This window comes from Lissotriton helveticus, chromosome 10 (genome assembly GCF_964261635.1).
Source record: "Lissotriton helveticus chromosome 10, aLisHel1.1, whole genome shotgun sequence".
In the NCBI taxonomy this organism is placed as follows: Eukaryota; Metazoa; Chordata; class Amphibia; order Caudata; family Salamandridae; genus Lissotriton; species Lissotriton helveticus.
Window position 1 is genome coordinate 1,219,565,130 of NC_136071.1, and position 143,541 is coordinate 1,219,708,670.

At 50.3% G+C, this 143,541-nt stretch overlaps 1 protein-coding gene across 1 annotated transcript; it reads right to left on the bottom strand.

The window, feature by feature from the left end:
* Positions 1–15,322: 15,322 nt before the first annotated feature.
* On the bottom strand, positions 15,323–109,886 carry LOC144785705 (interferon regulatory factor 2-like). Its single transcript, XM_078664490.1, has 4 exons — positions 109,753–109,886; positions 84,154–84,259; positions 83,886–84,062; positions 15,323–16,209 (listed from the first exon to the last, which is right to left on the bottom strand). The coding sequence occupies exons 1-4, from the start codon at positions 109,813–109,815 to the stop codon at positions 16,076–16,078; spliced, it is 480 nt and encodes a 159-aa protein (XP_078520616.1). The 5' UTR covers positions 109,816–109,886; the 3' UTR covers positions 15,323–16,075.
* Positions 109,887–143,541: the final 33,655 nt, after the last annotated feature.

Genomic DNA, 143,541 nt, shown 5'->3' on the forward strand with positions numbered 1-143,541 from the left:
TGTTCTTCTAGTATAGGTGTACTAGTGAGGTCCTGGTTCCCTGCGTGACATTCTCCTAAGGTGGTTAGGGTTGCGTAGGTGGTACTTGCCTGTTACCAGTGATTACTGGTTGTGTGCTCTATTCTCTATTTTGTGCTACAGTGATTTTATATTCTATGTCCTAAGTGCTAATTCTAACAAGTATTCTAGTGCTAAAAGTGCCTATTCCTGACAGTGGTCCATGTGGCCCTGTTCTGTACATATATCCCCTGTAAATTCTGCCCATGCCTGTTGGCACATTGTAAAGTGTGTGTTTTTATCTAATGTGTTTGGTACAATACAAAGGCTACTTTTATATATAACCTTGTGTGGAGTTCCCTTTGTGGTGGGCCTTGGGTGTTGTTGCTCGGTGCACGCGCAAATGCTTAACTCACATTGCCTCCGAGTTTAGCCTTACTGCTCGTGTCACGTTACCAAGGGGGTGAGCAGGGGTTATCTTGGTGTGTAACTCCCTTGCCCTGACTTAGAGTGGTGGTCTCTGACTGACTATGGCGCGAGCCTTGGCCAGCCGGGGATCCCATTTCTAACACTTAGGAACCTCCAATTTTCATTGACCAGGAGTGACGCAGAATCCCTACCATCTAGCATGTTGAATTATAGGAAAGGAGGGTTACAAAGCCCCATTTCCAAGAATTTAGATGGGCGCCTGGGCTTAGAGGGAAGGAGGGATTCTTCCCCACCAAGCATCAGTATGTCTCCAGTCCGAGACATGTCCCCAGAGGAGCGAGAGGACAGGGAACGAGGCAAAGCGCATGAGATAGCAATGGCAAAACTATGGATGGAAATTGAAGCCCGCCTCGAATTACAGAGGGAAGAATCTAAAAGGAGACAAGAGCAGATGAGAATAGAGCACAAGCTAAAAATGAAAGAACTTGACTGGGAGCAACCAAGGCGCTCTGCTGAGGGGGAGACTGAACCCAGCTCAACTGGTGGCAGCGAAGCGTCCCATTTTTGTGCTGAGTGGGAAGCAGAGTGTGCATTTTTAAATACTGAGGAGGAGAGTTGGTATGCCTCAGCTGACAGCCGCGATGATTCATTTTCCGGCACTGAGGTTAAAAGGATGTACACCTCAGCTGGCAGCAACCAAGATTCAATGGCAAGTGCTGAGCTGGAAGAGGAGTCCAGCCCAGCTGGTAGCAGCGGAAATTCGTCTTTTTGTGCTAAATTTGTACTGAAGTACGACCCGGCTGGTGGCTGTAAAACTGTATTCCTAGATGCCAAACTGGAGGAAGGATTCAGCCCAACTGGTGTCTGCGATTTTTTTTCAGTACTGAATTAGAAGTGGAGCCCAGACCTGATAAAGGCCACCACTCTGAAGCAAATAAGGCAGGGAGTGTAGTACACACCCCAAGAGATAGGCCACCCCACTTGAGGGAGGGGCGTGACACCCAAAAGGGGAAACGAGGGGGCGAGATAGCTTCCGTGGGACTCCGGGTACTTGGAAGGGATTCAGGGGCTGACCCAGGGGTTTGTGGTTGAAGTGATGAGGGCGCTCTACTGACTCCATAAGAGGGGTCCAGGGAGAGGGGTTCACCCATGGTTACGAGACTGGGGCCAGAAAGCAATGCCAGCCCAGACGAGTGTGGGTTAAAGGACAGCCCGGGACTGTCCAGCCAGTATCAGGAGAATGGTGGGCCGTCTGTATGTGAAACACTGTCAGATTGGGTGAAGGGTAGCCTAGGGGGGAAAACCTGATTTAGATGTTAGAGAACCAAGTTTAAGTACTTTTTCCCAGAGCTATGTCAACACCTGTCAAAAAACGAGTTATCTGTCCTCAGAGAGCCCCCAGTAGAAGAAAATCTTTTTTTAGGTCCCAGAAGACCTGGAGAGGCGTTTGGGGGGGATCCCCCTGTAGTAAGAGGATGTGGAGCACCAGTACGTTGGGCTCCCGTAGGTCTGGTGTCGGGCAGTACCACTCCAGTTGGGGGGAGTGCAAACATCTGGAAGGGGGTGCAGAGGGAGGGAGGCCTCGCCTCTGGTTGCACCTGGGGGTTTGGACCCCAGGTTAATGGTTCAATTGCAAGAGGAAAGTACTGGACGGATGAGTGAATTGTGTGCTGGGGCCTCTCTCCCGGTAGGAGGAGGCCGAACCCCCTAGAGGAGGGAACCAGGGTGTGGGACCGCCCACCTCAGTCCCCTAGCCGGCAGCTGGGTAAGGGCCTAGGGCTGGTCGGTTGGTGTCAGGTGGTCATACCTGACCAAACAGGAGGGGGAGTGGAAAGGAGGTGCCAAGCACCTCGGGCTACTGCCCCCCACTCTCCGACACCCCCAGCAGTAGAGAAGTCTAGCAGGTGGGAGGCCTGGCTTTCAGCTGTCAGTGGCCCCAGTAGTTGGTTGTCTTGGTTGACAGGGGGTGGACTAGGCCACGCCCCTGTATTAGCTGTGTGTGTACTGTTGGTGTGGTGGGACACCCCTCTGAGCAAACCGGGATTATGTGCTACGCAGATGGTGTCACCAAGTGAGAATACTGTTTTCATTGTGCCTAGGACTGGAGTAGGCTGCTGTGGGCCAGGCTCCATGTACTATCGCCCACCACAGGGAAGCTCATCCTGGTAGTGATTGTTCTCCCCTGCGCTTGGCTGGAAGGGGGTTGTGTTGGACCTGGCCCTCTTGTTAAAGGCTAACCCCTAAACTTTGAGAGACATTTACCCTTTCCTCTAACCTATTTGGGTTCCTTTGCTACATATCAGACACCCCTATGGTCGGCCTGTGGGCAGGGTGCATTGTCAGCTGAAGGTAGGTCATGCCCTGATGTGTGTGGCATGACCTAGTAATGAGGGACAGCCATTTTTGTTTTTACTGTAAGGATACCTGCCTCCCCTCGACCAGAATGGGCAGGTTTGATTATTCCATCGGATGACCTATCTGACCCGGGGAACATGTTAAAAATATAAAACTAGCATCCCTGAGCTCCGAATTTAATAATACCTTCCTTAGGAAGGATGCTTTCTAAATTCTAGGTTTTGAAATACGTCTAGGGAGTGACTGTTTCCTCTTCCAATCTTGCGGTGTGCTACTTTTGGAATGTGTATTCCCCGTCTGGAGATAGGGACAGGGCCTGGGGAAACTCCAGCAACTGGTGTTAGCTGACAGCCATGTAGATTAGGGGGAGGAGTGGTTTCGGGGCTGTGTCCTGCTCTTCACAATGCCGACACCGCTTCCGGCTGGGCGGCTGACGACCCTGCCTTCCAGCTTCAAAGAATGAGGTGTCCCATGACGGGAGACACCCACAACCAGGATCTGGGGAGGGGAACTCCCTGCCTACATCAAAGACCTCAAAGACATTTCGGGGGATAAAGGAAAGACCCTCACACTAGAGGGGCAGACTACCTTTGGACAAACTCAAGACGCAAGCGAGACTGCAGCAGGAAAAAACTTTAAAGAAAAAGACTTTTACTTGAAGATGTAAGAAAAGGAAGATCTCCAAGGGCCTGGAACTGAGCAGGCCCCCTGACTGAAGTCTCAGGGGCAGTAGACTTCACCTTCCTGCCTTCCCCTGGAACCCCTTGCTGGGGTTTGGAGTGCCAGCCACCGCTGGAGTACTTTTCAGTGACCCCTCGTCCCCGGCAGACTGGAAGCGCAGAACGCAACTTCTTCCCGAGCCCTGCTGACCTCGTTGCGGCTCCCGACTACGCAACTCCTTCAAGAGCCCTGCTGACCTCGTCGCGGCTCCCAACAATGCAACTCCTTCAAGAGCCCTGCTGACCTCATCGCGGCTCCAAGCCTTCACCACCCAAAGAGCCCTGCTGACCTCGTCGCGCCTCCAGACTACGCAACCTCACGAGCCCTGCTGACCTCGTCGCGGCTCCATGTCCACACCACTTCCAGAGCACTGCTGACCTCATCGTGGCTCCATGTCGACGCAACTTCAAGAGCCCTGCTGACCTCATCGCGGCTCCATGTCCACGCAACTTCAAGAGCCCTGCTGACCTCGTCGCGGCTCCATGTTCATGCAACTTCAAGAGCCCTGCTGACCTCGTCGCGGCTCCATGTCCATGCAACTTCAAGAGCCCTGCTGACTTGGTCGCGGCTCAAGCCCGTCTTCCTCAGCGAATCGCAAGTATCAACGTAGAGTACGCCTCGTACTCCCCACATGCACCCGCCGGTGCGCATTTTATTTGTGACCTCCATCAACGTAGAGTACGCCTCGTACTCCCCCCCCCATGCACCAGCCGGCGCGCATCGCAGCACATCAGCAGCTGGACACCCAAGTACGCCTAGTACTCCTCACATGCCCCGGACCCGCAGCGACGTGTTAGTTGCACCAGATTGGCCTGTATGCCTCGTACTGGCCACCCACACCAGCCTGCGCGCATCCCTGCCTTCGGGTACACCGCCTCAGCTGACAGGGTCCATGCCTACACCCCCACTTTCCTGGTGTCTACCTGAGAGGGACTGCATCAGGGCCCCCACGTGTCACCCTGGGACTGCTCTGCAACTGGGACTGACAAAGCTAGGTCTCACCTCAATGGGACCAGTTAGTCTTCGCTTTGGGAGCCCAGCTCGCCTTGCTAGTCCGCGTTTGCCTGGAACCCTGAGAGTAGAAGGGGCGCTGATTAAAGAACTTACCTAAAAATGAACTGAACTTTTCCAGCCTCAGCCTGTGTAAGAAGTCACCTAAGCCTCGTTTTAAAGTAATGCGGTGGACTATTATCATTATTGATCTTGTGACAAGTTTATATAAAGAATCAGATATTTTTACCTGACATCTGTGTAGCGTCCGTCTGTAGTGGGTCTCTGCTATCACTGTACAGGGTCATAAATGCTTGGCACGCTATCTCAGAGGTAAGCCTGTCTGCCCGGGCTTCAGCACTACAAGGGGAGCAGGCGTTATTTTGGGGAGGGTACCTCCCCTCTTTTACGTGGGAGTGGGGTTACTACTTGGCTTTGGTGCAAACCTCAGCCAACGGGGAGTCCCATTTCCAACAGGAGCGCACCCAAGTGTTCAGGAGCAAGGTGTCGTCTGATGGGAGCACACCCAAGGGTTCAAGGTAAGTGTGGTCTGATGGAAGCGCACACAAGGGTTCAGGGGCGAAGTGTGGTTTGATGGGAGCACACCCAACGGTTCAGGTGCCAGGGGCAGCTGCGGCGGCAGAGGCGTGGTCTGATGGGAGCGCATCCTAGGGTTCAGGGGCGAGTTGTGGTCTGAGGGGAGTGCGCAGAAGCGTTCAGGAGCTCAGGTGCCAGGGGCGAGGCATGGTCTGATGGGAGCGCATCCTAGGGTTCAGGGGCGAGTTGTGGTCTGAGGGGAGTGCGCAGAAGCGTTCAGGAGCTCAGGTGCCAGGTGTGGTCTGATGGGAGCGCACCCAGGGTTCAGGAGCTCAGGTGCCAGGTGCGGTGGTATGATGGAGCCTTGTCTACAGGGTCCTGAACAAATGATTTCATGCATTCCCCACAATTGTAGCTGGTTCACATATCCTAAATCAATCAAAGCCAACACAAGAGGAACATTTGCAAGTAAATACATTAGACAAAACTGTCATAGTATAAAAAAAGATGGAGCTTCTCCCAAACATCCCTTTTAAAAAGGAACAAAAGTGGTCACTTTGCAAGTGTTTTACCCTGATTGTGCAAGGTGTAACCCTCAATTAATCTGCTTTTCTTTATGACAGCTTGTGGGAGACATGCAAATACAAGTCTGTTGATGAGGCATAATGTGTAAAGGTTTTATTGTATATTTATTTGTAGAAGGTTCCTTAAAAGGGAAATGTTAGAATTGGGGGTCTCTGGTTGGCGCAGGTATGTACTTGCGACAAGCAGGGACCCTCTCCTCTAAAGTCAGGGCAAAGGACTACTCCCAATAAATAACCCCTGATCACCCTCAAGGTAGAAAATAGAAATTCTCAAGCAGGCTTCCAATACAGACTTATGACTTTGCAGGATTCCAGTAACTTGTAAATATTGTCCCAATCCTTTAAAAAGGAGTGCCACAGTTCTTTATAGCAATATTTGGGGCCTTCTGCCCACTTCCTTGAAGGTATGGTGCTCCTTAGCGCCTCTGTGTGCTTTGGTAACTCTTCAACATTTTCAGCCCATCATGGAAAAGGAAGTAGTGAGGCGCATACTAAAAATCAAATCAGGCTCCCCTCATGATCCCTGTCCCACTGCAATAGCCAAACTAGCCCCAGATGCCATTGCCACGGGACTCACCCCCCTTTTTAATCAGATGCTGGAGAAAGGGGAATACCCTTCCAGATGGAAGCGAGCCTCGATCCTGCCCCTGCTAAAAAAAAAAAAACTTAGACATCACTGAGATGAATAACTATCGACCGATCGCCCGACTCCCCCTCCCTGCCAAAATTATGGAAGGTAGCCTAAATGCACAACTAAGCGCCTTTTTAAAAACGGGATCATCTTGACCCTTCCCAACACGGCTTTCGCGCGGAACACAGCACGGAATCCGCCCTGATCAAATCAATGGAAGACAGCAGGCAGGTGATGGATGCAGGAGGTAGAGCGGCCCTTATTCTGCTGGATCTTTCCGCGGCCTTCGACACGGTCCACCACAACTTGTTGGTGGACCGGTTGAGGGCCTGTGGAATTCAGGGAAAGGCACTAAAAATCTTACAGGCCTTCCTGTCCGATAGAACCCAGTCAGTGGCCCTCGGAGACCATGAATCGCATTCATTTGTATTGCCCTGTGGAGTCCCCCAGGGATCTTCGCTTAGCCCCACCCTTTTTAATGTTTATGTGTCGACCCTTGCCCCGGTGATTCGATCGTTCGGTTTTCACCTCACGGCCTATGCGGACGACACACAGATTGTGGTGTCTCTCTTACCCGGCAATATTGATAACACCGCGGACAGATTCAAAAACTGTATGCACGAAGTGGGCTGCTGGATGGCACGAAGCTGCCTTAAACTGAATTCCTCGAAGACAGAGGTTCTGCTCTTTGGAGCTAGGGAGAACTTCTGGTCCCCGAGATGGTGGCCAGACAAAATGGGACCCCTCCCCGCACCGGTGGACAAAGTAAAAAACCTGGGCAGACTGGTGGACAGCTCCTTGTCCTTTAAACCCCAGATTAATGCACTCTCTTCCTCTCTGCATTATACCCTCAAAACCATCAGGAAAATTCTCCCGTATTTGGAGAAGGAACACAGGAAAACTATTGTTACAGGTCTAGTGCTCTCACGCCTGGACTATTGTAACAGCCTGATGTTAAATGCCCAGCAGAGTGTACTCCATAAACTTCAACTATTGCAAAATGCAGCCGCCCGCCTGATCACCGACACTCCCAAATTTGCATCGGTAACGCAGGATTTGGTGGCTCTACACTGGCTGCCAATTCGTAAGAGAATTGCCTTCAAGGCACTATGCATGGTCTTTAAAGCCCTTCATGATAAGGGCCCTAGATACATGAAACTTCTATTCCGCTGGCACAAACCAGCACGAACCCTGAGGTCAGGAGAATTGGCTCTGGTTACGGTCCCCAGAATTAAAAGAGCTCGCTGGGGAGGCAGGAGCTTCTCCCTTGGGGCGGCAGAGGCCTGGAACAAACTCCCACTTGCGCTCAGACAATCTCAGGACCTGATGGCTTTTAGAAGAGGACTTAAGACCTGGCTCTTCACCCAGTAATCCTACTCACTCACCCTAGCTCTGTCATACCAGCGCCAGGACACCTCCGGGTAACAGAGCGCTCTACAAATGTGCTAAATAAATAAAAATAAATAAATAGCACTCCTGTACGAGTCGTTCGGCTTGGAAGGAGGTGCCCCACTAAACCTCACGCATCTCGCGTGAGCCGGCGTACGTGCGGTCACTGTAAACCCAGGAATACGAGGCGTATCAGCCTCAGGAGAGCCGCAGTACGTTGGGATCAAGTTTAAAGTGGAGTGCGAGGTGTACCAGCCTCAGGAGAGCCGCAGTACGGGGCGCACAGGTTTAAAGTGGAGTGCGAGGCGTACCAGCCTCAGGAGACTCGCATTAATGGGCGCATAGGTTCTCTTGGCAATGTCAAACAGTGGTACGCGCTGTACCCAGCTTGTGCGGCTCGTACTGCGCGATCTCAGCGTACTGGGCAGTTTGAACCACACGAGGCGTTTCAGCAGCCGGGCCACAAGCGCACAATTTATTGCGCGGCGAACCACGATACCTTTTCGTCTTGATGGGGGTTCGAGGCGGACGGCGGCGAGGGTCAGTCCGGTCACGATGTCTTCTGGGGGCGATGTGAGCTACGGCTCGAGGCTAATGCAGGCGCGGGCTCCTCAGGTGACGGTGCATTGTGGGGGCAGAACAGACGTACCTGCAGCGTATGCTTCTACCCAGGAGGGGGAGCGGCTGCAGGTGGTGCGGGGAGGAGTACGGGTTGAACACAACGGGACGTACTCTCCTGCTGGACGCTCCGGAGCTGCACACTTCACAGCAGCGGGGCGCTTCTTCCTTCAGTGCGATCTCGGCGGGGAGGTCGAGGCGGGGCAGGGGTCCATCGTTACTTTACGGGCTACGGCGTGGAGGCCAGCAGCTCATGGTGCTTTGACCGGACAGGTCCTCCTTACGTTGCAGAACACTGCTCAGCTTTCCCCACAGTGGACGGTGCTCGGCCCAGTGTGGCTGGGCTTTACTTTGCTCCTGTGGTGTGGCCAAGCAGAGGTCGCGTGCTCAGTGGACGGGAGACGCCCTGCTTCGTGGAATGTGCGGGGAGGCTTCCTCATGCACTCCGCTTCCCTGAATCAGCAATGGGGGGTCAAACCACTTCAAGCAGCAGATTCTTCCTTTTGGGGGGTAGCGCCCAATGTTCCTGGGGGCGCTGTTCAGGGGGCAAGTTCACCAGCAAGCCCTTGGAGATCTTTATAGAAGTTTGGCACAAGTTGAAATAAAAGTAAAGCCTCTGTAGTCTTTGTTTTTCTCTCCTTCTGCAGCAAGGCACCCACCACAGGTCAGTCTCTCAGGGTTAGAGACAGTAGTCCTCCTTGTAGCTTTCCCAGGTCCTTCTCTTCAGGCAGAGTTTCTTCTTAGTGCAAACAGGATCTAATTTGTTAGGAGCAGGGCTCCTAATTTTATAGGACATTTCTTTTGTTCTTGCAGGCCAGGGGGTCCTTTTCCTAATCCAGTCAGTCTCTGAGCACTTTGTTTTGCCAAAACAGGTCTCTGCTTTCAGTGTGTGGTGCAGGGCAGCAGACGCTCCGCAGGAGGTGGAGCCAGCATTGTGAGGACAAGTACAGTCCAGGAGTACTCTGTTGACAGTCTTCCCTCTTCCTGGACCAGGTGCAGGGCAGAGTCATCAGTCGCTCCCAGGGGGCGGCGCCAGCATTGTTGTGGCAGAGCACAGCCCTATTCAGAGTCCAGGGGCACTCCCACCACCTACTCTGGTGTAATCCCCCTATTCACCACCTGTCATCCCCAGCCCTGTCACTCACACAACCCAGACAGCAGATACACATCCTGGCAGAGGCGGGCTGAAATGAGTAGGCAAGCAAATGCTAACTTTCTAAAAGTAGCATTTGCAAACACAGGAGAGAAGCGTGGCTCAATGGTTAGAGCGGCAGGCCCTGATGCAGAGGTCAGGCCTGGGACCAGGGTTCAATTCCTGCCTCGGCGGCTCTTGGACTCAATTTCACCGGACCTGATAATTCTCGCCTCGGTGCCTAGTCTAATCATGGGTCCCACTCTGTGACTCTGGGCAATAGCTTGCTTAATCTCCACAACGGCCCCAGCAGCGCTTGGATGCCTGGCTTCACCTTGGGGGTGTCCAGGAGTGGACATTTCACAGGAAAGCCAGGAAGGGTTCCACAGCGGTATGAATACAGCGCTACGAGGCCTCTGGGTAGAAGTGCGCTATATAAATACAATACATTTAAAATAAACTTTACTAAAATAAGTATTTTATTATTCTGAGTTCAGGCATACTAATCTTGACTTTCTACCATGTTCCCTGAGCCTGCTGGGATTATAGGGTGTAATAATTCCAGCAGCCCATTCTGGCCTATGAGAACAGGTAGCCTTACAATAGTGAATAACAAAATTGGCTGTAATTCAATATTAGGGCATGTCACATACATCAGGGCTTGTCCCACCTTATGCTTACAATGCACCCTGCCCTTGGGCCTACCATAGGGGTGACTCACATGAAGTAAAGCAAAGGTTTAGGGGCTGGCAAGTGTGTGCACTTGCGCAGTTAGCATGACAGTACCAGACTGCACGCAGGTCTTGCAATGGTAGACCTTAGATATATTTTAAAAGGCTGCTTCTGTGGGTGGCGCAACCAGCGCTGCAGGCCCACTAGCAGTATTTGTATTTACAAGCCCTGGCACTCCTGGTGCACTTTACTGGGGACTGACAGTAAATCCAATGAGCCAATCATGGAGATCAATTACAGGTACACTTTATAATAGGAGCACTTGCACTGCGGCACGGATTGGCCGTGGCGCTGTGCCCTGAGCAGCGAACACCAGCAAAACATCTGAGGCACATCAGCAAAAAAGTGGAAGGGAGACTGACGCCAAGGTGCCAGGTCTAACACGTGTCCCCTCCAGCTGAAATGTGGGGAGAACTACCCTTCCCCAGGGAGTTCCTCATCACTAAGGCGGAAAAACCTGGACAGACCGTCGGCATTGGCGTGATCTGTGCCAGGGCGGTGTTCCACCATGAAGTCCATACCCTGTAGGGAGATTGACCACCTCAACAGTTTTGGGTTCTCACCCCTCATTTGCATCAACCATCTGAGGGGCCTGTGGTCTGTCTGAAACCGGAAGTGAGACCCAAACAAGTAGGGTCTTCGCTTCTTCAATGCCCAGACCACAGCAAAAGCTTCTCGCTCTATTGCACTCCACTTCTGTTCCCGTGGAAGTAACCTCCTACTGATGAAGGCCACAGGTTGGTCCCAGCCCTCCTCAGTCACTTGTGAGAGAACAGCCCCTACACCATGCTCTGAAGCTTCTGTTTGCACTAGAAATTTCTTGGAGAAATCAGGGGCCAGGAGCACGGGTGCCGTGCACATGGCAGTTTTCAGGGTGTCAAAAGCTTCCTGACAGGTGTCGGTCCAGATCACATTCCTGGGCTGCTTCTTAGAAGTCAGCTCGGTCAAGGGGGCAACAATGGTGCCATACCCCTTGAAAAACCTACTGTAGTACCCAGTGAGCCCCAGGAAGGCTCACTGCAGTCTGGGTCTTGGGGGGTTCCCAAGCCAGGATGGTTTCAATCTTGGGCTGCAAGGGTGCCTCCTTGCCACTCCCCACTTGGTGTCCCAAGTACACCACTGAGCCCTGCCCGATCTGGCACTTGCTTGCCTGGATCGTGGAGGCCTGCCTTGCGCAGTGCCATCAACACTTCCCAGAGGTGTGGCAGGTGTTCTTCCCAGGTGCTGCTGATCACTGCGATGTCATCCAGGTAGGCGGCGCTCAACTCAGCCAGCCTCGCCAACACCTGGTTGACCAATCTCTGGAAGGTAGCAGGGGCATTCTTCATCCCAAATGTCATGACCAGGAACTGGAAATGCCCATCTGGTGTGAAGAATGCTGACCTCTTTTGCCGCATCAGTCAAGGCGATCTGCCAGTACCCAGACGTTAAATCAAATGTGCCGAGGAACCGGGCAGCCCCTAGCCGATCAATGAGCTCATCAGCTCTGGGGATAGGGTGCGCATCAGTCTTGGTGACTGAATTGAGTCCTCGGTAATCCACACAGAACCGGAGTTCAGGTGTGGCTCCTGGCACGGTAGCCTTTGGGACCAAGACCACCAGGCTGGCCCAAGGACTGTTGGAGGACTCAACCACTCTAAGAGCAAGCATTTTGGAGACCTCCTCCTTGATGCAGGCTCTGACCATGTCAGTTACCCTGTAGGCCTTGTGCCTCACAGGTAAGCTGTCTCCTGTGTCCACATCCTGGACGCACCAATCTGTGACACCAGGCACCAGGGAGAACAGATCTGGAAACTGCCCCAGCAATTGGCGGCAGTCATCCTGTTGTTCAGGCGTCAGGGTGGGTAAGAGGTTAACTCCATCCACTGACCCATCCTTCTCAGAGGCTACCAAGAGGTCAGGAAGAGGCTCAGTCTCCTCCTCCATTCCATCATCAGTTGCCAAGAGCATGCCCACTTCGGACCTCTCCAAGTGGGGCTTAAAGCGGTTAACATGTAGGACCCTCAAAGGGTTCCTGGGAGACTGCAAGTCCACCAAGAAGGTGACAGGACTCTTGCGCTCCACAACCTCAAATGGACCTGTCCACTTATCCTGAAGTGCACAAGGCTCCACTGGGGCCAAGACCCACACCTTTTGTCCAGGTTGAAGCTCCACCAGAGTGGCATTCTGGTCGTACCACCGCTTCATCTCTTCCTGGCTGGCTTCCAGATTTGCCTCAGCAAGTTGCCTGAATCACCTGGTCTGGTTTCTGAAGGCCAGCGTGTAACTGTATACATTCTGGGGAGGTTTCCTGGGAGATTGCTCCCAGCCTTCCTTTACCAAACTCAGAGGTCCTCTCACTGGGTGACCATACAGCAGTTCAAAGGGGCTGAACCCTAGAGACTTTCGTGGCACCTCACGGTATGCAAAGAGAAGGCATGGCAAGAGGACGTCCCACTTACGCCTCATCGGACCTTCCAGGCCCATGATCATGCCTTTTAGGGTTCGGTTGAATCTCTCAACCAACCCATTTCCTTGGGGATGGTAAGGGGTGGTGAACTTGTAGGTTACACCACACTCTTGCCAAAGGGATTTCATATACTTGAATATGAAATTGGTGCCCCTGTCACTCACCACCTCTAGAGGGAATCCCACTCCTGAGAAAATTCCCATCAGTGCCCGTCCCACCACAGGGGCCATCACTGTCCTCAGAGGGATGGCTTCAGGGTACCGGGTGGCATGGTCCACCAAGACCAGGATGAACCTGTTGCCCATGGCTGTCTTGGGGTCCAGAGGCCTAACAATGTCAATACCCACTCGCTGGAATGGAGTACTGACCACGGGAAAGTGCTGCAGAGGAGCCTTATGCCTCCCTCCGCTCTTACCACTTGCCTGGCAAGTCTGACAGGTCCTACTGTGAGCATCTGAGTTTCTGTGCATTTGGGGCCAATAAAAGTGGGTGACAAGCATGTCATAGGTCATGTCCATCCCCAAATGTCCTGCTAAAGGCACATCATGAGCCAGCCCTAGTAGGAAGGCTCTGAACTTCTGGGGTACCACCAGCGCACGGGCTGACCCAGGTTCAGCAACCTTAGGCTCAGAATATTGGAGGTCATTCTCTCAGTACACAATGTGTTCCAGACTGAACATCATTGGCCTGGTCTGCAGCCTGCTGCCGCATACCCCTGAGAGAAGGGCATTCTTTCTGCTCCTTGCAGAATTCTTCCCTGGAGGGTCCTCCTTGCTGCCAATGGGTCAGCTCAGGTCTCCCAGTTCGCAATCTGTTCCCCTGTAGGCTCCAGGGCATCCCCCTCAAGGTCTGCCTCCTCCTGGACCGTGGGAACTTTAGGGGCCCCCTGTGCCTTCTCTAAGGCCGGGTCCTGGGCCTCTCCTTCAGGCTCCAGGATCTCTTGAGCACCCCTACTGGCTGCCATTGACCGGGTGGTCACGCACGCCTAGTCTTAGCGCAAACAGGATCTGATTTGTTAGGAGCAGGGCTCCTACTTTTATAGGACATTTCTTTTGTTCTTGCAGGCCAGGGGGGGCTTTGCCTAATCCAGTCAGTCTCTGAGCACTTTGTTTTGCCAAAACAGGTGTCTGCTTTCAGTGTGTGGGGCAGGGCAGCAGACTCTCCGCAGGAGGTGGAGCCAGCATTGTGAGGACAAGTACAGTCCAGGAGTACTCTGTTGACAGTCTTCCCTCTTCCTGGACCAGGTGCAGGGCAGAGTCATCAGTCGCTCCCAGGGGGCGGAGCCAGAATTGTGGTGGCAGAGCACAGCCCTATTCAGAGTTAAGGGACACTCCACCACCTACTCTGGTGTAATCCCCCTATTCACCACCTGTCATCCCCAGCCCTGTCACTCACACAACCCAGACAGCAGATACACATCCTGGCAGAGGCGGGCTGCAATGGTTAGGCAAGCAAATGCTAACTTTCTAAAAGTAGCATTTGCAAACACAGGATATTAAAATAAACTTTACTAAAAGAAGTATTTTGTTATTCTGAGTTCAGGCATACTAAACTTGACTTTCTACCATGTTCCCTGAGCCTGCTGGGATTATAGAGTGTAATAATTCCAGCCGCCCATTCTGGCCTATGAGAACAGATAGCCTTACAACAGTGAAAAACGAAATTGGCTGTAATTCACTATTAGGACATGCCACACACATCAGGGTTTGTTCTACCTTATGCTTACAATGCACCCTGCCTTTGGGCCTACCATAGGGGTGACTAATATGAAGTTAAGGGAAGGTTTAGGGACTGGCAAATAGGTGTACTGCACGCAGGTCTTGCAATGGTAGACTTTAGATACATTTTAAACGGCTTCTGTGGGTGGCGCAACCAGCAGTGCAGGTCCACTAGCAGTATTGGTATTTACAAGCCCTGGCACTCCTGGTGCACTTTACTGGGGACTATCCAATGAGCCAATCATGGAGCTCAATTACAGGTACACTTTATATTGGGAGCATTTGCACTGCGGCACGGATTGGCCATGGCGCAGTGCCCTGAGCAGCGAACACCAGCAAAACATCTGAGGCACATCAGCAAAAAAGTGGATGGGAGACTCACGCCAAGGTGCCAGGTCTAACAGGAAACCTGACCTCCATCATGCATGCCCCCACCTCAATCTTAAGCAGCCCCCACACCTCCTCGTAGAAGTCTACCTCCTGCTTTAAGGTGCTGTTCATCCGCAGGACCTTGTCCAGGTCTGCATGGCACCAGTGCCCTGGCCCAGCTTGTTAGCGGAGTAGAAGACCAGGTGGTAGCAGACTGGTTTCATGGGTGGGGCTGAAGCCCCCCGGGCTACTGACGGCCCACGCACTGAGGATGGAACTGAGCTTCTCGCGGACCACCAGCAGTGCTTTTTGCTTCTGTTTTTTTTTATCTCCATGTAGTATCCTACCTCGCCGCTGCCGTCCCCAATGGCCAGGTGCACGCTCTGAGTCACTCTCCGCCTTTCTCTTGACTCCCGTAAACATCTGCGTGAGCTCCTCGGGGTCGTTCATTGGTTGTGTAGCAGGTTTTTGGTGCGCCTCAGCCCCGTTGATTGGTGCAGAGACTGGGAATGGGGCATCTACAATTTTAAAAAGGCCCACCTGGCTCTTACCTGTAAACCTCCAGCCCTGCTCCTGGCGTGACTGAGCCCTTGGCACTACAGAACACTTTAAAAATCAAATCAATAAAGGTGGCTATCTAAACAGACTGCTGACGCATCTGGAGGTGCAGTAAAGACATTTATTTTCACGTGCATGGATCAATAGTCAGGGTGGACATCTATAATGCAGACCCCCACCTCCCTGGGGGCAGCCTCCATGAGTCTTCTTAAGCATTGATGACCTGCTTCCTGGTGCTGTGTTTTCTTAACAGCTTCTCCATCTCCTCCGGGCCCCCAGCCCCCTGGTCGCGGGTGTCGAAGACCACCTGGTAGCAGGTATGGCCCTCCTCCAAGGTGGTGAAGCCCCCGGGCGCGCTAACCTGCTCGGCGCCCAGGATGGCCTGCAGCTTGTCCCTGCCGGGCTTGCATGTCCTCAGGGTTCCTCTAGAGGTTGAAGTAGAAGCCCAGTTTGGTTGTCCTTTCTCTGATTGGCAGGTCCACACACTGCCCTTCTGCTTCTGGGTCCATCACGGCCAGTTACGGGTCAGCCGCTGCGCTGAACCAGGCCTGGTTGCTGTGCTCCAGCCACAGGCAGTCAGAGTGCCAGCAACGCAGAAGGCCCTTGACATCCTGGAAGAGGGCGAGGCTGAGGCCACCCTCGTTGGCCAGTAGGGCCGCCATGTTCTGCTCGGAGAACGGCCCGCTGCACCAGGCTCACCACCTTCAGGAAGTGCCTGGAGTCCAGGCTCCAGCAGCCTCCCGCCAGCGCCTCCAGCGCAGCCGGGGCAGCAGGCCGCAGCAGTACACAAGCAGGCGGGCCACCGTCCGGGGCTCTCGCGGGCAGGCATGCCACAGACACCCTCAAGGAGCTCAGCAGCGCAGCGCCTCAAGGCCTCTCACTCCGCCTCCTCGTTGCCCTTGGCGGGCAGCTCGTCCTCCCACAGGCAGCGCTGTAGACGCTTGCAGGCCTCCAGGAAGTTTCTGATGTATACCCACGCGCCATGGCTTTGTTGATTCCACCTGCATTGAAAAGAATAGAAAGGTTAATAGTTCTACCAACAGTATCAGATACTGATTAGTTAATAGACTGCACATTAGTTACTTTGAATTATAATTGCATTCCTACAGGATAGTCACGCATTTTGCACTGAAATCACTAGGAGTGAAGGATGCGATTTCTATATCTTAACCCCTCTGTTTTTGTAAATCTTTGGGTATCTTGTGTGGTCTACTTGGAAGATTTCATACAGGTTCAATCTCTGCATATGTTCACACGGGGGACCCTTTTAAGCAGACCCTGGTGGGCTCCCTCATGGAAAAAGAGCACATAATGCCTCCTCTCTGGAGGACAGGCTTTTACCCTCGGTGAACACCGCGACACACTTCCACTCCATATTTCAATCTATGCAATAGTTTCTGCATGATCGCAGCTATGGTCGAGACGCTGATCTTGGAAGGGGTAAAGTTCCATCTGCTTCATTTCAACTGTCCGCAAACCCAGGTATAACCCTACCCCGTCTTTGAAAGCAGCCAGGAAGTAACTTGCACACATTTCACCTTAAACAGGGCAACATCTCACCCTGTACTCACAGTTTTCATTCTGCACCGAACTCACATCAATCCCCATGCAATGAAGTACTTTCACTCTGCACTCATTTTAAAAAACATATATATTATTTTCAAGAGTTATATATACTGCTGGCTAGACCCGGAGGTATCAGAGCGCTTTACATGTGCATCAGATCATAGTTACAGATTACATCATAACAAAGGTTACATAGTTCTTAGAGCATGGCCACAGTTACTGGTAAGGTCGAGATAAACAATAAGCACAAATAAGTAAGGGGAAAAGCAGGCAAGGTGAGAGATTCAGGGGAGGGGGGGTTGGAGCAGGGGAAGTAGACAGATAATGAAGGCAGGAAAGAGGAGGGTAGGGTGAGAGACACAGCATGGGAAGAGGATGGGAAGGGTGACGGGTATACAAACCGGTAGACGAGTCAAGGCAACGTCCAAAGTCCAGTAAGCTGTGATCCCAGGGGAAGTGGTATCCCTTCTCTATCACTATTGCGGGAGGCTCCCTTTGCGCAGTGGACTCTCTCAGAGAGGTCTCTGAGACTCCAAGGCCTACATACTGGATCCTTCCCCAGAAAGGGGAGCGGGAGTGCTTTGGCAAGGGGTGCCATACCATACCTCAAGTGTGAGTGGCTCCCTTGGCGCAGTGGACTCACTCAGCGGGTTCGCTGAGACTCCAGAGTATAAATATTGGATCTTTCCCCAACAAGGGGAGAAGGAGTGCTTAGTCCAAGGGCACAAAGGACAGGGGGTAGGCAGAGTAGCAGGCATGGGGAGGGAATTCGGGGGAGAGGGGATAGGAGCTAGGGATGAGACAATGAGGAGAGACGAAAAGAAGTCTGTCTAAAGACCGACTGGGTAGGTGACGACCAAGGAGGGAATCCATGGCCCATCTCCCCTATAGATAAACTAAGTAGCTCCATTGGGCGTCAGACAAAATAGTTCAGTCTCAATACATTGAGAGAGGAGGGAGAGACATAAATAGAGGGAGGATGCGGCAGGAGACTGCAGGAGAGATGAAAGGAAGTGCAACAATGTGGTTCAACAATATATAGGAAAAGATCAAACAAGTAAACATTATATAAAACAGTCAGCAATACATTAGGGGAGGAGAGAGAGGAGCGAGAAAGTAGTGGGGGGAGGAGGGAAAGTGAGGTTGGCAAGACCCCAAGGTATCAGCACTATACAGGAGGATCAACAATGTATCAGACAAGATCAACAATTACACAATACATCAAAAATAGGCAATACATTAGGAGAGGAGGGAAAGGAGAGGGAAAAGCATTGGAGGGGGCGGGGGAGGTGGGAAAGGGAGGAAAAAGAGAAAAGACAACAAGGAGAGACAAGAGGAAGTCTGTCTAACGACCGACTGGGTAGGTGACGACCAAGGAGCAGGGGCGTAACACAGGCCCCCGCAGACCCTGCAGTGAGGGGGGCCCTTAGCTGCAAGGGGCCCCCTCGGCACTGCACTCTGGCCAGGAAGCTCCTAATTGAGCCGGGGGGGGCCCTCTTCGCACGGTGCAGGGAGGCCCCCTTAATTTTCGTTACGCCAGTGCCAAGGAGGGAATCCACGGTCCATCTCCCCTATAGCTAAGCCATGTAGCTCCATAGGGCATCAGATAAAATAGTTCAGTCTCAATACTTAGAGAGAGGAGGGAAGGAAAGACATAGATAGAGGGAGGATGTGGGAAGAGACGACAAGAGAGACGCAAGGAAGTCTGTCTAAAGACCGACTGGGTAGGTGACGTCCAAGGAGGGAAATCCCCGATCTGTCTCCGCTATAGCTAAACCAGGTAGCTCCATCGGGCATCAGACAAAATAGCTAGGTCTCAAATTGACTAGGGTAAATAGACAGATAGACAGGGTGGGGGCTAAGGGCCAGGACGAGAGAGGGTAAAGGTCAGCAGGGAAGTGGAGAAGAGTAGAGCCGGGAGGGGTAGGGTTTAGGGGGAGGAGGGAGTATACATGACAGGTCAGGAGATAGCATTAATCCAAAAACCAGCGAGAGTATGCAGTGAATATCCGGTTGACTATAGCACCCATAATGTACATATATAGATATGCAGCTGATGGGAGAAAAACTACAGTTTAAATCAATTTCAAGAACCCTGAATTACTGCAAAATAAAGTCAATGAACAGCAGATCAACCTTCATTCTTGTACAGAGAGGACTCACACCATTCTCTCTGCACAGACACTTATCAACCTTCATTCTTGTACAGAGAGGACTCACACCATTCTCTCTGCACTCAACACTTATCAACCTTCAGTCTTCCACAGAGAGGACTCACACCATTCTCTGCACTCGACACTCATCAACCTTCATTCTTGTACAGAAAGGACTCACACCATTCTCTCTGCCCTCGACACTTATCAACCTTCAGTCTTCCACAGAGAGGACTCACACCATTCTCTCTGCACTCGACACTTATCAACCTTCATTCTTGCCTTGACTGCTCCTGAATGTGTTTTTCTCTGTGCCGTGTTCTTTTGGTGATTACACAGGTGCTTTAAAATCAAACTTCAACAAAATAAACTTAAAAAAACAAAGAAGACAGGGAAAGATTCCGGTGAGTGTGTGGGGGCTGCCAAACTGTAAAAAAGACATTACGCTGTTTGTAGAAAGGTGATCTGTTTAAAGACTGCCGTAAAGAGTGATAGAAGGCAATGACTTCACTCTCCCCTTGCACTTCTCCACTTTGAGAAAATAAGACTTATCTTGCACCGTGAGTCCCTGGGCAATTACTTGGGTGTAGTGGAGCACCAGCATAATTTATTGGCAGTTGTGGGGTGTGTAGTAATTAAACATGCCTCCAAAAACGACTCACGGTAGCAAGACAAGGGGCAATATGGAAGCGCCGGCTGGTACCAGGGCAGCGCTCGCTGGGAAAGGCCCAAAGAAACAGGGGTAATGCAGTTGGAGACTATTATACAAGGGAAGAGCTCTACCAGGTGTAGGAGAGTAGGGTCTGCTTCCAATGGTCACCCCCACTTTTTGCTGTGATTCTCTGGTTTTTCAACTTTAGTGCGGCTGTGGGCCTGCTAATCAGACCCACAGCCCAGCTGTTCTCTCTCTAAAATGATACCATGTACTGTAGGTACATACCAGATTGGGTATTGGGTCACCTCTGTGAGCCCCTGTATAGTGTACCATAGGTACCCAGGGCATAGGTGCATCCAAGGCCTACCAGGGGCTGCAGCATGTATTACGCCACCCCTGGCTGGCCCTCCAAACTTACACCACAGGCTGATCACTCAGCTTGGGTAAGGTGGTGTAATCACCCCTTACTTAGATATAGTATACCTATATCTATATATACATATAGACACATATACACATATAAATTACTCCTATGGTAGGCCTCGACAATCCTGGAGACAGAGTGCTTGGTTTTATGTGAGAGGGTGCCCTAGCAAGAGCTGAGCCCCTCTGCGGCTTTCAGAACCATCTCCTTATAGCTGTTCTATGATATAGCCATACCATATACTCTTAAATCCATTATCCTCGTGGTTAATGCTAACTTTGGTTTGGCTTTATCAAAACATGTCGTGTAAGGTGTCAAACACTTTGGAATACTACCCCCCCTTGCTAATTCTGGTGGCGGGGGTAGTATTTCACCCTTCTAGAGGGAGAAGACGTCTAGTTACTGCTTTACCCGGTTAAAGTTAAACAGAGCCTCAGCATCACAAAATGGATGCTGCTGCCACAGACACGAGTCTGACCACCTGGTGCTGGGGGAAACTCCAGCAAGGGCGGCCTGGACAATAGGTTTCCTGTCCAGGGAGGTGCCAGCACCTCCCCAGACAGGGGTTTTGTGTATTGGAGCAGGGAGGGCTGCATTCAGTGAATGCATCTAGACATTGCCTGGGGCACACAAGGTGCTCCACGCATAGCCCGGTTCAAACCAGTTGCTTGGGCACTCCAGACCCATCTCTGGTGCGAAACTGGACAAATGGAAAGGGGTGTAACCACCCCCTTCTCTGGTTCACCCATTGGAGGAACCTAGGCAGGTAATCCAGCCCCTTAGCTTAGTATAAGTATAGGAGCTGTGTCACCAGGACTTTAGATTATCCTGGAAAGGAAATTTGATACAGAACTCTTGGACCTTCGACATTCTATTCTGACTAGAAGGCGGAAGACATCTCCCTTGTGGTCAAGGAGTGACCAGCCTGTGCAAACAGGCACCACCAGTAACTTGCCGGTCTGCTTTGTCGACGCTCCCGCCGGAACCCGAAGACTCAGCGACACAGGAACTGTACTCTCAGACTTCCCTAACTCCACATCCACCGCTAAGCTGAGACCCGTGGCGGACACGAGAGACGTGGGACCAGACACCCTTGACATCCTGAATTTTGCTAATTGCTCAACTACCGAGGTACACTTGCAGTTGTGCCTCGGTGTATGAGAAGCCCCAGACCCGAGCACCATTTGCTTTGAAGCTCAGCCCTCCACGAGTGCCGCATGGGGCCTGCTCTTGCATTTTAGCTTGACTAATCTTCCAGGTTCCTTGCCCGTTGGCTAGTGAGCCCCCTGAAGACTTTTCTTTTGAACTAAACTACTTTCCTGGTTGCTCCAGGCATGCTCCAGCTTCCCTTCAAAGGAGAAGCACCCCAGACCTAGCTGGTCTGCAACAGAGCCAATCGAGACATCCTGCATGGGTTGCGGTTGCCAAGGCTTGTTGGGTCCAATCCAGATAGCGACACCGCAGTCAACTAGATCCTTTGTGGGACAGCTCGAATCCAGCGCCTGGTCATCATTGATGCCTCCTGGACCTCGTGGCTGAAGAGACAAACTCACCTTCAAGCATGCAACATCGCCTGGTTCCTTCCTGGTCACTGGCTAGTGACCCAGACTGTCCCCTCTACTTTCAGGTTCTTCACATCTCTGATCCACCCTTGGATCCACCTGAACACTTTTCCTTTGGTCGCCTGCAGCACTTCTTTGCAGGTCTCCATTGAAAACGACGACGAAACCAGACACGAAAAGACACCTATGCACCCGGCTTCCCTGGGTGAGGTAACACGAGTACTCCGGTGCGCCCGTGGGGCTTGACTCACAAAGTGTCCTAGTTTAAAAGGGTTCAATCCTAGTCCATCCGGAAGTGTCCTTAAACAGTAACTTTGTAACTTCTTAGTTTCCCATTATAAGTCAATGGTAACTGGCGACTGTGTTTAGACACTGCACGCATCTCCCTTGGTCCTCCTACTTCCTAACCTTTGGTTGTTTAGTGTAGTCCCAGCGATTCTACAGGGCCTAGGCCTGCTGTCTAACTCACGTGGTTCTTATACCACTTCCTTAGTATATGGTTTGTGAGGCCCCTAGGGCATAACTGTATATGTGCAACTTATCGTATGCTGATTGAGTAACTTGTGATGTACTTTGACCTCTGACCTCAAAAAGTGCAGAGGGGTTGTGTTAGAAATAAATACATATATATTTGATATATACCTTGTGTGGTGTCCTTTCATTTGGTACTCAAGGGATTATAATTGGTAAAACAGCTTGCTTCACATGCTCTCTGAAGTCTTAGCCTATGACTGCTGGTCCATGCTACTGCTAGGATAGCTTGTCTATAAGGTTGACTTTATAACCACCATCAATAAGGGTCAATTAGACTGGTGCAAGGTGCCCACTAGAAGAGTGATCATATGCCTGGCTAACTTCTCCCACCAGCCCCCAGCCCCCCCAAGATTCCACAGATTATTCAAGGGGCTGTCAGCAAGAAATTAGCTGTATCATCGCCAACTACCTTGGAAACGCCCCTAGTTTCTGCAGCTGAAGGCGGTGGCGTCGGCGGACTGTCGGTTGTCGGGACCTCTGGAGAAACCCCATTGGCTCCAGCAGCTATTATGCAGCTTCAGACTAATGCTCCAGCTTCTAGCAAACCCTTAACAGAGCGAGACATTGTAATATCTAATGAAGGGAACGGAGCTACTAGTAGCAAGGAAAGTTGTTGGACTTTGCCCTTTCTGCAGGGTCATCCCTGAACTTTGTCTTCCTTCAATATTCTCTGACCTGTTTTCGTTGGTATAATGACTCTGGCCCCTTAACAACTGCTGACCAGTGCTAAAGTGCATATGCTCTCCCTGTATAAAATGTGTATATTGATTGACTTCCATGATTCTCTTATTTGGTTTACTATCAGACCCCAGTAAAGTGCACCAGGAGTGCCAGGGCTTGTAAGTCTAAATGCTGCTAGTGGGCCTGCAGCGCTGGTTGTGCCACCCACAGAAGCGGCCTAGTAAAATGTGTATAAGGTCTGCCATTGCGGAACCTGCGTGCAGTCTGGTACTGTCATGCTGGCTTGGCAAGTGCACCCACTTGCCAGCCTCTAAACCTTCCCTTTACTTCATGCGAGTCACCCCTAAGGTAGGCCCAAGGGCAGGGTGCATTGTAAGCATAAGGTAGGACAAGCCCTGTGTGTGGCATGTCCTAATAGTGAATTACAGCCATTTTAGTTTCACTATTGTTGGACTTGGCCCTTCTAGCAGGTTCACCCCTAAACTTTTTTTGCTTTTTAATGGTGACCTGGTGATGGTGATCTTTGGTTTCTGCTCACTTTACCACTGTGTCCCAGGGTAAAGTGCGTGCGTGTGTTGAGATTGGCCTGCCCTCCCATAGGAATGCATGGGGAATGTGTGTGTCCCTGGTAATTCCTGATGTGTGGGGAGTGCAGGTGCGAGTTTGGTATGTGCGGAGTCGTGTGATTAAATGCTGCGCGATGATGTGTGCGGCATTATTGTGTCTAGTGTGGAAGTGCCACTTCTAGAAGTTGGCCTGTCTGTGCAGTGAATGTGCTGGCTTGTGATTGGCTGGAGCTGGCTGGTGTGCCAGGCTCCTGGAGTCAGGATGGGGCTGCCCCGGTGGTGAATGGGAGATCTGCATGTTGATGGCTGGGGAGGAGTGCACCTGGGACCTGAATAGGGCTGGGCTTTCCCCCCACAATGCTGGCTCCACCCCCTGTGGTGTGTCTGATGTCCCTGACCCATCCTGTGAATAGAGAGAGGGGGTGAGCAAAACAAAGTGCTCAGTAACCAGTTGTATCTGGTTCGCCCCTTGCCTGCACCTTTAGACAAAGGAATTTTGTGTATAAAAAGAGGCTGACACCTCATGTAAAATGTTCTTGTTTGCCAACTTGAAACAACCACAGGCGTGCTGCTGCTGGGGCCCAGGGGAAGGCTTGCCTCCCTGGGCCCTGCCCAGCCCCTGGATGCCTGGAGGAATTTCCTTTTCTGGGAGCTGCTGTGCTCCACCTTTTATGTCCTGGACCTCTGGGACCCATTTCCTTCTTTTTGGATGTTGCCAAGGGGGCCCTTCTTTAGGGGTCCTCCCTTCCTGTGCCCCCAGTGCCTTGAGAGCGCGTTATCTTTTCATCGCTGGGCAATGCGCTGTCGTTTTCCCTCGGAGGGAAGCGCTCCTGCCCTTTGTGTGCCCCAAGTGCGCAGGTGCCCACCCTGGTCTTTATCTGCATTTTTAATTATTACAGGTGCCCACGCCGTTTTGATGTGCCCCAAAGCGGGTACTCACCCCGCTATTTACTTTTTAATTACGAGGGTGCCTACTCTTGCCCACGAGAGAATCACAGCCGCGTCCGCGGCCCGCCTGGTTGTGGGCGGGGGCGCCCGACGGAAGTCCGGAGTAAGCCCGGAAGAAGAGAGAGGAGGTCGGGAGCCCACCCCGCCTCCTCGAGCCCCGAGAGAAGAAACGAGATCCTCCCGCGGCCCGGGGCTCCGTGAGCTGTGGAGAGCCCCGGGGCCGCCAGCAGAGAGGAGGAAGCAGCGCGAGTGGTGCAGGGCTCCCATGCGATGGAGGGAGCCCCGGGGGAAGTGGTCCAGAGCGCCGAGAGGAGAACGCCGCACCCAGCCCCAAGAGGAACAGGTGAGTAGGGCCCAGTGTTCAGTGTTGTGGAGGGGGTGCATCGGGGCACATTGCCGGTGCCCGCCCCTCCTGCCGGTGCGGTGTCGAGAGTCCGAGAGGCTCCACAGGTGCGGGGGCATTTCCAGTGGTAGAGCGGCCCCGGCTTGCCGCAGGCCGCTCCCACAGCGTTTGGTACCATTTGTTTAGAGCCTGAAAGGCTCCACCTGCATGGGGACATAACGACTTTTGGAGTCCACGAGCTCCGCAGCGCAGAGATGCCTTCAGGGTGGCCCCGGATGGCAGCAGGCCGCCCCAGTCTGCCAATATTGATTTCAGGGGCCCGAGGAGCCCGTGCTGAGCCCTGTGGCTCCATCGATAGGGGGCCTTTCCTTTCCTGCAGGAGCCAGAGTTCTCCCAGGCACACAGTGTGTGCAGAGCCTACATGGCTTCACCTTTTGCGCAATATGTGTTCTTAGAGCCTAGAGGGCTCCAACCCTTGCGCAGTTTTGTCCCTAAGGGCTAGTGAGAGCCCTGTCGCAGTTTTGTCTCCAGCTGCCCAGCAAGTAGTGGGCAGCTGCACGGTTTAGGTTTTTCCCTCCCTAGGGATATGTACTTTGACTCAGGAGTGAGTCGCACTCTTTCATCCCTACCTTGGCCTTCCCCTGCTGCGCAGCACTTAGTGCCAGCTGCAGGGTTTAGGCCCTGTTCTTGTCCCTCAGCTGCCCAGCAAGTAGTGGGCAGCTGCTACATTTAGGTTCTGGCGCATCCTGGACTTTCATGTGAGTTATGTGCTAGATGTGATTACTGTGCTAGATGTGATTTCTGTGCTAAATGTGATTTCTGTGCTTGCTAGGAAATGTACTATGTGTAGAATGTTCTTCGCACCCTGTACTACACCGCTGAATGTGTTTTATGCATCATGTGTCTTCCCTAGATCGCTGAATGTGTTTTATGCATCATGTTTTTTACCTACACTGCTGAATGAGTTTTATGCATCATGTGTCTTCCCTACACCGCTGAATGTGTTTTATCCATCATGTGTTTTACCTACACCGCTGAATGTGTTTTATGTGTCATGTGTCTCCCCTACACCGCTGAATGTGTTTTATGCATCATGTGTCTTACCTACACCGCTGAATGTGTTATGCATCATGTGTCTTCCCTACACCGCTGAATGTGTTCTTATGCATCATGTGTGAAGCTCTGCTTGTTCTATTTTCTGAGTGCTAGTTCTAAAAGTGCTTATTCCTGACAGTGGTCCATGTGGCCCTGTCCCATGTATATAATCCCCTGTAAATTCTGCCTGTGCTTATGGCACAATGTACATCCTGTGATTATGATTATGATGTGTTCTAATACAAAGGCTATTTTTATATAACCTTATGTGGAGTTCCTTTTTTGGGGGGCCTGGGATGGTGTTGCTGGTGGGTGCGTGCGAAAATACTTAACTTACATTGCCCTGGGGATCAGCCTTATTGCACTTGTCACGTTGCCAAGGGGGTGAGCAGGGGTTATCTTTGGAGTGTAACTTCCTTGCCCTAACTAGAGTGGTGGTTTCTGCCTGGCTTTGGCGCAAGTCTCAGCCAACCAGAAATCCCATTTCTAACAACCATTGTAAGGCTACCTGTTCTCATAGGCCAGAATGGGCTGCTGGAATCATTACACTATAATCCCAGCAGGCTCAGTGAACATGGTAGAAAGTCAAGTTTAGTATGCCTGAACTCAGAATAATACAATACTTCTTTTAGTAAAGTTTATATTAATATCCTGTGTTTGCGAATGCTACTTTTAGAAAGTTAGAAATTTGCTTGCCTCACCATTTCAGCCCGCCTCTGCTAAGATGTAGATCTGCTGTCTGGTTTCTGTGAGTGACAGGGCTGGGGGATTCCAGGAGACAGTCTGGGCTGCCAGGTGGTGAATAGAGGGATTACCCCCAGGATAGGTGGGAGGAGTGCCTCTTGACTCTGAATAGGGCTGTGCTCTGCCACCACAATGCTGGCTCCACCTCCTGCGGAGCGTCTGTTGTCTCTGCTCTGCACCCTGAAAGAAACAGCAAGAGTCTCCAAAACAAAGTGCTCCAAATCCGGGCTGAACCAGGCTCAGGCGCCCTGGCCTGTACAGACAAAAGAAACTGTGGATAAAAGTAGGAGCCCTGCTCCTAAACATTAGATCCTGTTTTGACCACGAAGAACCTCTGCCCAACTAGAAGGACCAGGAGAAGCTGAAGGAGGAAGACTGTCCCTGACCTGGGGGACTGGCCTGCAGTTGATGCCTTGCTGAAGGAAGGAGAGGAAAAGACCAGAAAGGACTTTGAAGACTTGGGCCTAAAACTGATCTCCAAGGGCTTGAACCAGAGCTTGCCCCCTGACTTGAGCCCCGGGACCATTGGGCTCAATACTGCCTGTGCCCGTCTGCTGTTGGGCCCTTGCGTTCTCTTCCCTCGCCGGAGCCATTTCTGGTGCCCTCGCCCCCTCCTAAGGTCGTGACAGCCCAGAGCCTGGCCGTCCCTGCCTGCTGAGAGCCCCGCTCGAGTTCGAGCCGCTCTCTCCACGCTGTGCCAGGCCGCCAGCTCCCCTGTCACCTCGCCTGCAAAGGAGCGCGCTGTGCGCACCTCAGCCCCTCCCGCCAGATTCTGCACGGAGCGCATTTGATAGCCCCGGACGGCCCGTACGTTGACACGTACTCGGCCGCCCCGCCCATCTGCATTCAAAGGTCCGTGCCGTACCTCCTGCGAGCCTCTAGTACGTCCCGTACCAGAGGCCCCGTGATGCGCCTGCCTGCCCGGGAACGCAACACCCCCACAGACCCACAGGTACGGTCCCTGAAACCCGTACTGAAGTACGGCTCGTACGCCGTGAACCCGAAGGTACGCCGCAAATTCCTAAGCGTACGCAAAGAGTACGCCCCGTAGGACTGAACAACGCCTCGTCCCGTGAGCGGCACATCACTCCAGACCGCCCGCACCTCTCCTCACCGTCCCGCTCATCCGCCTCGCACCTTGAGGGGTCTCCGAGCCAGACAACTACGAGGAGAACTGCCGGCCCCGTCCCGGGTCCGCCCTCACCAGTGACCGCATCTGTAACGCCTCGGACTCCACGAGCAAGGTACTGTGCCACGCGAACTCGATCAAGGGTTCGCATCGGATCCTGGGTCCGCAACGTTTGTTTTCCATGTTGTTTTAACAATCTAAGCGGATCACACCACCGGCGCGAAGCGCACAGGACGCACAGTTCACTCTGTTTATGGAACGCTAAAGAACTCGTGAATTAAGTATTTTTAAGATCTTTTCAAGAACTCTCCTGACTCCAAAGTACTGTGGCCTCAGTTATTATGGTCTTGTGATAAAACTGCATAGCAACTTATTTTTATATAAAGTACACGTATTTTCCTAAATACAGCCTTGTGTCCATTTGTGGTGGGTCTTTGATATTACTGTATGTGGCCATAAATGCTTAACTGACTTAGCGCCCTGAGGATTAGCCTTGTCTGCTCACGCCACGCAACCTAAAGGGTGAGCAGGAGGTTATTCTGAGGAGTGAATCCCTTACCCTGACTAGAGGGGAGGGTCCCTGCTTGTCACAAGTGCATACCTGTGCCAACCAGAGACCCCCAATTCTAACAAAAGTGAATTCTATTCTATGTCTGAACCCTCAGATGTGTCAGAAGGCGAAGATGACTATATTCAAATACAGACGGGTCTCCTAGCAGTTCCCCCATAAATATGGGCAATGTCTCGAGAACTCTCCTCGGGGTCTGCAACAATGGAAACTCACAGTACAGAAGGCAGCCAAGGTGGACGGTGCTGCTGACAATGGTGGAGGCACCTGAATGGGACCTCTCCATTGGAGAAAAGACGCCAGAGGAATTGGATCTTTTTGATGAGGCAACTGGGGGTTTGCCAGATGAAATACAAGGTCAAATGTCACTTGAAGCAATTTATAAATGTATTTCCGACCAAAGGAAGGAAACTCAGGCAGAGAATTCTAAGACGCACATCGCCTGTAGGAAGTTACAGAATACTGTAAGGAGACTCGCCAAAACGTGCAATGACTTTACCGAACAAATGGCTGAGGCTGAGACCCGTATCTCATCGTTAGAAGACCAGATGGTTGTACAAAAGGACCTAGTTGAAGATATGCAGGCTAATAAAGAGGATGTGCATAATAAGCTGGTTGACATGGAAAATCGACTGCATCGTAACAATCTTCGTATACTGGGCATAACAGAAGGCTTGGAGAGGCAAACATGAAATGTTTGATGAAGCGCTCCCTGAACTTAAAGAATGGAAATGGTCTCAGAAAATACGTGTGCACAGATTTCCTTTTCGGCAACGGGTGGTAAGAAATGGACAGTCGGCGCAGCAACCACGGGCGATCTTGATTTCTTCAAATAACTTCCTGGCCAGACCAGCAATCTATGATCTGCCGAGACCCGATAAGAGAACTGCGAAAGGGACAATACTTTGTTAGACCGGATTATTGCCACGCTACAGTGGAAAAGAGATGGCAGATGCTTCCATTGATACATCCATTCCAAGTAAAAGGGCTACAAGTGTTCTTACTACAGCCAGCTACTTTAAAGGTTGTTAATAAGGGCCAGGTGCGCTTTTTCACCTCTGCGGTCACTGCTAAAGAATATTTAGCATCTTTGGGATGATTAGGAATGATGCTTAGAAAATATATGTTTGACATTACTGTAGTCAAATCTGATGGGATGGAAAAAGGAATATATTAGGGTGTGATAGTTCATCTGCACATTTAATGATATTTAGGGAAAAGGTGAGCACCACGTGAGCTATTTGCCGAGCATCACAATGACGATTGGCCCTAAGGCCTCTATTGTGGGGGAGAGTCACAGGAGGTGGGGGGTCTTTTGGGGTAGGTGGTGGGGCATTATAGGGGGGTCACTTGGGAGGAAGGGGGTGGCAGGTAAAGGTGGAAAAATCAGTTCATAACATGTGCTGTTGGTACGATGCGACTTATGTAGATAGATTTATGTCAGTGAGGTATGACGGCATTAATGGTAGATAGGAGGGGTGATAGGCACCTGCGAATATGCACAATTCAATGTAGGTGGATTAAACAATGCTCTTAAAAGGAAGCATGTTGCTGCTGAGTTAAAGTTAATAAATCCAGACATTGTGTTTGCAAGAGACATGTTCCTTGGTCTAATAGGAGTATACTATCTGACTTGGGGTATACGGTTATTACAGCATCCAGACAGTTCTGAATAGGGGAGTGGCAATTGTAGCATGACGTGGAATCTCTGGTGTGAGAAGTTAGCCTGGCATATGATGTCCACTATTCTAGTGGGCACCTTGCACCAGTCTAAACGACCCTTATTGATGGTGGGAAACATACTTTACAACGGAACCGCTACAACGCGGTATCGTTACGACGCAGTTTTAACAACGAAAGTCGTAACAATGAAAGTCGTTACGACTTTCGCTGGAGGGCGCTCTAGGATAGGGGAAATTTAATTCACTATCCAACACCTTCTCTACTATCCACGGGGACTGGTGTTGGAATAGTAAATTAAACTATTCACTATCAGCGCCCCACCAAAGGAAGTCATTGTAACGACTTGCGTTGTTAAAACTGCGTCGTAAAGGGACGCGTTGTAACGGTACGCGTTGTTCCGTCATACATCCAATTCATGGTGGTTGTAAAGTCAACCTTCTAGACAAGCTATCCTAGTGGTAGCATGAACCGGCAGTCATAGGCTAAGACTTCAGAGAATACCAAATGAAAGGACACCATACAACCCCTCTGCACTCTTTATGAGGTCAGAGATCGAAGTACATCACAAGTTACTCAATTAGCATATGATAAGTTGCACAAATACAGTTATGCCCTAGGGGCCTCACAAACCATATACTAAGTGGTATAAGAAACACTTCAGGAATAGTGAATAGGCCTAGGGGATCGCTGGGGCTACACTAAACAACCAAAGGTTAGGAAGTAGGAGACCAATGGGAGACTCGTGCAGTGTCTCAACAGTCACGAGTTACCATTGACTTATAATGGAGAACGAAGAAGTTACAAACTTACTGTTTTAGGGCACTCCCGGATGGACTACGTCAAAACCCCTTTAGACTAGGACACTTCGAGAGTCAAGACCCATGGGAGCACCGGAGTACTTGTGTTACCTCACCCAGGGAAGCCGGGTGCATAGGTGCCTTTTGGTGTCGGGTTTAGTCGATGCTTTCAATGGAGATCTGCAAAAGAAGTGCTGCAGGCAGCCAGAGGAAGAGTGTCCGGGTGGATCCAAGGGTGGATCGAAGAACCTGAAAGCAGAGGAGACAGAGTCTGGGTCACTAGCCAGTGACCAGGAAGGAACCAGGCGATGTCGCGATGATCTCAGGTGAAGCTCGTCTCTGCAGCCACGAGGACCAGGAGGTGTTGACGATGACCAGGAGCTGGATTCGAGCTGTCCCACAAAGGATCTAGTTGACTACGGTGTCGGTATCCGGATTGGACCCAACAAGCCTTGGCAAATGCAATCCACGCAGGAAGTAAAGATTGGCTTGGGGTCAGACCAGCAAGGTCCGGGGAGCTTCTCCTTTGCAGGGAATCTGGAGCAACCAGGAAAGCAGTTTGGTTTTAAAGGTTTTTCTTCAGGGGGCTCACTAGCCAGCAGGCTAGCAACCAGGAAGACACGTTGCACTGAAATACAAGAGCAGGCCCCACGCGGCACCCGTGGAGTGTGGAGGGCTGAGCTTCGGTGCAAATGGTGCTTCGGTCTGGGGCTTCTCGTACCCCAAAGCACAATTGCGAGTTACCTCAGGATTCTATGCAGTTCGCAAAATGTCCAGGGTATCCGGTCCCACATCTCTCGTGTCCGCCACGGGTCTCAGCTTAGCTGTGGATGTGGGTCAGGGAAGTCAGAGTCCAGTTCCTGAGTCGCTGAGTCTTCGGGATCCGTCGGGAGCGTCGACAAAGCAGACCAGCAAGTTACTGGTGGTGCCTGTTTGCACAGGGTGGTCACTCCTTGACCACAAGGGAGATGTCTTCAGTCTTCTAGTCGGAATAGAATGTTGAAGGTCCAAGAGTTTCATTTCAGAATTTCGTTCCAGGATAATCTAAAGTCCTGGGGACACCGCACCTATCTTTGTACTAAGAAAATGGGCTGGATTACCTGCTAGGTCCCTCCTATGGGTGGACCTGGGAAGGGGGTGGTTACACCCCTTTCCCTTTGTCCAGTTTAACGCCAGAGCGGGGCTGCAGTGCCCCAGCAACTGGTTTGAACCGGGCAATGTATGGAGCACCTTGTGTGCCCCAGGCAGTGTCTGGAAAAGCATCTTTCCATTCAACCCACCCTGCCCCAATACACTACAGGCTGTCTGGGGAGGTGCTAGTACCTCCCTCGACAGGAAACCTATTGTCCAGGCCTCCCTCGCTGGAGTTTCCCCAAGGAGCAGGAGGTCAGACTCGTGTCTGTGGCAGCAGCATCCATTTTGTGATGCTTAGGCTCCGTTTAACTTTAACCGGGTAAAGCAGTAACATACATGTATTTTCCCTCTAGAAGGGTGGAATGCTACCCCCACCACTGGAATTGGCAGGGGGGGTAGTATTCCAAAGTGTTCGACACCTTACACGACATGTTTTGATAAAGACAAACCAAAGTTAGCATTAACCAAGAGAATTATACTGCACTTAAGAGTATATGGTATGGCTATATCTTAGAACAGCTATAAGGAGATGGTTTCCTGTCTTTCGGAACCATCTCCTCACTGTATCACTTTACTGTATAAACAATGCATATCTGTTAATGGAACTGTTTTTATCATGTTTTATCAATATGTCAATGATTTAATTCATGACACTTTTTATGAAATTTATTAAAATGTACTTTTCATGCTAATTCAGTGTTTCATCATTAATCTCGCTCTGTTTGCTAATTGAATTGTGCCAGTCTTTATATGGCTTGCCTGGGTACATTACTTTACATACATTATTTGCCCTGACCCAGGAACTTTATCCAAATCAGGGGGTCCTTGCTTCTTCACATAATGATGGTTCCGAAAGCTGCAGAGGGGCTCAGCTCATGCTAGGGCACCCTCTCACATAAAACCAAGCGCTCTGCCTACAGGATTGTTAAGGCCTGCCATAGGAGTTACTTATAGGTTACTATGTGTCTATATATAAGGTAGATATAGATATTCTATATCTAAGTAAGGGGTGATTACACCACCTTACCCAAGCTGAGTGATCAGCCTGTGGTGTCAGTTGGATGGCCAGCCAAGGGTGGCATAATACATGCTGCAGCCCCTGGTAGGCCTTGGATGCACCTATGCCCTGGGTTATCTATGGTACACAAAGGTGACCCAATACCCAATCAGGTATGTACCTAAAGTACATGGTATCAATTTAGAGAGAACAGCTGGGCTGTGGGTCTGATTAGCAGGCCCACAGCCACACTAAAGTCGAAAAACCAGAAAATCACAGCAAAAAGTGGGGGTGACCATAGTAAGCAGACCCTACTCTCCTACATCTGGTACGGGTAAGGAGAAGGTTGACAATCTGGGGAGGTGGGCCATTACAGAGTACATCATAGGTGATACTAAGTTAGTTCTGTGTACAGTATATTGCTCTAACTTGGATGAGGCCGAGACCCTGGAATTCTTGAATGCTGAATTTGCGTTATGGGGAACCCCGTTGATATTGTCTGGGGATTTCAATATTCATGGGGAAGGCTAGATGTGGGACCCTGCATATGTGAAGTATAATGGGCGTAAACCCAAAGTATATAAGGCCCTACAACAACTATTGCAGAATCATGGGTTAGTAGATGGCTGGGCTGTTGTGAATTAGGGGGATCCAGGTTATATGTTTTATTCATACCCATATAATAAATTTGTTCGGCTTGACTATGTTTTTGCCCCATCCACTTATGGTCGGTGCAAGGATGCAAGTATGGCCTCGAATTACGTCTGATCATGGACCAGTGTTAGTAGATCTTACAGGCCTCAGTCTTGTAAGGGAGTATAGATCTTACTTTTAACAAGAAGTTACTATGTGATTCTGACTACATTAGCCATGCTAAAACCTGGGCTAAATTATTTCTTGAGAGCAAGAGAGGCATGGCTACTCAACCAATGGTCTGGGATGCTCTGAAAGCCGGGTTGAGGGGGGGAAACACTTACCTATGGGTAGGCTAAGCAAAGGCAGCACAAGGAGCAAATGTTGGGTTTATTAGAAGAGCTAAAGCTTGCAGAGCAGGAACTTACACAAGTGGTTAGAGACCATGTGAATCCCAAGGAAGCTCAAACTAAGACAGCATGTTGTAAAGCCAGGATTAATGGGATATGGTGGACGCACATTTGGAAAGATTAGAATCATATGCAAAGGGTGGGAGCGCAAACTGCTGCTGTTACGGTTTTCATAACCTGCTGACACTGCTATTTCTGTTGTAACTGGGATTTGTGTAATTTTTAAACTTATGGGCATTGAGGGCTTTTAATAATTTTAAAACGTACTCATGATTTGAAAACTTACCGGTTCTGCCTAGTCTCCCCGGTCCACCGCAACACCGTCGTTTGTGTGGAAGGAGCATACGCCCAAATCCGGTTTGGGAGGTTAGCGTTTTAGCGCCTGGCCCCGATAAAATCGGATGTGTATCAGACCGCGCAGCGGATGCACGCAGCGGGCGCGCCGAAGGCAAGCCTGTCTGTGCTTGTCAGCATCCCGGAGGCGGACAGGGCAGGAATCGCTGCCGGTTTTCCCATAAATCACAAGAAACAGATCAGTTATGATGGAGCGGAACTTAAAAGATATATGCCTCCTTATAACAGTTGTAATTGCGTAGAGCCTGATGGGGATAACAGAACCATTAAGTGCAATATGTGCAATTGGACCTGCTCCACACACTCAACTAAGGAACCCGGGCCCACTAAAAATGGGAAGGAAGGAGATGCTAGGAGGCAGGAAGACATCAGAATCTTCCAGTTCAATGTACGATCCCTGTACAAAAATGCCCATCATATCTCCAACCTGATATCCGAGGCAAGGCCAGACATTTTATTTTTAACTGAAACCTGGCTCGCGAATACTTCTAACCCCACTCTGGCAACCGCAATACCTCTAGGCTACTCTATTTTGAGGAAGGACGCACGATCGGGAAGGGTGGGGGGATCGCAATGATCATTAAAAATGACAGCTCGGCCAAATGTATCCCTATGGATGAAATTGAAGGTGCAGAGCTTTGGTTTTCACTGCACAATATCCACCCATCAATCACTGGCAGGTGTTCTTATCTATGGACCCCCAGGACATAAAGGACCATTTTTGCGGGGGGATCATCAATGCGATGGCACCACTTGCCCTAAGATTTAATCAATTTCTGGCCCTAGGAGATTTAAAATATACAAAGCGGAAAGGTATGAATATGGGTAGACAACTGGTCGCTGCTTAGCTCAAAGGCTTTGGGGTAGCCAAGCCTCCCAGAGAATTGCAATATTAGAATATGGGAAAGTGGGGGCAGCAGAAACCATAGAAGGGATAATGGGTGAGTTCCACTCTTATTACCAAGAGCTTTATACACAAGACATAGTGCAGCAGGCCAATATAAAGCAGTTTTTGCAGACATTAGAACTGATTGGGCTCGGGCAAGAAGAACGAGATGAGTTGGAAACCCCAATTGCAATGTTCGACTGGAGGAGGCATTGGGTTCACTAGCCCGGGGCAAGAGGCAGGACCGGATAAACTCCCGCTGGAGATATACCAGACACTCTTTTCTATTATAAAAGACATGTTGGCTACTTTTTTAGAGGCTCAATTAGGGAATACACCACCGTCTTGGGAGGATTCCAATATTGTGGTTTTTAAAAATAAAGAAAAATGCAAGGCTTCCTGGGTCGTATAGACCCATATCTTTAATAAATGCTGACGGCAAGCTGTATTAAAAAATTCTAGCAACTCGAATGGCTCGTGTTATATCTCCATTAGTCTCCAGGTATCAACACTGCTTTATACCGGGTCGGAGTACGATCAATCAATCATATACATAGGGTGATTGCAACTATAGATTAAGCCAGTGTACAGCAAAAGCAAATGGGCATAATTTTATTAGATGCTGAAAGAGGGTTTGATCTTGTATCATGCCAGTTTCTCTAGGCCGTTATGCATAACATGGGGTTTGGGCCTGGCTATAGCACATCTATACAATGTATAAAATGCCAAGGGCTAAAATAGGCACTATGGCAGAGAGTCATCCTTCGTAAATATCTCTAGGTGAACAAGGCAGGGATGTCCGTGCTCGCCCCTTCTCTGCTATTTATATTAATCCATTGTTAATACTGTTGGAGACAACCAATGAAATACAGTCACTGACACTTGGGAAATATCAAGTGCATGTCCTTGTGGACGCTGATATAGCGGTAGTGTCGTCTGATCCAGAGCAAGCGGTAAGAGAAAACGAGAACCCAACGCCGAGATATGGTGCAGTTGCCAGGTACAAGTTGAATGTATCTAAAACCCAGATTGTCTGTACTGAAGGACTTTGTCTAGGAGAAGCACGGTTAACGCAAGAAGCTAGATATTTGCGTATTAAAATTCGGATGTCGCTTCAAGAGGTTGTGGATGTAAACTGGGCAGAGACAGCATCTTTGGCACAGCGACAATTGGAGCGGGTTGAGTGCTTGCATCGGTCTATGGTAAAAAAAGTCCACATTTGTAAAGCGCACAATCACCCGTAAGGGTCTCTAGGCGCTGGGGGGCCCTCGGGAAGATTAAGCGAGCTATTGCCCAGAGTCACATGGTGCTGGGCTAACCTGCCGCCGGAGCCGGGGATCGAACCGAGGTCCCCAGATTCCAGCGTCAGCCGCCCTGGCCGCGGCGCCACACCTCTCCCACCTATGGTAGGGAGGTGCAATGAGCTTAAAATGTGCATACTCCCTAAGGCAATGTACTACTTTAGGACTGTCCCACTTGAGTTAACACGCCTTCAACTGTTAGTTGCAATCCCTTGTTGATGGGTTTATCTGGGGGCAGAAGAAACCTCGCCGGGCTTCGCAGTATATGACGCTTCCATTAGAGCGTGGGGGCTGGGCAGTACAGAATTTTACATTTTATGATTTAGCATGCCTCCTCCAAAACATGCAGTATCTAGTGACTGGAGCAGAAGTACAACCTGCAGAAGCCCCAAATATATACCAAATGCTGATGGGGACTCAGGTCAGTGGGGTTTTATTTAAGTTCTATGAACCTAGCTACTTTAAGACGGTTTTACATTTTTAGCACAGCATATAAAGCCTGGAAGATAATACGCAGATTGGTATCGATTGGTCGTATAAATTATTATACACCTTGAACCACCATAGAATTATTCCCTGCTATATTCTGGGATGCAAGGATGGGGAGATGGCATGATAAGTGGATTCGGAATCTAGGAGATCTGTACAGCGGTGGGATAATGGTTTCTTTTACAGATTTAGCTGAACAGTATAATCTATTTAAACAGGACTTCTTTAAATTTATACAAATCCGTGACTACTTAACTAAACATGGTAAACACCTAGCAGTAACACCTAATATTATTATAGAGGCGGTGAAGAAAAGAGCCAGGATCGGGTCATTATAGGGGATATTGATAGAGACTTGAAGTGATGAGACATGATGCCATGTGGAGTGGAACATTTGGGACCACAGGAGAATATGCAACAATCAGTTGACACCGCAGCTAAAGTTATGCTGACCGCTAATCTGAGCACGCAACATTATAAAACGTTGTTTAATTTATACCACACCCCTGTTAAAATGAAGTGGGGTACACCATGATGGGAAATGCTATAGATGTCAGATGGTGAATGCTGATTGTGTACGTATTTTTTTGATTGTATAGGTTTAATTCAGTTTCGACAAAACATATCGCAGTTTTGGACTCATTACTGGGGTCAATGTGTTTATCTCCCGAGAGGTGATGCTAATGGGAGTGGGTGAAGGTATTAAGCCTGCCCAGGCAGGTTATCCATTTAGATATCTTATTTTCATGGCAGCGGCTGTTGCTCGACCGTGCCTTGCTTCAGTGCGGCTTCGACATGAAGCACCTTCGTTTGGAATGTGGCCTGCAAAGTTTTAGAATGTATTTAATTTGAAAGATCGGTTCTATAGCATTAAATCTGTGAGGAAAAAAAAGCTGGGGGTTAAAATTGTGGGGCCTATGTTGCAACACATGGACATTTCACTGTGAAAAACAACCAAATCCTATACATCTTAAGTTTTTCTTTTTCTGTTATAAAAATTATGTTCGCATTAATGATTTAATTATTGATTTGTAAGTATGCAAATGCAATGAACGGAATAAATAAAAAAAGAGTCCTCACCATTCTCCCTGCACTCGACACTTAACAACCTTCATTCTTCCACAGAGAGGACTCGCACCATTCTCTCTGCACTCAACCTTCATTCTTGCACAGAGAGGACTCGCACCATTCTCTGCACTCGACACTTAACAACCTTCATTCTTGCACAGAGAGGACTCACCATTCTCTGCACTCGACACTTATCAACCTTCATTCTTGCACAGAGAGGACTCACTGCACTTGACACTTATCAACCTTCGTTCTTGCACAGAGGACTCACCATTCTCTGCACTCGACACTTATCAACATTCATTCTTGCACAGAGAGGACTCACACCATTCTCCCTGCACCCAGACACTTATCAACCTTCATTCTTGCACAGAGAGGACTAGCACAATTCTCTGCACTCGACACTTATTAACCGCCATTCTTGCTCAGAGAGGACTCGCACCATTCTCCCTGCACTCAACCTTTATTCTTGCACAGAGAGTACTCACACCATTCTCCCTGCACTCAACCTTTATTCTTGCACAGAGAGTACTCACACCATTCTCCCTGCACTCAACCTTTATTCTTGCACAGAGAGGACTCGCACCATTCTCTCTGCACTCATTACTCTGCCTCACCACCTCTAAACGTATTAATTCCCCCCCGGCGAAACCTAATGCATTTACCATTGCTTGTTTGTTCAGTGTCGTTGCCTCTTGATATATTCAATGTGTTTGGTGGTGGAGCCCAGTTAGAGTCTTGACAGAGCTGGGCATGGGTCTCAACTGCCTCCTTTAGCAACGCCACTGATCAAATGATTTATCTGCCATTTTTCACCCTGCAAACTCTGCTGAAATCCACTTGGGACACATGCAGGAGTGCATGGTTCATTGCACAAATGAGTTGCCATCAATATTTTGGTATCACAGATAGTGCAACTATCAAGGGTTTGAGTGTAATCGGGGCCATAGAAAGCTCCCCTCTCAGACCCACAGGTTTATGGGCTCTCTAGACAGGGGTGCACTGTTCCAGCTGGTTCCAGGTTCCTTCTATGGGAATCAAAGTTAGGCAAAGTTTGGGATTGCTTTCGGGGCTCTCTGCCGTCTCGCTCTGTTACAAAGGTTAGAAGCTTGGATGGCAAATGGCCTTTAAAGAAAGGACCTGGCTCGATTCTCATGTCTCTGTCGGGGTCGGACTGGCCCACAGGGCAACCAGGCAGGGCCAGAGGGCTGGGGACAGCTCAGTGCAACCAGGCAGGGCCGGAGGGCTCGGGAAGGGTAAGTGCGACCAGGCAGGGCTGGAGGGCTGGGGACAGGTCAGTGCGACCAGAGGGCTGGGGACAGGTCAGTGCGACCAGGCAGGGCCGGAGGGCTGGGGACAGGTCAGTGCGATCAGGCAGGGCCGGAGGGCTGGGGACAGGTCAGTGCAACCAGGCAGTGCCTAGGAGTGGGGACAGGTCAGTGCAACCAGGCAGTGCCTAGGAGTGGGGACAGGTCAGTGCAACCAGGCAGTGCCGGAGGGCTGGGGACAGGTCAGTGCGACCAGGCAGTGCCAGAGGGCTGGGGACAGGTCAGTGGGGACAGGCAGCGCCTGAGGACTGGGGACAGGTCAGTGGGGACAGGGCAGTGCGACCAGGTAGGGCCGGAGGGCTGGGGACAGGTCACTGGGGACAGATCACTGGGTACAGTTCAGTGCGACCAGGCAGGGCCGGAGGGCTGGGGACAGGTCAGTGCAACCAGGCAGGGCCGGAGGGCTGGGGACAGGTCAGTGCGACCAGGCACGGCCGGAGGGCTGGGGCAGGTCAGTGCGACCAGGCAGTGCCAGAGGGCTGGGGACAGGTCAGTGGGGACAGGCAGAGCCGGAGGACTGGGGACAGGTCAGTGGGGACAGGGCAGTGCGACCAGGTAGGGCCGGAGGGTTGGGGACAGGTCAGTGCGACCAGGCAGGGCCGGAGGGCTGGGGACAGGTCAGTGCGACCAGGCAGGGCCGGAGGGCTGGGGACAGGTCAGTGCCACCAGGCAGGGCCGGGGGGCTGGGGACAGGTCAGTGCGACCAGGCAGGGCCGGAGGGCTGGGGACAGGTCAGTGCGACCAGGCAGGGCCGGAGGGCTGGGGCAGGTCAGTGCGACCAGGCAGGGCCGGAGGGCTGGGGACAGGTCAGTGCGACCAGGCAGGGCTGGAGGGCTGGGGACAGGTCAGTGCGACCAGGCAGGGCCGGAGGGCTGGGGACAGGTCAGTGCGACCAGGCAGGGCCGGAGGGCTGGGGACAGGTCAGTGCGACCAGGCAGGGCCGGAGGGCTGGGGACAGGTCAGTGCGACCAGGCAGGGCCGGAGGGCTGGGGACAGGTCAGTGTGATCAGGCAGTGCTGGAGGGCTGGGGACAGGTCAGTGCGACCAGGCAGGGCCGGAAGGCTGGGGACAGGTCACTGGGGACAGTTCAGTGCGTCCAGGCAGTGCCGGAGGGCTGGGGACAGGTCAGTGTGACCAGGCAGGGCCGGAGGGCTGGGGTCGGGTCAGTGCGACCAGGTAGGGCCAGAGGGCTGGGGACAAGTCAGTGCAACCAGGCAGTGCCGGAGGGCTGGGGACAGGTCAGTGCAACCAGGCAGTGCCGGAGGGCTGGGGACAGGTCAGTGCAACCAGGCAGTGCCGGAGGGCTGGGGACAGGTCAGTGCAACCAGGCAGTGCCGGAGGGCTGGGGACAGGTCAGTGCAACCAGGCAGGGCCGGAGGGCTGGGGACAGGTCAGTGCAACCAGGCAGGGCCGGAGGGCTGGGGACAGGTCAGTGCAACCAGGCAGGGCCGGAGGGCTGGGGACAGGTCAGTGTGGGGGGCGTTTGGGCTGCTTCCTGGTTGGTTTGCACTGATTCCTCTGATATCACCATGAATGTTCCCTGCAGCAAGCTCAAAGCCATGCTGTCTTCCATCCCTGCCAGAACACTTCTACAGCTGTCCTTACCAAGTCAGAACTGCCCACTTTGCTGACGTGGGCCAAGTTTTCAGCCACTTCTCTACTGTGGCCACTGAGTTGTGCCCGGGACTCCTTTCTGTTACGGTTTCGAGCCGCTCTCTGGCTCAGAGTTTGGCCGCATTCGTGGTCTGTTCAGGGCGCAAGAATGGAGATTATTTTATGTTGTAGCTACAGATTTATGGGACGAAACTATTTGAAGCTGGACAGGTTGAGGCGTTTGCGGCAGCGAAGTGCATGCATTACTCCATGCATTACTCCATGCATTACTCCATGCATTACTCCATGCATTACTCCATGCATTACTCCATGCATTACTCCATGCATTACTCCATGCATTACTCCATGCATTACTCCATGCATTACTCCATGCATTACTCCATGCATTACTCCATGCATTACTCCATGCATTACTCCATGCATTACTCCATGCATTACTCCATGCATTACTCCATGCATTACTCCATGCGCATCGCTCTGAGCCGCAGCACGGCCCGGCTCCTTTTACCAGGTGCTGCTGCGCACAGGTGCAGCAGGGAGCAGTGCTGCTACACAGGTGCAGCAGGGAGCAGTGCTGCGCACAGGTGCAGCAGGGAGCGAGGGCGACAGAGCGAGGGCGACAGAGGGAGGGCAATAGAGGGAGGGCAATAGAGGGAGGGCGACAGAGGATGGAAAAAAACGAAAGAAACAATTAGAAGTCTGAAGCAACAACGAGAAATAAGAAAAGTAAAAAAAATATCAAAATAAACTACACGCCTGAGAAGCAGGGCCTTGTAGTAAGACCATTTCAAAGAATAAGACATGAACTACCAACATGGCCATGGAATCGCTCAGCATCCGGAAATTCTCTCGTGGAATACCTCATAACAGATGTTTTTCAAATAGTTCAACATTCGGTGGAATACCTCCGTTAGCGTCCAAGAAGGACCTGAAACAACTTATCCTCAACCTATACTTTACCGACCAAGGTCAACCATCCTAGATATCAATAACCTAATGGACTCCCCCCTCACTCGGACTTCAAGGATGGTGATTACCCGATGATGTAAACTACCTGCGTCTCTTCCCTCACTGGATACAGAGGTATTTTGTCTTTGCTTTTATCTTTAGGCTCCCTCACGTGCTGCGATGTTATGCAATTTTTCTTTTCCTTTGTGTCTGTAAAGTGCTGTGATACCCACAGGCAGTGGCGGCTCGGGAAGTTTGATAGTCCCACCACTATCAACTTGGACGGGTGGGACAAGAACTTGGGCGGTTGGGGGATTTTTTGGGGGGAGGTTAGTAGCCATATCCCCCTGAGAGAGCACCCAGGGCCCTTTTGCTACCATCAGAAAAGAGAGAATGAGCAGGACAGCACAGATGCTGTGCACAAATACAGAGACGACACTGGTGGTAGGGTACGCACACTATCTTCACAGGGGGAAACAGCAGACCCCCCAAACGGTCTCATTTTCTCGTGCGATTCTCCAGTGCCTTCTGTGAGCCCTAGCTTGCCTCCCTACACACAATTCCCTAATAACCTCCGATACTCCTACGCCCCAACCCCTGAGCCTTGTCCTTGAACACAGGGCACCTGAATAGCCTGCATTGGGTTCCATCCTTGGGGAGGCTCAGTCCTGGGACCACTGGACACTGAGCTAAAGGGTTTGTTTACTGGGGCGGGTGGGTCACTTTAACGATATAAGATGTACAGGGGGAGATGGGGTGCTGTGAGGGCAGGATACGTGCATGGGAGCATGAGGCACTGTGAAGGCAGGCTGTATGTTGGTAGGGTGGGGAACGAGAGGTGTGCACAAGAGGATGTGGCAGTGTTAGGGCACAGGAAGTGCAGAATGGAAGGGGCACAGTCAGCACACGTGAAATGCATGGGACGAGGAAGAGTGGCATCATGAGCAGAGCTGCTTCAACACATCTGCAAAATGAAGAATTACCCGGGGCTCCACCTTCCAAGCAGCCCATGGCGAAGTGATCAGAACAAGCCCGCTATCAGATGGGCATGCAGAAGTCACTGAATCCTAGCATGTTTACCCCGCCTGCCTTACATTACACAAGATCACATTTATTTACTTTTTTGGCCCAGGAAGATTAAGGGATTTGTTCAGAGTAACAGACTGCTGAGCTGGTACCAAGACTTGAACCTGGTTCCCCAGTTTCAAAGTCCGCATCTCTGGCCATAATTTCACATCCTCTCCCCGAGATAAAATACAACGAAATGTATTTTGAAAAACAGGTAGCTCTTCTAACTGGATTTATGGTCAGAAGACACCTAACTTGCCTGACTGCACGCTGATAATCCACATCTATTATGTAATGTGCTCTGGGGTAGTTAAAAAGACTGGATACTGTTCAAAACGCACTAAACGTGTCTAAAAGCGGGTACAAGGTAGAGAGCTTTAGCAGGAGGTGGGAGCCTTGAAATAGATCTATCGTCTCTTTTCTATGGTCCTCTTTTTACTCACTGAACTGGGGCAATCCGCAAAGGCAGCACCTCATGTTGCTCACAAATGGAGTGGGGCAGTCTGGCCTGCGCATCATAAAGTGGAGCAGTCAGGAAAGGAGCAGCATTCTTTCATGCCAGTATGGTGCAAGTTGGGAAAAGGGAGGTTGTTTGGGCCCCTCTGCTTGTTCCGTTCGAAGGTTGCTGAAGTGCAGTGGGGCTAGCCCTAGGAATGTGTAGATAGAAAGAGTGTGTGCCTCGCCGAGGGTGCTGTAGTGCAATGGGACTAGCCCTGGGAATGTGTAGATAGAAAGTGTGTGCCTCGCCCAGGGTGCTGAAGCGCAGTGGGGCTAGCCCTGGGAATGTGTAGATAGAAAGTGTGTGTGCCTTGCTGAGGGTGCTGAAGAGCAGTGGGGCTAGCCCTGGGAATGTGTAGATAGAAAGAGTGTGTGCCTCGCCGAGGGTGCTGAAGCGCAGTGGGGCTAGCTCTGGGAATCTGTAGATAGAAAGAGTGTGTGCCTCGCTGAGGTTGGTGAGGCGCAGTGGGGCTAGCCCTGGGAATGTGTAGATCGAAAGAGTGTGTGCCTCGCTGAGGGTGCTGAAGCGCAGTGGGGCTAGCCCTGGGAATGTGTAGATAGAAAGAGTGTGTGCCTCGCCGAGGGTGCTGAAGCGCAGTGGGGCTAGCTCTGGGAATCTGTAGATAGAAAGAGTGTGTGCCTCGCTGAGGTTGCTGAAGGGCAGTGGGGCTAGCCCTGGCAATGTGTAGATAGAAAGAGTGTGTGCCTCGCCGAGGGTGCTGAAGTGCAGTGGGGCTAGCCCTGGGAATGTGTAGATAGAAAGAGTGTGTGCCTCGCTGAAGTTGGTGAGGCGCAGTGGGGCTAGCCCTGGGAATGTGTAGATAGAAAGAGTGTGTGCCTTGCTGAGGGTGCTGAAGCGCAGTGGGGCTAGCCCTGGGAATGTGTAGATAGAAAGAGGGTGTGCCTCGCTGAGGGTGCTGAAGCGCAGTGGGGATAGCCCTGGGAATGTGTAGATCGAAAGAGTGTGTGCCTCGCTGAGGGTGCTGAAGCGCAGTGGGGCTAGCCCTGGGAATGTGTAGATAGAAAGAGTGTGCCTCGCTGAGGGTGCTGAAGCGCAGTGGGGCTAGCCCTGGGAATGTGTAGATAGAAAGAGTGTGCCTCGCTGAGGGTGCTAAAGAGCAGTGGGGCTAGCCCTGGGAATGTGTAGATAGAAAGTGTGTGTGCCTCGCCCAGGGTGCTAAAGCGCAGTGGGGCTAGCCCTGGGAATGTGTAGATAGAAAGTGTGTGTGCCTCGCCCAGGGTGCTAAAGCGCAGTGGGGCTAGCCCTGGGAATCTGTAGATAGAAAGTGTGTGTGCCTCGCCGAGGGTGCTGAAGCGCAGTGGGGCTAGCCCTGGGAATGTGTAGATAGAAAGAGTGTGCCTCGCTGAGGTTGCTGAAGGGCAGTGGGGCTAGCCCTGGGAATGTGTAGATAGAAAGAGTGTGTGCCTTGCTGAGGGTGCTGAAGCGCAGTGGGGCTAGCCCTGGGAATGTGTAGATAGAAAGAGTGTGTGCCTCGCTGAGGGTGCTGAAGCGCAGTGGGGCTAGCCCTGGGAATGTGTAGATCGAAAGAGTGTGTGCCTCGCTGAGGGTGCTGAAGCGCAGTGGGGCTAGCCCTGGGAATGTGTAGATAGAAAGAGTGTGCCTCGCTGAGGGTGCTGACGAGCAGTGGGGCTAGCCCTGGGAATGTGTAGATAGAAAGAGTGTGCCTCGCTGAGGGTGCTGAAGCGCAGTAGGGCTAGCCCTGGGAATGTGTAGATCGAAAGAGTGTGTGCCTCGCTGAGGGTGCTGAAGCGCAGTGGGGCTAGCCCTGGGAATGTGTAGATAGAAAGAGTGTGCCTCGCTGAGGGTGCTAAAGCGCAGTGGGGCTAGCCCTGGGAATGTGTAGATAGAAAGTGTGTGTGCCTCGCCCAGGGTGCTAAAGCGCAGTGGGGCTAGCCCTGGGAATGTGTAGATAGAAAGTGTGTGTGCCTCGCCCAGGGTGCTAAAGCGCAGTGGGGCTAGCCCTGGGAATCTGTAGATAGAAAGTGTGTGTGCCTCGCCGAGGGTGCTGAAGCGCAGTGGGGCTAGCCCTGGGAATGTGTAGATAGAAAGAGTGTGCCTCGCTGAGGTTGCTGAAGGGCAGTGGGGCTAGCCCTGGGAATGTGTAGATAGAAAGAGTGTGTGCCTTGCTGAGGGTGCTGAAGCGCAGTGGGGCTAGCCCTGGGAATGTGTAGATAGAAAGAGTGTGTGCCTCGCTGAGGGTGCTGAAGCGCAGTGGGGCTAGCCCTGGGAATGTGTAGATCGAAAGAGTGTGTGCCTCGCTGAGGGTGCTGAAGCGCAGTGGGGCTAGCCCTGGGAATGTGTAGATAGAAAGAGTGTGCCTCGCTGAGGGTGCTGACGAGCAGTGGGGCTAGCCCTGGGAATGTGTAGATAGAAAGAGTGTGCCTCGCTGAGGGTGCTGAAGCGCAGTGGGGCTAGCCCTGGGAATGTGTAGATCGAAAGAGTGTGTGCCTCGCTGAGGGTGCTGAAGCGCAGTGGGGCTAGCCCTGGGAATGTGTAGATAGAAAGAGTGTGCCTCGCTGAGGGTGCTGAAGCGCAGTGGGGCTAGCCCTGGGAATGTGTAGATAGAAAGAGTGTGCCTCGCTGAGGGTGCTAAAGCGCAGTGGGGCTAGCCCTGGGAATGTGTAGATAGAAAGTGTGTGTGCCTCGCCCAGGGTGCTAAAGCGCAGTGGGGCTAGCCCTGGGAATGTGTAGATAGAAAGTGTGTGTGCCTCGCCCAGGGTGCTAAAGCGCAGTGGGGCTAGCCCTGGGAATCTGTAGATAGAAAGTGTGTGTGCCTCGCCGAGGGTGCTGAAGCGCAGTGGGGCTAGCCCTGGGAATGTGTAGATAGAAAGAGTGTGCCTCGCTGAGGGTGCTGAAGCGCAGTGGGGCTAGCCCTGGGAATGTGTAGATAGAAAGTGTGTGTGCCTCGCCCAGGGTGCTAAAGCGCAGTGGGGCTAGCCCTGGGAATCTGTAGATAGAAAGTGTGTGTGCCTCGCCGAGGGTGCTGAAGCGCAGTGGGGCTAGCCCTGGGAATGTGTAGATAGAAAGTGTGTGTGCCTCGCCCAGGGTGCTAAAGCGCAGTGGGGCTAGCCCTGGGAATGTGTAGATAGAAAGTGTGTGCCTCGCCCAGGGTGCTGAAGCGCAGTGGGGCTAGCCCTGTGTTGGACAGGCCACATGAAGGGCTCGCTCCCTCCCCGCAGGACAGGGCCCGGGCCACCGTCAGCACCATTGCCCGGCCCAGCCGCCATCTTGGATACGGCACCACGCGGCCGTGCGGCCTCAGCCAGACCCCAGCCCTGGGCCTGGCCAGGCCCGACATCCCGGCACCACCCTCCACCCAGGAGGTGAACGGCCCACTTGGCAGGTCAATGGGAGTACGAAGTGTCGATGGCTCTCCCCCGCCAGGTGCCGAGCACCCCCAGCCTCCTCGGGCGCTGGCTCCACCCCCCTGCTGGGTGTCTGGACTCCCTCATCCCAGACCTCCCGACCTCCAAGAGCGAGGGTCCGGACATCAAAGGGCGCCAGACCTATAACTGAGGCAGCCCCAGGACAGGAAGGCAGTTGTATCCTGGAGTCGAGAGACACCGCGACGAACTCATCCTTGACGGACTGTTGGCGCTGCCACAGCCCTGCCTTGGGAACTATTGTCCTGCCTGCTGGCGCTGCCGCGGCCCTCTGCAACCTTCATCCTCGTGGGACCTGCTGGCGCTGCCGCGGCCCTCTGCAACCTTCATCCTCGTGGGACCTGCTGGCGCTGCCGCGGCCCTCTGCAACCTGCATTCTCGTGGGACCTGCTGGCGCTGCCGCGGCCCGTTGTAACCTTCATCCTCGTGGGACCTGCTGGCGCTGCCGCGGCCCGTTGCAACCTGCATTCTCGTGGGACCTGCTGGCGCTGCCGCGGCCCGTTGTAACCTTCATCCTCGTTGGGACCTGCTGGCGCTGCCGCGGCCCGTGCCACCTACGACCTCTTCGGGACCTGCCGGCGCTGCCGCGGTCTGACCCCTCCGAACACCGAGCTCGAGGATTGTGAGCTATCACCGTTACACACCCGTACCCGTGGGTACCAAGACTGTCCCGCTACCCCCTTCCCTTACTAGAGACTAGAATTGAGAGGATCATCGTGTCCTGATCGCCCTGTATCGTACCACTCTACTACCAGAAGTGCCTATAAAAGGTGTTACCCTAAGCTTTGTGTGGTGTCCATCTGTGGGGGGGAAGTTACCTGTCTGTGCGATCACTGTGCTCGGCCGACCCTCCCGGTCCCCGTCTAACACCCTGGGAATGTGTAGATAGAAAGTGTGTGTGCCTTGCTGAGGGTGCTGAAGAGCAGTGGGGCTAGCCCTGGGAATGTGTAGATAGAAAGAGTGTGTGCCTTGCTGAGGGTGCTGAAGAGCAGTGGGGCTAGCCCTTGGAATGTGTAGATAGAAAGAGTGTGTGCCTCGCCGAGGGTGCTGAAGGGCAGTGGGGCTAGCCCTGGGAATGTGTATATAGAAAGAGTGTGTACCTTGCTGAGGATGCTGCAGTGCAATGGGGATAGCCCTGGGAATGTGTAGATAGAAAGTGTGTGTGCCTCGCCCAGGGTGCTAAAGCGCAGTGGGGCTAGCCCTGGGAATGTGTAGATAGAAAGTGTGTGTGCCTCGCCGAGGGTGCTGAAGCGCAGTGGGGCTAGCCCTGGGAATGTGTAGATAGAAAGAGTGTGTACCTTGCTGAGGATGCTGCAGTGCAATGGGGCTAGCCCTGGGAATGTGTAGATAGAAAGTGTGTGTGCCTCGCCGAGGATGCTGAAGCGCAGTGGGGCTAGCCCTGGGAATGTGTAGATAGAAAGTGTGTGTGCCTCGCCCAGGGTGCTAAAGCGCAGTGGGGCTAGCCCTGGGAATGTGTAGATAGAAAGTGTGTGCCTCGCCCAGGGTGCTGAAGCGCAGTGGGGCTAGCCCTGGGAATGTGTAGATAGAAAGTGTGTGTGCCTTGCTGAGGGTGCTGAAGAGCAGTGGGGCTAGCCCTGGGAATGTGTAGATAGAAAGAGTGTGTGCCTTGCTGAGGGTGCTGAAGAGCAGTGGGGCTAGCCCTGGGAATGTGTAGATAGAAAGAGTGTGTACCTTGCCGAGGGTGCTGAAGCGCAGTGGGGCTAGCCCTGGGAATCTGTAGATAGAAAGAGTGTGTGCCTCGCCGAGGTTGCTGAAGAGCAGTGGAGCTAGCCCTTGGAATGTGTAGATAGAAAGAGTGTGTGCCTCGCCGAGGGTGCTGAAGGGCAGTGGGGCTAGCCCTGGGAATGTGTAGATAGAAAGAGTGTGTGCCTCTCTGAGGTTGCTGAAGCGCAGTGGGGCTAGCCCTGGGAATGTGTAGATAGAAAGAGTGTGTGCCTCGCTGAGGGTGCTGAAGCGCAGTGGGGCTAGCCCTCGGAATGTGTAGATAGAAAGAGTGTGTGCCTCGCCGAGGGTGCTGAAGCGCAGTGGGGCTAGCCCTGGGAATGTGTAGATAGAAAGTGTGTGTGCCTCGCCTAGGGTGCTGAAGCGCAGTGGGGCTAGCCCTGGGAATGTGTAGATAGAAAGTGTGTGTGCCTCGCCCAGGGTGCTAAAGCGCAGTGGGGCTAGCCCTGGGAATGTGTAGATAGAAAGTGTGTGCCTCGCCCAGGGTGCTGAAGCGCAGTGGGGCTAGCCCTGGGAATGCGTAGATAGAAAGAGTGTGTGCCTTGCTGAGGGTGCTGAAGAGCAGTGGGGCTAGCCCTGGGAATGTGTAGATAGAAAGAGTGTGTACCTTGCCGAGGGTGCTGAAGCGCAGTGGGGCTAGCCCTGGGAATCTGTAGATAGAAAGAGTGTGTGCCTCGCCGAGGTTGCTGAAGAGCAGTGGGGCTAGCCCTTGGAATGTGTAGATAGAAAGAGTGTGTGCCTCGCCGAGGTTGCTGAAGCGCAGTGGGGCTAGCCCTGGGAATGTGTAGATAGAAAGAGTGTGCCTCGCCGAGGTTGCTGAAGAGCAGTGGGGCTAGCCCTTGGAATGTGTAGATAGAAAGTGTGTGTGCCTTGCTGAGGGTGCTGAAGCGCAGTGGGGCTAGCCCTGGGAATGTGTAGATAGAAAGAGTGTGTGCCTCTCTGAGGTTGCTGAAGCGCAGTGGGGCTAGCCCTGGGAATGTGTAGATAGAAAGAGTGTGTGCCTCTCTGAGGTTGCTGAAGCGCAGTGGGGCTAGCCCTGGGAATGTGTAGATAGAAAGAGTGTGTGCCTCTCTGAGGTTGCTGAAGCGCAGTGGGGCTACCCCTGGGAATGTGTAGATAGAAAGTGTGTGTGCCTCGCTGAGGGTGCTGACGAGCAGTGGGGCTAGCCCTGGGAATCTGTAGATAGAAAGAGTGTGTGCCTCGCTGAGGGTGCTGAAGGGCAGTGGGGCTAGCCCTGGGAATGTGTAGATAGAAAGAGTGTGTGTGCCTCGCTGAGGGTGCTGAAGGGCAGTGGGGCTAGCCCTGGGAATGTGTACATAGAAGTGTGTGCGCCTCGCCAAGGTTGCTGAAGAGCAGTGGGGCTAGCCCTGGGAATGTGTAGATAGAAAGTGTGTGCGCCTCGCCGAGGTTGCTGAAGAGCTGAGGGGTTAGCCCTGGGAATGTGTACATAGAAAGTGTGTGTGCCTCGCTGAGGTTCCTGAAGAGCAGTGGTGCTAGCTCTGGGAATGTGTAGATATAAAGTGTGTGTACCTCGCTGAGGTTGCTGAAGTGCAGTGGGGGCCAAGTGAAGTTGTAGGGTAGAAACGGTCTGGTTTTATTCTGGTTCTGTCGAAACTGTTGGGTAAGCCCTTTGTAGTCAAATGTCTGCCCGGCCTCCACATTATACTCAGGAACACAGTTCCTAGAGTTTTCATATGCACAACATTGCATTGCTGTCTCTGGGGAGGACCTTCGTGATCGCAGCCTCATTGTGCGACCCACAAGGTAGTCATAAGTACTGGAGGCAGGGTCAGACGGGGACAGAAAACAGACCAGGGCACCAAAATAGGTGTCCCCAATAGCGAATCGGGTGGCTAAACAAGCTATTGCAACAGGTCTCACATTTATGAGAATTTGAGCTATTGGCTCTGTAAATGACAATGCCTTTTATTTATGTCTTGTTTTTATAACAGATCAATAAAAGCATTGTCTTTTACAACGACATCAGGCGCCAACTAGACAACGGCGAAACATCAGCCTTCATCCTCCTGGACCTGACAGCCGCCTTTGACACGGTCTGCCATCGCACTCTAAAGACACGCCTCCTAGAAGCTGGAATCCAATAGAAGGGTCTTGACTGGACCACCTCCTTCCTCTCCGGCAGAACCCAGAGCGTCCGCCTCCCTCCCTTCCGATCCGAAGCCACCGACATCTGTGGCGTCCCCCAGGGCTCATCCCTCAGCCCAATGCTGTTCAACGTCTACATGGCCCCCCTCGCACAAGTGGCCCGCCATCACGACCTCAACATCACCTCTTACGCAGACGACACCCAGCTCATCCTCTCCCTCACCAAGGACCAGCCCACCGCCAAAACCAACCTCCACGAGGGAATGAAGGCCATCGCCGATTTGATGAGGAGCAGCCGCCTTAAGCTGAACTCGAACAAGATGGAGGCCCTCATCCTCGGACCCACCCCCTCAGCCTGGGACGACTCCTGGTGGCCGACCAACTGGGAACAGCACCAAAACCCACCGACCATGCACACAATCTAGAATTCATCCTCTACTCCTCCCTCTCCATGTCTAAGCAGGTCAACGCCATCTCCTCCTCCTGCTACAACACCCTTCGCACGCTCCGCAGGATCTACAAGTGTATCCTGACTGAAACTAGAAGAACGGTGACACAGGCCCTCGTCAGCAGCAGACTGGACTACAGCAACGCACTCTATGCAGGAATCCCAGCCAAACACCTACGACGACTACAACACATCCAAAACGCCTCCGCCAGACTGATCTTCAACGTCCCCCGCCGCAGCCACATCACCCCCCACGAGAGACCTACACTGGCTCCTCATTGACAAGAGGATCACCTTCAAGCAAAGCACTCCACAATGCCGGACCAGCCTACCTGAACAGCAGATTCAGCTTCCACACGCCCGCCAGCTCTGCTCCTCCAGCCTCGCCCTCGCTGCTGTCCCCCGCATCCAACCAATGACCTCCGGCAGCAGATCCTTCTCCTACCTCGCCGCCAAGACCTGGAACACCCTCCCTACCCACATACGGCAGACCCAAGACCTACTCGCCTTCAGAAGACTCTTCAAGACCTGGCTCTTCGAGCAGTAGCAGCACCCCCCCCCCCCTCAGCACCTTGGGAACCTCACGGATAAGTAGCGCGCTTTACAAGTACTCTGATTAATTGATTGATATGCCAATATATGAAACTCTCGCAAACGCGAGACCTACTACATTTCAAATGTGTGCTATAAAAGCCTTAGAAGAGTGTGTCCTGCCTGCAACAGCAGGCAAGACAAAGCTATGAGAAAATAGTGCTTTGTGGCTGCATTTAAAGCCTACTGGACAACAACACACGTAACGCGTAAATGAGACACGGTGGTAATAAGGAGTGTTGGACAGGCCACATGAAGGGCCGCTCTCCCCCGGCCCAACCAGGCCCGAACCAGCCACGCAAGTACCACACACCACCATTACACGTCCACCGTCCCCGCAGGGACCCCTACACTCGAACCTGTTGACCGCATAGGCCGACCCACTGCCGGTCTGCGCGCCCATCCTGGGCGCCATCTTGGACACTCCACCACGAGGCCGCCTGGCCCCCGATCGACCTCAACCCTGGGCCCGGCCAGGCCTCAGACATTCCGGCACCAACATCCACCCAGGAGGTGAGCGGGCTACTTGGTCAGTCAATGGGAGCAAGAGGTGTCGATGGCTTCCCCCCGCCAAGTACCGCTCGCCCATCGCCTCCCCGGGCGCTGGCTCCACCCCCCTGCTGGGTGTCTGAACCCCCTCATCCCGGACCTCCCGACCTCCAAGTGCGAGGGTCCGGACATCAAAGCACACCAGCCCTATAACTGGGGCAGCTCCAGAGCCGGACGGCAGTTGTATCTTGGAGTCGAGAGACGCAAAGAAGAACTCATCCTTGACGGACTACTGGCGCTGCCGTAGCTCTGTCTTGTGCACCTTCGTCTTGCCTGCTGGCGCTGCCGCGGCTTTGGGAACCACCCTATCCTTCATCTTCGTCGGGACCTGCTGGCGTGGCCGCGGACCGTTTGTAACCACCACCTTCATCGGGACCTGCTGGCTCTGCCGCGGACCGTCGTCTTCCTTCATCCATCTCGGGCCCTGCTGGCTCCGCCGCGGCCCGTTCATCTACACCACCGAGTTCGAGGATTGAGAGCTATTTCCATCTCTTTGGTAACAAGACTGTCCCGCTACCCTTTTCCCAAACAGAGACCAGAATAGAGGGGACCCCTGAGTCCAGACCTCCTTGTACCATTCTACCGTACTTGAGAATTACCTATAAAGTATCGTTGAACTTTATCATTGTGTGGTGTCCGTCTGTGGGGGGGAAGTTACTTGTCTGTACGATTCACTGGAGACGGCTCTCCCCGGAGACCTCTCCCCTTATCCTCGGCCGACCCTCCCGGTCCGTCTAACATTGGTGGCCAGCGACGGGATCCGAATCACCGCATAAACCGTACAGAGAGTAGCTCACCCCACGGCGAATCACGATGTCAACTAAAGACAGCGGATCAACGGAGAAATTCCAGATGGAGAAATTGGACGAGTACAACCATCGTGAACTTAAACAGTTCTGTATCGAATTAGGTATCGCTACCACCGGACTAAATACCAAAGATGACTTTAAGCAGGCCCTGGAATCTTGGGCAGAAACCGGGGCTGCCGGAACCCCCGATCAAGACATCGCAGCACAAACCCCCATGTCCCCTGAAGAACGAAGAACGGGTCTCTCGCCAGACGAGATCCAGGAACGAGAAAGAACCCGACTACACGAGCTGGAAATGGCCCGGCTCAAAATGGACGTTGAACTAAAGTTGGCCGAACAGAAAATCAACTTAGAGCACCTGCGTCTCCGAGAAGAAAGAGAGGAGAAACAGAGACAAAGGGAGCTCGAGGAAAAGAAACTGGCATATGAACATGAGCGGAAATTAGCTGAAATCGACCTACGCAAACAGAATAAAGAAGCAGGGGTGCCCGAGCAACCCCACACCCCAGGGGCAACAGAGAAGAAGGTACACATCCCCAAGGATGTCGTTCGAGAATACTTCCGAGAGGACGACATCCAGCAATGGTTTAAGGCCTATGAAATCGCTATGACTGCACACCGGATCGATAAAAGCGATTGGGGGGCCGGTCTGTGGGGGAGATTCCTCAATGAGGGCCGCGACGCCCTGCTGCAACTCCCGGACCACCAGATGACCTCCTATGACCATATGAAAGCTGCACTCCTCACCCGCTATGGCCTCACACCCGAGATGTACCGTCAGAGGTTCCGAGACTGCACCCGCATCCCAGGTACGACTTGGGTGGACTATGTCAATTACTTTAGCCGAGCCTTCGAGGGCTGGATCAAAGGAAGCAGGGTCACAACCTACGAACAACTGTTCAATCTTATGGTATGGGAGCATCTGTCGAACAATTGCTTCATTGAACTTCGTCAGCACCTCCTCGACAGCAAGTTAACGGATCCCCGGCAGCTCGCAGCTGAAGCAGACCGGTGGGAGATCACCAGAGTGAGTCGAAATGGGTCCTCCGAACAGAACCGGAACAACAATGGTCAGCACCGTCCCCGAGGAGGTGGAGGCCAAGGACGCGGAAGAAGGAACGCTCCGGTCACCCTCACTACCAGCCCCACCCCCCCGGCCAACCGGGGCAGCACCCCAGCGCGACCGGGACATCGAGCCAATGTTACCTGCCATCGATGCCAACGAGTCGGACACTATGCAAACGACCCAAACTGCCCCCAGTACCAGAGCCCAAGACCCCGTCAAGTAGCCGCTGCTGCTCTGGGGGAGGAACAGATCTCAGAGGAACAAGAAGAATATGAACAGGACCACCAAGAATGGGAGCCAGCCGCCATGGCTCTCGCCTGCCTAGGGGGGAGAGACATGGTCCCGCGGGTCCCCCTACCCGCTAATACCCAGAAGTACAGCCAATGGGTGGGCATCAATGGACGCCGGGCTGAAGCCCTTCGTGACACTGGGGCCAGTGTAACAGCCGTCCGCTGTCACCTGGTGACCCCCGAACAATACTTACCAAACATTCTCTGCCCTGTACGTTCAGCCGATAACTCAGAAAGCCTGTGTCGGATGGCCTGCGTCCCCTTCGAATGGGGAGGGGTCTCCGGCATGTTGAAGGTGACGGTCCGAGATGATGCCCCCGTAGACTGCCTCCTGGGTAATGACCTGGAAAGCTCTCCATGGGCAGCAGTCGAACGAAAAGAGCACCTGGGGATGCTGGGCGTCCCGGACTGGGCGTGCGTCACCACCCGGTCCATGACCGCCCGTGCCAACACCCGCCCAGAGGAACTCGAATGGCCGGCGCCACCGCCTCCGGTCGCCCCCGCCGAAACCACCGACCGTGACGTCCCCCCCGAACCAGCTCAACCCCCAGACCTCGCTAACCTCGACCAGTGGCCTCAAGAGGGGGGGCCCACGCAAGAACAATTTCGCCAAGAACAAAAGACCTGTCCCTCCCTCGAGGGACTCCGCCAGCAAGCGCTAGCCCAAAGCGCAGGGGATACCTCCGGAACTCACTGGGTCTACTGGGACAATGATCTGCTGTACAGTGAGCAAAGAATCGCGGAGCTGGGGGCCAGCCGAGTCCTAGTGGTACCCCTCCGTTTTAGAGACTTTCTGCTAAACCTGGCCCACGATGTCCCCCTGGCAGGACACCTGGGTCAAGACAAAACATATAGCCGCCTGGTGACCCACTTCTTCTGGCCCAAAATGAGGGACAATGTACACCAGCATTGCCGATCTTGCCCCACGTGCCAAGCCAGTGGGAAGAGCGGCCGCAAACTGAAAGCCCCCCTGCAACCGTTTCCCGTGGTCACCACCCCGTTCGAGAGGGTCGGAATCGATATCGTAGGGCCCCTGGACCCGCGCACAAAACAAGGCCATCGATTCATCCTGGTGCTAGTGGACCACGCCACCCGCTACCCGGAGGCTGTTCCCCTGCGGACTGTGACAGCCCCGGTAGTCGGCCGGGCTCTGATGGGGATCTTCTCCCGGGTGGGCTTCCCCCGGGAGGTCGTCAGTGACAGGGGCACGAACTTTATTTCGAAATATATGAAATCTCTCTGGCAACAGTGCGGGGTTACCTACCGGTTCACGACCCCCTATCACCCTCAAGGAAACGGCCTCGTTGAGCGGTTCAACCGCACGCTCAAAGGGATGATCGGGGGGTTGGAAGAGCCCCTCCGTCGCCAGTGGGATGTGCTGCTGCCGTGCCTCTTCGCATATCGAGAGGTTCCCCAGAAGTCCCTGGGCTTCAGCCCATTTGAACTGCTATATGGACACCCCGTGCGCGGGCCGCTCAGCCTAGTTAAGGAAGGCTGGGAGATGCCCCCGCTAAAGAACCCACCAGATGTTTTCCGCTACCTCCTAACACTCCGCAACCAGACCCGGCGATTCCGAGAACTAGCAAAAGCCAACCTAGAGGCCAGTCAAGAGGACATGAAAAGGTGGTATGACCGGAATGCCTCCTCCATCGAATTTGAACCTGGGCAACAGGTATGGGTGATGTCCCCCACCGAACCCTGCGCCCTACAAGACAAGTGGACCGGGCCCTTCAAAGTGGTCGAGCGCAAGGGTCCGGCTACCTATCTCATCGACTTGGAATCTTCCCGGAACCCCCTCCGGGTCCTCCACGCTAACAGACTGAAACCGCACTTTGTACGGACGGAACTCAGCCTCCTGATGGCCACAGACAATGGGGCTGAAGAGGACTCCGAGCCCCTCCCGGACCTCCTACGAACGCGGGAGAAAGATGGTTCCGTAGAGGGGGTCCGACTCTCAGAGGCCCTCACCCGAGAGCAACGCCAGGAGTGCCAGGTTCTCCTGTCACAATTCGCCAGCCTGTTCTCCCTCACCCCAGGTGTCACTTCCTGGTGTACGCACGATGTGGACACGGGGGACAGCCCCCCTATCCGCCACCGGGCCTACCGCGTGCCAGATCGGGTACGGGCCTGCATCCAGGAGGAAGTAGCCAAAATGCTCACGCTCGGGGTCATCGAGCCCTCAGACAGCCCCTGGGCCAGCCCTGTAGTACTGGTCCCCAAAGCAGCTGCCCCCGGCACCACACCAGAACTCCGGTTCTGCGTCGACTACCGGGGCTTGAATGCGGTCACCAGGACAGACGCACATCCCATCCCCCGGGCAGATGAACTAATCGACCGCATGGGAGCTGCCCGCTACCTCAGTATCTTCGACCTAACGGCGGGCTACTGGCAAATCGGCCTCACCCCCCGGGCACAAGAACGTTCTGCCTTCTCCACTCCCGATGGCCATTTCCATTTCACAGTCATGCCCTTCGGCATGAAGAATGCCCCAGCAACATTCCAACGACTCGTCAATCAGGTCCTGGCGGGGCTCGAAGGATTCAGCGCCGCCTACCTAGACGACATCGCTGTATACAGCAACCAGTGGTCCGAGCACCTCCGCCACCTCCGAGCAGTGCTACACGCCCTTCAGCAAGCTGGCCTCACGATCAAGGCCAGCAAATGTCAAATTGGGCAAGGGTCTGTAACCTACCTCGGGCACCAGGTGGGAAGCGGCCTGGTGGCCCCTCTGCAGCTAAAAATTGCCGCCATCCAGTCCTGGCAGCCCCCCATTACCCAGACCGAGGTACGGGCCTTCCTGGGCCTCACGGGCTATTACCGAAGGTTCGTGAAAGACTATGGTACTATCGTGAGGCCCCTCACAGAGCTCACGTCAAAAAATCAGCCCCAGAAAGTCAACTGGACCCCAGAGTGTCAAGCTGCATTTGAACAATTGAAAGCCGCCATGTGCTCCGCCCCTGTGCTCCAAGCCCCCGACTACAGCCGGGAGTTCATCGTCCAGACGGATGCCTCCGACCATGGCATTGGGGCAGTCCTGTCTCAAGTGAACACCGAAGGCCGTGATCAGCCGGTGGCCTTCATCAGCCGGCGACTCCTACCACGGGAACAACGCTGGAGCACCATAGAGAGGGAGGCCTTTGCAGTGGTATGGGCCCTCAAGAAGCTCCGGCCCTACCTTTTTGGCACGCCCTTTCGGGTACAGACCGACCACCGACCCCTGCAGTGGCTGATGCAGATGCGGGGGGAAAACCCGAAGTTACTACGCTGGTCCATCTCCCTACAAGGGATGGACTTCACAGTTGAACATCGGCCTGGGCCAGATCACGCCAACGCAGATGGCCTGTCCCGGTTCTTCCGCCTCGACGAAAAGAGTCCCCAAGAGAATGGGTAACTCTCCCCGCCTTCAGCTGGGGGGGGACGCATGTTGGACAGGCCACATGAAGGGCCGCTCTCCCCCGGCCCAACCAGGCCCGAACCAGCCACGCAAGTACCACACACCACCATTACACGTCCACCGTCCCCGCAGGGACCCCTACACTCGAACCTGTTGACCGCATAGGCCGACCCACTGCCGGTCTGCGCGCCCATCCTGGGCGCCATCTTGGACACTCCACCACGAGGCCGCCTGGCCCCCGATCGACCTCAACCCTGGGCCCGGCCAGGCCTCAGACATTCCGGCACCAACATCCACCCAGGAGGTGAGCGGGCTACTTGGTCAGTCAATGGGAGCAAGAGGTGTCGATGGCTTCCCCCCGCCAAGTACCGCTCGCCCATCGCCTCCCCGGGCGCTGGCTCCACCCCCCTGCTGGGTGTCTGAACCCCCTCATCCCGGACCTCCCGACCTCCAAGTGCGAGGGTCCGGACATCAAAGCACACCAGCCCTATAACTGGGGCAGCTCCAGAGCCGGACGGCAGTTGTATCTTGGAGTCGAGAGACGCAAAGAAGAACTCATCCTTGACGGACTACTGGCGCTGCCGTAGCTCTGTCTTGTGCACCTTCGTCTTGCCTGCTGGCGCTGCCGCGGCTTTGGGAACCACCCTATCCTTCATCTTCGTCGGGACCTGCTGGCGTGGCCGCGGACCGTTTGTAACCACCACCTTCATCGGGACCTGCTGGCTCTGCCGCGGACCGTCGTCTTCCTTCATCCATCTCGGGCCCTGCTGGCTCCGCCGCGGCCCGTTCATCTACACCACCGAGCTCGAGGATTGAGACCTATTTCCATCTCTTTGGTAACAAGACTGTCCCGCTACCCTTTTCCCAAACAGAGACCAGAATAGAGGGGACCCCTGAGTCCAGACCTCCTTGTACCATTCTACCGTACTTGAGAATTACCTATAAAGTATCGTTGAACTTTATCATTGTGTGGTGTCCGTCTGTGGGGGGGAAGTTACTTGTCTGTACGATTCACTGGAGACGGCTCTCCCCGGAGACCTCTCCCCTTATCCTCGGCCGACCCTCCCGGTCCGTCTAACAAGGAGGGACTACTAAATTTTTTGACCAATGAACAGCCACAGTTTACAGTGGAAATTGAAACAAGCCAATTAAAAATGTAGGTGGAAAGTGGGCAGAGCTTCAAGTCCCTACCTCAATACAGCATGCCTCGCAGAGCAGCGCACGTGCTGCCCAGGCTCGACCTAAAAACGTTCAACTCAAAAGGGAGTCAGAGCAATGCAAATTAGGTTACTTAGGCCTAAAAGAGAAAGCAGAAAACACCACTGGACACCTGCAGACCAGCTGATCTCCCATCTCGGTTATGAAGAAGGTATAGTTCCAAATACACTTCTATGTAGTATTCTATAGTAAGATGTCATTTAGGGGTGATCAGGGGTCGCAGCTGTCTTTCCCCTTGCGACCCCTGGCACTGCCTTTGCAACCCTGGGTCAAGAGGTGGCAAAGTCAGTCCCAGGAACACAGGGGAAGCTTGTTCTTATGGGCGAAAGTTAGGGCTCACCTCTGGTTTTCTACCAATCTTTTATTACACTAATAGTAAATAATATTATACTATTCACTAGTAGCGTGTAAAGAACTGGAGTACAATTAGCTGGAATGGAACCTTACCTGGCAGCTGTGTATGTTGAGAGTGCGTTTATGTGACAGTGTGTGTAAGTCTGTGTATGTGTAAGCATGTGTGTAAGTTAAGGTGAGTGAGAATGGGTGAATGTGACTGTCAGATTGTGAGTAAGTCAAAGTACGAGGGACTGCGAGTCAGTGAGAATGAATGAGTGTGAGGGAAGGTTATAAATTGTGAGAATCAATGCGAGTGAAAATGAGTGAGACTGAGTGAGAGTGAAAGGGAGCCCAAGTAGCTGTGAATGGGGAAGTATGATTGAGTCAAAGTAAGAGTGAATCTGAGTAAGGGTGAGATTCTATGCGATTCAGAATTATGGAATGATTGCAAGTTAGTGAAAATGAGTACATGTGCTTGAGTGAGACTGTGGCATACTTTAGAGTCTGCGGTTTGCGCTGGCATGGTGATGGTAATTATTGCCCCATGGAGCCACATATGGTAAAATAGTAGTATTGGCAATCCTAAGCATGACAGGCACCTGTGACAAAATACTGGCAGACAGGAGGTCATTTTTTGCATATTCATAAAATACTGGAGGTCATTCTTGGCACAGTGGAAACATGCACAAGGACGCCCATGGCCCAATGCTGGCACTAGCACACCGGAGGGCATTATTGTCATGACAGAGGACAGCTGTGGCTTATGAGAGGGGGGGGCGCAACCATGAATAAAATGCGGAACCTGAGATACTGAGGCCGTTTTTGACATAAGGGTCACCCGTGTTATATGGATGGTATTAATGGCAACGTTTTAGCTCTGGTACATTGCATTTAATTTTGGAATATTGGTCACCTATGTCAAGATACTAGCCCTGGCACTATGAATGTAATTTTGACATATGGGGGAAACCATAGCACATTTTGAAAACAGTGGGTCAGCTTCTAGGTAGTGTCAGGTTTCATTGGCTATCCTCAGCATCAGAGGACTTGAAGAATTAAGTAATGTTGCTTTAGAGCCTATGACTTTCACAACTTTACCTTAAAGTTGTGCTTCAAAATGCACTATTTGACAAAAAAAAATTCAAAATGTTAATACTGGTGGGAATTCCTAACCCTCTTAGAAGTCTGTCTCACTTTCTTCATTCACTTGCCACAATTCAGGGCTAATATGATGCCACAGAACTTTCAAAGATCGTGTCAGCACCTTGTTCTAAGTCGCATCTAAAATAGACGTTTACATGTTGTCTGGGTATATTCGGACAGTTATTATGGAACTAGAGCAACGTCACTTATTGGTCCTGACCTCATTGGAAAATTCAGTTCAAAGCTAATATATATCAATACCTCGGATTTCATTACGGTCAAAGGCCAAGAGATGTCACTTCAACTTTACCTAGGCATTTTGGTGAATCGACTTCCGGTTCCATACAAAACTGAAGCGAACGCTAAACAGCATTTATGTAGAGAGAATGAAAATTTGACAGATAAGTGTCCTTTGTGGTTGAATTATGGAAATACAAGTAGAAACATGCTAAGAAGAGTGCATTACATTTGCCCTGACCAATCTGTAGAGAAATGTGACATGGAGGATTATAAATTTGTTTTGCAAAGACTACATTGCAAGCCTCACAGTAAGAAACAGCAGACAGAGAAAAGCATACGCACAGTAAGTTGAAGAGACGTCCCTGCCTTCGAGGCACAGATAAAGAGATTTCATGAGACTGTATGGCAAGAGCCAGTGGAAAATACTAAGAGCCACAGATCTTGAACTGTTCTCTGAAGTGGAACATTCACCTATAAGACCATCAAGGCCCCTCTTGTTCTGCAGACAGCACTGAGGATAGTGTTCTGGATGGCGGAGTGTAGAACTTCCCGAGTCCAAAGGTTAAACTGAACAATTAGTTCAGAGAAGACCTGAAAACAGAACCTTCAAGCTCACTTCTAATTAAACTGTTTTCTGAGCTTCTCCTGATCCGGTCGCGAATAAAGAATATTGGACATGGTTGACCACTTCACCCGAATTTACTCAAACTAGCCGGAATTCTACTCTGGGAAGGTACTGTGAATGGCATTTCGGACTTGGCACCCTTCTTGGTGAAACAATACTGAATCCTGCTGTAATATCGTAAGCCATATGTGTCTTTGATGAGGAGTATAATAGGATTCCCTATTGCACACTTCTGAGGCAGCAAACAGCAGGCTGCCTCATGAACAAGAGGTAATGGCCCCGTTTGTGATAGGCAGAAGAGAAGAAGCCCTACACACTATACACGCAACTTCAAAACAAAATCAAACCCACACAATGCTTATAGGTTAAAACATCTAGTGGAAACAGCAAAATGACAACAGTGGTTATTCTCTGGTAGCCCAGGGCTATATACCCATTCTGTGCCAATGTAGGAGATGTTTTACAATAGCAATTCAGCCGCACGTGCACGGCAGCCTCATTTTATTTTTTAAAGTATTGCTCTCAATTAACTGAAAGTAATATACTTGCTATCAGAGCGTGACACCAAACTGCAGCAGTGCTTGGTGAAGGGGAACTTAGGCAGAGGAGGCAGGGTGCGGTCTACAGAGAATGACTAGGGCTGTAGTGGGGGTGTTAGGAGTAAGCTAAACAGCAGGAGAGATCTCTCACTCTCAAGAGAGAGAAAGACAGTGAGATTGAGAATCATTGAAGAGCTTTGCTGAACATGCGTACTCCCAGAGTGCTAAATCCAAAATGACGAGGACAAAATACAGCAAAAATATCTTCCTTGAATTCAGCAGTGAAAGGATACAACTCATCTAATCAGAACATTGTGAGACCGAAATGCTCCTGGGATGGACAAGCAAGAAAAGAGGATAGTCTTGAAATCAAGAGTAGACTACCGAGAAAGACAACAAACCATTCAGTTATGACTGGGGAGCCAAAACACGCATACTCCAAGTATGTTTTGTGTTAGAAACAATAGGTCTGCCTGCAGACAGCTAAAGCGGTCTATAACCAAAAACGAAAAAAGGAGAACTTGGAAAGACACAATAAAAGTATAAGACATGGAAATATGTTTACATTAAGATGCAACGCTAAAGCATAAGCAGGATTCCTAGCAAAATCCGACATGAAAATGCAATTAAGAGACTTAATAGAGTCTAATAGGCTGTAAAAGATGGGGAGCGTTTAGCTATGTTCACAAAGCTTTGCAACCCCGATTGGAACATGGACCCTTACATCTATGACTACAGATGCAAAGGCGTTGTGCTGGCAGTTTCAGATGCCATTTAAATAACTGAAGTGATACAAAATGCCAGATTTATTAGTCTCTTGTCGGATGGGTCAACTGATCAAGGAATATTGCTACAAGAACTGGTTTATGTGTGATGCAAAACCTACTACACATGGGAGACAGCGTAACCATGAAACGTCCCAGAGCACGAGGAGTCAAAGGTGCTTTACTAATTCTTGGCACCATGTGGGATTATCAGTGGAGATACCTGGTTAGACATGCTTTGGTCTGAATAAAGATGGCAGTTACGAACTTGGCAGCACATCAGAAAGTGGTAAGCAGCTACCTGATAACGCGTCTACTTACTAAGCATGGGAGAACCACGGCTACATTGCAGCAGTGCACTATGTAGTTTATATAATGTAGAACTTGGAGTGTGCGATGCAAAAAAAAGGAAAAACATCTATTTAGACAGTTTCGAAGAAGTACTTACATGATGCGTTAACCTGTATTATTCACCTAAGCAAGGAAGGAATCTCCAGGAAATAGAGAATCTTGAAGAGCAGGTAAAGCAATTGGTGGATCGTATCTAACAATTAGCATGTCCGCACGCTGGACTGGTAGATCTCAAGATAAACTGGGAGTCTTTAGTATTCTAACTAGAGCGCCGTTGTGCTTGTAAAGGTTACTATTTCACCACGGACAAGAGGTTTCCTAATGACTTGAAATCAAAGAAAATTCTTTTACGCTTGACTTAACAGAGCTGAACAAACAAGTGTCTAAAGCATTCTACCAAGACGTCACTCATTTCTAAATCTGCAGGAAGAGCTAAGGATTTTTATTAGAAGGTAACACAAATGAAGACAAGGTGTAGAAAGGAACTTAATCAATTTAATTCAGAATTTAACGTTAATATGTATGCAGCGATCCCACTTTCATCCTCTGGCAAATCGGGGAAATTGCCACAGTGAAATTGGAGTTATAGAAGGCACTGATTATTGCCTAAATAATCATAGTGCTTGTGAGAAAGTGTCACTCCGTGTCTTTGAAATGTCAGTCACTCATAGTTACACTGAACATGTCACAGATGTGAATCTGAAACCTTGGCAGCTGTGACGGCCCTTGACGCACGGTGTGCCTGACCTCCCCCCCCAGACATCCATCCATGCGAGGACAAGGCCTCTACACGTTTAACAAGCATTTACAATGCAATGGTTTTGCCTTTGTTAAAGTTAGAGCTATTGGCATTGCTCTTGACACTCTGAAGCTCCACTCTGAAGCTCCACTCTGCACTCTGAAGCTCCACTCTGCACTCTGAAGCTCCACTCTGCACTCTGAAGCTCCACTCTGCACTCTGAAGCTCCACTCTGCACTCTGAAGCTGCACTCTGAAGCTCCACTCTGAAGCTCCACTCTGAAGCTCCACTCTGAAGCTCCACTCTGAAGCTCCACTCTGAAGCTCCACTCTGCACTCTGAAGCTCCACTCTGCACTCTGAAGCTCCACTCTGCACTCTGAAGCTCCACTCTGCACTCTGAAGCTCCACTCTGCACTCTGAAGCTCCACTCTGCACTCTGAAGCTCCACTCTGCACTCTGAAGCTCCACTCTGCACTCTGAAGCTCCACTCTGCACTCTGAAGCTCCACTCTGCACTCTGAAGCTCCACTCTGCACTCTGAAGCTCCACTCTGCACTCTGAAGCTCCACTCTGCACTCTGAAGCTCCACTCTGCACTCTGAAGCTCCACTCTGCACTCTGAAGCTGCACTCTGAAGCTGCACTCTGATGCTCCACTCTGATGCTCCACTCTGATGCTCCACTCTGATGCTCCACTCTGATGCTCCACTCTGATGCTCCACTCTGATGCTCCACTCTGATGCTCCACTCTGATGCTCCACTCTGATGCTCCACTCTGATGCTCCACTCTGATGCTCCACTCTGATGCTCCACTCTGATGCTCCACTCTGATGCTCCACTCTGATGCTCCACTCTGATGCTCCACTCTGATGCTCCACTCTGATGCTCCACTCTGATGCTCCACTCTGAAGCTCCACTCTGAAGCTCCACTCTGAAGCTCCACTCTGAAGCTCCACTCTGAAGCTCCACTCTGACTCTGAAGCTCCACTCTGCACTCTGAAGCTCCACTCTGCACTCTGAAGCTCCACTCTGCACTCTGAAGCTCCACTCTGCACTCTGAAGCTCCACTCTGAAGCTCCACTCTGCACTCTGAAGCTCCACTCTGAAGCTCCACTCTGCACTCTGAAGCTCCACTCTGAATCTGCACTCTGAAGCTCCACTCTGCACTCTGAAGCTCCACTCTGAATCTGCACTCTGATGCTCCACTCTGAATCTGCACTCTGAAGCTCCACTCTGCACTCTGAATCTGCACTCTGAAGCTCCACTCTGCAGCTCCACTCTGAATCTGAAGCTCCACTCTGAATCTGAAGCTCCACTCTGAAGCTCCACTCTGAAGCTCCACTCTGAAGCTCCACTCTGAAGCTCCACTCTGCACTCTGAAGCTCCACTCTGCACTCTGAAGCTCCACTCTCCACTCTGAAGCTCCACTCTCCACTCTGAAGCTCCACTCTCCACTCTGAAGCTCCACTCTGAAGCTCCACTCTGAAGCTCCACTCTGAAGCTCCACTCTGAAGCTCCACTCTGCACCTCCACTCTGAAGCTCCACTCTGCACTCTGAAGCTCCACTCTGAAGCTCCACTCTGCACTCTGAAGCTCCACTCTGAAGCTCCACTCTGCACTCTGAAGCTCCACTCTGCACTCTGAAGCTCCACTCTGAAGCTCCACTCTGCACTCTGAAGCTCCACTCTGAAGCTCCACTCTGAAGCTCCACTCTGAAGCTCCACTCTGAAGCTCCACTCTGAAGCTCCACTCTGAAGCTCCACTCTGAAGCTCCACTCTGAAGCTCCACTCTGAAGCTCCACTCTGAAGCTCCACTCTGAAGCTCCACTCTGAAGCTCCACTCTGAAGCTCCACTCTGAAGCTCCACTCTGAAGCTCCACTCTGAAGCTCCACTCTGAAGCTCCACTCTGAAGCTCCACTCTGAAGCTCCACTCTGAAGCTCCACTCTGAAGCTCCACTCTGAAGCTCCACTCTGAAGCTCCACTCTGAAGCTCCACTCTGAAGCTCCACTCTGCACTCTGAAGCTCCACTCTGCACTCTGAAGCTCCACTCTGCACTCTGAAGCTCCACTCTGAAGCTCCACTCTGAAGCTCCACTCTGAAGCTCCACTCTGAAGCTCCACTCTGAAGCTCCACTCTGAAGCTCCACTCTGAAGCTCCACTCTGCACTCTGAAGCTCCACTCTGCACTCTGAAGCTCCACTCTGAAGCTCCACTCTGAAGCTCCACTCTGAAGCTCCACTCTGAAGCTCCACTCTGAAGCTCCACTCTGAAGCTCCACTCTGAAGCTCCACTCTGAAGCTCCACTCTGAAGCTCCACTCTGAAGCTCCACTCTGAAGCTCCACTCTGAAGCTCCACTCTGAAGCTCCACTCTGAAGCTCCACTCTGAAGCTCCACTCTGAAGCTCCACTCTGAAGCTCCACTCTGAAGCTCCACTCTGAAGCTCCACTCTGAAGCTCCACTCTGAAGCTCCACTCTGCACTCTGAAGCTCCACTCTGCACTCTGAAGCTCCACTCTGCACTCTGAAGCTCCACTCTGCACTCTGAAGCTCCACTCTGAAGCTCCACTCTGAAGCTCCACTCTGAAGCTCCACTCTGAAGCTCCACTCTGAAGCTCCACTCTGAAGCTCCACTCTGAAGCTCCACTCTGAAGCTCCACTCTGCACTCTGAAGCTCCACTCTGCACTCTGAAGCTCCACTCTGAAGCTCCACTCTGCACTCTGAAGCTCCACTCTGCACTCTGAAGCTCCACTCTGAAGCTCCACTCTGCACTCTGAAGCTCCACTCTGAAGCTCCACTCTGAAGCTCCACTCTGAAGCTCCACTCTGAAGCTCCACTCTGAAGCTCCACTCTGAAGCTCCACTCTGAAGCTCCACTCTGAAGCTCCACTCTGAAGCTCCACTCTGAAGCTCCACTCTGAAGCTCCACTCTGAAGCTCCACTCTGAAGCTCCACTCTGAAGCTCCACTCTGAAGCTCCACTCTGAAGCTCCACTCTCCACTCTGAAGCTCCACTCTCCACTCTGAAGCTCCACTCTCCACTCTGAAGCTCCACTCTGCACTCTGAAGCTCCACTCTGCACTCTGAAGCTCCACTCTGCACTCTGAAGCTCCACTCTGCACTCTGAAGCTCCACTCTGCACTCTGAAGCTCCACTCTGAAGCTCCACTCTGCACTCTGAAGCTCCACTCTGAAGCTCCACTCTGAAGTCTGAAGCTCCACTCTGAAGCTCCACTCTGAAGCTCCACTCTGAAGCTCCACTCTGAAGCTCCACTCTGAAGCTCCACTCTGAAGCTCCACTCTGAAGCTCCACTCTGAAGCTCCACTCTGAAGCTCCACTCTGAAGCTCCACTCTGAAGCTCCACTCTGAAGCTCCACTCTGAAGCTCCACTCTGAAGCTCCACTCTGCACTCTGAAGCTCCACTCTGCACTCTGAAGCTCCACTCTGAATCTGCACTCTGAAGCTCCACTCTGCACTCTGAAGCTCCACTCTGCACTCTGAAGCTCCACTCTGAATCTGCACTCTGAAGCTCCACTCTGCACTCTGATGCTCCACTCTGATGCTCCACTCTGATGCTCCACTCTGATGCTCCACTCTGATGCTCCACTCTGATGCTCCACTCTGATGCTCCACTCTGATGCTCCACTCTGATGCTCCACTCTGATGCTCCACTCTGATGCTCCACTCTGATGCTCCACTCTGATGCTCCACTCTGATGCTCCACTCTGATGCTCCACTCTGATGCTCCACTCTGATGCTCCACTCTGATGCTCCACTCTGATGCTCCACTCTGATGCTCCACTCTGATGCTCCACTCTGAAGCTCCACTCTGAAGCTCCACTCTGCACTCTGAAGCTCCACTCTGCACTCTGAAGCTCCACTCTGCACTCTGAAGCTCCACTCTGAAGCTCCACTCTGCACTCTGAAGCTCCACTCTGAAGCTCCACTCTGCACTCTGAAGCTCCACTCTGAAGCTCCACTCTGCACTCTGAAGCTCCACTCTGAATCTGCACTCTGAAGCTCCACTCTGCACTCTGAAGCTCCACTCTGAATCTGCACTCTGATGCTCCACTCTGAATCTGCACTCTGAAGCTCCACTCTGCACTCTGAATCTGCACTCTGCAGCTCCACTCTGAATCTGCAGCTCCACTCTGCACTCTGAAGCTCCACTCTGAAGCTCCACTCTGAAGCTCCACTCTGAAGCTCCACTCTGAAGCTCCACTCTGAAGCTCCACTCTGAAGCTCCACTCTGAAGCTCCACTCTGAAGCTCCACTCTGAAGCTCCACTCTGAAGCTGCACTCTGAAGCTCCACTCTGCACTCTGAAGCTCCACTCTGCACTCTGAAGCTGCACTCTGAAGCTCCACTCTGAAGCTCCACTCTGAAGCTCCACTCTGAAGCTCCACTCTGAAGCTCCACTCTGAAGCTCCACTCTGAAGCTCCACTCTGAAGCTCCACTCTGAAGCTCCACTCTGAAGCTCCACTCTGCACTCTGAAGCTCCACTCTGCACTCTGAAGCTCCACTCTGCACTCTGAAGCTCCACTCTGCACTCTGAAGCTCCACTCTGAATCTGCACTCTGAAGCTCCACTCTGCACTCTGAAGCTCCACTCTGAAGCTCCACTCTGCACTCTGAAGCTCCACTCTGAATCTGCACTCTGAAGCTCCACTCTGCACTCTGAAGCTCCACTCTGAAGCTGCACTCTGAAGCTGCACTCTGAAGCTGCACTCTGAAGCTGCACTCTGAAGCTGCACTCTGAAGCTCCACTCTGAAGCTCCACTCTGAAGCTCCACTCTGAAGCTCCACTCTGAAGCTCCACTCTGAAGCTCCACTCTGAAGCTCCACTCTGAAGCTCCACTCTGAAGCTCCACTCTGAAGCTCCACTCTGAAGCTCCACTCTGAAGCTCCACTCTGAAGCTCCACTCTGCACTCTGAAGCTCCACTCTGAAGCTCCACTCTGAAGCTCCACTCTGAAGCTCCACTCTGCACTCTGAAGCTCCACTCTGAAGCTCCACTCTGCACTCTGAAGCTCCACTCTGAAGCTCCACTCTGCACTCTGAAGCTCCACTCTGAAGCTCCACTCTGCACTCTGAAGCTCCACTCTGCACTCTGAAGCTCCACTCTGAAGCTCCACTCTGCACTCTGAAGCTCCACTCTGAAGCTCCACTCTGAAGCTCCACTCTGAAGCTCCACTCTGAAGCTCCACTCTGAAGCTCCACTCTGAATCTGCACTCTGAAGCTCCACTCTGCACTCTGAAGCTCCACTCTGAAGCTCCACTCTGCACTCTGAAGCTCCACTCTGAAGCTCCACTCTGCACTCTGAAGCTCCACTCTGAAGCTCCACTCTGAAGCTCCACTCTGAAGCTCCACTCTGAAGCTCCACTCTGAAGCTCCACTCTGAAGCTCCACTCTGAAGCTCCACTCTGAAGCTCCACTCTGAAGCTCCACTCTGAAGCTCCACTCTGAAGCTCCACTCTGAAGCTCCACTCTGAAGCTCCACTCTGAAGCTCCACTCTGAAGCTCCACTCTGAAGCTCCACTCTGAAGCTCCACTCTGAAGCTCCACTCTGAAGCTCCACTCTGAAGCTCCACTCTGAAGCTCCACTCTGAAGCTCCACTCTGAAGCTCCACTCTGCACTCTGAAGCTCCACTCTGAATCTGCACTCTGAAGCTCCACTCTGCACTCTGAAGCTCCACTCTGCTCTCTGAAGCTCCACTCTGCTCTCTGAAGCTCCACTCTGAAGCTCCACTCTGAAGCTCCACTCTGAAGCTCCACTCTGAAGCTCCACTCTGAAGCTCCACTCTGAAGCTCCACTCTGAAGCTCCACTCTGAAGCTCCACTCTGAAGCTCCACTCTGAAGCTCCACTCTGAAGCTCCACTCTGAAGCTCCACTCTGAAGCTCCACTCTGAAGCTCCACTCTGAAGCTCCACTCTGAAGCTCCACTCTGAAGCTCCACTCTGAAGCTCCACTCTGAAGCTCCACTCTGAAGCTCCACTCTGCACTCTGAAGCTCCACTGAAGCTACACACCGCGCAGGGCAGCTCTGGATGCTGATGCGAGAGGCCAGCTGGGAGGCGCGCTGCTCGTCTTCCTGCTCGTGCTGACTCGGAGAGAAAACTTGTTTTCATTGGGAGAGCGGCCTTCAAAGACCCGGTCACTGCGCCTCTCCGAGTGTTTAGCTTGGGATAAAATGGGCGCAGTGTTGTGGTGATGACAGTAGAGCAAGGGAGGTGCCGGCAATGCCGGAACAGACTCGGGGGCGTTCCCGGCGTCGCGTGACGTCGGCAAAAGGGAAAGAATGTCAGGAACGCCCCCGTGTCTGGTCCGGCATTGACGGACAGGCCCCTCGTCCAATGGCAAGGCTCCGTTTACGGAGCCAGCCAATCAATGACGAGGGCCGACCCAAAGCACCCTACAGTTCTCAACAGGATTTCGCCTGCGCGAAAAGCTGCGCAGAGCGCAGCTTTCGCTAGGCAAAACCTAAAAAGGGCTCTTGGCTCTTAACCTGCGGCCCTCGGCGGCGCTCAGAAGAATGAATAAAGGCAGCTGATAGATGGATTGCTTTTAAGGGACGTATATTTATTCATCCACTGCTCTGCAGTGGCGCAGCCTGCGCATGGCTCAAACGTTCGGCCAGACCGGCACCTCCCGGGGGGAGCCCCCAGGCCACTTCATACAGCTCCACTGCCTGTTCCCAGGCGCTGTGCTGCGCAAGGACTGCCGTGATGGCCTCCAGGTCCTCGTCCACCCCCTGGCCCAGCTCCCTGGAGCTGTAAAATACCAGCTGCTGGCAGGCATGGCCTTGGCGCCCGGTGATGACACCTCCGGTCGCGTTGACCGGGTGGGCCGCCAGGATGGTCAGCAGCTGGGTGCATGTCCTCCGGGTTGCTGCGGATGGTGACAAAGAAACTCACCCTACTCGGGCTCCCCCCAAAGCCCAGGTTGACGCGCCGCAAGTAGTCTTCTTCCGGGGCGGCGGATGAATTCAGCCTGGCCTGGTAGTTCAGCTGGAGATGGTTATAGTAGTGGCCCTGCAGCAGACCCGCAAGCTCTTGGTGGAGCACGTAGCTCAGGCCGCCCTCGGTGGCCAACAGGGCCGCTAGACGCAGCATGGCCTGCTGGAGGTGCCGTAGCACCAGCTGGAAGCAGCGCAGCTGCAGGGCCTGCAGCGCGCCGGGGGGCAGGCAGGCAGCGGACAGCCTCCATCAGCAGTGGGGCCACGGCCTGGGGCTGGCAGGGGCAGGCAGGCCGCGGACGGCCTCCAGCGGCAGCGGGGCCACGGCCTGGGGCTGGCGGAGCAGGCAGGCCGCGGACGGCCTCCAGCAGCAGCGGAGCCACGGCCTGCAGTGCGCCGGGGGCAGGCAGGCCGCGGACGGCCTCCAGCAGCAGCGGGGCCACGGCCTGCAGTGCGCCGGGGGGCAGCAGGCTGCGGACGGCCTCCAGCAGCAGCGGGCCACGGCCTGGGGCTGGCAGGGGCAGGCAGGCCGCGGACGGCCTCCAGCAGCCGCGGGGCCACGTCGTGGGGCTGGCGGGGGCAGGCAGGCCGCGGACGGCCTCCAGCAGCAGCGGGCCACGGCCTGGGGCTGGCAGGGGCAGGCAGGCCGCGGACGGCCTCCAGCAGCCGCGGGGCCACGTCGTGGGGCTGGCGGGGGCAGGCAGGCCGCGGACGGCCTACAGCAGCTCGGCGGCGCAGGGCCTCCTCGCCCTCCTCGTTGAGTGGCGCGTCCTCCCTGAGGCGGCGGAGCATCCGCCGGCAGGCCTCCACCAGGATGTCACGAACGAAGACCCGTACGTCCCAGGGGTCGGCGGGTGTGGAGGGCATCACTCCAGCCATCTCTAGGTCAGCGGTGGGGAGGCTGAGGAGCACGAGCAGGTAGGCAGGAGCAGGGTCAGTCAGCAGAGAGGCAGGAGCAGGGTCAGTCAGGAGCAGGGTCAGTCGGCAGAGAGGCAGGAGCAGGGTCGGCACAATACGCAGGCTGAATGAAGCAGGGTCAGCTGGGCTCTGGTGGGGCCTTTATAGGCCTGTAGAGCGGCTCTCACAGCTGCGATGGCTTTTTTTTGTTGACTTTCTTTCTTTCCAAGCCTGACTCCACGCTGTAAGAACGCTCTACCTGAGCACCAGTTGCGTCACACCAGCATTCATTCATTCTTCTGGACCTCACGGGGACATGACATTTGCAATCAACCCCTTGGTTCGGCCCCAAAGGGCCCAGGGGGATACCCCGGACAGTAATATTTAGGGACAGGAGACGAGTCACTCATAGATTTAATGTTGGGGAATTCGGCAGGGAGGTGGGGGGTATTTCATCAGAGGCGCTGTGGTGCCCGGATAATTTATGCAATCTGGGCTAATGGTGACTGTTGTCCACCGCCATCTCAGTATATATTCTTGAATCCTTTATTTCAGCCTTATGTGTGCCTATTTGTAGGGTTTACCTATTGGCGTTGGCATGATTCTGTGCCTTCTTTGCCTCTTTTCGGGCCTAGAGGCCTAAACTAGAGGGTAGCCATCTTTGTCTTGCCTCTGCTGACTGAGGCGCTTGCAGGGTAAAGGTGATGTTTATAGTTCAGCCTGTTATGTGCTAGAGAGGAGCCAGTGGAAACTGGTTCTTATCAAAGAAATGTGTTTGTCTCTTAGGTCTAGACGCAACATGCAAGTGGCCACTGCGGTTGCGCAGAGAGCCTTGGCGCTGGCACAGGAATTCGGTGGGAGGCAGCTTTCTGTTGGAAATTTCCATGGGTAGAGAGCACTCTATATTATCGAAGTGCAGAGAGGCAGAGCTGTCAGTTGGTGTCTGGGATGAACGAAGCCAGTTGGAGTTTGTCAGCAGTCAGGTGGTGCTCAGATGGTTCTTGGAGCAGTCCGAGAGTCGTCAGAGTTGTCGGATGGTTCTTGGAGCAGTGAGATGGTCTTTGAAGCTGAAGCAGTCAGTTGGTGAGATGAACTTTGGAGTGGACAAAGGCAGATGGTCTTTGGAGCTGGAGCTGTCAGCTGGAGCTTTTGGAGCAATTGAACCAGTGGAGTGAAGTCAGCACGTTGGTGATGGTGCAGGAGAGAGAGAGTCCTGATTTCACCAGAGAGAGAGGAACAGACAGTTGGACCCTTCTTAACAGGGTGAGGTATTCTTAGCTAGTTTGCACTATATATATATAATCATTCATTCCCTTTTTGCTTTCTAGGTGAAGTAACTCTTTCCTTTACTTTTCACGCTATGCTTAGCATAATGCAATGTTTTCCTTTGTCTTGTCATTTTATCATTGTGTAATAAAGGGACCCCAGTTCTTAATGAACGCATTTGAGTATTATTGCTATAATAAAGTTAACCTTTCTTCGAACCAGATGTTGATGGACAGAAGGATGGGGACATTCCCTTCTGAGAATGCAGCTGTGACGGGAGGGAGTGTGGACTGAATTAAGTTGTAATGGCCAAATGTGGTAAATTGGCCACTTGTGTGTGAGGATTGGATCTCCTGTCCTGCATATAATAACAATTCATATGAGATAGATACTTCCGGTAGATATCAGATACTCAGAAAATTCCGCGAGAGAGAGAGCATGAGGTATTAATAGGACCAAAGAGCGGCCTCCCGAGAAGCGTGGAGGTAGGGTAGTTCAGGCAGGAGCCGCGGGGCTACGAACTGAGGAGAGCTGCCTTCCGAGAAGGTAGAGTGATCCAGTCCGGATTGTCGTGGGGTCACAAGTGGGGACACTATAAATCAGCTGCCCCAATACGAGAGGGGGTAGGTCAATCCAAGCCAGAGTGCTGTGGGATTGTACAGGTAAGATAATAGGACATAGGATGGAATTCCGTAGTTTCTTTAGGACCTAGTAGTATATTAGTAGTATAAAGATGTATATACAGTGGGTTCCCCATTCCCAGGTAAGTAACCCAGGTACTGTTGTAAATAGGGACTGGGAAGGGATGGAGTTACGTGGTGGCTGGGTTTGTGGTATTCAGGTGCGCTGCTAACTTGGTCAGAAAATCCGGTCATTACATTTGGCGTCACGAACAGCTCGAATAAGTTGCAGGGGAGTGCCCTAATCGCCAATTACATTTGGCGTCACGAACCGTTTCGAAGGAAGTGCAGGGGATTGTACTTTGGTGTCACAAACAGCTTTTGAATGAAGTGCAGAGAAGTGTCATAATTGTCATTACATTTGACATCAAGAACAGTTTGAATGCAGTGTAGGAAAGTGTCATGTTTTTCATTACACCTGACATTAAGAACAGTCTTGGGTGGAGTGTAAGGAAATGTGGTGGTGTTGCACTATATCTTGGCCCCTTACTTACAGGATTGAATAGGTGAAGTGTAAGGAGATTGCTTACATCTTGGTGTTTGCACTTACAGGATTGAAGGGTAGAAGTGTGTAGGAGAACCAATTACATCTTGGTATCATGACTAGGGAAAGTGCAGAGAGAAATGGTGTACATCTTGGCAATGTGAGAGTTGTAAGGTTGAAGAGGTGGACTGTATTCTAGAGAAATGTCTGTGAAAGTCCTGCATGAGAAAGAATTATTTGTATTATAAAATGTATTCTGTATAAAGAGGCTTGTACATAGCTTGCTGCGTGGCTTATGCATTATTAAGTGTTAAATGAGTTGCTTGTAAATAGTGTCTTGTAAATAGGGCTTGTTCCATCGGGCAGGGAAGGGCTGGATCCTTTCCAACTGTTCGGGGAAATGTGTTTCAAAAATGTGCACAAGTGTTATGTGAAACGTGAGAGATAAGTTCTTGGATTCCCCATGTGTCTGCAGCCATCGGGGAAGACGTGTGTTTGAGCTGCCAAAGGGTTAATATCTTGAATTGGGATGGCAGTGTTGGTTTCAATATGCTGTTTAATATGCATATTTCCATGAGCTGACACAGGAAGTCAGTTATCATTTAGCTTAAGGATGGTTTGATTGGCTTTTTAATTAGTTGCTAGATTTCTGTTTCCTACGCTGAGTGTTAGGTAGGATTTTCCTAGCCATTAGTACGTCTTGTTTAAGTTCTCCCTTATTTTTCATTTTAATGTTAGTGCTCATAGTCTAGGGTGCACATTAGTGACAGGATAAATTGTTACCATCTTAGTATAGTGCTATGTATTCCCTTATATGAGTTTAATTTGCACTTAGTTGCAGGGTTCGCCTATGTACTTTGACAGGCTGCTTATGGAAAGGTAACATCTTGCACGGAGAAGCAGTGTTCATTTAAACTTGCTGCTTGATATACATCCACGAGTGTGTGGATTTGCCTTTGAAAACAGGATTAAATGTGTCTGATTCAGAGGTCACGGTGTTTTTAAATCAACTAGTCAGGCTGCGAGGCACACGGGTGGTTTCAGATAAACATTCAGTGGAGGAATTTCAATTGGTATGTGCAGAAAAATATTAAACCCAACAGTGCATACTAATTCGCAGTGGTGTAACGAACCTTGAGGGGGGCCCCCTGCAGGGTACGTGAAGGGGCCCCCTCCGGATTGAATCTAGAGTTCCCGAGCAGAAGTGCGGTGCTGACGGGGCCCCCTGGAGGGTGAGGGACCCCCCCGCACAGCGGGGGCTGCAGGGGCCTGTGTTACGCCCCTGTTTTGGGCCCACTTTGGTTCTCCCTTTGTTTTGCGTATTTGACAAGTTAGTTTGTCTCTGCTTTCCACAACCACACATAGTACATTTGTTCTGGTGCTATGATATTATATAAATGTGCTGCTCATCTTATTTGTTATTCAGTGGTTCTTCTGGGGATTCAGTCAGAATATTTCGCACAAGCTCGAAAAACATGGTGCTCTGTATTCTTGTGCCCGGTCAGCAACATCTAACGTTTTTACACATAACACAGTAGCACATCTGCAGCTTTACAACACAGTAGTTCTTATTTAAACGGTCTCGCACCCTTGGGGGGCAGAGAGGACCATTCCGGAAGAGAGACTGGTCATGAAGTGGAGGCAGCAGCCTTGCGTGAACCGGTTGACATCCGTGATGCGGACCACTTTACGACACACCAGGTATAGGGTCTGCTGCTAATACCAGAGATCACTAACATATCCCTGTGCTCACATAGTGAGGGTAGGCCTAGAAAGATATATTCTTTGCCATGGTTGGGTTGTTTAATTTATACCGCCTGCTAGTAATGCTGATTTTGTTGCTTAGTTGTATTTCCCCAAATCACCTGTTACTCTGGGAAGGCACTGAGTGTGCCAGATTTGAGCCTACAGGTACTGACATGGTAGCGAGTTCAGTCCCTGCATTGTGATGTCCTGTTTCCTCAAGGCACAGTGCTTCTTTACTAGCAGAATCCCTGCTACAGTGGTTCTTCAGTGGACCCCCATTTAAGCATTACTCTGATCCGGAGACCCCACTGAATCATTACTCTGATCCGGAGACCCACACTAAAGCCTTCCTAAAGCTGAAAAATAAATTGTGCCGAGCACCAGCTCTAGAAATGCCAGATTATACGGAACTTTACTTTATTTTGTAATGAAAGAGATGGGTGCGCACTGAGTGTTAACACAAATGCATGGAGGAGCCCGAAGAGCTCTGCAATACTTTTTAACCACCCGTGACCGTGTAACACCAGGACTCCCCGGCTGCTTGAAGGCAGTGGCCGCAGTGAGTGTGAGTCTGGTAAAGAGCAAAAACAGTCTCGGGACATCCCGTAATTGTCATGGTACCACATTCAGCTGCATTGTTGCTTACCGGAATGTAAAAGCAGTATCTGGCACACAGTAAACTCCGCAAATATGAACAAAGTTTGCTTGATCCAGATAATGTTACCATCAGGCGCTGTAATAATAAATGTCTAACAACTAGAAGACAGAAATAATGATTTTGATCCTGATTGCCTAAGAGCCACTGAACTATGCACAAACCAAGTCCTGATATGAAGGATGAACCTTTAAATCGAGCCCGACTACGTCCTGTTTGTTGATGGGTAATGAAGGCGCACTGAGAGCGGCATGTGCAGTGTGCTCCATAAATTGTGTGATTGTTGCCTCTTGGCTCCAATCTCTTTTCACCGCACACGTTGCTGAGTGAATTGCCCTTAGCCGAGCTTTCACCATCTTTACAGACCGCAGTATTGTTTCAGTGTAGTGCATCATTTTGGGCAATTGTAGATGCAGAGAAGGTTTTCGACATTCACTGATCAGAAATTTAAAGAATGTGAAGTATTTGCTCAGTGCATTGTAGCTGCCCAGGAGAAATGCCCAGGGCATTAAACAGGCAGTGGATACACGTTGCCATAGGCAACAGATACACTGATTCTGTAGCTAGGTACTGTGCCTTGCTAGCATCGATACAGGACCCAGCCCAACATCCCTTGGAAGAAATAACTGCTTACTTGCAGAATAAGGAGCCGATACATGGTTGGAACCATCCGGGACTTGGATTACTCTGTACACCTTATGTGGATTGTGGGGATCGCTACACCGGTCTTCAACCTCGGAGAACAATTTCTTGTCTTTTATAGTAGCTCCATCCTGGGTCTCACACAATGTTTTCTTTTCCTTCACGCTGACACTGTTCAAGGCATAGCGGAAGTTGGTTTTCCAGGTGGAACGGTCATCAGGCCGCTCACTCTATTTGCCGCCATGTATAGCCCAAGCCTAGCGTCAAGAGAATACGAATGAATTTGTAAACTTCCACTATACATCTTATAATTAGTTTCATCTTTCTAGGTGAGGCTAACGTGGGAATGTCTGAAGCATTCCCATGTAATGTAGTGAATGAGTCAACCATTTTGGAAATTATAAATAGCATTACAATATGATTCCCATCAGAAAAGACCCTGCTTTACATATGAGCCACTGTACTTCAAGCAGAGACACACATGTGGTCCGGTGCCATTCAAGCCTCCCCACCACAGGTACAGTCTTATCAACCACACTGTTCGCCAGTCCATACAAGAGTGAAACACTGCAAGTACCCTGGGTGGAAACTAGAGGTAAGCAGAATCTAGAATATTGATGTAGGAAGGTCTCTTTCAATGGTCACAAGTGTAATACCCTGGATGAAATGCATTCAAGCCCTTGTACACTTTCATGAACCTGTTCATTTGTAACCAGAGATCCATAAAGTGGTCACTGTAGGGCAAACCTGCCAATAAATAAATACATACCACATCAGAATAGAACTGAAACAGTTTTCACCACAAAACATTTGAAGAGGGTTTTCAGAACAGAATAATCCAGACCAACTGTTCTTATTAACCGTATGCTTATCCTTTTTTAGGTTCCTAATTTGCCTCAAAAGGGATTAGTGTATCCAATGTGTTGTGTTTTAGTAATGCAAGGTTCCACAATATTAAGTGATTGTTAAACACAAAAAATAATAATAATTCATTCAAAGACCTGTGTGGCGGTGAAGGAGTATCATCTTATCAAACAGTAGACATTGAATGTTTTTAGAAACAGTGTAAATCTGTTCTGACGGCGTCTGCCAGCTGGAAGGAAAGTCAATTCTACAGGAACGCAGCCCGTGTTGGCACCCTTACATTTTTGGTGAGTATGCTCTGAATGACTTAATTTGACTAATCAATTGATTCACACACTGAGAAGCAGAGCTAATTTTCTTTGAAGGTTGATGAGGTGAGATGTTATTCCTTATTTACCTCCCAATTCAAACTGCAACCCCAAAGCCAAGAATCCCCGTACAATACAGACCCCGTTACTAGTTGTGTATATTGGAGAGCAAGGATTATCCATGCTAATTTAACATGAATAGTCCCACTCTTGAGGCCGGCTGCGGACTACTCATATGGATTATGCAACGTGAGTCTCGAGCCTACCACAGTTGCTCCATTGCCCTGCTGTTCTAGTGATATGTGCATTGCACCATTCACCAAATCTCGATTACCCAATGTAACGTAAGAAAAATAACATGACCTGTACCGCTATTGAGTAGATTCGAGCAGCAGATCCTCTCCATCGTCACCCCCTTTCATTAAATTCAACCTTTTCCCTGAAAGCGGAGTTGGCAGGAAATATTTGGAAAGAGGAAAAGGGATCGCGATATGTAGTTGATGGAGCAAGGTGATGAACAAGATTTTGTTCAAACTTGCAAAGTTAATCTCCCAATAATAAAAGTAATCGGATTAATAAGCATGTGGTGAAATTTCTAATCAACTTAGCTTAAGGACTTACTCATCAGAACACACGGGGTTAACTAATGTGCTTTATGTTCCAATCGCAGAGAGAAATAATGAACTAACCATGTCTATTGTCTTTGTCAGTATTAAATGCGGCTGTTTAATGGCATGTGCTTATTATGTGTGCTTATGTTATGTCTTTCCTGTGATAAAATGCTTGCGGAGATTCGTCCAGTTTAAAAGCAGAATGGTAAATATAATGCTGCTTGAGTGTGCTTTGCTAGGTAACCTCATTAACGGGTTTTATTAGTTTTGGGGGTGGGTAACAGAATGGGTTACAATTCTTTAATTAATTTATGTCTTGTGTTTGTTTAATAATAGTTTCAGAGAAAGAGGCCTAAAGTTAGTTTTAAAAATGGCTTACGGAGTGGCAGATACGAAAAGCTTGTCCAGAGTGGAGCCTTGTACATGCGCAGTTGTGAAGAGTTTTACCATGCTGCCATCAATGTTTGAAAAGCAGTTCTTTTGTTGTGCTGAACGTGCACTCGGAGGAAAGGCCCAAGGACAGGAATCTGGTTTGTCTGCCAAGGTTAGGAAGTTAGATTGGAACTCGAAAAGAAAGTATCCTTCTTGAGGAAGCTGAATGACATGGAAATGAGAGACAATAGGGCTTAAGAAAAGCCTGGACTTGGTCAAGAAACGGTAGTGACCTAACATTTTTATTGTGGACTGACACGGCACAGCCAATGAGAGGCTTGGATTTCTATGAAAGTAGGTACTTTTTAGAAAGTTTAGTTAGAAAGAAAGGTACAAAACCGGACGTTCTGAGCATGAGGGCGCTTCTCGCTTTCCGATTCCTGAATGACGTGACGTGCTGTTGGACTCTTTGGCGCACGTAAGGACAGCAGACTTTAAATGCATTTTCCTTTCTAGGTGGAGTGAGGTTCGGATTGGGAAATAGAATTAGGGAATGGAAACTGTTATTTGCTAATAATTCATGCTTTTGATTTTGCTTTAAAAGTGTAAGTCTAATAAGTCATTTCCTTATTAAATGCTGCTTTCTTTTTTGGTAATAAAATTATTGATTCTTAATAAAAAATGCTCATTCTTGAATAATAAAGTTAATAAAATTAGATTTGAAATGACAAGCTGGTCTTGTTTGTTCATGGTCTAGTTTCCATCAGTTGATCCAATCGCCTCAGTGGCCTAATTTTAAATGATATAAGTTTAAAAACCATGGTGAGTATAGATAAACTGCAGTTGTATATAAACATGTAAATAATTTGTGAATAGTCTTGATTAATTAGGTCACAGGATTCAGTTGCTCAAAAATTGTCTCGTTGGTTTATGGGCCTTTATATGTGTTTATGATAAATGGTGGGTATCATGGCGTTGGGTAGTGTTTGAGAGACAGTTTTTCATTAGGAGCGCTGGATCATTGTCCTTTGGAAAACTATGACGAGCGAAATATTGCATGGTAGACAGCTTTGTTAAAAAGTCTGCCATCATTGCCAAACTACAAGCAAGAGTTTGAGAACAGAGGCTCTAAGTGGGCTGTGTGACCGATTCATTTCAGGATATGGCTACACTCACATTCCTGGGAGTGAGCTCAGAGAGCAGGGCTCTCCTTTATTCCCGGTTCATCAAGGAGTGTTCATGTTGAGAACAAATACACATTATAATAACAAAAGGAATCTGATGGTCAATGGTGAATAACAGAACAAAGAAAGAGAGAAAGTACTGATCAAGTGCCCTTCGTGGCCAGCGTCATCATTTGGATTTCCAGCTTCCCTGTCACAGGACCCCATTCAATGAGGAGGTGACTGTGATCGAAGCGTATTACACAGAGAGCCAAAAAACCAGAAAGTCATAGTCCTGTAACAACAAGCCTATAGTCCTAAATACACAGGCCAAATACAGTGCAGTGCAAAACTAGTGAAAAGTTTAACAAGCATTTACAATGCAATGGTTTTGCCTTTGACAAAATTAGAGCCATTGGCATTGTAAATGTCAAAATTTTCACCTATGTTTTTTTTTGTAAAACAAACAAATGGCTTTGTCGTTTACTAGTAAATAGCTTTATGGTTACGAAATGTGAGACCTATTGCATTTGCACTTCTACACACATAGGTATATGTACACAGAGCTATACACACACACACAGAGCTCCTCCTCTACACACATTGACAGGCTTTGTATACACAGCTACATACACACACAGCTACAGACATGCAGTTACACACACACACACACACAGTATTATACATACATAGCATCACACATACATAGCATTACACACAGACAGCATCACTCAGCTCCTGGACACATCTGCACACATACACAGCTACAGACCCACACATACACATAGCATAATACACATATAGCATCACACACACATACACAGCATCACTTAGCTCTTGTACACATAGCTGCACACATACACAGGTACGCACAGTCCGTCAGCCTGCACTCACAGCCTGCACTCACAGCCTGCACTCACAGCCTGCACTCACAGCCTGCACTCACAGCCTGCACTCACAGCCTGCACTCACAGCCTGCACTCACAGCCTGCACTCACAGCCTGCACTCACAGCCTGCACTCACAGCCTGCACTCACAGCCTGCACTCACAGCCTGCACTCACAGCCTGCACTCACAGCCTGCACTCACAGCCTGCACTCACAGCCTGCACTCACAGCCTGCACTCACAGCCTGCACTCACAGCCTGCACTCAGTCTCACAGGCACGAAAACGGAGGCACAAGCAGGCAACAGGGAGACACGAAAACGGAGGCACAAGCAGGCAACAGGGAGACACGAATTGTAACTTTAAATAAAAGCAACCTTTTTCACCGATGTGTGTGTGTATTTATTTATTTAATTCTATGTCCGTGTGTCTCTGGCATCTTTCTGTCCGGGGAATTTTTGTCAGGAGAAGAGTGGCGGCTCCAGAGTGTGAGGTGAGGGCAGAGGGCTGCGGGTCTGGGGTGGGCTGCGGGGGGGGGGGAGGGGGGGGGGGAGATGTGCAGGGCAAGAGGGGGTCACTGAAGGCTCCAGGATGTGTCGACGATGCACGGAGTGCTGGGGGTGTAGTGCCTTGTGGGGGTTGGATGGCGCTGGAGGGATCTAGCCGGATGCGGGGTCCTCTCGTGGCTGAGAGTGCTGCAGGAGCCAGGCAGTGCGGGGCAGTGTGCGGCCCCCCCCCCTCGGCAGGAGATGTGCGGGGGAGGGCGCATCCTGCATCAAGGCGGCAGTAGTGAAGGAGTAGGGGCAGGGGAGGGGTGATTAGCCAGGGAGGGGGGGGTGACAACGGGAGGGGGGGCAGAAACGCAGAAGCGCTGAAAATATCGCAGGGCTGGGACAGAGTCCGTGTAACTGGCAGATCCCGGCTTCCAATGTTACTGAGGTAGCTCAGCGGGTTAACGCGGCTCCTTCTCGTAACTGTACATGGTAAAGGGCCATGTTCACACCCTGAAGGGGCTGCTTTGTGCTTCGGTACAAAGCGCCCCATTGCGTGGGAATAGAGCCTTTCTTCACAGCATCCAAACCAGGAGAGCGGGAGGGGGGAGAGCGGGAGGGGGGACGGCGGCGGGAGGAGGGACACGGAGAACCTGAAAACTCACCGGACTGCTCCCAGGAGGCGGCGGGGGCGCTTGCGGTGTCCTTCCTCTGCCGGGGCCTGGGCTCTCTTCTCGGGTGCCGCGGGCGGGGCTCTCCTGCACCGGGGCCTCGCTGGCAGGCGCACTCCTTTCTCCTGGGCACTTTTCCCCTGGCATAGAAAGAGCGGCGGCGGGACTTCCGGCTTGCTTGCGGCCCGGCCGGACCAGATTCGGGGGCGTTCCCGGCTGACGTCGCGTGACGTCGGCAAAAGCCAAAGAATCGCGGGAACGCCCCCGAATCTGGTCCGGCATTGACGGACAGGCCCCTCGTCCAATGGCTAGGCTCCATTTATGGAGCCAGCCAATAAATGACGAGGGCCGACCCAAACCCCACTACAGTTCTCATCAGGTTTTCGCCTGCGCGAAAAAGATGCGCAGAGCGCATCTTTTCGCCAGGCAAAACCTAAAAAGGATACGGAGGCATACAAGAAACTTTATTAAAGTAGGCTTCCATACCTATTAAAAATAATGCAGGAGCAGCTGTCAACAAATATGCCGCTGATTTTGGACCGGCATATTTGTTGAAAGCTGGAATTCCAGATGAGGACACTGGCCATGAAGGGCAGTTGATGGAAATCCAATAGTCACCTCCCGAGTTTAGAAATTGTCTACTTGTTTGGATGCAACACATCTGGTAGGAGGGCACTTTCTCTCTTTCTTAGTTCTGTTATTCACCATCAGATTCCTTTTGTTATTATAGTGAGTAGGTGTTGGGGATTGAATCTGATGTAGGTCGGTAAACATGTTCCCTAGGACCCTTTTCCCTTGTGGAGTTAAGTGTAGTAACAAATACACATTGACAATCCATTCTTATGTTCCTTGTGGAATGCACCTAATAGAAAGCACAGACCAACCACCCGAAATGATCATTCAATCTAGGACTGACTTATCATTCGGTCGTACTATACCATACCAGTATAATGCTGCAGGGCTGTAGCAGAAATGCTTGTTTACCGGCTCACTTTTTCACATTTCCGAGTATTCTTAGAAGCAACTTTCTGAATTATTCGTGTGTGATACCTGTAAGTCTCAGCCAGCCGCCATGAGTAGGCTGTGCTGGTGCCGTAAGAGGAGCCAACAACCCCATAGTGTTGTCACACAAAAACAGCACTTTTTAAATGAAACCAATATAAATAAAACGCTAAGAAAGCATGCCAAATGAAGAAACACATGCAAAGATAAGCTCGTGGAGGACATACCAACACAGTCAAAAATATGAAACTCCCACCAGGCGTGTCCTCTCGGGTTTACGTGGGAGCAACAAAAACTGAAAGGCAAAAAGGAGCCAGACCAGAAGCCTTACAGAAAGGCTATTCATGAAAACCTTTATATGCTTGTCCAAAAAGGATTTCTCCCCTTCTCACGGACACCTGAGACTGAAGTAGTCTGAAATTCTACAGAAATGTTGCAATGAACAGATCCATTATTTACCTTTCGTGGTCTGCTTTTGCGACAGGGGAAGCATCCTGTAAACCCGGTAAGGATCGCTTCCCTTGACGTTTCTTAGGTTCTTTAATTCCTCAACATGTGGCGAAGATCTCATTCCACATCGAAAGGTCGCTTTCCACAGCTTGGCGTCTGCTTGATCTACCCCGGGCTGATATTTCCCTAAAGCATCAAAAGGAAATCAAGAACTCTTTACCAAATACATCACAAAATAATTTTTGATGTGAAGGAAGTCATTTCACGTTATTAGTACCTGTGTGAATGGCCCAGTTCCTAAATAAAGGGGCGTCCTTGTCAGCATCCCACCCGTGCCGGCCAGCATTCATCATCTTCCAAGGGATCTTTAAAATCTTCTCCTCCTTGAATTAATGAACACAAAAAGGACAGTGGCTTATCAACAAGATCCAGGCCTTCGGAGCATGTGCACGGCCGCTTCTGTAAAGTGCTAAACATTTCCAACTTCTTTCCACACATGCATGTTCATTCACGATAAAATGAAAGGCAATAGGACGCAGACTCATGCAGCCAGATGATGTAACTTTTAGACACACTGGTGTTTACTACAGCCTCAGGGGCGTAACACAAGCCCCCGCGTTGCGGGGGGCCACGCGGGGCCCCGCGCTCCGGGGGGCCCCGGCCCTGACTTAATACATGTGCCGGCACTGACGCAGTCGCACAGAGTAGGCTCTGATAAATGGTGCACACTGCGCAGCGCGGGCCCCGGCCGGGGTCCCTGCGAGTCTTTGAAATGGCCGGCCGGGGCCCCTGGGAGTCTTTGAAATAGTGCTGGCAGGGGCCTTGCTCGGTAATGCGAAGTTTGTTCTTTGTTGTGGAGAGGGACTGCTGGGCAAGAGTTGGATTGGAGGCAGAGCCTCGGAATAGCAGCCTTTCAGCAGCATTCGGATTCAGGTGAATACTTTGACGGCTGGTCACTCATGTTCATTTTTACCACACTAGAAAAACATTTCAGTTAATTGCAGGTTTGGGGTTTTCTCATCTCAATGTACTCTGCTAACTGTTCAGAAATATTAGGTAGAAAATCAATGTGTGTTAAAAAGAGGGTTGGAGCCAGCACGGCATGTGTGTGCAACGTTGTTCTGCGGGTGCCAGAGGATCGGATTCTCTTCAGAATGGCGCGGGGCAGCGGGGGCCCCCGGCCGGGGCCCCGAGAGTCAAGTTGAAGTTCGCAATGGTGGGCCCCGGCCAGGGCCCGTCAGCCGTGTGAGTGAGCAGGCTGAGGCAGTGGCACTTATGTCGTCTGCCCGCACTGCGTGTGAAGTGTATAGCGCTCAGTCTCCGTTGTTAGTTGATGCATCTGTAATGCTCTGGGCAATGTTCGCCTCCGCCCGCCATTCATCAGGCAGGCCTTGGGGTGTTTTCTGGAGCCGACGGTTTCGATTTTTGTGGTGTCGCTACTTGTTCTGTGGTCACACACACTGTGCCCTTGGCAGTGAATTTTGCCAGTTAGTTGGCACAGCTGCCACCTGCCCTTTTATAGTAGTCTAGGTGCTGGTTTTTTAGGGTACACAGCAGCGGGTTATTTTCACGCGCACGCACGCACAGAGTAACCCTCTGCCCATGGGCGCCGAATCGCGCAGAGAGGCTGGCACAGCACGTCACTTGCTTCTTTGGGCCGATATTATATCTTTGGAAAAGGGATGGGGTGGTTTGAGAAGGTAGATGTATGAAGTGCGATGCCCCCACGAGCCTCTGACACGCTCTCACCTCAATATATGACGCCGCCCCGTCTCTGCCTGGCACTGCTTTTATTATTTCTCGGGGTCTAATTTTGTTAGGAGGAAGCAACAGCGTTGCTAAGTGTTTAGAGAAGTTGTGTTCAGTATGCCAGTGTGCTAGTTACCACCCACCCTGCTCAAAACCCTCCCCTCCCCATTTGGGTCGTATTGCGCCAGGCTCGCCCACAGCGCTATACACACACACGCACACATGCACACACGCACATTTGTATGACAAATGTGTTTACCAAGTTGTAATTCTTCACATTTTAAATCCCAGCACAAGTAAGTGGAAATCGGAGTGACTCGTTCCTCGCTTCGGCAGCTGTGGCCTGACAAGCGCTAATGGCCATTTCATTCTCTTTTACTCTCGTGACTCGTCGCCATACTCTATGGAGGAGAGCTGCTGTGCTCTGCAGGGCCGGGGCTCTGATGCAATGATATTATAAATGGTGCCGGGGCCGGACGCCCCTGGCCTGGGCAGGACAGGGCGGATGCGCAGGGCGCGCACACACTTGTTCACTCCCCGAGAGTCCTGTGTCGGGGTCCTCCTGACTAACTTTCCGCCGCGTATGCGCGCGCCCTAGAGTCTGAGCTGCAGCCTCCTCAGACCCCCAGCCCAGGTGAGTGAGTCTCCTCAGGCCAGGTCCAGCAGCAGCCCCCCAGCCCAGGTGAGTGAGTCTCCTCAGGCCAGGTCCAGCAGCAGCCCCCCAGCCCAGGTGAGTGAGTCTCCTCAGGACAGGTCCAGCAGCAGCCCCCCAGCCCAGGTGAGTGAGTCTCCTCAGGACAGGTCCAGCAGCAGCCCCCCAGCCCAGGTGAGTGAGTCTCCTCAGGACAGGTCCAGCAGCAGCCCCCCAGCCCAGGTGAGTGAGTCTCCTCAGGCCAGGTCCAGCAGCAGCCCCCCAGCCCAGGTGAGTGAGTCTCCTCAGGCCAGGTCCAGCAGCAGCCCCCCAGCCCAGGTGAGTGAGTCTCCTCAGGACAGGTCCAGCAGCAGCCCCCCAGCCCAGGTGAGTGAGTCTCCTCTGCTTCAGTTCACACTCTGCAGAGTTGACCCAGGATAGAGGCAGCAGCACTGCAGCAGGGGCCAGGGAGTGGTCCAGGCCGGGGTGGGGGGGCGAGGAGGACCGTGACTGTCGTCGGACAGACTGTTAAGGTAAGGGCAAGGCGTCACTAGTCTCCACTTGCAGAAAAGCCCTGCGCAGTTGATTTTGGTTCCTTTTTATTTACTGCACCCGCATCTTGGATCAGTAAATAGATCACATAGCTGCCAAGGTTTCAAATTGCGATGTGTGACATTTTCATATTTTCAGTATAAATATGAGTGACATTTGAATGACTATGAGTGACATTTTCTTGTGAGCGAAATCATGCAATTAATAAGAAATTACACCCAACGAGAAACTAAGCACCAGACATAAAAGAAAGACCTGAGTCTAAGAAGGGGAGAGCAGAGTCATAGGAATTATGAGTGCCGTCATCATTCTGATTTAGCAGAACCCCGACTCGAGCTCACTGCAGAACATCCATGGCGTGGAGAGGGAAGTAAAGAGTGTGGGTGTGGTGGGAAAACTTGGATTCTTGTAAGTCACAAGTTGTAACCCTTGATAGGGATGTATGACGCTAACATGGGTACCGTTTCAACGTGTGCCTTTACAACGCGTCTTTAACAACGCAAGTCATTACAACGACTTGCGTTGTTGGGCGCGGATAGTAAATAGTATAATTTACTATTCTAACACCAGTCCCCGTGGATAGTAGGGAAGTTGTTCGAATAGTAAATATACTGTTCTTTATCCTTTAGCGCCCTCCAGTGCAAGTCGTGGTTACGACTTGCGTTGTAAAGGACGCGTCGTAAAAGCACTGCGGGGTAACATCCGCGTTGAAAGGGATGTTCCCCCCTGATACCATTGGGTGGAGGGAATGAGATAAAGGGGTCTGGCTGTCAAACTACGGAGGTTGTGGCCATTTCCATTGACAAGATAGATCTGTGTTAGATCTTTCACAATTCGATATTTTGCACTTTTTTTGTTAAAAGGTCATTTAAGGTTGCAATTCGTAAACTACTGATATTTCCATTTTTAAATGGTGTCTCCCACTAGTAGAACTACAATGCGAAATAAATAGGTGGACATGAGTTTACCTTGAAGTGAAAGGGCAGCAATGCGCTCAGTGTGAGCTCCCGATCGTCCATGATGCAACTTAAAGGCACGTGGGCCGTGCCGTGAGGGGGGGGCATGGTGGGCCACGCCACCGGGGGGGGCCTCCATGTGGGCCCCCTCAAGTTTTGTTACGCCACTGGGCGGGCTTGCATAGTGAAGCCTCTGGGGCCCCGCGTTACGTCACTGGCTGTAATATTTGCTACCTGGACTGCAGCTCCCAGAGTGCCCTGCGGTGGGAGCGCTATAGCAGAATGCTTTGCACCTGTGGCAGCGCGTGGGGCTCTGTGCGCGCGGGAGTGGCTGGCTTCCCATTGGCGGATGGACAGGGCGGGCAGGTGAGGCTCGTGAGCTCCTCGCGGGTTCTGAGGGGGTGAGGACGTGGCGCAGGTGAGCGCGCGCTCAGGGTCGCGGCGCGAGGGGTGCGAGGACCTGAGGCATCTCTCAAGCTGCGTCGGAGCGCACTGCAGCCTGTGGACGGTGAGCAACAGCTTCATATGTGGAGGGGATGCGGGGACTCGGTGTGTTTGAAAATGTAGAAACCTGGTGGCAGGAAACAGAACGCAGCGACAGGAAAGAGTGGGTGAGGGAGAGTTCGCTGGCGGAGCCGCAGACCGGCAGGAAAGAGTGGGTGAGGGAGAGTTCGCTGGCAGAGCCGCAGACCGTCAGGAAAGAGTGGGTGAGGGAGAGTTCGCTGGCGGAGCTGCAGACCGGCAGGAAAGAGTGGGTGAGGGAGTGTTCACTGGCAGAGCTGCAGACCGGCAGGAAAGAGTGGGTGAGGGAGAGTTCGCCGGCGGAGCCGCAGACCGGCAGGAAAGAGTGGGTGAGGGAGAGTTCGCCGGCGGAGCCGCAGACTGTCAGGAAAGAGTGGTGAGGGAGAGTTCGATGGCGGAGCCGCAGACCGGCAGGAAAGAGTGGGTGAGGGAGAGTTCGCCGGCGGAGCGGCAGACCGGCAGGAAAGAGTGGGTGAGGGAGAGTTCGCTGGCGGAGCCGCAGACCGGCAGGAAAGAGTGGGTGAGGGAGAGTTCACTGGCAGAGCCGCAGACCGGCAGGAAAGAGTGGGTGAGGGAGAGTTCACTGGCGGAGCCGCAGACCGGCAGGAAAGAGTGGTGAGGGAGAGTTCGCTGGCAGAGCCGCAGACCGGCAGGAAAGAGTAGGGGAGGGAGAGTTCGCCGGCAGAGCCGCAGACCGGCAGGAAAGAGTGGGTGAGGGAGAGTTCACCGGCAGAGCCGCAGACCGGCAGGAAAGAGTGGGTGAGAGAGAGTTCACTGGCGGAGCCACAGACCGGCAGGAAAGAGTGGGTGAGGGAGAGTTCACCGGCAGAGCCGCAGACCGGCAGGAAAGAGTGGGTGAGGGAGAGTTCACTGGCGGAGCCGCAGACCGGCAGGAAAGAGTGGGTGAGGGAAAGTTCGCTGGCGGAGCCGCAGACCGGCAGGAAAGAGTGGGTGAGGGAGAGTTCACTGGCGGAGCCGCAGACCGGCAGGAAAGAGTGGGTGAGGGAGAGTTCGCTGGCGGAGCAGCAGAAAAGAGTGGGTGAGGGAGAGTTCGCTGGCGGAGCCGCAGACCAGCAGGAAAGAGTGGGTGAGCGAGAGTTCGCTGGCGGAGCCGCAGACCGGCAGGAAAGAGTGGGTGAGCGAGAGTTCGCCGGCGGAGCCGCAGACCGGCAGGAAAGAGTGGGTGAGGGAGTGTCCGCTGGCAGAGCCGCAGACCGGCAGGAAAGAGTGGGTGACGGAGAGTCCACTGGCGGAGCCCCAGACCGGCAGGAAAGAGTGGGTGAGGGAGAGTTCACTGGCGGCGGCGCCGCAGACTGGCAGGAAAGAGTGGGTGAGGGAGGGTTCACTGGCGGAGCCCCAGACCGGCAGGAAAGAGTGGGTGAGGGAGAGTTCGGCGGCGGAGCCGCAGACTGGCAGGAAAGAGTGGGTGAGGGAGAGTTCGCTGGCGGAGCCGCAGACCAGCAGGAAAGAGTGGGTGAGGGAGAGTTCACTGGGGGAGCCACAGACCGGCAGGAAAGAGTGGGTGAGGGAGAGTTCGCCGGCGGAGCCGCAGACCAGCAGGAAAGAGTGGGTGAGGGAGAGTTCGCTGGCGGAGCCGCAGACCGGCAGGAAAGAGTGGGTGAGGGAGAGTTCGCCGGCGGTGCCGCAGACCAGCAGGAAAGAGTGGGTGAGGGAGAGTTCGCTGGCGGAGCCGCAGACCAGCAGGAAAGAGTGGGTGAGGGAGTGTTCGCTGGTAGAGCCGCAGACCGGCAGGAAAGAGTGGGTGAGGGAGAGTTCACTGGCGGAGCCGCAGACCGGCAGGAAAGAGTGGGTGAGGGAGAGTTCACTGGCGGAGCCGCAGAAAGAGTGGGTGAAGGAGAGTTCACTGGCGGAGCCGCAGACCGGCAGGAAAGAGTGGGTGAGGGAGAGTTCACTGGCGGAGCCGCAGACCGGCAGGAAAGATTGGGTGAGGGTGTGTCCGCTGGCGGAGCTGCAGACCGGCAGGAAAGAGTGGGTGAGGGAGTGTTCGCTGGGGGAGCCGCAGACCGGCAAGAAAGAGTGGGTGAGGGAGAGTTCACTGGCGGAGCCGCAGACCGGCAGGAGAGAGTGGGTGAGGGAGTGTCTGCTGGCGGAGCCGCAGACCGGCAGGAAAGAGTGGGTGAGGGAGAGTTCACTGGCGGAGCTGCAGACCGGCAGGAAAGAGTGGGTGAGGGAGTGTCTGCTGGCGGAGCCGCAGACCGGCAGGAAAGAGTGGGTGAGGGAGTGTCTGCTGGCGGAGCCGCAGACCGGCAGGAAAGAGTGGGTGAGGGAGAGTTCACTGGGGAGCCGCAGACCGGCAGGAAAGAGTGGGTGAGGGAGAGTTTGCTGGCGGAGCCGCAGACCGGCAGGAAAGAGTGGGTGAAGGAGAGTTCACTGGTGGAGCCGCAGACCGGCAGGAAAGAGTGGGTGAGGGAGAGTTCACTGGCGGAGCCGCAGACCGGCAGGAAAGAGTGGGTGAGGGAGAGTTCGCTGGCGGAGCCGCAGACCGGCAGGAAAGTGGGTGAGCGAGAGTTCGCTGGCGGCGGCGCCGCAGACTGGCAGGAAAGAGTGGGTGAGGGAGGGTTCACTGGCGGAGCCCCAGACCGGCAGGAAAGAGTGGGTGAGGGAGAGTTCACTGGCGGAGCCGCAGACCGGCAGGAAAGAGTGGGTGAGGGAGAGTTCGCCAGCGGAGCCGCAGACCAGCAGGAAAGAGTGGGTGAGGGAGAGTTCGCTGGCGGAGCCGCAGACCAGCAGGAAAGAGTGGGTGAGGGAGAGTTCACTGGGGGAGCCACAGACCGGCAGGAAAGAGTGGGTGAGGGAGAGTTCGCCGGCGGAGCCGCAGACCAGCAGGAAAGAGTGGGTGAGGGAGAGTTCGCTGGTGGAGCCGCAGACCGGCAGGAAAGAGTGGGTGAGGGTGTGTCCGCTGGCGGAGCTGCAGACCGGCAGGAAAGAGTGGGTGAGGGAGTGTTCGCTGGGGGAGCCGCAGACCGGCAAGAAAGAGTGGGTGAGGGAGAGTTCACTAGCGGAGCCGCAGACCGGCAGGAGAGAGTGGGTGAGGGAGTGTTCGCTGGTAGAGCCACAGACCGGCAGGAAAGAGTGGGTGAGGGAGAGTTCGCCGGCGGAGCCGCAGACCAGCAGGAAAGAGTGGGTGAGGGAGAGTTCGCTGGCGGAGCCGCAGACCGGCAGGAAAGAGTGGGTGAGGGAGAGTTCGCCGGCGGAGCCGCAGACCAGCAGGAAAGAGTGGGTGAGGGAGAGTTCGCTGGCGGAGCCGCAGACCGGCAGGAAAGAGTGGGTGAGGGAGTGTTCGCTGGTAGAGCCGCAGACCGGCAGGAAAGAGTGGGTGAGGGAGAGTTCACTGGCGGAGCCGCAGACCGGCAGGAAAGAGTGGGTGAGGGAGAGTTCACTGGCGGAGCCGCAGACCGGCAGGAAAGAGTGGGTGAGGGAGAGTTCACTGGCGGAGCCGCAGACCGGCAGGAAAGAGTGGGTGAGGGTGTGTCCGCTGGCGGAGCTGCAGACCGGCAGGAAAGAGTGGGTGAGGGAGTGTTCGCTGGGGGAGCCGCAGACCGGCAAGAAAGAGTGGGTGAGGGAGAGTTCACTAGCGGAGCCGCAGACCGGCAGGAGAGAGTGGGTGAGGGAGTGTCTGCTGGCGGAGCCGCAGACCGGCAGGAAAGAGTGGGTGAGGGAGAGTTCACTGGCGGAGCTGCAGACCGGCAGGAAAGAGTGGGTGAGGGAGTGTCTGCTGGCGGAGCTGCAGACCGGCAGGAAAGAGTGGGTGAGGGAGAGTTCGCTGGCGGAGCCGCAGACCAGCAGGAAAGAGTGGTGAGGGATAGTTCACTGGCGGAGCCCCAGACCGGCAGGAAAGAGTGGGTGAGGGAGAGTTCGCCGGCAGAGCCGCAGACCGGCAAGAAAGAGTGGGTGAGGGAGAGTTTGCTGGCGGAGCCGCAGACCGGCAGGAAAGAGTAGGGGAGGGAGAGTTCGCCGGCAGAGCCGCAGACCGGCAGGAAAGAGTGGGTGAGGGAGAGTTCACCGGCAGAGCCGCAGACCGGCAGGAAAGAGTGGGTGAGAGAGAGTTCACTGGCGGAGCCGCAGACCGGCAGGAAAGAGTGGGTGAGGGAGAGTTCACCGGCAGAGCCGCAGACCGGCAGGAAAGAGTGGGTGAGGGAGAGTTCACTGGCGGAGCCGCAGACCGGCAGGAAAGAGTGGGTGAGAGAAAGTTCGCTGGCGGAGCCGCAGACCGGCAGGAAAGAGTGGGTGAGGGAGAGTTCACTGGCGGAGCCGCAGACCGGCAGGAAAGAGTGGGTGAGGGAGAGTTCGCTGGCGGAGCAGCAGAAAAGAGTGGGTGAGGGAGAGTTCGCTGGCGGCGGAGCCGCAGACCGGCAGGAAAGAGTGGGTGAGCGAGAGTTCGCTGGCGGAGCCGCAGACTGGCAGGAAAGAGTGGGTGAGGGAGAGTTCGCCGGCGGAGCCGCAGACCAGCAGGAAAGAGTGGGTGAGGGAGTGTCCGCTGGCAGAGCCGCAGACCGGCAGGAAAGAGTGGGTGACGGAGAGTTCACTGGCGGAGCCCCAGACCGGCAGGAAAGAGTGGGTGAGGGAGAGTTCACCGGCAGAGCCGCAGACCGGCAGGAAAGAGTGGGTGAGGGAGAGTTCACTGGCGGAGCCGCAGACCGGCAGGAAAGAGTGGGTGAGGGAAAGTTCGCTGGCGGAGCCGCAGACCGGCAGGAAAGAGTGGGTGAGGGAGAGTTCACTGGCGGAGCCGCAGACCGGCAGGAAAGAGTGGGTGAGGGAGAGTTCGCTGGCGGAGCAGCAGAAAAGAGTGGGTGAGGGAGAGTTCGCTGGCGGAGCCGCAGACCGGCAGGAAAGAGTGGGTGAGCGAGAGTTCGCTGGCGGAGCCGCAGACTGGCAGGAAAGAGTGGGTGAGGGAGAGTTCGCCGGCGGAGCCGCAGACCAGCAGGAAAGAGTGGGTGAGGGAGAGTTCACTGGCGGAGCCCCAGACCGGCAGGAAAGAGTGGGTGAGGGAGAGTTCACTGGCGGCGGCGCCGCAGACTGGCAGGAAAGAGTGGGTGAGGGAGAGTTTGCTGGCGGAGCCGCAGACCGGCAGGAAAGAGTGGGTGAGGGAGTGTCTGCTGGCGGAGCCTCAGACCGGCAGGAAAGAGTGGGTGAGGGAGAGTTCGCCGGCGGAGCCGCAGACCGGCAGGAAAGAGTGGGTGAGGGAGAGTTCGCCGGCAGAGCGGCAGACCGGCAGGAAAGAGTGGGTGAGGGAGAGTTCGCTGGCGGAGCCGCAGACCAGCAGGAAAGAGTGGGTGAGGGAGAGTTCACTGGCGGAGCCGCAGACCGGCAGGAAAGAGTGGGTGAGGGAGAGTTCACTGGCAGAGCCGCAGACCGGCAGGAAAGAGTGGGTGAGGGAGAGTTCGCCGGCGGAGCCGCAGACCGGCAGGAAGGAGTGGGTGAGGGAGAGTTCACTGGTGGAGCCGCAGACCGGCAGGAAAGAGTGGGTGAGGGAGAGTTCACTGGCGGAGCCGCAGACCGGCAGGAAAGAGTGGGTGAGGGAGAGTTCGCTGGCAGAGCCGCAGACCTGCAGGAAAGAGTGGTGAGGGAGAGTTCGCTGGCGCAGCCGCAGACCGGCAGGAAAGAGTGGGTGAGGGAGAGTTCGCCGGCGGAGCCGCAGACCGGCAGGAAAGAGTGGGTGAGGGAGAGTTCACTGGCGGAGCCGCAGACCGGCAGGAAAGAGTGGGTGAGGGAGAGTTCACTGGCAGAGCCGCAGACCTGCAGGAAAGAGTGGTGAGGGAGAGTTCGCTGGCGCAGCCGCAGACCGGCAGGAAAGAGTGGGGGAGGGAGAGTTCGCCGGCAGAGCCGCAGACCGGCAGGAAAGAGTGGGTGAGGAGAGTTCACCGGCAGAGCCGCAGACCGGCAGGAAAGAGTGGGTGAGAGAGAGTTCACCGGCGGAGCCGCAGACCAGCAGGAAAGAGTGGGTGAGGGAGAGTTCACCGGCAGAGCCGCAGACCGGCAGGAAAGAGTGGGTGAGGGAGAGTTCACTGGCGGAGCCGCAGACCGGCAGGAAAGAGTGGGTGAGGGAAAGTTCGCTGGCGGAGCCGCAGACCGGCAGGAAAGAGTGGGTGAGGGAGAGTTCACTGGCGGAGCCGCAGACCGGCAGGAAAGAGTGGGTGAGGGAGAGTGCGCTGGCGGAGCCGCAGACTGGCAGGAAAGAGTGGGTGAGGGAGAGTTCACTGGCGGCGCCCCAGACCGGCAGGAAAGAGTGGGTGAGGGAGAGTTCACTGGCGGCGCCGCAGACTGGCAGGAAAGAGTGGGTGAGGGAGGGTTCACTGGCAGAGCCCCAGACCGGCAGGAAAGAGTGGGTGAGGGAGAGTTCGGCGGCGGAGCCGCAGACTGGCAGGAAAGAGTGGGTGAGGGAGAGTTCGCCAGCGGAGCGGCAGACAGGCAGGAAAGAGTGGGTGAGGGAGAGTTCGCTGGCGGAGCCGCAGACCAGCAGGAAAGAGTGGGTGAGGGAGAGTTCACTGGCGGAGCCGCAGACCGGCAGGAAAGAGTGGGTGAGGGAGAGTTCACTGGCAGAGCCGCAGACCGGCAGGAAAGAGTGGGTGAGGGAGAGTTCGCCGGCGGAGCCGCAGACCGGCAGGAAGGAGTGGGTGAGGGAGAGTTCGCCGGCGGAGCCGCAGACCGGCAGGAAAGAGTGGGTGAGGGAGAGTTCACTGGCGGAGCCGCAGACCGGCAGGAAAGAGTGGGTGAGGGAGAGTTCGCTGGCAGAGCCGCAGACCGGCAGGAAAGAGTGGTGAGGGAGAGTTCGCTGGCGGAGCCGCAGACCGGCAGGAAAGAGTGGGGGAGGGAGAGTTCGCCGGCAGAGCCGCAGACCGGCAGGAAAGAGTGGGTGAGGGAGAGTTCACCGGCAGAGCCGCAGACCGGCAGGAAAGAGTGGGTGAGAGAGAGTTCACCGGCGGAGCCGCAGACCGGCAGGAAAGAGTGGGTGAGGGAGAGTTCACCGGCAGAGCCGCAGACCGGCAGGAAAGAGTGGGTGAGGGAGAGTTCACTGGCGGAGCCGCAGACCGGCAGGAAAGAGTGGGTGAGGGAAAGTTCGCTGGCGGAGCCGCAGACCGGCAGGAAAGAGTGGGTGAGGGAGAGTTCACTGGCGGAGCCGCAGACCGGCAGGAAAGAGTGGGTGAGGGAGAGTGCGCTGGCGGAGCCGCAGACTGGCAGGAAAGAGTGGGTGAGGGAGAGTTCACTGGCGGAGCCCCAGACCGGCAGGAAAGAGTGGGTGATGGAGAGTTCACTGGCGGCGCCGCAGACTGGCAGGAAAGAGTGGGTGAGGGAGGGTTCACTGGCAGAGCCCCAGACCGGCAGGAAAGAGTGGGTGAGGGAGAGTTCGGCGGCGGAGCCGCAGACTGGCAGGAAAGAGTGGGTGAGTGAGAGTTCGCTGGCGGAGCCGCAGACCGGCAGGAAAGAGTGGGTGAGGGAGAGTTCACTGGGGGAGCCACAGACCGGCAGGAAAGAGTGGGTGAGGGAGAGTTCGCCGGCGGAGCCACAGACCAGCAGGAAAGAGTGGGTGAGGGAGAGTTCGCTGGCGGAGCCGCAGACCGGCAGGAAAGAGTGGGTGAGGGAGTGTTCGCTGGTAGAGCCGCAGACCGGCAGGAAAGAGTGGGTGAGGGAGAGTTCGCTGGCGGAGCCGCAGACCGGCAGGAAAGAGTGGGTGAGGGAGAGTTCACTGGCGGAGCCGCAGACCGGCAGGAAAGAGTGGGTGAGGGAGAGTTCACTGGCGGAGCCGCAGAAAGAGTGGGTGAAGGAGAGTTCACTGGCGGAGCCGCAGACCGGCAGGAAAGAGTGGGTGAGGGAGAGTTCACTGGCGGAGCCGCAGACCGGCAGGAAAGAGTGGGTGAGGGTGTGTCCGCTGGCGGAGCTGCAGACCGGCAGGAAAGAGTGGGTGAGGTAGTGTTCGCTGGGGGAGCCGCAGACCGGCAAGAAAGAGTGGGTGAGGGAGAGTTCACTGGCGGAGCCGCAGACCGGCAGGAAAGAGTGGGTGAGGGAGTGTCTGCTGGCAGAGCCGCAGACTGGCAGGAAAGAGTGGGTGAGGGAGAGTTCCCTGGCGGAGCCGCAGACCGGCAGGAAAGAGTGGGTGAGGGAGAGTTCGCTGGCGGAGCCGCAGACCGGCAGGAAAGAGTGGGTGAGGGAGAGTTCACTGGCGGAGCCGCAGACCGGCAGGAAAGAGTGGGTGAGGGAGAGTTCGCCGGCGGAGCCACAGACCAGCAGGAAAGAGTGGGTGAGGGAGAGTTCGCTGGCGGAGCCGCAGACCGGCAGGAAAGAGTGGGTGAGGGAGAGTTCCCTGGCGGAGCCGCAGACTGGCAGGAAAGAGTGGGTGAGGGAGAGTTCGCTGGCGGAGCCGCAGACCGGCAGGAAAGAGTGGGTGAGGGAGAGTTCACTGGCGGAGCCGCAGACCGGCAGGAAAGAGTGGGTGAGGGAGAGTTTGCTGGCGGAGCCGCAGACCGGCAGGAAAGAGTGGGTGAGGGAGAGTTCGCTGGCGGAGCCGCAGACCGGCAGGAAAGAGTGGGTGAGGGAGAGTTCACTGGCGGAGCCGCAGACCGGCAGGAAAGAGTGGGTGAGGGAGAGTTCACTGGCAGAGCCGCAGACCGGCAGGATTCCGCCCCAGCCCTGCTCTTGCGGCCAAAACCACCGGCTGAGCGCGCTCGCTTTATTGATTGCGGCGCATTCGTCAGCGCGCTCCGAGAGCTGCGCCCCGTTGAGACCCCCCAGATTTTCCATCTCACCTAAACCCCTGGCCCCCCCTGCCCTCTGCTTGGCGACCTGTGGGGGGGGGGGGAGAGGGGGCAGAGGGGAGGGGGAGAGAGGGGGGGCAGAGGGGAGGGGGGCAGAGGGGGGGTCGTTTGCATTTCAAGCCGGCGCTTCGCTGAGGGAGTGAACCCCAAGAATGTAGGAATAGGCCGGTCACAGAAAAAGAATCTGGAGCGAGCATTAAACAATCACCCCTCCAGTGGCGTCACTAGGGTTGGTGTCACCCGGTGCGGGTAACTCATGGTGTCACCCCCTCACGACTTACCGCATGGATCTCCTCCGCTCAGAGTCCACCAGTGGACACAGATGGCAAATAACGGGACTATACAGAATCCTTAGTAACGTTTGTAAATGTAGTTCCTATATTTACAAATGTCTTAGAAGAAAATTTTTATTCAACAAGGTCGTAGGTAAAAGATTGTAAGAAGTTAAGAACTAAGAATTACATAGAAAATATGTTACTGTCTTTTTTATTTTAATTTTAACATTAAACCTAAAATGTTACTGTTACAGGAGATAAGGTTGTAACCGTTCTGCATTGGGTTTGCATAATCAGCAACTGCCAGAATAGTATGCAACAGTACAAATTACAATGTCACATAACATAAAATTGGCTTCTCCTACATGGCAGAGGTATTTTGCCCTACCAGGTTTCACTACAGTGCATTGAGGCTGCAACCTAGGAAGAGCATGGTGGTTGTCCTGGCAGAAATTTTTTTTGTCACGTATCTGAGTGGTGTAAAAAATATAGACTGTGCCCCTCATACGATATTTGACTTTCCATGCCACAGGACACTATAGGCTGTTTACAATGGATGTAGGTAAGTTAAATAAGCCACATGGGGAGTTATAGTATACAGCATGCTTTAGAGACGAATCATACACTTTACTACTGTTTAGCAGTGGCAAAGTGCACAGAGTCCCAAAGCCATCAAGGGTCCAGAAAAAGGCAAACAATCTGGGGTGACCATGCAGTAAACAAAGATTATCTACAGAAACGTTCTGGAATACCCATTTTTGGTTGATTGTTAGCAATATAGATCTGTGTAAAGAGAACTGCTTTTTATATTCTCTATGTGAGATAGCTACTTTAAGAAGTACCATCATTGCCTTCCTTATTATGGATTGCTGACTTGTAATGGCGCCAATATTTGAGGTGCAAAATATGGCCACATAAACCTAGGTAAGGCATACATTTCTCCGTCATAAATTACAGGCACACTCGAGTGCTAGCCAAGCTCATCCAAAAACTCATTCAGGAAGATGGCTGACAGGTTTAACACCTTCCCTGCTGGGCACATTCCCCCGCTGTGCTGGGGGGGCGTGCATAGCGCCCCGGTGCTCATGACGAGCTGAGCTCATCATGACCACACCCGTTTGTGTAGAACGCTCGCACAGCAGGGGAATTAGCCCAGCATGCAAGCGTTCTAACGGTCATGACGAGCTCAGCTTGTCATGAGCACACGAACACTGTGGCTTATGACGAGCTGAGATCGTCATGAGCATTGAAGGAGATATACAAGGCTTCCTTGCAAATCAGTTGTCCCTAATGTCTACCCGCCTAGTGGCATGTAGCCATGGAAATAACGGAGGTATGGGACAGTCCTGCCGAGACAAGCAACACCACCTCACCCATCCATCTGTCTGGGAGGCATCCGGACATCCTCATCAGTTGTCCCCAAAGAAGAAGAAAGACTGAAGCGGGCTTGCAACTTTATAATTGGCACCATAGATTTGGACCATGCAAATATATTGACCGGGAGAGAAGATGCTGCCTCAGCTGGTAAAGGTAAAGAATAAAGTTGGGTGTTCACTCTAGCAGGTTGAAGAACCTCACTTCACCGAGAGTGGCATGGACAAGCTCCAAGTCCTCCAAAACATATGGAGATCCCCGCTGCCCATTTCCTGTACAGACGGGGCCACATCTGAAGCTCTGCCGAGACACTACTACCCAGCCTGACTTCTGAAGACCTGCCAACATGTAAAGATCCCCCGCTGCCCACACAGAGCACAAAGAACTCCTTCAAGATCATCACCCGAGTGAGGAGCAACAATGATCAACCTGGGCTAGTGGGTAAAGGGTCAACCACTGATTCAAGAGACCAGCCCAGGAATCATGGCTTCCCCTCAATCACAAACCGTGTGATCTTCAGCAGATCCCTATGCACTGCACCCTATGCTCTTCATCTGCCAATAATTTACTAGTCCACATGAAGACAAGAGTTCTAGCCTGTCTTCAGCATGAGACCTGCAATCAACATTGAAAGTCATACCACTTCTTCTCACGGTGCAATAATTTGGATTTAACTTAATTATTTAAATGTCAACATTATATGCAAGGTACTTGACAAAATGTCGTTGCATTTACTGCAAATCCCCTTCAGCACAGTTTGTGCAGACATTTCACCTGCATACAACCAGCACCAACAAGGAAACAATGTAAATAATGCAACCAAGTGAAATGGTTACATTCAAGCAGGAAGTTCTACATAAATAAACACCAGCAAACTAGACTTCTGTTTTAAACCGTCGACACCGTAAACCATCGCCCTATTACTTGGGAGGTATGGAATGAACAGAATGCAATTACATTCTCGAGTATAAAAAGATTAAAATGCAGAGTATGAAATCCTCCCGCATTCTTTGGCTGTAAATAGTGAAGTGTACATCTGTGGGTAAAGATGGAGGGCAGGTATACAGAAGTAATAAATAATTCAACAAGGATTGGCAAAGTCAGTAGTTCTGGCCTTGATAAGCTTGCCATGTATTGGTTGTTTTCTGCAAACCTTTGGTGTATGAAAAAATGGCTATACTATAAAATGTAAGGTGTGGCTGAGGTGTCCTTGCACAACCTTGGTACTAAAGGTCACTATTTTTTCAGGTGGGTTTGCACGCGGGATCAGGCACATGGCAGTCACTCACAGTGCAAGGTGCTCAGTGGGTGATGTGGGACTGGTCTACTGCTCCATGATGTGGTGGGTAGAAGCATAGTGCCAATATCGGCAACACTCCCCATCCCCAGTACAGCAATCTCAACGGCATCAGGGTAGTGGGCAAAGAGGACGCCTAAGTGGGTGGGAGAGGTATTTGTACCGTGCCCACTCCTGCCCGGATGTGACGCAGGCGCGCTGACCCCTAGGGGGTCCCTAACACTGGGCGTCTGCCTCGTGTGCCCTCATGTGGCACTAAGGTGGCTGCCCTCTTTGGAGGGCCCCCTTCGTGGACCCCGGGCAGCCTGCAAGTGTGGATGGCACTTGACCAGACAAATGGACGAAGAGGGTTGATTGAAAAAAGCCTCTGTATCCTTTTTTAGGTCTCGCCTAGACGAAAGCAAAAGCGAAAGCTTTTGCTGTCTAGGGAGACAACTTATGTTGCCGCTTTCTGGGGAATGAAGGGGAATGTGGACAGCAGACTGTTTCGAATTTCTTCTGCTGGAGATTAGACCTCGTGAGCGCGCCTTGACTGTATCTAATGCGTGTGTGTTTTTTTTTAACGTGGGCCGGGCGCTTGCTTCAGTCAGTTTCACTTTGAAGTGCAGGCGTCAATGCGTCTGGTAGTTCTTCATGTGGAGTGCCTTTTGACCTCGTGAGCGCGCTTTCACTGCATCTAATGTGTGGTTTTTTTTAACGTGGTCCGGGGGTTGCTTCAGTCATTTTTTGTCGCTTTAAGGGGCTGGTTTTTAACGTGGGCCGGGCGGTTGCTAAAACAGCTTGCAGCCGGCCGCTTTCAAGCCTGTAACATTTCAGCACATTTGTACGTGCTGCTTTTCTCAATTAAATGTTTACGCATTACATGTCACATGCAGTATCTTCTGCATATTTAATTTGCATCGTACAAGGGCACACATTCATTTTTTATTTAGGTACAACAATATGTCAGCTGCGTGCTCTCAACTTTCACTTACTTCCCTTATGTACTGATTTATTAATTTGGTCACAACAGAATCTCAGCTGTGTATTTCCGACTTTCACTTACTTCCCTTATGTACTTATTCATTTGGGCACAACAGAATTTCAGTTGCGTGCTCCAAACTTTCATTACTTTCGTTATGTACGTCACAACAGGATTTCAGCTGCATGCTTCTGACTTTCACTTACTTGCCTTATGTACTTACTTATTTGGGCACAACGGAATTTTAACTGAGTGCTACTAACTTTATTTATGCACTTATTTATTTGGGCACAACGAGATTTCACCTGCGTGTTCCCAACTTTCACTTACTTCCCTTATGTACTTATTAATTTATTTAAGCACAACGGGATCTCAGCTGCGTGCTCTCGACTTCAACTAACTTTACTTATGTACTCATTTATTCGGGTACAACGGGATTTCAGCTGCGTGCTCTCGAGTTTCACTTACTTCCCTTATGTACTTATTACTTTATTTGAGCATAACGCGATCTCAGCTGCGTGCTTCCAACTTCCACTAACTTTCCTTATCTACTTATTTACTTCGGCACAACGAGATTTCAGCTGCGTGATTCCGACTTTCACTTACTTCCCTTATGTACTTATTTATTCAGCCACAACAAGATCAGAGCTGCGTGCTCCCGCGTTTCATTAACTTTATTTACTTGAGCCCCCACTCCGCCTCATAAAAGAGCACACCCTGCTTTACTCCTGCCCCCTGTTGCCACAATCCCTCCAAACCCTTTCTCCTTTTTCAACCCTGCACCCGCAGCCTCCCATAGGCTCGCTTTCCACAGACATCGCACCTAACGTCCTCGTCCTCAACACCCCCCTCCCCCTCCTGTTGTTTCATAGACACCATGCCCCCTGCCCTGTTCGGACGTGACAGTACAGTACTACTACCAAAGTAAGTTAATACTGAACTTACCTGTGGCAAACAGGCCGACAAGGACTCACTTGGGACAGCGGGAGGCGAGAGACGAGGGAGGCGTGAGACTCGAAGCGAGGGGCACATTCACACGGGTTGCAAGAGCATTCATGGCCTTTTGTTTACTCATTTTTAATCTGCCTCGTGTTACGCATACTAATTACTACGAGTCAGGTTGAGTAGGCAGGCTGACTTGACGCAATCTTACTCTCGTAGTGAGCTGCCTGCTGTGGCGGTGATAGTGGGCGCGGCAGTAATGAAAAAAAATGTGCGCGCGTTCTCGCACAAACTGCCTCTATCCTACCAAAATCCAGCCCAACCCAGTGTCTTACAGTCCGCCCACCACAAACAAGTGTCTAAGGCTGCCGCAGCACACAATGCAGTACCACCATTAACAATGCTATGAATGTCTAAGACCCCTAGCTCGCATCCCCGCCACCCCACATATACTTGAGCCCCCATTCCACCTCATGGAATAGTACACCCGTTACTCCTAACCTCCTGTTGTATCTGTACCTTTAATTGACTAGTTCTGTGACACATACTGTATTCCATATATGACATATCCATTGTTCCATGTTCTATGCCTGAGTTCTGCTGTCGTGTCACTTTTATCCGTTACCTGGACACGACAGCATCGCTCATCCTTAGCTTGTCTTATGAGTTATTTTACTTTAATGATTTAAATATAATAAATCATTCAACTGAACTACTGCTTGATTTGTTGTTATTCTAAAATACAACATAAATATGGCGACGATGGATTGGGATCGTTTGAAGACGTCTCTAATTGGAAAATAATTTTAAAGCAGTTTAAAATTTTTTGTATAATTAACCCACCGAAGAAATTCGCAAAGCTTAACAGAAGGGAACGAGGACTTTCTTCGCGACAATTACATACTGATGGTGAGATATATTTTTGCCAATGTGTGTCGCTTGAACAGAAAGACTGTGATTGTTTAAAATTACCTCGTGTTTCCGTTAATATCGTTGATGGCATTGCGCGAGTGAAGGAGAGCGAGCGAGATGAACTTGAGCAACGTCATAAGAGCCGAGCACGAGTGAAACAGAGCGAGTGAGCTGACAGAAATCGTCAGCAGCCAACCAGCGCGAGAGAAGGAGCGCAAGAGTTGAAGGAACACATTGTTTACATGTGAAATCGTCATCGCGCATCACGCAAACTCAACCAACGTGACCCCACGCAGCGGCCATTTAAAAAAAAAAAAAAAAAAAGTAAACAGAGAAACAATTTGCCGATTTCACACACCGGATTACGTGCATTTTCCGTGTGAGACCAGAAGAGAAGAAGATATCGGTAAAAACTCTTGTTCTAAAAATCGGAACAGTTTATTTAATATTCATATATTCATATATCAAATCTGATTTTGAAAGTTAAAGAATAAAACTTCAAATTTTAATTTATAAATAACAGCCAATAGGTGAATTTGAACGATGGCTTATCAGATTCAACCTTATCAAATTAACCCTTTCCTTCAGAGTTCTGGAAAACCGCCTGTCAGGTGGGAACAATGGCATAAATCTTTTGAAAGTTATCTGGTTGCAATAGATGGAAAAGATTACTCAAAGGAAAGAAAAAAGGCTGTTTTATATGGACTCTTGGGTGATGCAGGAAGGGAAATTTTTGACAACATGCCTGAGAGTGAACCACCACCTGGACAGTTCATTCCTTGGGATGAGTACCATGAGGCTGTAAAAAGATTGGAAAAAAGGTTTCATGAACAGCCAAATATAATGGTGGAAAGACATGGTTTTAATAAGAGAAAACAGTTGCAAGATGAAAGTATAGAAGACTATCTTTCTAGTTTGCGAATTTTAGCATCAAAATGTGAGTTTGGTGATATGCTTGATACTTATTTGAGAGATCAATTGGTCTTTCATTGTTTTTCAAACAAAATTCAAGAACGTCTTCTAGCCTGCAGAAATCCGACCTTAAACGAGGTCATCGACATCGCAGTTGGAATTGAAAGGTCATCAGTTTCAAAAAGGGTTATTTCTGGAACAAGTAATGCGGAACCAGTTTGTTCTGTAACTAATAAGAGTCAAGTACAAGAGAACAAAAAAGATAGAGGTTCATTTTCAGCAAAAAGGATTTTAGTTTGTTATCGTTGTGGTTCAAAAAATCACATCGGTAATAACCCGATTTGTCCTGCACATGGAAAGAAATGTGCAAAATGTAAAAAAATTGGACATATTGAGTCTGCTTGTAAAACTATTTTTAAAAATAGGAATGTTTCTCTTACCAGTGTTAATGCTTTAGATGACATAGAAGATGAAATTAGTAACTTGGTAATTAATGTAAATTTAGTTGAATCTGAGATTACTTTCAAGGCACCTTTAGGCGAAGCTTTCATTCATGGCGTTAAATTGGAAGTAATGGCAGATTCAGGTTCGCCAATTACCATTTTAGATGAAATTACTTATGCGAATAATCCTTTTCCTACTAAACTGATTGTTGCAGATATCAATCCAAAAGCAATTGGTGGTCAATTTCTCAAAATGCTTGGATACTTTATTGGCTTAGTTGAACTACTAGGCAGAGAAATTACTACAAAAGTTTATGTAGTTAAAAAAGGGAAGGATATTATTGGTTGGCGTGACTTAGGTAAGATGGGTATCATGTTAAAGCCTGGTAGTGACGCTCCTATTATTCTTGGAGACATTCCAATAGCTTCTTTAGAAATCTGCAAAGAGAAAATAATTTTAAATGATCTTGATTCTATTCTCTCTAAATACAAAGAAGTATTTGAGGACAGAATTGGTTGTATGAAAGGTGTTGAGCATGACATTAAATTGAAGGATAATGCCATACCTGTCATACATAAGGTCAGAAGTGTACCTTTGAGTGTACGAGCAGAGTTAAAAGAACATTTGGATAGTCTTTGCAAGGATGGTGTAATTAAACCAACAGATTCTTCCGAATGGGTTTCGGCTGTAGTATTAGCCAAACGCAAAAATGGTAAGTTGCGCATGTGTGCAGATTTGCGCTCTCTGAATAAGAATATTTTGGTGGATTGCCACCCTTTGCCATTGATTCAAGAAATGCTTATGGCTATAGGAGATTCTACCCATTTTTCTTTAATTGACTTAAAGTCAGCATACCATCAAGTTGTTTTGTCAGAGAGGTCACAAGATCTCACTACTTTTGTCACTCCCTTTGGTGCCTTCAAATATACGAGACTCCCTTTTGGATTAGCTTCTGCAGCAAGCGTATTTCAGAAGCTAATGGACTCGTTGTTTGGAGACATCAAAGGGGTGCAAGCATTTCAGGATGACACTCATTTTTGGAAATGGAGTTGAGGACCATAACAAAAACCTTGATGAAGTATTAAAAATCTTAAGTAAAAGAGGGATGACTATCTAAAGAGAAGTGCAGTTTCTTGGTTCAAGAATTAGAATATTTAGGGCACTCAATTACTAAAGAAGGCATTAAGCCTAAACAGAACCTGATTGATTCGATTATGCTTGCACCTGCCCCAGCTGATAAAGACTCACTTAGATCCTTTTTAGGTCTAAGTGAGTACTATGCACGTTTTGTGCATGGTTATGCATTCGTAGTTGAACCTCTCAGGTGTTTAACGAGAAAGAATGAAAAGTATGAGTGGTCTTTAGTCCATGATGAAGCCTTTAACAAAGTCAAGGTAATGATTAAGAATGCACCAGCTTTGAAACCATTCTCTTGTGGTGCTAAGTGTGTTGTCACCGTAGATGCTAGTTGCATTGGTCTTGGTGGAGTTCTTACACAGTTTGTTAATGAGAAGGAAAATACCATCGCCTTTATTTCACGAACCTTAACCACAGCCGAATCCAATTACAGTACCATAGAGCGTGAAGCTCTAGCTTGCTCATGGGCAGTTGAAAAGTTCAGGTGCTATTTATGGGGAACTCGTTTCGATCTCGTTACAGATCACAAGCCTCTCATTTATTTGATGAACGGAAATGGTACAGGGCAAGCAACTTCAAGACTAGTTAGAATTATTTCAAAATTACAAGAATATAATTTTGATGTTAAACACATTTCTGGAGGAGCAAATTTTAGAGCAGACTGTTTGTCCAGAATTCCCCTTCAGAATCCGATTGAATCTTCTGAAGTCTTTGACGATGAGTGTGTCGTTGTTTCTGCATTAGATGCCTGTGAAAATTCTTAGGGATGTTTTACTGAGAAAGATTGGTTAGAAGGATATGAGAAAGATCAAATTTTGGTTAAAATAAGGGAGTACATTAGAAAAGGATGGCCTCCAGTTAGAAGTCTTGATAAAAATGTTGTACCTTTTCAACAAATATCCTCAGAGTTGAGTTTGGAGAACCAGTTCATCACTAGGTGTGGACTTTTGGTTCCCCCAAATGTTTTGAGAAAGGGTCTTGTTGAAAGAGCTCATTCTGGGCATCCAGGAATGTCCGGCACCAAGAAAATTTTAAGAAAATTTTATTGGTGGCCCAGTATGGATTCTTTTGTCGATAATTTTATTAACCAATGTCCTGAATGTCTTCTATCCGACAAGCATTGGAAAAGTAAAAAAAAATTATACATCTACCAATTTGTTGCCTGAACAAGCATGGGAAAAATTAGCAATTGATTTTTCTGGGCCTTATAATATTTTGCCGGAAGATATGAGATATTTAATTGTCTTAACTGACTATTACTCAAAATGGATCTCATATGATTTTGTAAAATTTCCCTCTACTGATATTGTAATTGGTTTTCTAGAGAAGATTTTCAATGTAGAAAGTTTTCCTAGGAAATTAGTTTCCGATAATGGCACACATTTTGTATCCAAAAATATGATGGATTTCTTGAGTAAATATGACATAAAACATATCAAGAGTCCGTTGTATTTTCCAGCTGCAAATGGACTCGTTGAAAGAGCCAATAAATTTTTCAAAGAAGGCATTCAAACAGCTTTGTCTTCTGGAATCGATGTTAAAAAACACATTAAGGAAAAAGTTTGGAGTTATCTAAATACTCCCCATTCTATCACTGGTTTTACCCCTTTTTTCTTATTGAAAGGTAGAGATGCGAATGATAAAATCAGACCTATTTTCGATAAAAAGTCATCTTCACTTAATAAGTTAAATCTTTCTAAAGCAAGTTCTGTTGATGAGTGTGTCAGGCAAAATTTTGAAAAAAAATATAAGTTAAAGAATACCATTTCCCCGGAAAACTGTGTTTTTAAAACTGGTGATTGGGTAATTATTAAGAAACCCAAAAAAGTTGTCAAAGGGGAATCTAAGTTTACTTTGCCTCAGCAGGTTGTTAGATCTTCAAACTCATCTGTTATGATTAAGAATAAAGGATGGTGGAATAAAAGTGCAGTTATCAAACTTGAACCATATCAAAAAGACATCATCTTGAAAAAACTTGATAAAAGAAATCTATGTAGTAATTTTTTTTTGTGTTGTGAAGATTTCATGGATTTGGTGCAGAATCAGGATCAAATAGCTCTTGATGATTCTCTTTTTCCTTCACATGTTAGTGAGGCGATTTCTCAATCTTGTTTAAAAGAGGGAGTGGGTGATACTGATCAGCTTGAAGTTGGAACAGATGCTCTTTCTGTTAGTAAAGAAGCAGTAATAGATTTAAATTCTGATGCTCATTCTGTATCTAAGGTTGTTGAAACTGCTGAAGATTCTGATGCGAATTCTCTTTCTAAAGACGTTGAAACTGGTAATAGTTCTCTATCGTTTTCTGACTCCAATTTGACTTCAGTTAAGAGAAACATTGTTATTCCCTCCAAATTTAAAGATTATTATTTGTATTGAAAATTGTTTAGCTTGTTATTTGTTTTACTTTTTCTTATTCTTTCCTTTTCTTTTATGGAAAGGAGATGTTGTATCTGTACCTTTAATTGACTAGTTCTGTGACACATACTGTATTCCATATATGACATATCCATTGTTCCATGTTCTATGCCTGAGTTCTGCTGTCGTGTCACTTTTATCCGTTACCTGGACACGACAGCATCGCTCATCCTTAGCTTGTCTTGTGGGTTATTTTACTTTAATGATTTAAATATAATAAATCATTCAACTGAACTACTGCTTGATTTGTTATTCTAAAATACAACACCTCCTTTGGCCACAATCCCTCCAAACGCTTTCTTATTTTCCTTCCCTGCGCCTGCAGCCTCCCGTGGGCCCGCCTTCCTCAGACATCGCACCTAACTTCTTCGTGCTCGTCCTCATAGTACTAAACTTACCTGTGGCGAACAGACTGACAAGGGCTCACTTGGGACAGCGGGAAGCAAGGGAAGCGTGGGACGGGAGGCGAGGGGTACATTCACACGGGCTGCAAGAGCATTCGCAGCCTTTTTATTTACTCATTTTAAACCTGCCTCGTGTTAAGAATATTAATTACGAGTCAGGTCGAGTAGGCAGGCTGACTTGACGCAATTTTACTCTCATGATGAGCTGCCTGCTGTGGCGGTGATAGTGGGCGTGGCACCCCTCTAGTGACGCTACCATTGTTATATCAATAGATGCACGTTACATTAATGCAAGACATATTGCATTACTAATGCTATAGGTGTCACATTTCCAAAAGTTAAAAATATTCGCATTTTACATAAATAAACTATTAAGTTAGATATTTTCAAAACTACCACAAAAATAAACAAATTGCTATTTACAATATTAATAACTAACTTTTCGAATGCGAGACCTATTGCATTGCAAATGCTTGTTTTATAATTATTTTTTATTTTTGCAGAAATGCTAGGCTGGAGAACACAAACACCTAAAAACGTGGAGCCACAGGACAAGCACTCGGCAGGTCGCCTCCTCTCCCCTTTTACTTCCTCATGGTGTAAAATACTTAAGATTTATTTAATTATATTCTAAGTCTATGATCTCCCTGCCCCCTGACTCCCATGAGGCCCCCGTGAAGGTGCACAGAATATTGATAGAGCCGTTTTCATAAATGCTGTCCCCACAGAAGGATTACACAAAGCACCGATAATAAGAAACATGAGGTATTGTGATCACGATGTGAATTTAACTCAGTTAAGATGTGGCCCAAAAACGTTAACAAATTGTGGTGGGTCTGACGTCGGGCTGTAAGTATTAACTAATGAACTGTCTTGGCTGGAATTTCATTAATTTCATGAAGCTCACTCACGTGTGGAAAGTAACCCCGTCAGATCGTACCTACCTGGGCCCTCAAGGACGGTGACAATTAATTATTTATTCTAGCTCGCACTCTGCCCCCCGACGCTTCAGAGCAGAGGAGCACAGCGCGCGGGGGCCGTCCCAGGGCCGTCATTGCTAGGGTACGCCACGCATTCGAATGGCACCAGCGACGTGCTGCAGTGCACACACACTGACTGTAGTACTAGGTAGCAGTTGTATTTTAACTTGTAAGCAGCAGGTGTGCTGAGCAACTGCGCACCGTGGTGGCATGCGCTAGTTGCGGCTTAGAGAGCGACAGCGACCCCGGAGCCAGCCAGTACGTAACTAACCAGATTGGTGTCACCCCAGAGATGGTCCGCACCCCCCTAGTGACGCCACTGCACCCCTCGTTCCCCAAAAGCGGCCATGGCATCAAAGCATCGAAAACATGTTTACAGTGAAAACCGCTCTACAAATGACAGCAGAATCCCGCCCCGAAACCCCCCGCATCACTGTCCGCGTCACACCCCGGTGCTCCCCGCCATCTATAGATCTCTGCTGCCGGAGCCTCAACCCCCTGAGCTATCACATACAGCCGCTCGGAGCAGCGCTCCTCGCACAGGCCACTCACGGGTTCAACGCTCGCTGCTGACACGAGCAGTGCTCAGCATGTCCCGAGGGGGGGTAGGAGGCCGAGGACCCCCTCAGAGGCGCTACTTACTTCTTCTGGGCGCTGTGAGGCTCCGCTCCGTGCAGGTCTTCTGGGAGCTGAGGCAGGCTCCATGCAGGGCTTCAGGGCGCTGTGTTACTGAGGGACCAAACCCGAGCGCCGCCGAGCCGCCACCTATGTACCTGCCTCATTTGCATAATTAACGCCAGGTGAGTCACTCTGAAAGGCGCCAGTTTGAACTCTTTCTCGGGGCTTCTATTGGCTGAGCCTTCACTGTCATCACTTCCTGCACTGAAGGATTGTGGTTGTTTTTTGTGCCTTTAAAAGCAGCAGCTGCGGCCTTCGCGAGATAGTGCTTTGAAACGTTCGACGCGGGGTGTTTGTTTTGAGGGGTTGTAAAATGTGATGGGAATTTTTTTTGTACAGACACTTTTTGGTGAGTGGACTCTGTGCTTGATTTCAAAGACATTTCTTTAGCAAAATTAGTTTCTTGGATAGCTTTTCGAAATTTTACACATTTTTTGGGAATAGAAATGAAACGTGTATTGGGACAGTAGATTTTATTTTTTTCCTCGCAAAAAAACCCCCCGAAGTTTTAAGTGTCTTGTTTCAACGTTAAATTTGTTAATACAATGACTTCATCTGCTGGATTCTTTTTTACACATTTTTTAGCGGGTGGTTACACTGCAGGGGAGGCAGTGAAGTTTGCAAAACTGCTGATGGCCAAGCTGTCTACTTGTAAAGTGTGTTCTTGGGTTCTTTAAACTTCAATATGTTTATTTAGAAATATTAATATAGTCATAAAAAACAATACTTCGTATAAGCAATTATTTCTTAATGCACACATGCAAGAAGGTACAATAGAAGAACATTTCTTTATTCGGTATTTCGTAATAGAAATCCATAAAAGCAATGTTATCCATATTATTACAAAAGATCAAACCAATTTTTACAATAAAAAACTGAGGAAGAATAGTTAAAAGTGAATCACTTTACATTAAATTCATTGCACTGTGTTATAAGCATCTTCCTCACAGATTATTTCTGTGTTTAAAAATACATTTCAAAAAGTTAACAACATGGTAACAAGTAGCTTCAGAGTCTAAAAGTTGAAGGTGCAGCATGGCGGGGCGGCACGGTCTAGAACCCGACACTTTCAGCAGTGGTAGCCGCCAGATTCTGCGATGAGCATGATAATACTTACGGAACAGCACTGTGTGTATAGTAGTCTGAACTGATGCATCATCGCAGGGACAGAAACCTAACGTTAGCTCCCAAGTGTTTCTCATGGGAAAGGCTACTAACCGATGAAAAAGGTTTAGTCTAAATCTGGTTAGTAGAGAGCGGTCAAAAATGCTGATTTCAAGCGTTAGATAAGGCTGAATTGTGGCGGTGGACTGGACCGTAATTGCATGGTGGACAGACGGTTTCCCTATTTCACTGATAAGCCTTAGTCCTTCTAAATGGCTCAAAGCCATTCCTTTCAAATCCTTTCTTTTTTTTTTGTTGATGTAAGATATTTATTTCACATTGTCACAGAGTGAAAGTACAGTCTCGTCGCCTACAACCATATGAGGCCGGCTTATCAGTCTGTGTGAAGCATTTTACCGTGTCGCTCATCATACACAGCCCTTCAGCCGACAACCGTAGGTCCGGCGGCGTGTTCGTGAAAATTCTAACATGCTCGTATTTAGGCAATGCTGTAAGCTAGTACATTTACGTTCTCGTTCTTACGTTTTACATGGTTGATTTGAAACCTCAGTAAACTTGAGTAACAGTGTAAAAAAATAAAACAAAACCTAAAACTAATTGCACTGTGTCACAGCATTCTTCCCCCTCCATCACACAATCAAATACAAAAATTTTAGCTGTGGCACAATTCCTAGCAGACATAGTTTGGCTGTGCACTGCAAAGTAGCCCCCAGTATGGTGTTAATGGCCTGTACCACTTGCTCCCAGTACTGCGCCACTGAAGCACAGTGCCATGCCAAGTGCATGAAGTCTGCATTGTCTTGTCCACATCTCATACAGTTAGAGTTGTCCCTTAAGCCGTATCTGTGCAATCTGTGAGGTGTGTGGTACATGTGATGTAAGTATTTATAGTGAATGATTCTCAGATTGCCATTCGGTGTCAGCATACCCGTTAGTGTGCAGGAGGCCTCCCATTCTTCTTCTGTGAGTAGCCATCTAACTCCACGCTCCATTTTTCTCTTGCCCTAACAGCGCATCCCCCGATGCTTGTTTGCGCGCTGTTGTACAATCTAGATACCAAATGTGAGGCCGAGGGTGTAGTGAGGACCAATTGTAGAGGGGCTAGTGTCTGCGGCTCATCTGGGAATGTAGGGAAATATTCTTTCATCGCCCTTTGTAATCTATAGTAGTTGAAACTGAACAGCAGTGTCAGATTTTTAATATAATCCAGTTTGTCCAACGTTATGAATTTCCCATCTCTATATAGATCGCCCAGCTTGTCTATGCCAGCGTGTTTCAGTAGATCTATTCCAACCCGCTCTTGAGTGACTGACAGGGCAGGATGGTGTTCTAACGGGAGTGCTGGTGCGTAAAGTGGTGTGCATTGTGCTACCTTGCCCAATAGTCTCCATGCTTCGACTGTGGTATTGACCGGGTTGATGTCATGGTCATGCAATTTGGGCCTTTTATGTGGCAGTATACTCGTCAGCGGGACTGGATCCGCGTCTCCCTTTTCCACCGCTACATGCGTTAGGAAAGGTATCTCATGGTACCAGTAATGCGCAAACTGCGCCTGAGCGCATAGATAGTAGAGGTAGATATCCGGGACCCTAAATCCCCCCTTAGAGTACGGTAGCGTCATTGTTTGGAGATCTAACCTGGCTTGTTTACCTGCCCAGATTAGGGTCAGCATGATGGATTTGATATTACGGAACACCTCTGCTGAAGGTTTGATAGGAATGTTGTTGAACAGGTACAAGAACTTTGGGAGCAGTACCATTTTCACAATGGCGAGTCTATCAGCCAGGGACAGCGGCAGCCCGACCCACCTCTTGATCTTGTCTTCTAGGTCGGATATAGTTCTCCCGTAGTTGGTTCGAATAACCAGTTCCGGGTCCCTGTGGAACCAAACCCCCAAATACCTAGTCGGCTCGTCTTGCCATTTCAGAGGGTAGTCCAGTGCAGTTGGCTGGGTACCATCCGTCAATGACAGCACTAAGGACTTAGTCCAATTCATCTGCAGCCCTGAATACTGGCCGAATTTAATATATTCCCGCAGCAGCGGGTTAAGATGCTGTTCTGGGTTTTTAACATATAAGACCATGTCGTCCGCATATAACGATATGTGTATGGGACGCGCTGGGAGCTGAATGGCTGAGTAGTGATGGTGCTGCCTGATCTTGCAAGCCAACGGTTCAAGGATGAGCGCAAACAGCATTGGCGATAGGGGGCAACCTTGCCTGGTGCCTCGTCTGATTGCTATTGGGTCTGAGAGGTGTTTATTTATCCTAATGCGCGCCGTTAGGCCCGTGTATAGCATTGTTATCCAACCTATAAATAGTGTTGGAAACCCCATTCGTAGTAGTACTGCATGTAGAAAGGGCCAGTCAATTGTATCAAACGCTTTGGCCGCGTCTAGTAATACTGCCACCGCCTGTATATCAGGAGCCAGATAGTGCGCTAGGGCAAACAAAGTGCGAGTGTTATGCGTGGTTGATCTGTCCGGTATAAACCCAGATAGGTCAGGCCTAATCAACAGTGGCATGAGAGGTTTCAGTCTATCAGCCAATAAGCTCGCTAGTATCTTAGTGTCTACATTTATAAGCGAGAGTGGGCGATAGGAGTCACAGTGTTCTTCATCCTTTCCTGGTTTTAGTAGTGCAATGATCAGCGCCTCTCTCATTGAAGACGGTAATGTTTGTGCTTCGTGGGCCGACTCATAGAGCTGTTAAAGGGTCAGGCTACCAACCGAATTAAAAGAACCTTAAGTATTGCCCGGCGATGTCGCCTCTTAAACCCACAAGTTATTAACCAATGAAGAGGCAGGCGCTGGAGACTGGAAGGCAGGAAACAAGGGTTTTTATTCTCTCCGGAGGAGAACACATCAGTTCGGACAGCAAGTATCGTCACGAGGTGCTCTAACCGCATCTCTGAGGCCTGGCCTCTTATACACAGGTTTATTGCTTTATTACATACAACACATCATTGGAATGCCACTCCAGCCCTCCCAAGACAATGGCTCTCTATAGGGGTCCCTCTGATGTGGTCCTCCCCACTCATCCCTTTCTCTGCCCCGATGTCGAGGGCCCACTGTGTGCCGAGGTCCATCGTAATGGTAGCCATTACGGTGTCTCGGGGGGGTAGAAGAAGGAAAGGCGCTTTGTTCCTATACCGCCGGTTAGACTCGGATGTTCCCATGAACAGATATGGTCGACCAGTCTAGGATCTTCAAAGGTAATAAGGACACAATCACCCAGTATTGTTTTTTTGCCATGCCCTACCCAAGGGGCTCTTCTTACCATCAGAATCTTAGTTGAACAATAAGACGGAGGTGGGCGGTTCGCAGTGAGCCAATGTTGGACCTTGTTTTTTAGCGACCAAGTTACTTCAGTAGTTTGATCTGCCAGTTCTGGTACACCGGTCATTACGACTATGAAAGGACTAGCCTCTGGTGGAAGATTGACAGAAAATCTTCCGTCGGAGGGTCCTCTGTCCCACCCTCTGTTCATCTGTGTAGCTGGTGTTTTTGGCCCGGTGTTGTTAGGTTCCAGATTGGTGTTTGTGATGGTGTTTTGGGTATTACTTAAAGGTATTTGTGTTATCTTGCTTTTGGTCGGTATAGTTTGGGCTGGTTTAGCTACTGCACCTGGGGGAATGGGTTGTTTATTTTGAACAGTGGGAGTAGAGGAAGGCTGCTTGCCTCCCCCAGTCTTTTGTACCCCCTGATTTGGTTTGGCTTTTATAGAGGTTGTCAGTTCGGCTAAAGCTTTTTCTATTAGGGACAGTCTAGCTTCTAATGGTGTAAGTAAGTGCTTAAATAGGTCACCAATTTTTATTAGTAGTTGGGTATTAGAATTGGGATTACCATCTGCCTCCTTTCTTAATGATGTATCCTTTACAAATTCCACACTAATGGGAGCCGGGATATTCACCGTGTGGGCTTCCTGATATCCTTTCGAGGGGGTACAAGGTCGGCTCTCTCCTGTCTTATTAGAGGCCTTCTTTGATTTTTTGTTTTTTTGATTGATTAGGCCTGTAGTTTTTTTTCCTTATTGCTCCCTCTCTCCTCCCTCTTGACTGTCTTATTTCATCTGGGGTAGTTTGGATCGCTAGGTCTGGGGTCTTTTCTAGATCCGAGGTTAGTTGTGATTCGGAAAGCTGTGAGACCGATAGATCGACAGCGTTAGGTAAGCTGTGCCTTTGGCCACAGCCTTCACTCAATCCAGGGTCTCTAAGCTGACCCGGCGTTCTTGCATCCGCCAGATGGCCCATAGAGGACCTTTTTGCATTAGCTCAACCTAGGGACACTCTACGTTCTATGAGCGAGATGCTCTGATCTATGAACGAGTTGGCCCTAGTCATGAAATTATCTATGGGACCTGTGAAGTGCCCTTCCTTAGCAGCAGTTTTGCTTTTACTTCCTCGTGTAGACATAGTAAAAATTGAGGAAATGCCTAAGTTGAGATGAAGGCAGTAAATAGGTGATTATAAATACCCCCAATATTAATGTAGAGCAAAGGGGAAGTACATAAAGCTTAGGAGCAATCCTGGATGGAGGTGATTTTTAGGGGAGGGGGGCCGGCCCGGTCTCTAACGGGCTACAACGGGCCCGGGCTTCGCCCGCGCTTCGTCCCGTGGGCGTCCCGCGGTGGCGTGTTGGGTGTGTCTTAAATACAGGTTGGAGGAGGAGCTGCGGGAAGAGGCAACAGGTGTGCGTGGTGTTGAAGCGCACTGACCTGTGGTCCTCGCAGTCCCGAGCAGCAGTCCCGGACACGACCAAAGAACACCAGTCCCACGGTATGCAGGGCAAGATCAGCTCCCAACAGCAGTTCCTTTCAGTTCAGACTACGAGCGGCAGGTACAATAAAAAGTAGTAATGATATACCATACTCTTGAAAATAATACAAGGAATTATAGAAGAGGATATGAGTGTAGTCGCAGGTTTACATGAAATGTAGATACCAATACTTGTGAATAATGCATAATCTTAAAAGACATTATAGGAAATGATAAATTAAGCATCACTGTACAACGAGCAATAGGAAGTCCGGAGGCTTGGAGACTTCTTGTTGTGAGAGATCGGGTAAAGAAGTTCTCTTCCAGTATCGTGTGGATATTGTGTGAAAGGCCCCAGGGGTGGAGTCGTTTTGTAGCAAGAGAGATGGGGTGGACAAATGCTGCCTCAAGGCGCTGGTTGTGACATACCGCACACCACCACGCAAAATAAGACCATTTGGAGGAATTTTTCTAGCTCTTTGATATCTGTTTAAAAGCCACGGCTATTAATAATTCAATAAGTAGCAATTGGGATCGGCCTCTCTCCGTCCGGTGTTAGACCGCCTGGGAAAACATTTGTGAAGTAGAGGGGGATTGAGGTGTGAAAAATAGTGTTAATTTGATGCCCCCAAAATACAAAAAGATGTGGATAACAAATGAAGAAGATCTGCGTTAACCTGGGAGCATGTCCAGCAAGTATTAAGATTTGTGTTGTGAATTTTATTTAGGTATGCAGGTGTAAAAAAATAATCGATTATAAAGACCGTAAGTGTTTGTGTTGTGCGGGCGGCTCGAGATGATTTCCTGATATTCATCCAAATTCTGTTAAAAAAAAAAATAGGCCAATTCACTCCCAAATCAGATTCGCACAACAGTTCGACTTTAGTTTTATCTTGGAGCTCAGGGGGAACCAATAAATGGGAATAAATGATTGACGCTTTCGGGGTTATGCGGAGAAGATTATGTCAAGGGAAGTAGGTAGGGGTTGGTGAAGATGAAGATTTGAGTTCAGCATAAGTATAAAGTATTACATTCCGCAAGATCAAAAATGTAGGATTTAAGGAAGAAGGTAGATGATATAAGGACTGTAATTGCGTACATTGAAAAGGGGAGCCCTGATCAAGACTTTGAAGACCCCAGAGCAGACCCTTGTGTCTCCGGCTCTTCCAGTATATAGGTTTCTTGTTAAGAAGGATTTGTTGTATCAGATTGTAGAATTATGTACAACTAAATGGGGTGCAATAGAAAATAATTTACAGGGTTGCTTAATTATGGGAGTAGAGAGCGTTTGCGGGTGAAGGAGAGTATTTGAATTTAATCTTTATCGTTTAGTTAATTAAAACCATAACAAGTTTCCTAAACATTTCACAAACCACTGTTTAAAAATAAGACTGCATAGAAGAGAAATGTTCAAAATTTAAATTGCAGCAAGAATAAAATCAAAGTATATAAAACTTTAGGGAACTTCCCCGTGATTGAAGATCGATTTGTCCAAGAACTCGGTTACTTTACAAAGAACAACTATTCCCTAGGGGTTCTTTCCGACGTTCATATGCCCGACTTTACGTCAAACTATGGCATTCCTAAACGCCTTCAAGGTATAAATCGACCTTTACTTGCTCTAGCAAGATACGGTGGTTCAGAGCAGTTCGAAGACCTACTTGCCCAACGCAGCTCGCTACAGCAAGTGCAGAAGGAAGCAAACTCTCCAGCTGACACACTGATCAGGAAGCTGCCTTTTTCCTTCCAAGAATCCAGCTCCAGTGTTACCGGCTCCCCTTGAGGGTGTTGGGAAATCAAGTCCTGAGAGAGATAACGGACCTCCTTCATTCTAACTAGGTATGGAGCTGATGAGAACCTAGAGAAACCTTTGGTAGATTCTTGGCAAAACTAAACCTATGCTACACAATACTTACTACTTCCCTCGTACTAGGCATAAGTTAGGTACATTGGGGTAGGCGTATTTTAGAAGCACCAGTTGAGTATTTTAATCAATGTTATTTATGTGTGTATTTTTATATGACTAAGAAACCATACCATGCTCTTACAGTATTATTTCATATTATTGTTTACGCTGTACGCATTATACTTTGAATTCTGCATAACAATTGTAGCAGTTCACTTCTCTTGCATGAGAAAGAAGACTTAAATAAACCCTTTTATTGAAAACACCCGTCTCTCTATTTCTCTGCAACTCTGTAGAAACGAAGCATGCACGATTGACTGAGTGAAATAGTTATCTATTGTTTACGCAACTGAGAGATCTATTCTTATTCTTCGGAAACAAAGTTGTCATGTTTATGCGGTTGTCAGAAACGAATCCTCATTGTAGCCCATGAATTCTGTGGCTTCCCTGGCAGTTACAATATTTAAGAATGGACTTAGATATTGTGAGGGCATATCTCCTCCTGCCGAGTTGTCCACACCTGTAGTATAGTGCACCCCGCCTTAGGACTGTAAGGCCTGCTAGAGGGGTGCCTTACCTACATCTTAGACAGTGCTAGTTAGCATGGCACACAGGAACTGTATTGGTGAAAATCTTTGAAATAGCTCCCTGTACTTCACATTATAAACATATCCCGTAGAAAAATACATGCTTCAAGACTGGACGGTGGAGATCTCGGAAGCACCAAACTGTTATGAACACCTGTGGCAGTCAGTACTCTTCAACGCTGAGGAAGTACTGCATTTTACTGTAGAATAAGCCAGGCATTTATGCAGACTGCGAGGTGGGTGGTAACCTGCTTCCAGTGATTCTGGGGGAGTATTGCTTGTGGGAGGAGTTCACACCTAATGCAAGCCCTAGTAGAAACTGCAGGCAGACAGAGTAGTTTAAAATATTCAAGTTGTCATTTTTTAAAGTAAATATTTTACTGCATGTAGGTTATTAAGATTGTTCTATCTAATGAAAATTAACGTATATGACTGTCTCACTGATACTGAAATACTCTAGGTATAGATTTGAAATGTTTTAAATTTAGGCAAAAAGTCTTCAAAGTACACCATACAAATATATTTATGTCTCAAGAAACACAGAAGCTAGAAATTTAATTTCAGGATGTAGAGGAGATGAATCCATCAATGCAACACAGTGTGTTCATTTCAATGTCCGCGGCATCTATGGAAATTGCTGAATGAAATTAGGAAAATGTTTGCATCAATTAACATTGTGACTGAAATTCTGGATTTTTTGGTAGTTTACTTATTACATGCCCCTGCTTGTTTTCTCATTTTACACTTGCTGTTTTAAAACTGCGAGGGATGTCTTTAGCACATCCCTGTTCTTGCAAAGAAGGCGTGTGACTTTCCTTCAGGCAGGTGAGTAATTTCTCCCATTTGCATAACGTGAGCTGGAAGCTGGCGGGAGAAGTTGATACAGGGGAGGTGTGAACTGCCTCCCATCGGCCCAGTCTGAGCTGGGAGCTGCCAGATAATGGGAGGAGCTGACCCTAATGAGGTGTGTCTTTGCTCCCAGATGTACAACCGAGCTGGAGGGAGAAGCTGACACTAGGGAGGTGTAACCCTACTCTACATTAGCCAATGCAATCCTTGCAGGTAATGTCCCGCCCCCTGCATACCTGTATAAGTGGCAGGCCCTTTTCCCACTAAACTCCTTTACGGGAGCTCTACTGGGTAGAGGTGGCTACAGGTAGTCAGGATTTTTTAGTGCTACACAGATGCCTTTCTTCCTTAAAATCTTTAGAATGGATTCCCCTCTGAGGTAATCTGCGGTCTTTGTAATGTTTGATATTTTAATACATTGAATTTGTGCTTTTTTTATTTTATTTGCTTCATTTAACAAGGATTCTGAAATACCCTTAGGAAGATTTGTATGTCCTGATTTTATATACTAAGGGCCCGATGAAGGTAATTCCGATTTACCGACTCTTAAATACCGACTCATACCGAATCTGTATTTAAGAGTCGGTAAATTGGAAGAAGGCAGATGTAGATAAAAAATTACCAATTCTGTAAGAGTCGGTATTTACCGATCAATAAATACCGAATCGGTATTTCACATTGATTCCTATGGGCCTTGAAGCCCTTAGGAATCAATGTGAAATACCGATTCGGTATTTACAGAATCGCTAAATACCGAATCCTGCAGGGGGTGTCACTTTGACACCCTCTAGCACCCCAAGTACAGGCATGTGTGCCATGTGGCACACAGACATGCCCTAAGGGCATGTCTGTGTGTCACATTGCACAGGTGTGTATGCACAGATGTGCATGCACACCTGAATTCGGTATTTTACCACCCAATAGGATTGGGTGGTAAAATACCGAATTCTGAAGGCCTGTAGCACTGTAAACAGTGCTACCTATATCTGGGATTTACCGAATCGGTAAAATTACCAATTCGGTATTTTACAGAATCGGTAAAATTACAGATTCGGTAATTTTACCGATTCTGTAAAATAATGGCCCCTACATCTCAATCACCAAATACCGGTCGGTAACGGCCGAATTCGGCCATTACCGACCGGTATTTGGTGACCTACATCGGGCCCTAAGTCTTTATAGTACACCATACAAATACATTTTGATCTCAAGAACCACAGAAGCTAGAAACTTAATTTAACTTTTAGAATGTAGAGGAGATCACTTCACCATGGTGTGTTAATTTGCATGCCCATAGCTTATATGGAAATAGCTGGGGGGGCGCGGAGGAGGAAAATCAGTAAAATGTTTGCCATTTTTTCCATTCCATTTATACACTATATTTCGTCCGTAAAAGGCCATAAGTCACATAATACCACATCACAAAGATAAAAATACGTTAAAAATAGCACTAGATAAAAATTTAAAAAATAGTTATTTACAGATTGCATCGACTAGCAGCAGCTCGTTGCATTAAAAATGAGATATAAAAGAAATTATTTGCACAATTATAGTAGTGTTTTCAGCAACTTTTGGCGTCTTTTCCACATTGAGAGAAGGAAGCAAGAGGTGGCAAATACCACAATAGATTTTGTTTCAGATCTAAAAATTCGATAAGAAGCAATACATTGAGTGAACCCCATATTTTTACAAAGTGGAATGAGCCAATATTTTCTGAATGATCTGTACCCTGGACAGAAATATAATACATGTATCACTGTCTCGAGGGGACCAATACATGCTGGGCATGTATTTGCAGTGGAGTTTGACCCGTTCTTTGTAAAATCAAATAGAGGAAGGGTGCCCAGCCTGAATTGTATAAATAGCTTCCTCGCCAGTGCAGGTTGGATTTCATCCTTATAAGGTTCAAACATGTATTGGTCTTGAAACTCAAGAAATCTATTGCAAGTTGGCCAAAGGTGTTTTTTTCCTGCAGGGCCCCAAGCCTATACAGTCTATCGGATTTCACCAGGTCAAGACGGGAGATCTGCGTACAATAAGCCTCTGGACTAAACCAGAGGTCAGAATCACCAATTTTGACAAAAGATCTTTAATATAAGCAAGCAAAGGAAATTTCACTATCCCAGTTAGCTCCAGGATCGCGCAAAGCTCAGACCTATATGAGGCTCGCTCAGGGGTCAACCAAATTCTGCGCCAAAAGGTCAATGGGCGCAATCCCGCTTCTTTAGAAATGGGTCTAATACCCAGATCAAGATGGAGAGGAGCAAGGGGGGGTGCTTAGCGGACGATTCAACAAATATCTCATAGTTATTCTCAGCTAAAGTCAGGCCCTTCATAGGACAATGGCCCCAAAGCTCTGCCCCAGATAGTGCAGCACTTCTCACCTGCACTTTATATATCTCAGTAGCGGGGACGGGGGACCACAGTACTTAAGGACTTGCCAACTTTCATAACACCACCAGACAACTGTACCAGCCTTAAGACCGCCTTTTCCATTTAGGGTCCCCAGGAAAAAGACTCGGAGAGAGCGATCCCAAGATAGTCAAAGAGTGTCACCTTTTCTAACGGGATGCCATTAAGCGTAGGGTTGGGGAGAGATGATTTTACTGGATTAAACACCATAAACTCGGTTTTAGTTGCGTTTATTTCCAGGCCCCTGTTTACGCAAAATGAAGAAAATCTATCTAAAATTAACTGTATCCCCATTGGGGATTTAGATAGCAACAAGGAGTCGTCCGCAAACAACAATGCGGGCACCTTCCTTTGATCTAGTTTCGGGGCATCGCTCTTCTCAACCTGGCTTAATTGGGAGACCAGGGCATGGACATAAAGGCAAAACAGGATGGGGGCTAAAACACAGCCCTGCCTTACCCCCCTGTCCACCAGGAAACGTGATGTCAGTCCCCTGATTTGCCAAATCTAAGCTGGGCAAAATTCCCAGTGTGTAGGTGGATAATCATATCTAATAGGTCTGAGGGTATTCGAAGTTCATCAAGAACTGCCCACAGCTTTGCTCTGGGTACCATATCAAAGGCTGGTTTTAAGTCGACAAATATCAAATACAGGCTGCCACCTTCTATTGATACTGTTTTCCAATAAAGGAGTTGGAGCCTAAGAAGTTGATCAATGGTCGATACATTTTTCCTAAAGCCAGCCTGGTAGTCACTCAGTATGTCATGATCTTCCATCCACATATGTAAACAATTGAGCAAAATTCTCGAAAGCAACTTCTGGGTGGCCTATAGTTCATGGGGAGTAAGGGAGAGCCCTTTATTATTTATCGGGAATATTTCCGTTCCAAGCCATGTATCTGGGATTTTCCTCCCCCGCACTATTGTGTTAAATACTATCCAAAGGTAAGGGCCCCAGATCATTGGTTCTTCCCTGAAAAGATCCCCAGGGATCTTGTCCAATCCTGGGGCTTTACCAAGGGGGAGTGACTTACTTGCACCTTGGACCTCTGCTAAGGTAATTGCCTCTAAAGGGGCAGGAATGCAGAAGATTGATTGTTTTCCACAGGTGCTGATGGCAGATCAGTAGCATAAAGGGATTTAAAATCCCCTTTCCAGGCTACAGCAGAAATATTCGGTTCCACCGGAGGCCGATCAGCAGAAATATGTAGATTAGAGACTAAGTACCAGAAGCCCTTCATATCCCTATTGTGTAGGGCTACTCTAATATCTTCCCATCTATCACACTCCCAAAGTTGTTTGGCTTGCTTGATAGTAGCATTATAGAGATGCCTTTTTATTTGTGGTCTATTCTCCCTACAAATTGCCTCAATAAGAGCACCCTTGGCTGGCCGACAGGATTTATTGAACCAAGAGAGCATATGGGTCATGTTCACAGGGGCTTTAGAGAGAGGGTTGAAAAATGTATTAAGGTCCACCGTTAATTCGGCGTGGATTATTTCAACCACGTTTGTGTCCCAGGTGGTAGGAAATCGATTTGCCTCTTCCACTACCTTCTCAAGAAAAGGGATGAATAAAATATATAGGGCTGCCAGTTTTTCCGGGACTAACCTGACCGAATCCCACCTTATCCTTCTTTTGTTATTGGCCAAGGCTAGGTTAGTACAAACATTGGGGAGACTCATCGTTAAGGTTTGAATGTCCGGGATCCGGAGTTCCAGGACTAAAGCATTATGGCTACTGTCGTGTCTCGAGAGAACCATAAAATAAGCTACCCACAGCCAAGCACTGGTTTCCACCAAGATATAGTCCAGAAGGGAAAACTGTAAGGATCTATTAAAGGTGGACTTCCCAGGTTGGTCGGACTTGGTGCGGCTATTACATGCCCTTAGGGAGTGCAATAGAATGGCCTTATTTATCTGCATCACCAATGGAGATCACGCCTTTACCTGCTTAATCTGTGGGTCGGGGATTAACCAAAATCTGTCCTCGTCACTAGGAACTGTTTCTAAGGGTTTAACAAGGGGCTCAAATTGGCAGTTAAAATCGCCCCCTATCACCTTCCTTACATCCTTAGGTAAGGATTGCAGACAGATCATCAATTACAGAAAATTCCTTCGAGTCACTTACAGGAAGTGAATACAGGTTAATAACCACAATTTTAAGATTAGAAAAAAAGTTAACTTGACACCCTGAATATCGTCTGATAAGGTTCTTTACTATTGAATGGGCAAATCTTATTATGTCTTTCCTAAAACTGCTTCGATATAAGGAGTTCACAGCAAAAAAGAAGACCTCCGTCTAGAATGCAGGATTTGGGGTAGTCCAAAGTCCTGACGAGGATCTATAGGGGGTCTCCTCAGGAAGATGGCTAAGGCGGTTATTATTTTTTCTTTACAGGGTCCCCGGTGTTATGCCCGGCCGGCGCAGAGTTGCAAGAGGCTGCTCAACATCCAAAAGAAAGACCTTTGAAGAGGAAAGCTTTAACGTCTAAATAGGGACCTGCGCTAAAGAAAGGAGCTGCAAAAAGACCTCTATCGGGTGTGTTTTTTACAAAAGGGTGTGAGAAGTACTATCGGCGTTACAGACTCTCAAGCAGAAGGGTCCAATGGCTTGTAGCAGCATCAATATAAAGGTGGCTGTGTAGAAATTAGAATGGTTGACGTGCTACGTGACGCCTGGAGACGGCCTCGTCGTATTATAACGTCCTCAATCAGAAAGAAGAAATAGTTGTACATAACCGAAGCGGATATCCGTTTATGCAGTTAAGGATTTGGACTTTGGCCTAAATCTTCCTCGTGTGAAGCTATTTTTTGGGTCAGAAATTGAGAATGTGGAAATTGTAACAGAGGAAGAAGGTTCTCTTGGTGAGACCAGTGGTGTGCAGTCAATGAATGGGGGTGCACCATCCTTGGAGACTTCTGAAAAGAACAGTAATAATGTGACAACACAAGATGAAGGCTTAGGCTGCAGTTCCAGAGAGCATCCAAATACCAGTTGGAATATCTTAAAGCATGATATAGCAGGGCACGAGGAAGAGGTGGAATACACAGTCATTGATGAGTTCCAGCAGAAGTTTAGTCATGCTGTGCTGCGGGCTGACCTGGGGGAACTCTGAACTGACTTGCCTTCCCAGAGTTACAATGGACATACATGTACGATCTTAAGATGCTCCTTAATGCATCCTGGTGCAATGTAAGCTCACATTGCATGTTACATTGAAAAATGGTAATACAAATATTTAAAAAGATAATCAGTTCACTAGGTTACTGGCCAGGTAGACAAAGACGCGCTCCAGAACAAGTCCTTGCCCCTACCTGCTGCCATCCTTCACCGCCGTGAGGGGAACGGCTTCGAGAGGACCCCCATCATTGCCCTGCTTGTTGCACCGGCTCCCGTGTTTCTGTGCCCGCAGCCCCCATGACTACATCTCCCAGGGGGCTGCGTGAGGCGCGGAGCTGCATCGCCATCAGGAGGGCGCCAGAGGGCTTTAATTCCGGCCCGGCCCTCCCGCAGCGCGGAACGCGCTCCAGAACAAGTCCTTGCCCCTACCTGCTGCCATCCTTCACCGCCGTGGGGGGAACGGCTTCGAGAGGACCCCCAGCATTGCCCTGCTTGTTGCACCGTCTCCCGTGTTTCTGCGCCCACATCTCCCAGGGGGCTGCGTGAGGCGCGGAGCTGCATCGTCATCAGGAGGGCGCCAGAGGGCTTTAAATCCGGCCCTCACTCCAGACTCCTAGAATTGAGGCTCCCCAGGAAATAAGTAGGTCAAATACAGCTATTGGCTCGCTTATAAGTAGACCAGTGAGAGCCATAGAACTGATATCCTGGAATGTAGTGGGCATGTCGGCTAAGTTACGGAACAAGGAATGGTTGGAACAAATCAACAATTTGTTTCAAAGAAACATGGGAAGTAGAACATTCCAATTTTCACCTGGCCGGGTATAAAGCATTTGGAATCCCCCCAAGCAAATCCACTGCTGGAAGAGCGAGGGGAGGTCTTTTAATATTTGTAGATTTGTCCTTGGAAGGGAGGTGGACCGATCTAAGTTGGAATTCAGAAAATAGGATAGGCCTGGGCTTCAAGAGTAGGGATCTCAATTTAATTCTAGTGAATTTTTATAACTCAGGATGTAACAGAATGACAGAGCTTGACGGTAGATTAACTAAGATGCGGGAGCAAAAGCAGGGGCAATTGGAACCCATGCTTATAATAGCAGGGGACTTTAATTGTCATTTATGCCCCAAACTGTTACCGATCAAAGAATCCTGGAGCTCATGTAACATAGAGGAGGGTCCACATTTCGAACACACAGTGGAGGGAAAGGTTCTGACCAGCATGATGGAAAATGTCATTTCTTTCAGCCGCTTCTCTCAGGTCCTCCCAAGTTTGTGACTGGAGGGACCCTTCCTATGCTTTACTGCCTTCTTATAGTTTAATCTGCACGGAGTTTACCCTGTATTTGTCCTTCGGGTTGCATCTTAGAGCTGCTCTTAATTTTCGCTGTGCAACGGAGCATTCTTTGTCAAACCATCTGGGGTCATTTTTATGCTTGCCCTGACCTGTTGTCTTTAAAAGGCTGTCAGTTAGGTGGCCCATTTCCTCAAATGACTCCACTAACTGCGGTCCTGCCACTGACAAGTCCAAGCATTCCTCTAGGATTTGCTTCCCTTCTGATGCAAGTGATCTAAATTGTAGCAGTTCACCTCTCTTGCATGAAAAAGAAGACTGTTAAATAAACCCTTTTATTGAAAACGCCCGTCTCTCTATTTCTCTGCAACTCTGTAGAAACGAAGCATGCATGATTGACAGTGAAATACTTATCTATTGTTTACGCGACTGAGAGATCTATTCTTATTCTTCGGAAACAAAGTTGTCATGTTTATGCGGTGGTCAGAAACGAACCCCTTGTGTATTCGAGAAAGTTTCTAGTGACCTCTGAGTTAGCTGGCACACACACAATTAAGTTTCGAATATTCGATAGAGACCTAGTTGACATCAATCCTAAATTAAATCTATATGATATATTATTCCAATGCGCAGAGCCTATTGGGAATATAGGAACTACACTACATGGCGGCCAACGTTTGGTAAGGCACTAATTTAACGCTAGATACTAAAGTAACTCAGTTGTGCTTTTCTCAGAGATTCCTTTTTCTCGTAAAATACTCCAATAGACGTCTGGAGTGGGTCAAAGGATAATATCCGCCATAGTTGAGCTGGACAAAAATCCTATGTATTAGTTTTTTGGTTATTTCAACGTTGAAGGATAGTGTTCCAAAATATTGTGCACCTTATCTTTGTTTCCTTGAAACTTGCTTTGCAAACTTTCAGTCAACAAAATGAGCGACACTGAGAACGGTGGAGCCACAGGCGAAGTGGTGGTAGGATAGTTTTTGTGATAGAGGCACACAAATATTACCAGACCGAGGTATTCTATTCTTGGGTAATCTTCCCTGAAGCAGATCCAAGAACAAAAGTGTTTCACTTCTACAAAGAAGATGAACCACCAGAGGATTACATTCCTTTCAAGGATATTGAAATTCCACTAACATACCAAGAGCATGCTCTCTGGTTTAAAGGCGCCCTAAATCATATATATCACATTACCCGGCTCGGTCCACTAGGTAGACCAGGTGCAACATGGCCGGGATTAGCCAGCTATACACAACATCCTGCCATTGAAGAAATGTCAGATGCGGAACTATTAGTTCAACTAAAAGAATTAATCAAAATCTATAGACAATTGGTTCAATATGTCATGCGGACTTTCATGGTCCAAACGGCAATAAGGCTTCCACAGCATCTCCCCACCAGGGGAACACAAATAAAATTAAACCACAGACTCTACATTCAGTCGTTGGTAAATTTACTGCAATTCGGGACCCAATTCCATTCTGGATACCTCAAAAAAATGACACAAATAGAGGCAGTATTTCCTGATACTACCCCTCATGAGAAACACAGAATTCTAACAATCTGTTTACCAATGGGGATCGCACCACATCTGGAGGACTGCAACACTTGGGGTACAGTCTTTGCTGCAATCTACACTAAAACATATGGTGTTCCGTCTATGGCGGTAATACCAGACGTCCTGAAACAGATTCAATATTAATACGGGGCAGGACCTGCTTTAAATCTAGGTATGAAATTACTGAGAGATTTCAAACAGGTCTCAACAATATTAGCTAATAAAGGTGAAGCGGCATCCGTGGCGATCCGCCAAAAGTTAAGAGAATTTGATGTAACTGAGCAACCACATGAACTGGCCAGAATAATAGAAAAATCCTATGAAGAATTAGGCAGAGACAGCTTGGGTGGGAAACCAGTTAAACCCCAACTGTCAGAGACCTGAAAAGGTCTTTATTAAAAACACTCCTACTCCTCCCAAAAAGAAGTGGGAGAACACTAAACAAACTGCTAAAGAGAAGCATTCTCAATCCAGAGGTAGGTCTCCTCAAAAGGAGCCCTTTGAAAGGAGGTATAACCTCAGGAATAGGGATAATTTGAGAAAACCTGTGTAAGAACTGGGACCACCAGTTCTCCGAGGGATAGCTTGGCTCGAGCAGGAAGGCAGCCAGGGGCTTGCGTGTAAAGCAGCTACTCAACACACTCATCCACTGAGACACGACGTGGGCGCAATAATGGAGACCACACCAGTACTTGTGATTGAAAATCAAGATCTTTTATATAGAATTTAGATCAAAGCACTTCGGGCATTAGCATCTCATTAAAGTATTTCATTAAAGCAGGAAACATCAAATAACACAGCCTGTCGCATTATACTCTTCAGCAGGCTAAGAGGGGACTTTCATAAACCATGGACTAACATTTCAAGAAGCAGTTATAGACATTTCTCCTTGTAAATATCAACAGTTCAATACCAGAAATCATGTCATCAACATAGTAATGGAGTAAATCAAGCAGTGTCATAACACATCCCCATCCGGATCCGTAGGAGCCCGCCCCTGCAAGAAATTCAGTACAGGGAAATATTATCTCTGCATCAGCATTACTTAAAGGTAATTCGGCATGAACAGTTGATGCAGCAAGAGACTGTCACCAGGCACCAACAGTTAATGAGGTGAACGATCTTGTACCAATCTGGCCCGAAACAGTTAATTCCGTAAAAGCCTGCTTTCCAGGCATGCACCGATATAAGGCCTCAGGTACTCCTGGTGCTTAAACCAGGCCTCACGGCTACTTAAGGCTCAATGTGGCCAACCGGGCCCAGTCACAGTGTTCCCCGGGGGAGGGGCGAACTCGGGGCCCAGTACCGACCTTCCGCCCTCCTCCCCTGGGGGTTACCGTAGGTTTTCGGCCCTCCGGGGCCCTTGCGTTGGCTTGTGGTGGCGGGAGGAGCTTCCGCCGGACCAGGGGCTTCCCGCTGCCCGGCGCGGGGCAAGGAGCTATCACAGCGCACCGGCGCCGGGGGCGAGGCAACACACTGCGGGGCAAAGCGGAGGGGCGCTCTTCGGCTCACGGCCTGCTCCGGGTGCCGGGCCTTCTCCGCACGGCTCGCCGGTGACAGCCAATGGCTGCGCTGCTTGGGCGGGGGCGCGGCCGATGACGCGGCGGCGCTCCCGCTCACGTGACAGGGGCCCAGGCAGGCTTCAGGCCTAGCGCGGACTGGATGCGGCGGCCCTCTCCTGGCACCGGGGGCCGCCGAGGGTGGTCAATAACGGCGCTGGACACAGCGCGGAGGCAGGCGGCCACGGGACAGTCCGGAAGCGCCTCAGAGGTGTCGCCTGGGCGGCGCCGATACCGCGATGACAAGGGGGCCTCCTCAGGGGGCAAGGTACAGCGCTTAGCGCCGAGGCAGAGGAGCGCTTGAAGGGGCAATCCAGCGCTTGGGGGGTGTTTCACAGCGCTGGTCGCCGGCAGGGCCAGGGAGGCAATTTCAGTAGTTTCTAACACAGCGCTTGGCAAGTCAGTCAGCAAATAATGCCGGCAGGAGGGAAGGTGATTTCAATAATCCCTGACAGGGCAGGCAGTCTCAAATACAGTGCTGGACAGGGGGAGCAGGATATAGTGCTTTTCACACAGTTCAGCAGGGACTGCAGGCAGAATGGACAGCAGAGCAGTTCAGTCAGGGGGAGCCAGGTAGGGTGAGGTGGGCCCAGTTGAAGGTAGGGGGTGCGCAGGGCAGCACAGTCCAGTACCTGGTCGATCCCCCAGCAGTCTCTGGTTAAAGCAAATAGTCTTCTTGGCGCTTGGATGGCTCTGCGCCCTTAGGTGTTGGTTTCTTGAAGTTGAGGGGGGGGGGGTTGAGTTGGAGACTGGATGAGTTTTCCTCAGTCACTGCAGATGGACCCTGGGGTTCCCTACGGCTGGACCAGATCAGGGGGCTAGCCTAGGACACCTCACTCATCTTAAGAGGCAGCACCTAAATCCTGTCACTCCCAGTGGCATAAGTTCCTAACTAGGCCCTCCCGCCTAAATCTCCTGCGTGGGTTCCCAAGGTCAGTGATGCCCCAACTGACTAGAAAAAGTTCCCTCCTTTGCTTAACTATGCCCAGGTCAGGTGACCACTCTCTAAGGCGGCAAAAACCAGGTCCGCCTTCCTTCTGGAAGGTTCCAGGAGCTTCCCCACTCTAACTATGGACAGGGGATGGGAGGCTGGCATTGCAACATTGTATGGGGATCCAGGCAGCTCCTGGCAGCTAGGGTGCTACACTAAAAAGACCACGCTGCAGTAGCAGGGGCCAGTGGCAGCCATGTTTGTAGTAGAGAGCACCTGCACCCTAACATGGATTAGCCATGAAAAGGTGCCCGAAGACCTAAGGGCCAACAAAAAGAAGGTGGGAAAAATGAGGCAAGGGCACCCTAGGGCTGACAGGTCTAACAACCTGATAGATATCAAGATACTGAAACACGCTCCTCTCGTATCTTTCAAACGTAGTCACAGAAATCCAAAAGAAGAGGACGGTCAGAACAAAAGGAAAAAGGCGTGAAATCCAAAAATGATCAACACATTCAGAAAAATAAGAGCACTCAATTCACCAAAAAGAAGGTAGCAGGTCTAAAAATCAGACATGTTATGTTATGTCATTAAAATATTTCTTAAGCGCACTATCACTGATTAGTTTCTTGGCGCTGAGATCAACAGTAGCATAGATGAAAGGTGGGGAGTTTATTAAAAAGCTTGTCCATAAAGCCAGGTCTCAAGGCTTTCCGGAAGGAGAGAAGATCTTGGCAGTTCCGGATCTCCCGAGGGAAGGTGTTCCACAGGCAAGGAGCGAGTGTCGCGAACCTACGGCCTCCAGCGCGCTTGAGTTTGAAGGATGGTGTCTGGAGGAGGCCTTGGTGGAGAGAGCGGAGGTTGCGGGAAGGGACGTATCTGATGATTAGTTGATCAATGAATTTGGGGCTTTTGCAATACAGGGATTTGAAGATCATACAGCCTGCTTTAAAAGCACAGCGTTGGGAAACCGGCAGCCAGTGCAGTTTCCTAAGTAGGGGAGTAGCTGCATGCCACCTCGGTTGACTCAGGATTAGCCTCGTGGCGTAATTCTGAACCATCTGTAGCCGTTGAGATAGATATTTAGGGAGGCCCAGGTAGATGGCATTGGCGTAGTCCAGGTGGGACATGACAGTAGCAATCACAACCTGGGTGATTGCCTCCGTCGTGAGTAAGCGCCGGACCTTTCGGATTTTTTTTAGTTGGAAAAAGCATCTAGAGACCACCTGGCTCACTTGTGCTTTTAGCGAGAGGTCGCAGTCCACGACGACTCCAAGGGTTTTAGCCGATGGTGAGGGTGTCGGGACTACACCCAGCTCTGGTGGCCAATAGTGAGGGCCCCAGTGCCTAGCGCTGTCCCCAGTAAGGACCAACTCGGTTTTTCCTGGGTTTAGTTTCAGCTGGTTTTGGTCCATCCAGGTTTTAATGAATCTCATGGTTGACTGGAAGTGTAGGATGGAGTCAGCCGTATTGTCAATCGTGAAGAGTAGCTGTAAATCATCAGCGTAGTTGAAGACCCTCACCTGATCATCTCTAAGGGTCTGGATCAGGGGGAGTGTATACAGGTTGAATAGGTGGGGTGACAGGGAGGAGCCCTGTGATACTCCGCACGTGATGGACTGTTTGGCTCCGGTTAGGTCTCCAAGGCGCACCGCTTGAGTACGGTTCTCCAGGAAGGACCTCAGCCAACAGGCCGCTGTGTCCCGTATGCCGGCTTGTCCGACACGGTCGATCAAGATGTTATGATCGACCGTGTCGAATGCTGCCGACAGGTCCAGTAATACCAGGGCTTGGGGGGAGCGTCTGTCGGCGCAGTCCCGCAGTGTGTCCAGGACTGTGGTAACAACTGCCTCTGTCGAGTGTGCTGGACGGAAAGCAGCCTGATGGGGGTCAAAGCAGAAAGACTCCTCAAGGAAGTTAGATAAGCATTTAGCCACATGGGCCTCCAAGACTTTTGCCAGAAATGGCAGTAATGAAATGGGACGGTAGTTAGCCTTACAAGCTGGGTCAGCCCCAGTTTTTTTCAGGAGTGGTATAACTGTGGCTTCTTTAAATGCTAGAGGGACTGTACCAGAAGTAAGGGAGTCGTTCAAAAGTGTAAGGGCAGGGGCCGGAATAATGGAAAAGCACTCTTTCAGGATATGAGGGGGCAGTTGTCTGCTGGGGCCCCAGATTTAACTCTCGACAAGAGATCCAAAAACTGGTCCTGGGTTATGGGCGGGAAGTTGCTAAGCATGGCCGGGTTTGTCTTAATTGTCATGCCAGTGGAGACAGGGGACCCAGAATGAGGAATGCTGGCCTTGATGTCTGCTATTTTATTGCTAAAGTAGGTATTTAGTGAGTCGCATAGAGACTGGGTGGGGATTACTTTGGGGCGGACATTGTCCAAATTCGTCAATTCGTTGAAGATAGAAAAAATATCCTTAGATCTGTTAGAGGAGTCTAGGATACGGGAGGAGAAGTAGGTCGTCTTAGCGGCCGAGACGGCATTCATGTACTTTTTTCTGGCCCTGGTGTATTTTGTTTTTAGCTCAGAATCGTATTCGCGGCGCCATTGGCGTTCTAGCTGCCGCAGGGCCAATTTCCGGATTTTTAGGTCGGGGGAAAACCATCTGTTGGCGTCGGCACGTCGGGCCAATCTGATGGTTTTGTAAGGAGCATGGTGATTACTAGCCGCTTGTAGCCAATCTGAGAGAGTAGATACTGAGGCATTAATGTCACTAGGGAGAGGAGGAACCGTATTAGTTAGTGTTTGTAAAAAAGCGGTTTTGTCCATTGCATTCCAGTTTCTTGCACGCCCGCCGGCGACTGGCGCAGTGGGCCTGGCAGGAGTAATACGTAGGTTGAATTTCAGGATTAGGTGGTCTGACCATAAACATGGCAGAATAGATGGAGTAGTAACGCATGTGGTGTTAGACCACACCTGATCTAGGATGTGGCCCTTGCGGTGGGTAGGGGAAAGCACCAATTGAGTGAAATTCAGGTTGGACATCAGGTCACTCAGCTCAGCCGAGTGGGGGCCCTCCAAGGGGTCTTTATAACAGTAGTTAAAATCACCTACTATGAAAATTCTAGCATGGTCGAGTGACGGATTAGCTATTTGGTCGCTAAGGGCCATGGGAAATGATGGCATCGAGTTGGGGGGTCTATAAAGGAGGACACCGAGTATAGTCGTGTGGGAGGTAGTCATTTTTAAGACTAGGTTGTCTGTATTTACTAAAGTGAGGCAAGTCAGGTTAGTAACAACCAAATCTGTGCGGATAATTGCCGCGACTCCTCCCCCCCCCTTCCCTGCATCACGGTCTGCCTGGATGATATAATAGTTAGGTGGAAGTGCCGCTATTATGTCGGGGCGGAGTCAGGGGTGAGCCACGTTTCTGATAGTAGTAAAATATCCGGCATCTCCGAGTCTAACAGCAGAAAAATGTCAGCCTGGTGTTTTACCAGGGAGCGGGTATTTAAGTAAAGAATCGTGAGCAAGGTAAGGGGTGGGTCAGCCTGTACCTGGTTATATGCAGGGGTTGACAGGTGGCAGCCTTTAATCAGGATGCCAAGCTTGCAAAGCCGACTGAGTGTTTCAGTCGGAAGAAGGCCCCGTGCCATATTATTATACGCCATGAGATCGGCCCTGGAGTAGTGGGTAGGGCGGGTTGTCTGGAACGCCCCAGGTCCCGGTAGGTCGCGGACGGGCGCAGACAGGCTTGTCTTTGGCGCGCCGTCGACGCGCCCGCTGCGCCTCCTCGGAGGGGGGTCCATTTTATGGCCGTAAAGGTGGGAGGGGCCGAGCACTGTGCCGCTCGCCTGCTCTTCACCTAATATGGCGGCTTGCGCTCTAGCCCCGGCAGCGCCTAATCGGCTGCAGGGGCGAGCAAGATTAATGGGTCGGGACAGGAGAGGTTAAGAATATGCCCAAGTGAACAATCGGTCAGCGATCGGTAAGTTTAAATATCAACTTCAGATCGAGGTGCACAACTTCGCTTTTTAAAATGTGAGTCTTTTTAAAAGCAGTCAGGTAAAATACACAATTACACTTTAAAATTAAATCTTTAAAAGCAGTAAAATCAATAGCTCACTCGTACAGCAGTCCCGGCTTCCGCCTCAGGACCTCAACATTCACGTGCACACTGTCAATCGGTGCACGTGGTCGTAACTGGCGTTTTTATCTGGTCAAAGGTGGGAGGGGCCGAGCACTGTGCCGCTCGCCTGCTCCTCACCTAATATGGCGGCTTGCGCTCTAGCCCCGGCAGCGCCTAATCGGCTGCAGGGGCGAGCAAGATTAATGGGTCGGGATAGGAGAGGTTAAGAATATGCCCAAGTGAACAATCGGTCAGCGATCGGTAAGTTTAAATATCAACTTCAGATCGAGGTGCACAACTTCGCTTTTTAAAATGTGAGTCTTTTTAAAAGCAGTCAGGTAAAATACACAATTACACTTTAAAATTAAATCTTTAAAAGCAGTAAAATCAATAGCTCACTCGTACAGCAGTCCCGGCTTCCGCCTCAGGACCTCAACATTCACGTGCACACTGTCAATCGGTGCACGTGGTCGTAACTGGCGTTTTTTTTCTGGTCAAAGGTGGGAGGGGCCGAGCACTGTGCCGCTCGCCTGCTCCTCACCTAATATGGCGGCTTGCGCTCTAGCCCCGGCAGCGCCTAATCGGCTGCAGGGGCGAGCAAGATTAATGGGTCGGGACAGGGGAGGTTAAGAATATGCCCAAGTGAACAATCGGTCAGCGATCGGTAAGTTTAAATATCAACTTCAGATCGAGGTGCACAACTTCGCTTTTTAAAATGTGAGTCTTTTTAAAAGCAGTCAGGTAAAATACACAATTACACTTTAAAATTAAATCTTTAAAAGCAGTAAAATCAATAGCTTACTCGTACAGCAGTCCCGGCTTCCGCCTCGGGACCTCAACATTCACGTGCACACTGTCAATGCCGAGTGTTAGACCTGTCAGCCCTAGGGTGGTCTTTCCCTATTTTTTTCGCCTTGGCCTCGTTTTTCCCACCTACTTTTTGTTGGCCTTAGGTCTCTGGGCACGTTTCCATTGTTTCCCAATGTTAAGGTGCAGGTGCTCTCTTCCCCTAAGATGGCTGCCACTGACCCCTGCTACTGCAGCGTGGTCTTTGCAGGCGCACTCTAGTAGCCAGGAGCTGGCTGGAACCCTTAAACAATGTTGCGATACCAGCCTGCCCATAGCTAGAATGAGGGAAGCTCCTAGAACCTTCTAGAACAGGGGAGGTGGCACCAACTGCCAACTGTCGATATATAAGGAAAGGGAAGGAAACTTTCCAGGGAGAGTAGAGCAGTTTGGGCATCACTGACCTGGGGGACCCACGCAGGAGATTTAGGCGGTAGGGCCTAGTCAGGAACCTATACCACTGGGGGTTACAGGGTTTAGGCGCTGCCCACCAAGCTGTGTGAGGAACACTAAACTAGCCCACTGATCCGGCGGGAGGGGAACGCAGGCCCCACCTGAGGAGAACCTTCGACTCCAACCCCCCCCCCCTCAAAAAACCAAGGAACTGACTCTTAAGGGCGCAGGACCCAACAAGCGCCGAGAAGACCCCCTGTCTGTGCCCCTAAGAACTGCTGGGGATCAACCAGGCAACCAGTGCCTGTCATCTGTCTTGCCTGAACTGCCTGATCTGCTGAGGCGTTATCCTCCTCTCCTATCAACCCGAGGCACCTCACTGTTTACGCTGCCCTGCCTGGTTTCAATGCTGACATTGCCCCAACGCTAGCCCTCTGTGCTGTCTGCGCAGCGCTCCCCCTGACTAGCGCTATCTCCTGAGGTGCCCTCCTGCCGGAAGCGCTAGATCCCTGAGACGCCCCACAGCTCCTTAGCGCGGGGACTGGATGCGCTGCGTCCCACAGAACTGCTCATAGCCCTGGAGCGCTATCTCTGCCGAGTGCTGTGCTGCCGGGGTAAGGCAATGGTTAATCCTGATTAGGGAGTTGGTAAATCTCCATGAAATGCTTACTCCTACACAGTGCCACATCTCTTGACAGCTTTCAGCAACATAAGGTCCTGGTTATCACTGTGTAAAGAAACGTTATTTCTTTCCTGTCAGGAGTATTGAAATATGATGATAAAATGTTTTAAGGAAGAATTTATGCCTTTATTGCCAAAGATTCCTGGATGTTTCCAGACACTAAATGAAATGAGGCAGAGGCATGTGAATTGCCATTACCTTACCCCGGGATAAACAAGTCATTAACCATCAGGCAGAGTTACACAGCACCTCACTAGGTAGTACCAGACCCCTAACCAGGGGTTAACTTAACTGTACTGCAGGCCCCAAATGGTCTTCCAGGGCTCCAGTCCCGTTCCGGTTCTGCTTATGGGGCTAAACAGGGCCAACCGGGCCCACTATCATATCAGTATCATACGTGTGTAGCTACATTCGTACACACCAAATAATGCTGTATGCCCTGATTCTGTAAAATTAATTGATTTTGAATTACGGAGCTTTTCTTGGCCTCTGTTTCCCACCTTTTATTTTCCAAGAAAATAAGACAGATTTCCTTCAACCTTTTTCTAGGGATTACCGCCATAGTCTGAGGATCCACAAAGAATTCAGCATGTCCAATATCCGTTAAGAATTGTTTCACATACTTAAACCATTTGATTTTTTGCACCCTTGTAATTTCATGCAATCCAGAATGATATCCCTATTCAGCTCAGTCTCCTTAGAGACCCATATCTTGTGCCACAACAGTATTGGGCTCACTTTAATGAGATCGGTTACATATGTCAGGCCCAGCTCCTTATGGCAAACATATGTGGAGGTCGATTTGGGAGTTGCCAATAGGTATCGCACCAAGGCGTTTTCACATGTCTGTATCTCGCTTGTGTCCGTAATCCCCCATAACCCTGCTCCATAGGTGACAGTGGATAGACACTTAGATCTATAGATGTCCAACAGGATATTCACCGGTCGGCCTCCAAGCCTGATAGCAAAATTTCTCACGGCTCCAATGGCACGTGGGAAAGGTAGTTTCCTTGCGTTGGCAGCTGCAGTCCACGTGCCTTTCCTATCAAAAATAATTCCCAAATAGGAGAAAGTCTTAGTGTTTTCAATCCTTGTTTCAGAAAGGGAAATATTGCACTGCAAAGTCCTCTTATTAGAACAGCACATGCTAAAGGTCTTACTGCTGTTACTTTTCAGGCCTCTGTCCTCCATATATTCTGAAAAGACCTTAAGGCACCTTTGGAGTCCTACTTGGGTCCTGGCCATGATCACAGCATCGTCTTCATACAATAGAATTGGTGCAGAGTTTCCTCCAATTTGAGGGTAGTCCTGTTTACAATCTACTAGGTGAGATGCTATATTATTAATGTATAGATTAAATAAAAAAGGCGCCAGGATACATCCCTGACGGACTCCTTTTTTAATTGGGAACTTAGAGGTACATTCTCCCATAGTGCCAAAGCAAACCTTTGCACCGGCCCCCTATACAACTCTAATAAAATTAAGTATACTTATTTCAACTCCCATCCTAGTTAGTGTTTCCCATAAAAGTTTGTGACTTAAACAGTCAAAAGCTGAGCTTAAATCCACGAAAACTAAAAACAAGTTATCTCCTTCTGCCACCACATGTTTCCCAATAATTGTTGCTAGATTCAACCCTTGCTCCACTGTTCCTAGTCCAGATATAAAACCGTATTGAAATTTTGAAAGGGTACCTGTGTCCTCTGCCCATTCTTGCAACCTATTTAAAATCACCCTGCCTGCCACTTTCATTAGGGAATCTAATAATAAAATAGGCCTATAACATTTGGGGTCATTACGATCCCCCTTTTTAAAAAAGGGAACCACTATTGCTTCCTGCCATGTTGTAAAAAAAACCCTGTTTTATTGGCACAATTTAAAACATTAGTCAATAAGGGGGCCCATAAATTAATATCCGATTTAAAAATATCGACCGGAACTCCATCGGGCCATGGCGCTTTGCCCCCTGAGCTTGCACAGATGGCTACTTCCACCTCGTGTAAATCAAAACTAATATCCAGGGGGGACAGGCCCATGGCATTCTCATTATCCTCATCAGCGTCATTTTCCACAGGAACTTCACCCTCTCTAGTTATGGGTAGGTTATCCCTTTTGTAAAGTCCTGTGAAATGTTATATCCGAACATCTTCCTCAATTGCTATTTCAACGACATCAGTTTTTCTATCTTTAAAAAATGGCGCATTCACCGTCTTCCAGAAGCCTATATTATCCTTATGAAGGGCGTTCCATGCCTCCCGTTTTATTTCCTGCTTCCTTTTCTTGATTGCCTTATAATAGATAGATCTGGCTTTTTTAATCTCCGCAATGGATTTTGGGACTTCCTTAAGTGCTACTTTTAATGCTGTGTGAGCTTTGCTACATTCATGATTAAACCAGCCCTCGGATTTTTCTGCTTTTAGTTTCTTCGGCGATCCCTCCAGGGCTTTACTTATCTCCTCTGTGATATTACAGAAAGCCGAAGTAACTACGGGAGCATCGTTTGTCTCCGTGAGGCAAACCATGAAATCTTTTAAGTTGGTCTTTACTAGGTTCTAGACAAATCCTACTGGCTCGATTTTATTCCATTTAAGTGTGTATCCATTTTTTTTCGCTCAATTTATCCTGTAACGATACAAGGTATTTACTGTTCGGTTTTTCCCTGAGTTGTTTACGTCAATATCTATTGAAAAACTAATAGGATAATGATCGCTAATTGCAGATCCAGCTGTTTCAAACTTGACAACATTTAGCGAAATACTATTTGAAACCAGAACAAAAACTATTACAGAATTGCAACCCCTATCATTATATGCAGGTGCGAAGTCAATCTGTGGGATGCATACCTCATTTCCAAAGGCTAGGTCCATCTCAAACATTAAATTATGTACTACCTTGTCTCTGCGCCGGGACGCTCCTTGGCTGGAGTATCTGCGCGCATAATAAATTAATATAACATAACATAACATAACCTGCTGTTTACCTTTGCAATCCTGTATATAAAATGTAAGTCCACCACGCAAGTTAGGCTAAATTATGCATCGCGCACTGAAATATCCCTCTGTACTCTGCTTAATAGTTGCACAAGCGTACACAAAGCACAGTTTACAGTTGAATTTTGAGAACTGCGCTTCGGCAGAAGTTGTACATTACTGGGTGTAGTCTGCTGATGCTTTGTGTGAAGGTGTGTGGTGGGTCTCAGTGGTATGCGCTGGTTCTCCTGAGGTATAGATTAGGGAGCGATATCAGCAGGGGAGGCTCCCTCATCTCTTGGGCTCTTTCCAGGGGTATGACCTCACGAACCTGGGATAGTCAACACTATTGCTGTAGAGGGATTTGTTCCCGGGGGTATATGCTGATTAGTTTCAGAGGGGCTTTTGGTTTCACCGGGCGTGTCATGATGCAGGTCGGGATCTAAGGGGGCACTTGGTTCAGTCCCAGCAATCCCTTGGTGGTGGTCCTAAGTCTTCCTTAAAGACAAGCTATCTTAGAGGTAGCATGGCCTAAGCTGCTTCCAGACCAAAACCCGAGAGGGCAGGTGATGCCTGCTGTTAATACCTGTTCAGTCCTGTATTGGCATATGCAAGGACATCGTCCAAGTTATATAGTACATGATGTATTGATCCCTACTATGCCCCTGTGTTCTTTTGAATAGAGCAGCACAAGCGTTCTTCGTAGCACACTTTCTCTATGTTATGCGGAGAACGGCGTGTCAGCAGTAGTTGTAACTTGGCTGGGTATACCCTGCTGACGCTTGTTGTGAAGGGTGTGGTTGAGTTTCAGGGCATGTGCTGGAACGCCTATAGTTCGATACGAAGCGCCTTCAGCAGTAGGGGACCCTCCTCATCACTTTGTCATTTCCTGGTAGTATGACTTCACGAACCGGGGAGGGTTACACTAAGGTTGTAAAGGAATAAAAGACCCGGGGGTATCTGCAGATCAGTGGCAGAGGGGCCTGGGTTTCCTCAGGCATGTAATGTTCATGTCTGGATCAGGTCACTTCGAGGTGGAAAGGGTCCACCGCTCACCTGTCGTTTTGGTCTTGTTCCTTTGACTGACAAGATGCTCTGCAGAGCAAGGGTTGCAGGTTTCCCTAAGAAGCGAAGTGGTGGGGGGCCCGGACGGCGACGGTGGCCGACCGGCCGGGCTGTGGCGGAGTTACTGGGCGATCCGGAAGCAGAGAGGTGCAACACTGTACTTTAGCGGGCACATAGGGGTGCCAGAGCCTAACCTAGAACCTCATGAGAGGTCTAGGAACCCGTGTCGGCGCCCCAGTAGTCCTTCAGGTGGTTGTGGGCCTGTGCAACCGGGGGTTTGCCTAGATACGCCCCGCAAGGGGCGTGAGTAGTGTGATTACCATATTGGTGCAGCAGTTGGGTGGTTCGCCACTGTGCTGATTGGCTCATCAGGCAGGCAGGTGGCGAGAATGCGGCCTGCCCTTGGATCGCCCGTAAGATAACCCACCGTGATTACATAATGTTGTATGTAATAATAAACCTGCAGCAACTTTTCCCAATCTTAACACTTGTGTCTGTGTGTTATTTGCGGGATGTTGTATATGTTGGGGCGGGGGGTTCCTGTTGCCCTGACGTGACTATGTTTGGTGCACGACTCTGCAGAGAAAGTAAAAAAAAGAAAAAAAAAGTTAGTGTACTTTTTCTTGCAAGGATGACGCGTTTGATTGGTCAGCCCACAGTCTTTTGGAATTTGACTTTCCTTGATATTTTTTTTTAAATTTATTTCCAAGATTTTATTAAGAAAATGTTTATACAGTACAAAAATAAAGTATTGCAAAGGTACTGACGTTGTGATTGACGCCTTCATGGTTACATTAGGTTTACTTTAGATAGGCTTTGTTGAGAATTACGTTTGTGCTCCTCCTTGTAGTAAGGAGGCAAAGAGACAGGTAAGAAAGAGAGCGAAAAGAAAAGGAGGGGGTGGGGTGGGCATCTGGTTGACCCCCTTTAGCTCATCTTGTTTCGTGTTCTTGTTGTGGTTGAGTGCCCATGGGGGTTTGTGTGAATCTAAGGGTCTGTCTAATGCTGCCCACGTCTCCATCCTCCCTGACGTGTATGTCTGGTGCCATGAAGGCTGTTACTACTCCGCTCAGCCCTGGCTGTATGTCCCTGCCTACCACTGTACTTATAAAGTCCCTTACTCTTTTCCAGAAAGTCTTAATTTTGGGGCAGTTGAAGAGGAGGTGTTGTAGGTCTCCTTTTGTTTTGAGGCAATTCCAACATGTTTCGTCCTCCCTAATGCCCATTTCTGCTAGTCTGGCTGGGGTCCAAAATGCTCTGTGCAGGAGCCAGAATTTGGTCTGTGCTAGCTGCGGCGTTCTTTTGTTTTCTGTGGCTGACCCCCATAATGTCTTCTTTTCGCCCTCACTGAGTCGTCTGTTGCACAGTGTTTCCCAGAATCCCATTGCCTTGGTGTTCAGGTTAGACGTTTTAGGACGGACCAGCCTGTATAAGTGCGCTGTCTGGTGACCAACCCTATTGAGGTTGCTCATGTATTGTAAGATGGTGGGTGTTGCATGTGCTAGGTTTGCTTTCGTTATGGCTGCTTTGATTTTGAGAAACCAATACAGTTCTATGTCTGGGAAGTCGTGTGTTTGTTTGAGGGTAAGGAATGTAAGTGGAGTTACGTTCTTTTCCAGTTGTGCGGGGTGAGTAATTCCTTTCTTGTTTTAGAGCGATTCGCTCAGCGTTCTACCTCTATATCGTACCCTTGTGTTGAACCAAATTGATTCCCACTTGGTGCCTTTGATGCTCTGTCCCATGTGCCTGTCTACTCTCAGTAGTGCTTGTTTGGTGTGTTTTATGATGGGGTTGCTTCCTGCAGGGTGTCTGTTCGCCATGAGCATGGCTATAGGGTACATCCCTTCTAGGATTTCCCTTTCTAGCTCTAGCCATACTGGCTCGTATTCCTGTGTCTTGGTGACCCAGAAGACTCCTTGCTTTGCTAGGCATGCAGTTTGGAATGTTTTGAAATCCATGATGTTTAGTCCGCCCAGGTCCTTGTTCAGTCTCAGTTTACATAGGCTGATCCTGGGTCTCTTTCCTTTCCACAGGAACTTGTTTATTAATTTGTCAAGTTTTTTGTGGCATTCCTCTGTGGATGTTAGTGGGAGCATGCTTAGGGTGTAGTTGATTACTGGTGTTATCATCATTTTGATGGTTTCTATTCTCCCCCACCAGCTTATGAATTTTGGGGACCACGAGTCTAGTCTCTCCTTTACTTTTTTTAGGGTGGCCTCCTCGTTGTGTTCTAAGGTAGTTTTCAAGTCTCTGCTGAAGAGGATGCCTACGTATTTAAGGGGTTTAGTTTGCCAGGCCAGGCCGGAGGATCCCAGTACTGCTTTTGTTGTGTGGACATTCATGGGTTTGCACTCGGATTTTATCTCTATTTAGTTTGTAGCCTGAGGCGTGGGCGTACTTTTCTATTGTTTCCATTAGTGCGGCTATTGAAGTTGTCGGCTCTTTAGTAGTTATCAGCACATCATCTGCGTACACCGCTAGCTTCACTGTCTTATCATTTATTCTGACTCCCTTTATTGCTGGATTGTTCCTTATCTTTGTCAGCAGTGGTTCCAGCGCTAGCAGGAAGAGAGCTGGAACCACAGCCAAGCTACAGAAAAGACTCCAGCGCATCCAGAACGCCTCCGCCCGACTCATCCTGGATGTCCCCCGACGCAGCCACATCTCCAGCCACCTGAGGAACCTGCACTGGCTCCCCGTCGACAAGAGGATCACGTTCCGGCTCCTCACCCACGCACACAAGTCTCTCCACGACCTGGGCCCCAAGTACCTCAACGACCGCCTGACCTTCTACACGCCCACCCGCTAGCTACGGTCCACCAGCCTCGCCCTCGCAGCCGTACCACGCATCCGAAGAGCCACCGCTGGAGGAAGATCCTTCTCTTACCTGGCTGCCAAGACTTGGAACTCCCTCCCCATCCACCTTCGGCTGACCCACGACCATCTCGCCTTCAGGAAACAACTCAAGACCTGGCTGTTCGAGCAGTAGCATACCCTTCCCCCCAAGCGCCTTGAGACCCTCCCGGGTGAGTAGTGCGCTATACAAATGGCATGATTGATTGATTGATTGATTGAGATAGTGGGCAGCCCTGCCTTGTTCCCCTTCCTAGTGTTAGTGTCTCCGATGATCCGCCGTTCACAACGATCTTCGCTGTGGGTCGGTTATATAGAGCCATTACCATATCCTTGTATTTATTGCCGAGGCCAAATTTCTCTAAGCACCTGTCTAAGAAGGGCCATGAGACTATCGAAGGCCTGCTCTGCGTCCAGGGCTAAAAGAGATGCAAGTTTACAAACGTATCCTTTTAAAGAAAATAACTTCTTATTTTTGTAACTGATTGATGTACAAGCCACACAGAACAATCTAACGCTGAACAAGCACAAGGGGCTAACGGCACTGTATTCGGGGGTGGGGGGGAAGGAGGACCCTTGGTGTCGCACGTCTACAGTTCTAAAGGCGGGGAGGGGGGTTGAGGGGAGGGGGGTCGATGGGAGGGGGGGAGGGAGTCACTAGGGGCTCAGGGGTATGCATTTCCTTATTTCCATGCTTTCTCTATCTTTATCTCCATCTCTCTATTCCCCAACACCTACAATCGGGGGGGAGGTACCACAGTAAGGGCAGCA

Bases quoted from the DNA above. Each gene is read 5' to 3' on its own strand.
- LOC144785705 (XM_078664490.1), bottom strand. From the start codon at position 109,815: ATGGAGCCTGCCTCAGCTCCCAGAAGACCTGCACGGAGCGGAGCCTCA. The intron at 84,260-109,752 runs GTAAGTAGCGCC...CATTAATTCAAG, and splicing joins CCTCACAGCGCCCAGAAGAA to GAGGAGAAGATTTTAAAGAT. The intron at 84,063-84,153 runs GTACTAATAACG...TTGATGCTTTAG, and splicing joins GAACTGGGCCATTCACACAG to GGAAATATCAGCCCGGGGTA.